This window comes from Carcharhinus amblyrhynchos, chromosome 4 (assembly GCF_965287045.1).
Source record: "Carcharhinus amblyrhynchos chromosome 4, sCarAmb.v2.hapA, whole genome shotgun sequence".
Taxonomy (NCBI): Eukaryota; Metazoa; Chordata; class Chondrichthyes; order Carcharhiniformes; family Carcharhinidae; genus Carcharhinus; species Carcharhinus amblyrhynchos.
The window spans coordinates 14420544-14564722 of record NC_137327.1 but is presented as its reverse complement, the minus strand read 5'-3'; the positions used below and the strand labels follow the sequence as shown (position 1 = coordinate 14564722).

At 43.0% G+C, this 144179-nt stretch overlaps 1 long non-coding RNA gene across 1 annotated transcript; it reads left to right on the top strand.

The window, feature by feature from the left end:
- Window positions 1–29263: 29263 nt before the first annotated feature.
- LOC145342514 (uncharacterized) lies at window positions 29264–119459 on the top strand. Its single transcript, XR_013886549.1, has 3 exons — window positions 29264–29345; window positions 102497–102609; window positions 119070–119459. It is a non-coding gene; the product is annotated as an uncharacterized LOC145342514 (long non-coding RNA).
- Window positions 119460–144179: the final 24720 nt, after the last annotated feature.

Sequence of the window (144179 nt, the reverse complement as noted above, 5' to 3'; positions counted from 1 at the left end):
CGATGTGTAGCTCTCTAATGCAGGCCCAGCCAAGTTGTCTGTAACACTTTAGCAGTGGTTGAAAGCATGAGAAGGGTGAAAAGCAATGGTGCAAAGTTGGCCTCACTGGTTCCACATTGGCTATCTCTAAAACACTCAAATGACATTTTAGTTTGGCTGCGAGAGCCTTTTGCAAGCTGTCTTTAATCAGACAATGGAATAGCCAGACACAGGCCAAACAGCCAATCAAGGCTGTCTTGAATCATCCAAACTAACTGCACAAGGTGGCTTATACGGGGAAAAAAAAGCTAGGCTTGATGGGCCAAATGACCTTTCTCCCGAGCAATAACATTCCACGATTAAAGACACCAAATTTTGCAAGCGAGTTAAAAATAGTGAGTGGGATTTTCCAGCCGTTCCTGCTGGTGGGATTCTGCCAAGGGTGTTCCCCCCCCAAACTGCGGGTTCCCCAATGGCAGAGGTTGCCAACAATGGAGAATCCCATTGACAACGGTGGGATGGGAAGATCCCACCTCTGGAAAATGGCCGACCATCTCTGTTGCTTCAAAACATGTCACAAGAGACATGGAAAATCCTGTCCATGATAAACATTTTGGGGATGTCTAGGCTGGAAATACTTTCTCTCTCTCTCTCTCTCTCTCTTTCTCTCTCTCTCTCTCTCTCTCTTTCTCTCTCTCTCTCCCCCTCTATCTCTTTCTCTCTGGCTCTGTCCCCCCCTCTATGCAACTATGAGTCAATCCTCACATTGCATGTCCCTGTAAATTACCATCAATGTGGGATTTGTAATTATCTTGTTATGACCATGAATTGAAGTCTGGGCTTTACCATTCCAGACCCGAGGGTGGAATTTTACAGCCTCTCTTACTGGTGGAATCTTCTGGTCCTGTCGAAATCAATGGGCTTTTGAATGACTCGCAACATTTTCCTGCCCTGCCCCTGCTACTGTTGGGCTATAGAATTCTAACAACACCTTGTGGCACAGAGAGATCTGAGGCTTTGTGGAGTGAGGGAGGGGAAGGGCGGGGGGGGAGGTTAGGTGTTGGGGTCACCAACAAGCACCACACCTGACTTGCCTCAGATACTCTTATCTTTCTATCTGCTTGGGCACACCACTCTGGAGGGTGCTGCCACAGGTCCCTGTGGACAATCTGCAGTGTAACAACCACACGGTACACAGTTCCATGGGTCATTTGTAAGACTGAAAGCATGACAAAAATAACTGACACCCAATTTCACTCAAACCCATCTTCTCTCTTTGTGCAGGAAAAGTTATGGACAACAGGAGAGAGAAAGAGAAGAGAGGGGGCTACCTGAATTGAGGAGTCTCACAGAGTTCAAGAATCATAGAATCATAGAATCTTACAGTGCAGAAGGAGGATATTCGGCCCATTGAGTCTTCACTGATCACAATCCCATCCAGGCCGTATCCCCATAAGAACATAAGAACATAAGAACATAAGAAATAGAATTCCAGAGATTCACCACCCTTTGAGTGAAGAAGTTCCTCCTCAACTCCTATGCATTTATCCTAACTAGTTCCCCCGACAAGAAGGGGCAATTTAGCATGGCCAATCCACCTAACCCGCACATCTTTGGACTGTGGGAGGAAACCAGAGCACTCAGAAAAAAGCCACATAGATATGGGGAGAATGTGCAAATCTCACACAGACAGTGACCCAAGCCAGGGATTGAACCTGGGTCCCTGGCGCTGTGTGGCAGCAGTGCTAACCACTGTGCCACCGTGCCACCCCAAGCAGCTGAGCAGGCAGGGGAGGAATCAGAACAAGGCTGTGCAGATAGGGACGTCGACGGGCAACCTCCATCCGGTAAGGATCCATGCACAATGTAGTCATTTGGAAATCTAAGGTAACGTGATCCTCCATGATGGAGACAGCTCATGCAGTGATTCGCTTTCTCACCCCTCCTTTACTGTTGCCATCAGCAAGAGGGGAAGGCCAGGAGAAGGTACCCTGGCTAGCAACATCTTGAGCTTTTTTCATTCATTCATGGGAATGTGTGCATCATTGGTTGAGCCAGCATTCCCTAGTTGCACTCCATTTCAGAGGGTACTGAAGTGTCAACCACATTGCTGCAGGTCTGTAGGCCAGACCAGTTAAGGATGACAGATTTCCTTCCATAAAGGACATTAGTGAATGAGATGGGTTTTTACAACGATCAACAATGGTTTCACGGTTATAATTTGACTTTCAATTCCACATGGTTATTGAATTCCAGTTTTATCAACTGCTGTGGTCGATTTGAACCCAGGTCCCCAGAGCATTACTCTGGGTCTCTGGATTATTAGTCCGGTGACAATGCCACTGCGCCACTCGCTAAGTGGTCTGGGTCTCTGAGTTATCAGACCAGTGGCAACACCATCATGCCACTGCCTCCACGAGGAACAAAGATGTTGGGGAAGAACCATCACAGCAATTACCTCCACGCTCCACCAACTCAGAGACACACACTTTGCTGAGTACAAGGTCTAGTTCAGGCTGGGTCTCACATTCTGGTGGTCACCACAGACATCTGGACAGGGGTGGGGGTGGTGGGGGGAAAGAACAATTCTATTTGGGGCTTCATTTTTACCCCATTTGCAAGGTGCAAAGTGGCTTCTCACTGGCCGATGACGGGAATGGCAATCCACCAGGATGGGCTTAGAACATAGAACATTACAGCGCAGTACAGGCCCTTCGGCCCTCGATGTTGCACCGACCAGTGGAACCAATCTAATGACCCTCTAACCTAAACTATTCCAATGTTATCCATATGCCTATCTACTGACCATTTGAACGCCCTTAAAGTTGGCGAGTCCACAACTGCTGCAGGCAGGGCATTCCACGCCCTTACTACCCTCTGAGTAAAGAACCTACCTCTGACATCGTCCTATAATTACCACCCCTTAATTTAAAGCTACGTCCCCTCGTGTTAGCCATCACCATCCAAGGAAAACGGCTTTCACTGTCCACCCTATCTAACCCTCTGATCATCTTGTTCCCCCCATGTTCAATGGCATGTTCCCGCTGTCATTGTACACCATTGGGAAACCAGTTTTCCAGCTCCTGGAACATTCCCCATCCCCCAGTCCCATGCCCTCACCCCCCAACCCCATCATTACACCCGCCACGGAAGTTGGGGGTGGGGGGGGAGGACTGGAAAATCCTGGCCACAGTGCTTGTGATTTCACTTGTTCGAGGGTATTAGCTGTCAGAGAGGTGTATGGTACAAACAATATTTTCCAGATCCTCAATATAAAAGCAAAATACTGCAGATACTGGAATCTGAAACAAAAACAGAAAATGCTGGAAAACCTCAGCAGGTCTGACAGCATCTTTGGGGAGAGAATGGAGCCAACATTTGGAGTCTAGCTGAACATTTGCTGGCAAAGGGTTATTTAGACTTGAAGCATTAGGTCTATTCTCTCTCCACAGATGCTGTCAGACCTGCTGAGATTTTCCAGCATTTTCTGTTTTTTTTCCAGATCCTTCCCTTGCGCCAATACAAAGAGACTCAAAACAAAGATGGGAAGTTGAAACCAAATGGCATATTTGGCACGGACAAACTGCCTAGCAATTAGTGAAGTAAAATATCAGAATTAGACAAATGGTATGAACTTTTGTAAAGATGATGTTAAAATCAACAACCCTCTGTGTCCACTTCCTGCTGATTTAACTTGTCAGCTTGCAGTATGGCAACAATTATATTATAAATGTATCGCCGTTAAATATACATCTCTGTTTGACTTGGCGAATGGGTGATATGAATTATAGGAACACACAGTCCATTAAGGATATTTTTTTAAAGAATGAACCACTTGCTGTAAAAAAAAAGCTCTTCCTCTTCAATCTGCTTTTGAACAGAATTTTCCATCCGCAGGTTTAATAAACGTCGGAATTGCAATGTATAGAATAGGGACGATCAGTATTCGCATTCAGTGCCTGCAGTCAGTCTTTTTACTCTTCTCAATTAGATAACCACATGGAGCAGACACTATACTTTTTCTCCGCCGTTGCCCCCGGGAGAGATAGCAGTCGCCCGGAGGCCCAAAGCACTCGGATGTTCTCAAGTGTCTGGTTTGAGCGGCAGAATTTTGGTGCATCCCTTCTGTTGCACTTTTGCCTGCCTCTCAGGGACTGCTCCGCAAGGCTAAGGGTTAGATTTCCTCTATAGAGTGAGAGCTAGGCTGATGTCAACAAGGTGGCCAAGAAGATAGACTGACAAGGGAAATTTCAAAGAGCTCGCAGACAATAGTCACTAAATCTAAGCATCAGATGATTCCTGTTGACGGTCCAATAAGAAATAGCTCTTGTCAAAAAAAACGGCAAATTGTTTTTCAATTAACCCTTCGCCTTCATTTGGCTAATTTTACTGCATTTATTTGACGGGTAGGTTATGATCCTGTCAATGTTTCAGCAGATCAGAATTAATTATACTCCTTGTAAGAAGAATAGATTTTACAGATGGCAAAAATATTTGGGCTGTTTCATGAAATTTCAAATCCGTTTGGAAAGAATGGAGACAGAATTTTCCTTCAATGTGCCGGTGATACTGAATAGAAGCAAAATGCAAATTTATTTCCATTGGATTCAGAGCGAACACGCTCACCTGGATTTGTACTGAGACCAAAGACCAAAAGACCATAAGACATAGGAGTAGAATTAAGCCACTCGGCCCATCGAGTCTGTTCCGCCATTCAATTATAGCTGATATTTTTTTCATCGCCATTCTCCTGCCGTTTCCCCATAACCCCGATCCCCTTATTAATCAAGAACCTATCTATCTCTGTCTTAAAGACTGAGTCGGGATGATTCAGGCACCCTCTAAAGATGATGGTTGGGACCCAATTCTGAGATTCTCAACCCAATTTCTGGGCTTTCCAATTTTTGGGGGTGCCTTTTAGTGGTGGGCACTGGTTCGAGTTGTGAGCCCCAACCCTGCACTGCCAGTCTGGCAGGCTCCATTATGCAGGTAGGCATATCCTCACCTTGTGCTATTGTCATGGAATCAAGCCAAGTTTTCAAAGAGACATGGTTCTTGCTTCCAGGCTGGACGAGAACGAGGCAGGTGAGGTTGGTGAGCAAGCTGCACACGGTACAGTGCTGCAGCAGGACATAGGCAAAGAGAAAGGGAAAAGGAACGTAGTAGTGATTGGGGATAGTGGGGTGAAGGGTATTGACACTGTCCTTTGTCACAATGACAAAGTGCACAGAAGGGTGTGTTGTCTGCCTGGTGCTCGGGTCCAGGATGTCGCAGCTGGGCTGCAGAGGAACCTGGAGTGGGAGGGTGAGAATCCGGTCGTTGTGGTTCATGTGGGTGCCGGCGATGTAAGCAAAATGCAGACTGAGGATCTGGGGAGGGAGTATGAAAAGCTGGGAATGGAATTAAAAAGTAGAACCGACAAGGTGGTTATCTCTGGGCTACTGCCTGAACCGTGTGCAGATGGGCGTAGGGTTGACAGGATTAAGGAAGTGAATGGGTGGCTCAGGGATTGGTGTGGGAGGAATGGGTTTGAATTTATGGGGCATTGGCACCAGTATTGGGGTAGGTGGGACCTGTTCGGGCGGGATGGGGTTGGTCTGAACCATGCTGGGACCAGAGTGCTGGCGAATCGAGTAAAGAGGACTGTAGACAGGGCTTTAAACTAATTAGGGGGGGGGAGGGTGCGAGGGTAGGCGACCTTACGAGGTCTAAAGTTAAGGAGAGTGTACATGTAAGGGAAGAGGCCGAGGATGTCCCAATAATAAAGAGAGTAGGGGGCGTGAGTATAGTTGGTGGCGTTGCGGCAAATAGGGTCCAGGTGAAGGCTGGGATGAAAGCACTTTATCTGAATGCACAAAGCATTCGGAATAAAGTGGATGAGCTGGTGGCGCAGATCGACACAAATGGATACGATCTGGTGGCCATTACAGAGACGTGGCTTCAGGGTGACAGGGACTGGGAGCTGAATGTACAGGGCTATCAAGTGTTTAGGAAGGATAGGCAGGAGGGAAAAGGGGGGGGCGTAGCTCTGCTGATTAAGGATAGCATCACGGTGGTAGCAAGGGATGATATTGGAGCCAAGGAGCAGAGGGTGGAATCGTTGTGGGTGGAGATTAGGAACAGCAAAGGGAGGAAGACGCTGGTGGGTATCGTCTATAGGCCCCCGAATAATGATCTGGAGATGGGGCGGGCTGTTAACGCGCAAATAAGTGCGGCGTGCACGAATGGGACGGCCGTAGTTATGGGGGATTTCAATCTGCATATTGATTGGTCGACCCATGTTGGACGTGGGGGGCTCGAGGAAGAGTTCTTGGAATGCTGCCAGGATAGTTTCCTCGAACAGTGTGTGTTGGAGCCGACGAGGGAGCGAGCTATCTTGGATCTGGTGCTATGTAATGAAGCGGGTAGAATTAGGGACCTTGTGGTGAAGGATCCTCTTGGGGAGAGTGATCATTGTATGGTGGAGTTTCTGGTGCAGATGGAGGAGGAGAAAGTGGGTTCCCGGACACGCGTCCTTTGTTTGAATAGAGGGGAGTACGGTAGGATGAGAGAAGAATTGGCGAATGTGAACTGGGAGAGCCCGTTGGAGGGAGGGTCTGTTGAGGAGCAGTGGAGGATCTTTAAGGAGATCTTTCTTGGTGCTCAACGGAAATTTATTCCGATGGTCAAAAAGGATAGTAGGAGGAGAGGTAATAAGCCGTGGATAACGAAGGAGGTGAAGGAAAGTGTTAAACTAAAAGCGGAGGAATTTAGAGTAGCTAAGAGTAGTGAGCGAGAAGAGGATTGGGAGAGGTTTAAATGTCAACAAAGATTGACAAAGAAGTTGATAAGGAAGGGTAGGAGAAACTATGAAGCTGGGCTAGCGCTTAATATAAAAAAGGATAGCAAGAGTTTTTATAAATATATAAAAAGGAAGAGGCTGGCTAGGGTGAATGTTGGTCCTTTAAAGGATGAGAAAGGGGACCTAGTGGTAGGGGATGGGGATATGGCTAAGGTATTGAATAACTTTTTTGTTTCTGTCTTCACGGAGGAGGACGTGAATAATTTGCCGGGTGATAGCGATGGAAAGGTGGTAGGACTGGAGGGTCTTAATGACATTACTGTTACTAGAAAGGCGGTGCTCGACAGACTGGAGGGGCTGATTGTGGACAAGTCCCCAGGACCGGATGGAATGCATCCGAGGGTCCTGAAAGAAATGGCGGAGGTGATAGTGGATGCCTTGGTGGTTATTTTCCAAACGTCGCTGGATTCTGGGGAAGTGCCGGATGATTGGAAAACGGCTAATGTTACGCCGTTGTTTAAGAAGGGTGCCAGGCAAAAGGCGGGGAATTATAGGCCGGTTAGTTTAACGTCTGTGGTAGGTAAAATGTTAGAATCTGTCATTAAGGAGGAAATTGCGAGGCATCTTGAAGGGAATTGCTTGATAGAGCAGATGCAGCACGGTTTCATGAAAGGGAAGTCGTGTCTGACAAATTTACTGGAGTTCTATGAGGATGTGTCTAGGGCGGTGGATAGAGGAGAGCCGGTGGATGTGGTCTTTCTAGATTTTCAGAAGGCGTTTGACAAAGTGCCTCACAAGAGGTTATTGCAGAAGGTCGAGGGACATGGAGTTGGGGGTAGGGTGTTAGCGTGGATAGAGGATTGGTTGTCAAATAGGAGGCAGAGAGTGGGGGTCAACGGATGCTATTCGGATTGGCGGATGGTGACTAGTGGAGTGCCCCAGGGGTCGGTGCTGGGGCCTCAGCTTTTTACCATTTATATAGATGATCTGGAGGAGGGAACCGAGTGCAGAGTGTCGAAATTTGCTGATGACACCAAGATTGGGGGAACGGCAAATTGTGCGGAGGGTGTGGAGAGTCTGCAGAAGGATCTAGATAGGCTGGGCGAATGGGCCAGGAAATGGCAAATGGAATTTAATGTTGGCAAGTGTGAGGTGGTCCACTTTGGTAGGAAGAATGGTAGGAAGGACTATTACTTACGGGGCGAAAAACTGCAGCAGGCGACGGTGCAGAGGGACCTCGGGGTCCTTGTGCATGAGTCGCAAAAACCCAGCTTGCAGGCGCAGCAGGTGGTCAGGAAGGCGAATGGGATGCTGGCCTTCATAGCGAGGGGGATTGAATATAAAAGTAGGGAGGTCTTGCTGCAGCTGTATAGGGCATTGGTGAGGCCGCAACTGGAGTACTGTGTGCCGTTTTGGGCGCCGCACCTGCGCAAAGATATTTTGGCCTTGGAGGGAGTGCAGAGGAGGTTTACTAGGCTGATACTGGAGTTGAGGGGGTTGAGCTATGAGGAGAGGCTGAATAAACTGGGCTTGTACTCGTTAGAGTTTAGAAGAATGAGAGGAGATCTCATTGAGACGTATAAGATGATGAATGGGATGGACAGGATAGAGGTGGAAAGACTCTTCCCGCTCAAAAAAGACAATAGGATTAGGGGGCACAGCCTCAAGATAAAAGGGGAGCGGTTTAGAACGGAGTTGAGGAGGAACTTCTTCACTCAAAGGGTGGTGAATCTCTGGAATTCTCTGCCCGTTGAAGTAGTGGAGGCTGCCTCGCTAAATATTTTTAAGACGCAGGTTGATGGTTTTTTGATAGGAGAGGGGATTAAGGGTTATGGGGAGAGGGCGGGAAAGTGGAACTGAGCAGCGACAGATCAGCCGTGATCTTATTGAATGGCGGGGCAGGCTCGAAGGGCTGGATGGCCTACTCCTGCTCCTATTTCTTATGTTCTTATGTTCTTATGTTCTTATAAAGCACCTCAAAGGAGTTATAAACCATAATCTGCATTAGGAAACTTTTTTGAGAGGCAACTTCAAATTTCCTCCCATGCCACAGTGGCCAGAGGAGCAGACCATCCCCTCACCGAAAAAAGACATCCTTTCTCCCCAACCCACAAATAACAAATAGCCCACCCCACCCCCACCTCGCCACCACACCAGGCAGGTATGACCCAACCTCCATCCCTCACCCAGGCCCCCTTCCCCCTCAAACCACCCTACTCAACGACCCTTCTGCTCAGCCTTTCCACCCAGGTCCCCTTCCTCTTCATTCCCCCCCACTCGGCTCCCCTTTCAGGCCATGCGCCTTGGCAGTGCCAATCATGCACTGTCCCCTGGGACTCTGGCACTGACATCCTAGCTTGGTACCTTGAGCCCTGAGCGGGTCAAGGAGATAGGTCCAATAGCCATTTTCCCCTGAGCTGCAGAGGAAGGGTTCCTCAGGGGTCTTTGGGTTGGGCCCCAATGTTTGACCAATGACCCATTCAGTAGGACGTCGAGATTCCAGTTGGCCTTCCGAGGAGGTCATAGAGTGGACCCATTGTAAAATTGACAGCATGGATTAGGGAGCCACAGCTGTCAATCATGTAATGTTTTCTTTGGGGCTCAGGCGTTTTAGTGCTCTAATGGATGCCTGGATAATCAGCCAAAGTTACATGACAGGACTTGCCTAAGATATCCATTAGTCTGTTAAAACAGCTGAGCCCCAAAGAAAATATTACTTGGTTGCCAGCTCAGACTCTCCAATCTTGATGATTGACAATTTTATCGACCAGAGGTAAAAACATTTTTTCTTTAAGGAAGTAGAAGGTTATGAATGAATAACATTTTCTTTGAAGTTTTTTTAGACCTTGTTCTACCCCTTTAACTTTAATTGTTTCTGAACAGTGTATAGTGGGTGAATGTACATGTACATGTGTCATAATGTAGGGATTCTTTGACAGATAGACCTTAGCATGGGGACATTAGGAGACACTAGAGACTAAAGGGAATGGATACGAGCCATAAGATGGGATGGTTGGGACATGGGGAGCATACAGGGGTGAGGGGCTTTGGGGGTGAGTGATGTCAGATCTTTCTGGATTTACTTTAGCTGGGCTAAAGTCCCACAGCACAGTCTTTTAAACAGCCCACTGCAACACCCAGTGGCCCTATGCCTGTCACCAAACATTTTTTTTTGCGCGTTGCTTGGCCTGACTGCAACCTGCATCTGCCCCCAAAATGAAAACTCTACCTTTGCAAGCACTCCCTCTGAAGGTTTAAAGTTTATTTATTAGTATCACAAGTGGTCTCACATTAGCACTGCAATGAAGTTACTGTAAAAATCACCACACTCTGGCGCCTGTTCAGACACACTGAGGAAGAATTTAGCATGGCCAATGCATCTAACTAGCACGTCTTTCAGACTGTGGGAGGGAGCACCAAAAGGAAACTCACGCAGACACAGGGAGAATGTGCAGACTCCGCACAGGCAGTGACCCACGCCGGGAATTGAACCAGAATCCATAGTGCTAACCACTATGCCACTGTGCCGCCCATGAGCTAGGACCTGGAATCTTCCTGATGGGACACCCACCTCAAGCATGAGAATCCAGGTCTGCTTTCTCCTCTTTGCATTTGACAACGTGTTATTAGTCCAATAGATGGGCATGGAATGTCATGGGAGCCATTTCAGAGTCAGCAGGGGTAGAAAATGAAACGGCCCGAAGGCCATGTTTTCCTTTACTTGAAATAAGTTGTTGTCCAGATTGTGTTAGCTGTGGTAGCTCAGTGGCAGCAACCTCAACTCTGAGTCAAAACGTTTATGCCAGAGTCTGGGGACTCGAGTTCACAGCCTCTGCTGGTGTTTCAGTACTGTAGGAGTGCTGCAATGCTGGAAATGCTGTCTCTCGGATACGACGTTGATCTACGTAAGGCCACATCTGCCTTCTCAGGTAAACACATAAAATCCAATGCCACTATGTGAAGGAGAGCAGTAGGGAGAGGTCTCTGGCTTCTTTGCCGCATGTCTCCTGGCGGCAGGGGGTGGCGCGCTGTTTGCTCGCAGCGGGATCCTCTGGTCCCGCCGCTGTCAATGGGATTTCCCATTGATGTCACTCCACACTGCTGCAAAACCCATGGGAGGAGGTTGTGCTGCCAATGGGACTGGAGAATCCCATCAGCGTGAACAGCTGGAGAATATCCCCCCTCCCAGAAGTGTTACTCTAAGTGTTCTGACCAACACGTTATCCTTCTGCCACCAAAAAACATGTCAACTCGGCCATTATTTCTTTGGCGTTTGTGCGTACTAGCTATGTGTAAATTGGCTTCCATGTTTCCAACATTGCAACAGTGGAGATCAATTCAAAAGTACTTCATTCATAGTAAAACACCTCAAGCCATCCTTGTCTTGTGAATTCCACTGAATAAATCCAAGTTTGTTATTCAGCTTTGGTCATGCGTTGTCATTGCCAGCTTTGAGTGAAAGTTAGATAAATAATTTTCTTAATTTAGGGGTGAATTGAAAAATAAGCAAACATGAAGGGTGAATCCACTGACATTATTCAGGGTTCAATATTCCTCTTTATAGCAGTTTCAGTATCGAGACGACATAGTATTTAGAGACAGAGGGAAATATACCTTTAAATATTTTCCAGCCTTTCATAAGAAACATCATAGAATCCCTACAGTGCAAAAGGGGACCATTCAGTCCATCAAGTCTGCACTGACCGCAATCCCACCTAGGACCTATTCCCGAAACCCCATATATGTACCCTACTAATTTCCCCTGACACTAGAGTCAACTTAACATGACCAATCAACCTAATCCGCACATCTTTGCACTGTGGGAGGAAACCAGAGGACCCGCAGGAAACCCATGCAGACACGGGGAGAATGTGCAAACACCACACAAAGTGACCCGAGGCTGGAATTGAACCTAGGGCCCTAGCACTGTGAGGCAGCAGTGCCAGTCACTACACCGCCGTGCTGCCCCAACCACTGTGGCACCGTGCCATCTATGAGTCTATGATTCCATGATTCTATGATCATAATTAACAATAATGATGTTACGAATGCCTCAGTATACAAAACATCCTTTGAACACTGTGGATTTATTATTCATCAGAAGTATTCTGTTAAGGAAGAAATGGTAGCGTTTGAGAAAATGGAAAGTTTGTTAAATTGCACCTTTATTTTTCTTGATCAGTGGGACTTTTGGATTCTGTCAGCTTTGCTGGGATTGACTGCGCTTGGTTTCCACATGGCTCCCTCACACTTTTTTCAAGTTGTTCCATATGTAACCCATTGGTTCTTACTCCTGGTCACCGGCCTATTAATAGTTGCCCAGCTTGCCCCGTGACCAGCATGAGGTCAGACTTTTGAAAAAAGCATTTGTTACTTTCCAAAATTGCGGGAGAGGGTGTGGTGGGGGGAAGGGGAGTGGTGGTGGGGGTTGGGGGGGGGGGAACAGGGGAATGAAAAGTAAAAAAAAAAAATCCTCTGGAAACTGGCAAAGTTCAAGACCCAGGCATATGCCGTGCCGTGGTCAGGCTGGAACCTGATCTGACTGTTCTTGGCAATTTTTTTGTAAGCGTGAAATGTCATAAAGCTATACAGTGATGCCTGCATGAATAGTCCATTTGTTTTTTACCCTGACAGCCTTTTCAACCCTTGACTTGCACAGCAGCCTGAAGCAGTTTACCAGACACTGCAGTGCGCTGTTCCTGCACACGTTAACTATAAAAGTTTGTGTGTAAGCTGGCCCCCAGAGCTAAGGTTTTTGTCCGCATTTATGAACGTAGCTAAGGTTAAAGCTCGCTTTATTGACAGCACCTGCTTGGGTTTTAAATTTTGGAAACTCATAAAGTGCAGCTGAAAAACTCTAATAACTTGCAAGGAAAAATTAATTATTTGGAAGAGTATGATTACTTTGCAAGCGACCTCTTGTCAATGTGAAACTTGAATCTTGAAGCCTATCTAAAAATCAATTTATCAATAAAAGCTTAGTGCAGATCTTGTTAACTTATACATCTTTGCAATTGTTTTGGATTGACATGTGGCAGATTTATTGGAATGTAGACCTCTGGCTGGAGATAATGAAAAAGAAAACATCTACACAGCGGTTTTAAACAGCCATAATGTCACCAGCAACGGGAGTGGCACTGAAAGACTTGTGAATGTTAAGATTTTAGAACGAGTTGACAGATTGCTGAGTATTAGGCTCTTGGATGTGTGAGGAAATTGTGACACACTGCTGCATCATTTGTGTCGGGGGGGGAACAATAATGAGAGCTGGAATTCTCCGACCTTGCTCGCATCTGGGATTCTCCAGTCCTGCTGCTGTGAATGGAGATTGGCGGAGCGTCAAGTTCTCCAATCTCGCAAGCAGCAATAGTCGGGTGTGTGAGACTGGAGAATTCTGGCTGGTAAGTGTTTGTAGGAATAGTTCCTTCTGGACAGCAGTAGTCCTTAAGTCAGCTTGTACTAGGTGCCAAATATTGTACGATATCCCCCTCATTTGGACTTCTGTAATTAACAATGCTGAAATCTCTGGAAACAAAAGAAATTACTATTTCCTTTCTTCTTTTTTTACTTTATTTACCATTCCTGAAGTCAGTACGTTGTGCTGCAGAATGACTCAAAAGGAATAGGGAATCCCCCAGCATCTCCCACAGTTGATCATTCTTGATGTGCAAGCCTTAGACATTGAGTGTTGGCAGGGTGATCAACCCCAAAGAGGAGACTATCACAGTAGAGTTCAAACCTGGCTCTCCTGACATCTATGCATCCTGCTTTCAGGAATTGTCACTGGGTAGACCATACTGAAGAGAGGATTGCATACATTTCAGCGAAGAGATATATGGAAGCATGCTGGAGAGGGTTTACGGGAAGATTTGCAAGGATGATGCCGAAAATCTGCAGGTATACAAATCAAGAGAAGATTGACAAACTGTCTCATTTTTCTCTTGGAATGAAAAGGCTAAGGGTTGACCTAATAGAAGTTTTTTAAAATTATGAAAGGTCTTGACAGGATGGATACAGAGAGAATGTTTCTGTTCTGGGAAGAACATCACTAAGGTCTATCAATATATGATAGTCACCAAAACTATTCAGGGGATTCAGAAGAAACTTCTTTGGTAGAATGCGGAACATACTCCCATAGGGGGTGGTTGAAATAACTTGAATAGGTAAAGAGAAAGCTACACAAGCACATGAGGGAGAAGAGAATTGATGATCATGATGGTAGATTTAGATGAGAAAAGTTGGGAGGAGGCTTGACTGGAGGGTAGAAACATAGAAACTAGAAGCAGGAGAAGGCCATTCAGCCCTTCGAGCCTGCTTCACCATTCATTTTGACCATGGCTGATCATCAAGTTCAATATCCCGATCCTGCCTTCCCCCCCCATATCCCTTGATTCCCCAAGAGCTATATCTAAGTTCTCCAACAAAGTTTTGGTCTCACCTACTTTCTGTGGTCGTGAATTCCACACATTCACCACTCCCTGGATGAAGAAATTTCTCCTCACCTCAGTTCTAAAATGTTTACCCCTTATCCTCAAACTACGAAACCTAGTTCTGGACCCCCCCACCATCGGGAACATTCCTTCTGAATCTAATCTGTCTAATCCTGTTAGAATTTCATAGGTCTTTACGAGATCCCCTCTCACTCTACTAAACTCCAACAAAAATAATCCTAACTGACTTCATCTCTCCTCATACGACAGACTATGTTGGTGTGTGACCCCTGACTGGTCTATCCCCATCCTTAGCCCAACTTTAAATGCTGAAGCCTGATGTTAGAAACTGGGATGCTGAGAAAAATCAGATCTTCTTTAAACCTGAGCAAGTATTTGTCCCTCACGCATCTTTGATTGTTTGAGACACTTATTACGATAATATTTCATAAATTTTGGAAAATAATAGTGTCGAAGGAAGTGAAACAGGCCTATTTTGATACCTGTAGTTGACTGTGGTAATTCTTAACACACTCTCAGGCACGTATAAAACTTCAGTGAAAGGGAGTGTTTATTTCTCCTGGAGAGATCTCAAGCTCATTGGCTAGAATGGGACCACATCGCCTGCCCCGATGCTGGGGCGGGTGAGGCTCGCAAAACGGAATTCTCTGTTGGCCTCGGGCGGGATTTTACGAGCCTCGCGTAAATGTGGTTGCAAATTCCTGGCCACTGTTAAGGTTTCAAGTCTTAAACTGTTTTGCTGGTGTCTTATAAAAAAACAATAGTGTTTTTCAGATGTGGTGGCACCCTCAGTGTCAATTATGGGTTGGGGGGAATATTATTTAAACTACTCTGGTGGAGTACAAAGTCAGGTTCTACTAATGCTTGAATGGCTAAAAGCAATGGTATATTTATTATCATTGCTGTAGGTCTTAGATGAGGTTGCTGTTAATCAGGATCGATAGAGAATGCTGGCTGCAAAGCTGTTGGTAAACCTTAAAATGTAATGTTTATTTATTAGTCACAAGTAAGGCTTACATCAGCATTGCAATGAAGTTACTGTGAAATTCCCCTAGTTGCCACACTCCGGTGCCTGTTCGGGTCAGTGCACCTAACCAGCACGTCTTTCAGGCTGTGGGAGGAAACCGGAGCACCCAGCGGAAACCCACGCAGACAAGGGGAGAATGTGCAGACAGTGACCCAAGCCAGGAATTGAACACAGGTCCCTGGCACTGTGAGATAGCAGTGCTAACAACTGTGTCACTGTGTCGCCTCATGTGTTGGTGGCAGATAAACTGCAGGAACTTGCAGCACAAATGCACTTCATCAAATCAATCAGTGTGTAGCCATTCCATACTCAAGTTGCTTTTCAATGAAAAGTGAGATGACAATGAACACTACCTCAATTACCCACTTAGATTATCTGCGGGAAGCGGGAATCACCTTGGAACGATACAGAGGCAACAGCAAGAGACATAACAGTTACGTGACTGAATCATAGAATTATAGAAATTCATAGAATCATAGAAATTCTACAATGCAGAAAGAGACCAATTGGCCAACCAAGTCTGCACTGACCACAATCCCACCCAGGCCCTATCCCCATATCCCTATATATTTACCCGCAAATCCCTCTAACCCATGCATCTCAGGACTTTAAGGGGCAATTTTAGTATGGCCAATCAACCTAACCTGCACATCTTTGGACTGTGGGAGGAAACCGCAGCACCCTGAGGAACCCCACGTAGACGCAAGGAGAATGTGCAAACTCCACACAGACAATGACCCAAGCTGGGAATCGAACCCAGGTCCCTGGCACTGTGAAGCTGCAGTGCTAGCCACTGTGCTACCATGCCCCTTACAAGCCAATCTGAAATCTGCGGAGGATTTTTCACTTGGTCGTTGCAAGGGCTTGCAGATATGATTAGTAACTTCAAGGAAGGTAGGAACAGTTGGCTTGATATTGCAGTTAGATTGTATTTCATTGTGTACTGCATTAACTGTTAGATACCATGGTGCTTACAAAGTCATATTGACATCTATGTGACATGTACTTTGTGGTAAAAACATTGGTGCTGATGAAATGGAGTGAAGTTTTGCATTGAAGATCCGAATCTGGAACTCTCCCTCAGTCACTTTAGTTTTATTGGCATAATTCACCCGATAATGAAGAAGTATGAAAGATATGAGTTGGTCTTTCTCTACACTATAGCTATGACAATAATATTATATTCTGAACCATCGCCTTTTCTTCTTCCCTATGTACCTATGAATGGTATGCTTTGTATAGTGCACAAGAAACAATGCTTTTCACTGTATACTAATTCATGTGACAATGATAAATCAAATCAAATCAAAAGGACAAATTACATTCAGCATGGTGACTTTCCATGATCTTTTGAGTGAGTTTAAAAATCATTGCATCAGGCCCAGCCCATAAAACTGGCCTTACTCCCAACTGAATTAATCATGGGGAGTTTCCTTTGATTGCACTTACTTGCAGATCCAGGGAGGTTCTAATGTCAAATAATTTTCAGATGCAAGAGCATTAATAAGCATCTTTTAAAAACTTATGAATGTATATTTTAATTTACTAACTCCTTTATTCAAACAACTTCCAAATTATTTATTTCTTAAAGTCATTTCCAATTGGGTTAGTGCCAGATGTTTTAGACTTGACACTGATCGGAACGTGGACTATTTGATTATTAATTTTCCAATGTATTAATCATTTGCAATGAAGTTACTATGAAACCCCCTAGTCACCACACTCCGGCATCCGTTCGGGTACATTCAGGGAGAAATTAGCACGGCCAATGCACCTTAAGCAGCAACTCTTTCAGACTGTGGGAGGAAACTGGAGCACCCGGAGGAAACCCACACAGACATGGGGAGAACGTGCAGACTCCGCACAGACAGTGACCCAAGCCGAGAATCGAACCTGGGTCCTTGGTGCCGTGAGGCAACTGTGCTAACCACTGTGCCATCGTGCTGCCCCCATGACAAATGACCACCCTTAAAAATAACAAGGGATTAATTTTAAAGCGTTTCTTTTTAAATTGATATATCCTAGGACATAAGAACATAAGGACACCTCCTGATGGCCTTGCTTGACAGCAAATTGTACCTTTGGCAATACGTGAATGGAGTTTGAACAGGAACAGAAACTTGAGAAAGACAAACAACTTTAAACTCAGTTCAATTTGGGGAGCAATTTGCAGGTCATTGATTTCAGCCAAAATGCACTTAAAATCTGCCTATGCTGCTGAATGGTTCAAAATTATTTTTTCCAAGTATTTTTCCAGTGATTTTACAATGATTTGGCTGATTTCCATTAGAATGCACATTTTAAATCTGTCCTGATTAAAAAAAAAGACAACATTCTTTCTCCTAAAGAAAAAACAATAAGTCCTCTGTTCCTTTAAGAGCTCCTTGCTGCATATGCCTTATCTTCAACATCCTTTGTAAATTGGCAGAAGTAAACTGGGCGCGACTTCCAGCAAAGACCAACAAATCCTTCGATTCAGCTCTAAACCTTGCAGTTGCCTGCAGGACACACATACCTTACTGAAATCTCCCATATTGTGTGCAAGACTCAGGCGTTAAGCCTCATCGGAAAATCACATCTGGGAAACTGGGACTGGGCGGGATTGCCAGACATGCAATATCCTGCTTCCCGTAGGAATGGACTGTGCCAGTAGAAGCAACTCCAATAGGCGAAATTCCTGGCCCTAACAATTCTGCTTCTTGCTATTCATGACAACTGCAAAAAAATCGGGATCTGTTTCGACAATTCGTGCCATTCCATCATTGGGAAATTGGATAGATCAGTGCCTGCCCATTACTGATGTTTCCTGGACAACCCTGTGAGTCTAAGCCTTCACTTCAACATCCATGGCCGGGGACATAGAAGTATAAAAGGCTGGAGCTGTTGCATGGACACTGAAGGGCAAGGTCTCCATGCGATGGGAACTTTCAGTGAGGTCAGTAGTTGAACTCTGAGTGAATATATGACATTACGTATCCTGAAATGCACTGCCCTAATGAGCAAAGAACAATGAAAACTACAGCACAGGAACAGGCCCTTCAGCCCTCTAAACTTGCACCGACCGTGCTGCCTGTCTGAACTAAAACCCCCTAATCTTCCAGGGACCATATCTCTCTGCTCCCATCCTATTCATGTATCCTTAAATTCTCATTTTCGTATCTGCTTCCACTACCTCCAACGGCAATGAGTTACAGGCATTCGCCACCCTCTGTGTAAAAATTTGCCTCATGCATCTCCTTTAAACCCTGCCCCTCGCACCTTAAACCTATGCCCCCTAGTAATTGATTCTTTCGCCCCGGGATAAAGCTCCTGACTATTCACTCTGTCCACGGCCCTCAAACAAAATTTCTCCAATCTCCCCTCATAGATAACACCCTCCATACCAGGCAACATCCTAGTAGATCTTTCTGTACACTCTCCAAACTAGAATTGAACACTATATTCCAAGTGTGGCCTAATTAAGGTTCTATAAAGTGCAACAATGGATTGGATGGCCCAGAGTTCTGCCATGAACCATGGAGTGGGTAGTAAAAATGGAAGTTCCAAAATAATCTTATCCATCATATCAATTCGGCGAAAAAAAGTTGTTTAGCATGGCAGCCCCATCCCGAATAAATGAGGACTCTTTTTAGACTTTGAAAGCCATGGGCCAATTTATGACATGGGCTTCGCAAAGCAAGTTTAACCAGAAAATTGAGAAACCCTCAGGACCCTAGGGTTTATATTGGAACCTAACAAAAGACAACAGAGAAGTTAGATTAGGAAACCGCATGACTTCTTGTATTCCTATCCTGCCCCATTCCACCTGCCCCTCCGACATTGCTTCCCACAAGCCTTTTCTTACACCATCACTGCAGGCTTGTGGCAGGAGACTACCTTGAGCAATTCAAATGGGATCCACAAGTCAAACACGTTGGATTTTCATATTCAAATATGCACAGGTTTTCCCACACATGCTAGGCCCAGATTTCATCCCAGCTGCTCTCCTAGTTGACACAATCAGCACACAATGTAAATATACTCTGCAATATTTAAATATAATAGAATTTGCCAGAAGATGATTGCATTCATTCTTTTCTCAAGCCATTAATCTTTTGTCCCATTTGGGGGCAGCACGGTGGCACAGTGGTTAGCACTGCTGCCTCACAGCGCCAGAGACCCAGGTTCAATTCTGGCCTCGATCACTGCCTGTGTAGAGTTTGCTCGTTTCCCCCTGTTTGCGTGGGTTTCCTCTGGGGGCTCTGTGTTCCTTCCACACTCCAAAGATGTGCAGGTTAGGTTGATTGGCCATGCTAAATTGCCCCTTAGTGTGTGTGGGGGATTAGCAGGATAAACATATGCTGTTACAGGAATAGGTCCTGGGTGGGATTGTGGTCAGTACATACTCAATGGGCCAAATGGCCTCCTTCTGTACTGTATCAATAACTAAGTAGGGATTATGCTTGATAATCCTCAGTTTTCACAATGTATTCATTGTACAGCCATTCATAACTTGTGAGGTTTTACCTGGGGGTAGACCACAGTCTGTGCTGTTAAATGAATCAAAGCAAATGGAAATCATTGATATTTGCTTTCTTTACATGCGTGGAAAATACTTGAATTAAACCTGTCGCAGTTTTACGTATGTTGAAGATCGAGCTTTGCCATAAGTGTTGCTTTAATATAGTGCATAGGTTTGAGTTAACAAATTGTTATATTCTTCAGTTTTTTCATGACACCTGCAAAACATTGCCATGTATTGCCACTGGTATTGGCACTACTCCAGCCTTGAAGGAAGAAAGCGCTGCCTAATTTCTGTTTGATCCATGTGGCTAGCATGCTGGTAAAGGCATTGGTGTGGTGGTACCAATCATAAACCATGAGGTATTAGGAATGGTCATAGGGAATTTCCCACCAGGGTTCATCATGTCCATTACTTCTGTTATATTTATGTTTAAACATTTCAGTGTATATCTACATTGAGTGCTGATTGTGTCAACTAGAAGAGTGGCTAGGATGAAATCTGGGCCTAACATTCCCAGGGAATTACTACACCAGTGTATCTGAGCTGCAAACTCTGGGTTAACGGGTTTAATCTATGGGTTATTGATTGTCAGGCAAATATTCTATCGTTGGGGATAAATCAATGCTCTCATGGAACGATGAGTTTTGCACTCACTGAACTGGTCTTGTGTGATATATTGCGGCCAAATGATCGATGCACAGTGAATTCCCAGATCAGACTGGGCCTACCCACTGAGGTTCACTGTGCTTAGAAAGTTCAGCCTCAGTAAATCTTGAGGCTGCAACTATTGGTTAAAGGGGAACATCAATTGTTACTGAACAGAGAGAGGCATGGCTGCAAGAAGCAGCAAGTTGGCTCCATTTTTGGGAGCCTCAGAAAAATTACAAGGGGAGTTGTCATTCTTGATATGGCAGAGCTCCTCTCTCAGAAGAAATGTGCTGGCTTTCTGGCAAGAGGTAGCAGTCAGGGTAAATGCCGTCTCTGATATTCACAGGAACTTGGAGACAAAAGAGAAAAAGGATTAGTGGCCTCAGGAAGTTTGCCAAGGTAAGCCTAGTCAGCACTGCAGAAGACAAAATAGATGGGTGGGGTTTGCAGGCCACCAACGGTTTCCTGGCACACTGTTATAACATAAGTGAGGCTGTGTTTAAGGCCTTTAGAAAGTTGTTCCTTAATGCATTGTCAAACTGTAGCAGGCACAGACCTGATTTACATTTTGGATTTTATAGTTGATATTTATTTTGGGTTCAATGTCACTGACACACAAGTCATTAGGTAGAGCATCTGTGAACAGCTGTGGTCTCCATGCTATGAAAAGGATATGAAAGCATTGAAGCAGGTGCAAAAAAGATTCACTATAATGACACTGGAACTGAGAGCTTATATCTGTCAGGGAAAGTTGAATAGACAGGAACTTTTTTCTCCAGAAGAAGAAGAACCCATAGAGGTTATGAAAGGATATCATAATTGTTGTGATATCAATAATATAAAATAATCACCAATAAATCCAATGTATAATTCACAAGAAACTTCTTTACCTAGTAGAATGTAAAATATTATATTGATTTTAGATCCACAGCTCATCATTTTTTTGTTATGTTCATTACTGTTTAAATATTTCACTTTAATACAGTGCCGATGACGTTAACAAGGAGAGCTGTAATAGAGAGTAGTTGAGATGAATAACATAAATGCATTCTCAAGTGGACGTTAGAAAATTATCTTTGGGAGAAAGGAATAGAAAGGAATAGAAATTTTATGGCCTTGCTCGTCCTGAAACCTTAAATTTCCGCCTGAGGCCAACAGGCCGTTCCATTGCCTGCCCTTCGCCCACTCTGATTCCCATGGCAGGCAGGACAGCAAAATTTGTCCCATAAAAACGAGAAGATATTTCCAAGATGGTGCCAGAGCGAGTGACTTCTTGCAAACTGTGCCCAGCGTACCTTCTCATTCTATCTTTTACTCTCGTTCTATGTTTCTAAAACTTTATTCCAACTTTCTAACAATGCTCTCCTTCTTCCCTGTTGTCATCAGACTTTTGAATGAATCTGCCACGCATTAAGTTGATCTTTCTCTACACACTAGCTCTGATTGTAACCTTACATTCTGCACCCTCTTCTTTCCTTCTGTATGAGTGGTATGTTTTGTCTGTATAGTGTGCAAGAAACAATACTTTTCACTGTATAATAATACATATGACAATAATAAGTCAAATTAAATCAAAAAGCAAGAGTAGTCTACTCGGCCCTTCAAGCTTGCTCTGCCATTCATTTTGATCACGGATGATCATCAAATTCGATAACCTGATCACGCCTTCCCCCCATATCCGTTGATCCCTTTAGCCCCCCCCAGAGCTGTTTCTGATTTCTTCTTGATATGGGTATGTTATGATAAGGATATGTTGATGTAATTACATCAGGGAGGATGGTGTGGTGTGAAGATGGTGTGAAGCATAAAACGTGGGTGGACTTGTTGGGTCGAGTGACCTATTTCTGCACTGCAAACATTTCATAATCTGCTGTCACACAAGCTCTTCAACTCAGGAAGGCAGACGAATCAACATTCCATCAGATTCTAGTATAGGGTATAAGCTACAAGACAAATCTCTAGAATACACAAATATACTTGCAATATCAGACAGAAGAAGACCCTTATGTACGACACAAATGCAATGCCCTGTATGGTAATAAGCAATGTTTTTACAGCAATTACAAGCTTTTCTATACTCCTCCAAGTGTTCAATAAAATAATTAACTAAACTTCAGCATGGTTTTCTGCTTGAACGAGTGGTGGAAGCAAATTCAATGGTAATTTTCAAAAGGCAATTGGATAATACCTGAAAATGATGAAAGAGTAGGAGACTTGGGCTAATTCAACTGGTCTATCAAAGGGATAACACAGACACAATGGACTGAATGGCCTCTTCCTGTTTTAAAAGTCATTTAACTGAATGCTGCCAGTTCTGTCAGTGCCTTAATGTCTAATGGTTTAAAAATCTTACCGCCCCATTAGGGGATTCCATTTACACATGGGCTGTCCTAGAATCATCCAGCTATTAGTCATCTGCCCAAAATGGCTGGTGGGATGATTCTGGGTCAGCGCTGGAAAAATATTTCTGAAGTCAGTAGTCACATAGAAAGTTGATCATTTACTGAGCGTGACAAAGTTAACTCTTCACTCTTCTTGAGAAACATTACTGAAATTAAGAAAACTCATAGTAAGGAAGAAATCAAAGCACCTTTTGGTACAAATATTAAACTATGTTTCAGAAACCTACTGGAATTCCTTCGGGGGGGTAATGAATTTAATGAATGAGGGGATTCCAGTATGGAGTTAATTTGAGTTTTTGTGAGATCGGGAGTTAACAATCGTCAGGATTGACTGAGAAGAGCCAGGACGGGATGTGAGAAGTCTTTGGCAGGTAGAATCAAGGAAAACCCTAAAGCTTTCTATAGGTATGTCAGGAGTAAAAGAATGACTAGGGTAAGATGAGGGCCAGTCAAGGACAGTAGTGGGAAGTTGTGTGTGGAATCTGTAAAGATAGCAGTTCAAGAAGGAATGTGCACCATCACCTTCTCAAGGGCAATTAGGAATGGACGATAAATGCTGACTTAAGCAACAATACCCACATCACATGAACAAACATTTTTTAAAAATTAAACTGCCTTCTAGAAGCACTACCAAACAGAGAAATTTGACACAAGCCATTTAAGATTTGATTTGGTTTATTATTATCACATGCATTGGTATACAATGAAAAATATTGTTTCTTGGGTGGTGTACAGACTAAGCATATTGTTGCTAGAGAAGGAAAGGAGCGAGTACGGAATGTAATATTACAGTCATAGCTAGGGTGTAGAGAAAGACCAACTTAGTGCAAGATAGGTCCATTCAAAAGTCTAAGTCAGTTGGTGTGTGACCTCAGAATTTTGCACCCTGTTCCCACAGGAAGAAGGTGGAACAGAGTATGTCAGAGGACTGTGGGGCCTTTGTTCATGCTGGCTGCTTTTTGAGGCAGCAGCAAGTGTAGACAGAGTCAATGGATGGGAGGCTGGTTTGCGTGATGGACTGGGCTTCATTCACAACCTTTATAGTTTCTTGTGGTCTTGGACATAGCAACAGCCATACCAAGCAGTGATACAACCGGAAAGAATGCTTTCTACAGTAAAAGTTTATTTGTTAGTCACAAGTAAGGCTTACATTAGGCAATGAAGTTACTGTGAAATTCCCCTACCACATTCACCACATTCCGGTGCCTGTTTGGGTCAATGCACCTAACCAGCACATCTTTCAGACTGTGGGAGGAAACCTGAGCATCTGGAAGAAACCCACACAGACACGGGGAGAAATGCAAACTCCACACAGACAATGACCCAAGCCACAAATTGAACCCAGGTCTCTGGTGCTATGAGGCCACCGTGCCGCCAAATGGTAAAAGTTATATCTGTGATAGTCATAGTGGACATGCCAAATTTCCTTAACCTCCTGAGAAAGTAGAGGTGTTGATGGACTTTATTAACTATAGCATTAGCATGGTGGGGCCAGGAAAATTTGTTGGTGAGTTATTAGGAGCCATTAGGACCATTTGATCACTGAGATATATTTCCAGGCTTTGTTTGCTTTTTTTTATAGGTGGGCCTACATTAACACTGCGATGAAGTTACTGTGATAAAGGCATGTCTTAAAGAAGCAGAAAGATGTGGGAGAGATCATTTCAGGGGCATATAATAAGTAGAAAGGAAATTGATTTCCTTCTGAGGGTTTTTGATAAATTTTGTAGCTGTACTAAGATATGACAGATGAATTTAGTGTTAGTGCACAAGAAATAATGTACATAAAAAATAATGCCTATCGAAAGAAGCAACAGTAAATATGCGTATAACATAGAAACATAGAAAGTAGAAGGAGGAGTGGGCCATTTGGCCGCTCTGTCATTCATTTTGATCATGGCTGACCGTCAAATTCAATATCCTGATCCCCCCCTTCCCCACCATATCCCTTGATCCCTTTAGCCTCAAGAGCTACATCTCATTTCTTCCATGAAACAGCAGATGCTAAATAGGAAAGGGATTTTGGAGTGGCTATTGAACACAGCCAGAAATGAACAGGTCAGAATAAGGCAGTCAACTACCTCAGCAAATGGTGGCCCAATAAAACACATTGGGTACCAGGGTGTATCTCAAGGACAGTGAATTACAAATTAGAACATACTGACTTTGCATGAATTAACAGTGAGGTCAGTTCTGGAATACTAGGCCAGCAAACTTCAGAAAAGGATGTGGCTGCATTAAAAACAGGTCAAAAGAGAGTGACCAATTTGATTTCAGACTTTTTGGAATGGGTTGTGTGAAAAAGCTCCAAAAGCTAAACTTTTTTTTATGACTGAGGGGTTGACGTGATACAGGACGTTGAAGCAATAAATCATGCAGATAGGTTGAAGTAAACAAGCTATTTAACTTGAATTGGAAGGCTCAAGCCCAAACTTCACAGTTACAAATCTATGTGGATCTCTAGAAAGATAGTGGATCTATATCAGAAACTCCTTGAGCAGATTCAATGACATCATTAAACAAAGAGTTGGGATTTACATTTGACACGAAAAGAGATCTTATGCAACTGTTTTATGTATTTCCCCCCAGACAGGTAGTGTTCCTCGACATATGGAATCACAATGGTAATAGAATGAAAGTCAATGATAGAAAACTAATTAAGTATTAATAGATAGTGTCTAGTGTAAATCACCTGATAAGTAAGAAACAGCTTACCTAGATGACTGAGAAACCAATGGAAGCATACACATGCTAATTTCAAGAATCCAGGAATTTGAGAGTTGTAGATTGCTAGAAGGAAGAATCAGAGAGGAAATATTATATAATTGCCAGCATCCTCAGAAGCAGAGCAACAATTTACATCTAGCAGCCGAGAAACTGGTTTACAAGTTACAGCCAGGCCTGCATCTATGTCTCTGAACCAATGCAGTGCAGAAACCTTCATGAAGGCAGTTTAACTATCTTTGCTGAGCCAGGAAAAGGAGTTTTCCAGACTTGATCTTCAGCCTTGTGTTGTGTGGTAACTATAAGCCGGATTTGATTTATAGTTTTATTTTATTTGGATGTTGTTTGGGAAGGGGAATGCTTTAAGCAGTCTTGGAATTGTAGATCCATTTTAGAGCAAGCGGTAATTTCTACATATTCTGTGTGTGTTGTGATTTAAATATCTAATTATCTTAGATTATTGTTTGTGCGTATTTGTTTTTTCGTTAATTTCTTTTATTAAATAGTCTATAATAATTCTTATATGACAACTAGGCTTGTTCTTCTCATTCAGGTTTTATCTGACTCACATTATTCCAAAAACAAAGCTATATACCACCATGAACTGTTGTTTCAGGTTGGGGCACCCTTGCAGATAATATATAAATGTTGGAATCAAATTGATCTTTCCTTATTCCAAAGCTTTTATGGTATGAACAAGATTTGGATAGGGGGGCAGGAAAGAGGATGCAGAAAGTTCCCAAATTATCCAATGCAGCAAAATTATGACTACAAGAATGGAATACCAAAAAAGAAAAAAAAACAAAGGATTAACTTAGTTTCATTTCTTCATTTCTCAATTACCAAATCTGGAAAGAAATTTGCTCCTAGCTAGTAAGTGATTAAATATTAAAATGTAGAGTGGACTTGAGCCAGTGGGAAATGAAGCAGCAATAACAATGTTCCTTCTCTCTGTGCCACATAGAACATAGAACATAGAACACTACAGCACAAACAGGCCCTTCGGCCCACGAGTTGCGCCGATCACATCAACACCTACCAATGTATTGACCTATCTATAACCCCCAATCCCATAAAAGCCCATATACTCATCCAGAAGTCTTTTAAAAGACCCCAGCGAGTTCGCCTCCACCACCACTGACGGCAGCCGATTCCATTCACTCACCACCCTCTGAGTGAAAAACTTACCCCTAACATCACTTCTGTACTTTCCTCCTCACACCTTAAATCTGTGTCCTCTCGTAGCGACCATTTCAACCCGGGGAAATAGCCTCTGAGAATCCACCCTATCTATTCCTCTCAACATTTTATAAACTTCTATCCGGTCGCCTCTCAACCTTCGTCTCTCCAGGGAAAAGAGACCCAGCTCCCTCAACCTAACTTCATAAGGCATGCCTCCCAGTCCAGGCAACATCCTTGTAAATCTCCTCTGTACCCTTTCAATAGCTTCTACGTCTTTCCTATAGTGAGGTGACCAGAACTGCGCACAGTACTCCAAATGAGGCCTGACAAGGGTCTTATAAAGTTGCAGCATTACCTCCCGACTCCTAAACTCAATCCCTTGATTAATGAAGGCCAGTACACCATACGCCTTCTTGACCACCTCTTCCACCTGCGAGGCCGATTTAAGAGTCCTGTGGACCCGGACCCCAAGATCCTTCTGCTCTTCAACACTACTAAGACTCCTGCCCTTGATAGTGTACTCGTTCATCCCGTTGGTTCTGCCAAAATGGACGACTACGCATTTATCCGCGTTGAAGTCCATCTGCCACTTCTCCGCCCAGTCCTGCATCCTATTTATGTCCTGCTGCAACTTTTGACATCCTTCCAGACCATCCACAACACCACCGACCTTCGTGTCATCAGCGAACTTACTTACCCATTCCTCCACTTCCTCATCCAGGTCATTTATGAAAATGACAAACGGCAAGGGTCCTAGAACAGATCCCTGGGGCACTCCACTGGTGACTGACCTCCATTCAGAAAAAGACCCATCCACAACCACTCTCTGCCTTCTGCAGGCAAGCCAGTTCTGGATCCACAAGGCCAAAGGCCCTTGGATCCCATGCCCTCTCACCTTCTCAAGAAGGAACATCATGTTGGAACATCATTCATTAACTCCATATTTCTTCTCATATCAAGGTTCTACCTCTGCTATGTCTCAAGGGACATTTACAATCCACTTTGACAGAAGTGACAATAAGGCATCTTTGCTCTTGTTCTCTCTCGCTGTGTACAGGCTAACAAGGCTGATCTGTGTGTGTGGAAAGGTTCTCAGTGTCTGTTTTATTGGCAGTTGTCAGAAGCTTTTCGAGAAGAGCCATCCTCTCCTTTCATTTCCCATGTGGAGTTGATGGTCAATGGCTCCTGAAGTCTGGCACTCACATCCCAAGAATGAAAAGGCAACTCCTCCTCAAAAAGCAGCAGACAAACCCAACCGGCTATGGAAATGCATTCCCAAACTCCCATTGATCGTACAATGCTCGAGCGCATCTTTGAGCCATTTGTGCCGGCCAATTCCCTTATGCGGTTCCTTCCTGAGCTCCGCATGATACATTTGTTCAGGAAGCTGCTTCTTATCCATTCTCTTCACGAGACCAATCCAGAAGAGCTGTGCTAGTATTAGCATTTCCTGAATGGCCCTCAGAGTGAAGATCTGAGTTGGAAGTCAGGGGATTCCTGACAAGAGAAGACGAGGATGGATTAGAAATGAGCCTGCTCGGGCAGCACCCCTGTACTAGTCTGTCAGATCAACAAGTGTGTTGTAGATGCCTGGGAGTAATGTACCTCCTGTACTTGTCTCTGAGCCATAGGCTGGTATGCCGCACACGGGAGCTGTGGACTGGAGGAACAATCACTTTAAAAATAAACTTAACTAAAGCAAAACGCTTTTCTGTGGTTCAGGATTTCTCACTACATTACAGACAACCATATTATTTGTAAAAATACAGTGACCAGTATTTTAATCAGATAAGGTGATGACATTCCAGAGCACCCTGCCAACTGAATGAGGGATGGCTACATGTGGAATGCTGGTATAAAGTTTCCCTCAGGGACTAGACACAGTTGTTATATTTCACCGAATGAATAGGGAGCATTGTGGCCACACAGATAAATTTATTGTCCTTAGGGCGGATTTGATGGGGCCTCTGGTGTGAGGTATTGTGGAGGAGTACCTGTCAGAACCCAGGATGATGGACAGGGAGAGAAAAATCAGTTTTCACATTCAAAATTAGAGATATTGTGCAGGTATAAATATTTTTTCCCAGATGTACTCCTTTTCCATCAAATAAAATGGAAAGGATTCCTGTTTCTCTTTCTTGTTCAAGTCTGAATTCAATCCTGCCTAACTAAGCAGTATTGAGTCAAACAACTTGTTTGGCTAGAGACAAGGATATGACTCCAAGGACATGACTCCAAGGACACTGGGTCAATACGGTGACATTTGCCATTGCTTCTTTTACTTGGACTGCGTCAAAGATGGATCCGAGAGTGATTCTGGGTAAGTCTTTGTGTAATAATAATTCCACGTCAGCTTTGGATTTGAGAGGATTGCTTCGCTCAGTGGGTAAACATAGTGTGCTGCTCCGCGGTAAAAACTTGGGCTGTTCCCACTCCAAACCCTGTGTGCGCTGCTCACCCAAGGTTAGAGAGGAACCTCCAACACATCGCCTTGCTGCGACTGGGTGAGGGAGGGGGAGAACTTGCCATGGTCTCTGCTGTTGATTCATGTCTATTGCCCTCTGCAGGAGAATGCAATTTGGAGGACACAACAGAGGATGGCCAGGATCTGGAGAGTTAAATGCAGAGCAACAATGACTGACTTAAGGTAAGGAGGTGGAGCACCCTATACTGAAGTTTCCAGTTGCATTTTAGCAAATTCAGTGTGTTCCCCTGAACATGTTTTCATATTTTTGATGCTGAGCTCCAACTGGATCATTTCAAGAATAAAATGGGAAGTAGCATGATGTAACAAGTGATCAGCAGACATTTAAATCTCAGACCTGCATGTAGCTTCAATCTACTTGCCATAATACATACGTTTTGTACGTTCTCACTGAGGCTACTCGATTGAATTCCCCACAGGTGAAAAATATTTCATTTGAAGGCAGCGACTAACGTTATACTTTTTGCAGATCATATCTCCTGTGAGCTAAGCTTGAGGCTCTTCGGATCCTGCACTTGGCGTTTGTCCATAGACTAGAGTGTCTAACAGTTCGATTGGGAAAAGTACCGGATTAAACAGCTTGCAAGGAGTGAGAAATGGGAAGAACATTGCAATTTATTTTTAAACCACTACTTTCCCTTGATTTAGCAGATCCCACATATACTAATGAGCGACTGCGCATGGTTATTCTATAAGTGAATCTAAAAATGATGGTTCTAAAAGTGAATGGCCTCCTTCTGCACTGGAGGGATTCAATGAAAGACTCTGTGGATGGAATTTTTCTGTCCCGGGAATTGGGACACAGACCATGCAAAGCCCCTTGACCACGGGCAGGTTATTGCAACCTTGGGGCAAGTATGGTCGGAAAATCCTGCTCTATGATCCAATTGTGGTGGAGATTTGGTTCAGGTGTAATTTTAATTCAAATGTCTTTTATTAACCTATTAAACGCATTACAATTTGAACAACAAAGATAGACCAAAAGGGTTAGACTGGTGTGTAACCAGTTACTGAAAACTACTGCATTTAGGCCCCAAGTAATAACTCAGGAGGTTATAAAATTCATTCTTACCTCGATCTCTAATCTGTCTCTGTGAAAAATCCATCTTATTTTTGCTCATGATTTATTTTTATGTTAGTGAACTGGTGTCACTATACATCACCTGCTTTGTGCTGTTATTAATGTTATGTAAAACATTGTGTAAAATGGGGGCACTATTATAGACACAGAAATGTGTTTTGATGCAGAGAAAAGTGGGAGTCAATAGACACTTGACAATTTCTGCATTCCTCCAGTCTCGTAGAAAGCTTCGTAGGAGTCTGGATGAGGAATAGCTTTTTATTTTGTGACTGAGGCAGTTGGCGGGAGGAGAGAGGCAATGAAAGGAGAGAAAAAGAAAGGCATTGCGTTGTTGAATGTGATCAGCCAGTTTCAGGTCTCTTGTGATACGGCAATCTGGCGGATCCTGGATTCTTTCTCACAAACTCTAAGGGTGCTGTGTTTTAATGGTGGCTTTAACAAACGGACAGGGTGATAACGACACACAGCAGGGATCAATCTGCCTCCAAATATAGCACAGCAACAGATGGCAATGCTAACACCACGTTAACAACATTGCCCATTTTTTTTCAGTCATTCAGTAGATATAGCAGGGCCGATTAGACTACTAGCGACGCTAATATTTTCTGAACTCGGTCGAGTGATGAACTATCAGCAAAATAAAGTTTGACTTGGAAAAGGTTTACCTTGGTGTTTATGTTTTTTTTCTTCTGCAATGTGGCCACAGGCCATTAGGAAGCAGTTCAGTTTACAAATTTGCTTTCTATCCTATTTAGTGAAATTATAACAAATAACCAAGGCAGTTGGAGAACACAAATAGCCAGCTTTATGCAAATCAATCATCTTAATTGGTGCTATTAGTGCTTGACTATTTAAGTTCTACCAGATGATAGAACGCGTTCTAAGACAATCATTAAGTTGCTTTGTTGTCAGTGCAGCTATCATATGTACAGTAGTTGTGTGCACTCGCTCTGACCTCTCGAGAGTCACCAGCAAAGGTCAATTTGATTCGAAGATGACACTGACTGCACCGCCCCAGTTCGATTCCACGCAAAAATGCAGTGTCATTAACTTCGTGCACTATGCACTTGAGGTCACGGCTGCAGAGAGAAAAAAAGAAAACTTAATTCTGATTTGCTACATGGTCCTACAGTGTCAGTTTTCAGTGTGGTTCTCTGTGCAGTGAGCTGTCAGCATCCCCTCCAACGGCTATTAATCTTTTCCCTTAGCATTTTGGAGCCTGTATATCTCTGAAGGGCCCTTAAATGGTGAACTTTGATTTTCCTCAGGTTCCAGCACTGTTTCCCATCTTAATGCCAGAAAAGAACTTTTATTTTTTTCCATGAAACAGATGGAGATTTAGATAGTGACAATTCATCTGTTAGACACAAGATAGCTAGCGTTAGTTTTCCATATTGAGTCATGATGTGTATTGCATACGTTTGTTGCTCTCCAAAGACAACCCTTCTCCCCAGGCACTAAATATGAGCAGCATTTTTTAGATTCTTCACACAATGCATTTAACATAGCAATAGTGCTTGGAAAGATTTATTTCGAGCTTTTATTTTCATTCATACAAGTGTCGCCGTTGCTTTTTTTTTCCATTCCTGATACTTTTCCCAAGTATAGTCCGAATGCCTCCCGTATCGTGAGAAAATTTCAACAAAAAAATGTAACCTTCACTGTGAACTAAATTTCCTTTGCAACTTGCGTCAAAGGGGTATTTTTCTTTCCCAGAATTTAATTTTGGCAAAAGCAAGTTCTGGATTTTTTAAAAAGTATATAGACTGAATTAGTGCCAGCCGCAAATAAGACCCTGGGTCAAAGTCAGCCCTTAAAAATTAGCCCTTTAAATGATCAGGTTACTGCTGTTGAATATGACAGAGAGGAGATTTTTGAGGGTTAGAAAGATTCCACGGCAATAATATTGAGGGTGGTGAATGTGTGGAATTCACAAACGCAGAAAGTAGTTGAGGCCAAAATGTTGTCTGAAGAAATTAGACATAGCTTGTAGGGCTCAAGAGATCAAGGGATATGGGAGGAAGTGGGGATCAGGATATTGAATTCGATGATCAGCCATGATCAAAATGAATGGCAGGGTAGGCTCAAAGGGCAGAATGGCCTACTCCTGATTCTAGTTTCTATGTATCTAATACTATTTTGCCTTTTCCCCTGAAATCGCTGTGTTAGCGGGCATACGTAAAAAAAAGTATTTTCTTTTCCTTTCTACCTCCCCAGACAAATCTGTTCAATTATTCTTTTCTCTGAGGCATTGGGGCCAATTTACAACTTGCAGCTCAGGCCTGTATTTGGAATTCATAGAATCATAGAATCCTACAGTGCAGAAAGAGGCCCTTCAGCCCATCAAGTCTGCACCGACCACAATCCCACCCAGGCCCTATCCCCATATCCCTACATATTTTACCTACTAATCCCTCTAATCTACACATCTCAGGACACTAATGGGCAATTTTAGCATGGCCAATCAACCGAACCCGCACATCTTTGGACTGTTGGAGGAAACCGGAGCACACCCACGCCGACATGAGGAGAATGTGCAAATTCCACACAGACAGTGGCCCGAGCCAGGAATCGAACCCAGGTCCCTGGAGCTGTGAAGCAGCAATGCTAACCACCGTGCTACCTTGCCGCCCAGGCTGAAGTTATGGAAGCCACCTATTTTACACTTCAGTTCAAGCCTCACAACACCAAGAACCCAGATTCAATACTGGCCTTGGGTGACTGTGTGGTGCTTGCATGTTCTCCACGTGTCTGAGTGGGTTTCCTCTGGGTGCTCCGGTTTCCTCCCACACTCTAAAGATATGAAGGTTAAGTTGATTGGTCATGCTAAATTGCTCTTTGTGTTTGGGGGATTAGCAGCATAAATATGTGGGATTGTGGGGGTAGTGTTTGGGTGGGATTGTTGTCGGTGCTGGCTCAATGGGCCATATGGCCTCCTTCTGTACTGTAGAGATTCTGTAATTCTACGATTCTATCAATGGGAAACTTCACCTCCAAACTCTACCATGTTCCCACCAGAAGCTACACATATCTGCAGCACAGATGACTGCAGAAGCAAAATTTTCATACCCCCAGAATGCTCCAATGAAATAACAAAATACTTTAGATACCGGACTTCTGAATTAAAAACAGAAAATGCTGGATAAACTTGGCAGGATCCATGGAGAGAAAAGCAAAGGGCAGAACTCTCCAACTGTTCACCTCTGTGGGATCTTCTGTCCCGTCGACAGCGCACCCCCACCACGAGTTTTCTAGCAACGTGAGTGGAATCAACAGGAAATCTGGTGGAACCAGAAGATCCAGCCACCAGCCAATGGCACGTCACATCCCACCAAAACAAAGACGCCATGGGGAGGCCAGAGAATTCCACCCAGAGTTAACTACAGGTGTTGCCTGTCCTGCTGAGTTTATCCAGCATTTTCTGATTTTATGCCCTAATCAAAGATTGATTTTGGGGTGGCACAGTGGTTCGGACTGCTGCTTCACAGCGCCAGGGACCTGGGTTCGATTCCAGCCTTGGGTTACTGACCGTGAGGAGTTCTCACATCCTCCCCATGTGAGTGTGTGTTTCCTCTGGGTGCCCCGGTTTCCTCCCACACTCCAAAGATGTGTGGGTTAGGTTGATTGGCCATGCTAAATTCACACTTAGTGTTAGGGAGATTCACAGGGTAAATGTATGTGGTTACGGGAATAGGGCCTGGATGGGATTGTGGTTGATTCAGACTTGATGGGTTGAATGGCCTCCTTCAATACTGCAGGGAATCCATATTCTATGATGATTATTTCTTGACAAGTACTAACAATATAGTTATTTTATATGGGCATTATTGCAATACTGCATTTATTGCCCACTTCTAATTGCCCTGAGGAGGTGATGGCCTTCTCCTTAAACCACTTAAGTCCATGTGGTGTTTAAGTTTAAGTTTATTTATTAATGTCACAAGTAGGCTTACATTAACACAGCAATGAAGTTACTGTGAAAATCCCCTAGTCGCCTGTTTCAGGTACACTGAGGGAGAATTTAGCATGGTCAATTGACTTAACCTGCATGTCTTTCAGCCTGTGTAAGGAAATCTGAGCACCCAGAGGAAACCCATGCAGACATGGGGAGAACGTGCAGGCTCTGCGCAAACAGTGACCCAAGCCAGGAATCAAACCCGTGTCTTTGGCACTGTGAGTCAGCAGTGCTAACCACTGTGCCACTGGATTCCATTCACCTGATGAAGGAGCAGTACTCCAAAAGCTCGGGATTCCAAATAAACCTGTTGGACTTTAAGCTGGTGTTGTGAGATTTCTTACTAGGTACACATAGACAAGGCATCAGAGAGAGCACACAAACCTCCAAACACCTCGTCTATCAGACTTTTCTAGCACAACCTGCCCGACATGTGGCAGAGTTGATTGTGCATTGGACTTATCAGCCATCTTATAACACTGAAGTGGAAACAAGCCATCTGCCACCCAAAAGTATTGCCTAAGAAGAAGAAGAAAGTTATGTGGAGATTTAAAGATATTCACACAGTGCCGGTGAAAGAACAACATTATTATAAGGCCAAATCAGACTGCTGTGTTACTTGGAGAAATATTGATTTTATGTGACTAACCTCATTCTGGAGTTCAGGCTTTTCTGTTCAGACCCGTTCTCCCCATGAAAAGCTGCATGGTTTTATCCTGCCTGGCCATCTCCCAGTCCTCAACAAACCCCGAGCAAACAGACACGTTCCTATTTCTGCTCTCCTCTTTGGACTGCTAGCAAATGAAGATTATTGAACGAGAAGTCCATTATTGCTTTTCCCATGTTTACCCATGTCTGCTATTCCGTTGCCTGAAGACAGGTTCAACGTTCTGAAAAAGTGATAAGCTGATGTAGCAAAAGCCCAGACCCAGTTTAAAGACAATTTTGTTGAGCCGAGACAAGAATCATTACTCTTGGGTGAGATGTTAAACGGAGGACCTGTCTGTCCTCTCCAGGAGATATAAAAAACTCACTGCCATTATTGAAAGGAGAGTTGAACCCCAATCAATATTTATCCCTTAACCAGCACTATTATAAAGCAGATTAACATGTCATTATCACATTGCTATTTGCAAGAGCTTGCTGTGTGCAAAATGGCTGCCATTGTTGCTACACAACTACAGAGACTAGACTCCAAAAATACTTCATTGGCTGGAAAACACTTTAGAACATTCTGAGATTATGCAAGATGCTGACATAACTCCAAGTCCTCAACTAAATTTTGTTTTTTGGACATGTCTGGGTGGCACGATGGCACAGTGGTTAGCACAGCTGCCTCACAGTGCCAGGGACCTGAGTTCGCTTCTTGGCTTGGGTCACTGGTTGTGCGAGTCTGCAGGTTTTCCCCATGTGGGTTTCCTCCAGGTGGTCCAGTTTCCTTCCACAGACCCAAAAGACGTGCTGGTTAGATGCATTGGCCATGCTAACTTCTCCCTCAGTGTACCCAAACAGGCGCTGGATTGTGGCAACCAGGGGATTTTCACAGCAACTTCATTGCAGTATTAATGTGAGCCTATTTGTCCCACTAATAAATAAATGTAAACTTAATAACGTGAATCTTCCCATTCCGCTCACCACAGGAATTGCAGTGAGTGAGGGGAGGGCCATGCAAAGGTCCATTGATCTCAGGCAGGATTCTCCGGTTTTGGGGTGATCACAGGTCGGGAAATGCTTGCCCAAGGTGTTTGGTTTTTGAATGTACAGATCAAGGATATTGAACCAGTACCATGATATTAAGCCGTGTTTCTCCCTGCACCAGTACAGGGATAATTACTTGCCAATTTTGACTCGTTTTAATTTGTTTTTGGCCTTCGAGTCCTGTGAATACCTCTTGCATGACAGCAGTTCACAGCTGTAATGGGGACAGGAGATTTAATGCTTTCAGGTGTTTTACACACTGAAATGGAGGGTGTTGGCGTTCATTTGCAAGTCTCTGATACCAACTGGGCCAAGTTTGCCTTTGCCCAATAGTTTTGGACACTCTCTAAATGCTATTTAACACTTGTTGGAAGTATGCACTAGACACTACAGCAGAGGAGCTAAAACAAAGCTTGCCATTCAGGGAGAAAGTCTTGTCCTCAAGCATGGCTGAATGGACTTTTGCCCCCAGCCTCATTCTCAGCACTACTAACCCCAGTGTACCCTTTCTACAACATTATGGCTGAAATAGAATGTATATACAGTTTGATGAAACAAGGTAGTTAACGTTATGCAGCACGGTGGCACAGTGGTTAACACTGCTGTCTCATATTGCCAGGGACCCGGATTCAACTCTGGCCTTGGGTGACTGTCTGTGTGGAGTTTCCACATTCTCCCTGTGTCTGCATGGGTTTCCTCCCACAGTCCAAAGATGTGCGTAATAGGATGATTAGCCATGCTAAAATTGAGCTTTAGTGCAAGGGCAAATACATGGGGTTACGGGGATAGGTGGAATTGTATTCAGTATTGGCTCGATGGCCTGTTTGGCCTCCTTCTGCACTGTAGGGATTCAATGATTGACAGAACTATAAGCAAGTTCTCTCCCCACTGGAGTAAGAAACATGAAAACAGGAGTAGACCAGACAGCCCTGAGTCTGTTTTATCAATCTGCTGGATTGGCCTATTTCTCAGCTCCACCTACTTAACATGAAGCCATAAATCTTAACACTCTTGCCTAACAAAATCTATTCATCTTTGCATGGAAAATTCCAATTGCTTCCATAGACTGTTCTCCCTAAAGTCTGCACCAATACTCCGATAGAGCATCTTATCCCCATAACCCCACGTATTTATCCTGCTAATCCCCCCAACTCACACATCTTGGGACGTGATGGCACAGTGGTTAGCATTGCTGCCTCATAGTGCCAGGAACCTAGGTTTGATTCCTGGCTTGGGTCATTGTGGAGTCTGCACAGAGAGAGCTCCAGATGTCCACTTCCCTTTGTGTGAACTAATGCTTTCTGATATGTCATTAGACAACCTTGCTTTAATTTTAAGGTTATTCTTCCACCAGAGGGAATACTTTGTCTCTATTTACCCCACCAACTGCATTATTCATCTTGAACACCTCAATTAAACCACCCCTTGACTGTTTTACATTCAAGAGAACATACTCCTGTTTATGGAATATATTTCATGGTATCCTGAATGGGGATAGTGCAGATAATAAGATGCTCTGTCGGGGAGCCGGTCAGATTCAATGGGCTAAATGGCCTTTTTCTGCACTGAAGGGATTCTATGATTCTATGATTCAATCTATGTTCATGATTTGGATGAAGGAATTGAATGCAATATCTCTAAATTTACAGACAACGCTAAGCTGGGTGGCAGTGTGTGCTGTGAGAAGGATGCTAAAAGACTGCAGGGTGACTTGGTCAGGCTGACTGAATGGGCAAATACTTGGCAAATACAATATAATGTAGATAAATGCAAGGTTGTCCACTTTGGTGGCAAAACCAGGACGGGAGATTATTATGAGAACGGTGGCAGTTTAGGAAAAGGGGAAGTGCAGCATGACCTGGTTGTCATGGTGGAAGAGTCGCTGAAGGTTGGCATGCAGGTACAGAAGGTGGCGAGGAAAGCTGATGGCATGCTGGCCTTCATGGCAAGAGGATTTGACTATAGGAATGGGGATATCTTGCTGCAGTTACACAGGGCCTTGGTGATGCCACACCTTGAGTATTATGCGCACTTTTGGTCTCCTAGTCTGAAGGAGGACATTCTTGCTATTGAGGGAGTCCAGCGAAGGTTCACCAGACTGATTCCCGGAACGGCAGGACTGACATATGAAGAGAGGCTGAATCAACTGGACTTGTACCCACTGGAATTTAGAAGAATGAGAGGGAATCGCATCGAAACATATAAAATCCTGATAGGACTGGTCAGGATAGATGCGGGAAGAATGTTCCTGATGTTGGGGAAGTCCAGAACTAGGGGTCACAGTCGAAGAATAAGGGATAAGCCATTCAGGACTGAGATGAGGAAGAATTTTACTGAGAGAGTTGTGAACCTGTGAAATTCTCTACCACAGAGAGCTGTTTGGGCCAATTCATTGGATATGTTCAAGAGGGAGCTGGATGTGGCCCTTGTGGCTGAAGTATCAAAGGGAATGGAGAGAAAGTGGGAGTGGGGTACTGAAAGTGTTTGATCAGCTATGATCATATTAAATGGTGGTGCAGGCTCGAAGGGCCGAATGGCCTACTCCTACACCTATTTTCTATACTTCTGTGTTCTATGTTTCTGTGTTGCTGTTCATACAGCAACTCAATCTAGAGTGACATTCAAAATAAGAATACATGGGAATCCATGCAACTTTGAACAAAAATAATACAAATCTTTTGTTCTCAAACACCAAACTGAATACTGGACAATGCCAAATGGATGTCCCTATTTAACAGACACACACCCTTTTGCCTAACAGATGTTATTCATTTTATATTTGTTGGCTTTTTCATCACATTCTTACACACTTCTAAAATTGAAACAAATAAAATTTCAAATATGCCACTTTTTGCTGCATTTGAGTGTTTGGGAAAACAATTGAGTGTTTGGGGAAAAAAACACACATTGAAGCTTTGATTCTTGCACTCTTCGGAACACTTCTCAACAATATCAATATAAGGAAAAAACAACAATTTATACTGCATGAGAAGAGAGTACTGATCGGTTGGCAAGAGGATTCTGATTGATAGAAGTATTGCCATGGAGAATACAGGAGTTGGTGGTGACTGACAAGTAACTGCCAAGCGTTGCTTGAAATTTAAATCAGGCACATTGACCCTGGCTGCTTGAGTTAAATTTCAATTAATGCTTGGCAGTTATCTGTCAGTCATTATCAACTGGTGCATTTTTCATGGCAGTACCTTTACCACTCAGAATCCTCTTGCCAACCAATATATAGTATAAATTGTACTCTTGAGAAATGTCTTGATGAGGGGGTTGGTTTAGCTCAGTTGGCTGGACAGCTGGTTAGTGATGCCGACAGTATGGGTTCAATTCCCGTACCAGCTAAGCTTATTCATGAAGGTCCTTCTTCTCAACCTTATCCCTCACCTGAGATGTAGTACTCCTCAGGCTAAAGCACCACCAGTCTGCTCCTTGAGGGGCGAACAGCCTGTGGTAATCTGGGACTATAGTGATGTTACCTGATGAGTGCAAGATGCAGAGTTTTGACATGTCCCTTTATTCAGCAATAAATAATTTATATTATTCTGTAGCATCAGTTCAACTCCTTCTTTTACCCTTCTCATCAGTATTTTCTATTTTTATTTCAGATTTTCAACTTGTGTGAGATTATTTCTTTTTCCTTTTTCCTCTCCTGAAAGGGTTTCACTTTACAATGTATAGACTCACTGGTGGAATTTAATACAGTTCTAGACACTGGCCAAGACTTATGTTGAATCCCCAAAGGTTATCCTTCACCTGTCCACTTAAGTGTGCAATTGCTGGTTGTGCGCAAGATTCCCTTTATGGTTTTGATGGGATTTTTGACACTGAACCTTCTCAAGCTTGGTTCTAGGCAGGTGTTTGGGTCTGAATTGAATTCCACCAGTGGACCTATATATAGTGGAATGCAGCCTGTGTGGAGAGATAAAAGGAAAAAGTTAAAATAAACCTGAACCTGCTGGAAATCTGATATTAAAAAGAGAACATATTGGGAAATGCTGATGAGGAAAGGGAAGGAAAAAAGGAATAGCAAAGAGTATCATAACTATAGAATACTCCAGCAAGGAAGGAGGCCTGTTTGGCCCATTGTGTCTGCACCGACCACAGTTCCACCCTGGCCCTATCCCTATAACTTTATGCAGTTATCCTAGCAGATCTCCCTGACACTCAGGGCAATTTAGCAGGGGCAAGCCACCTAACTCGCACATCTTTGGACTGTGAGAGGAAACCAGAGTACCTGAAGGAAACCCACGCAGAGATGAGGAGAACTGACAGTGACCCAAGCCAGGAATCAAAGCTGCTGTGAAGCAGCAGTGCTAACCGCCTCACATGCCACTATGCCACTCCAATAAACATCATACTAGGTGTAGTCACTGCCATGATGCAGACAAAATGGGACTGTCATAATGACCAGGGTGGAAGTGTCAATAACAAGGAGGCACAGGTTCAAGATGAGAGGGGAAAGTTTCAGGGAGATGAGCCGGCAAAGTTTTTCATGAAGAGAGTGATGGGTGCCTGGAATGCGCTGCCAGGGGAGGTGGTGAAAGCAGACACATTAGCAACACTTAAGAAGCATCGGGATGGGCACATGAATAGGGAGGGAATAGGGGGATGTGGAACAACTAAGGGCAGAAGGTTTTCATTTTAGTTTAGTTACAGCATCATGATCGGCACTGACTTGGAAGGCCGAAGGGCCTGTTCCTGTGCTGTATTTTTCTTTGTTCTTTGTTCTAAATGTACCAGCCAATTTGTACACTGCAAGGTTCCACAGAAAGCAGATGAGATGGATGAGGCATTAAAGTGGCACAGTGGTTAGCACTGCTGCCTCACAGTGCCTGGGACCTGGGATCAATTCTGGCCTTGGATCACTGTCTGTGTGGAGTTTGTGCATTCTCCCCATGTCTGCATGGGCTTCCTCCTGGTGCTCCGGTTTCCTCCCACAGTCCAAAGATGTGTGTGTTAGGTTGTTTGGCCATGCTAAATTGACCCTTGTGTCAAGGGGCTTAGCAGGGTAAATATGTGGGGTTATGGGATTAGGGCCTGGTGGGATTGTGGTCAGTGCTGACTTGATGGGCTGAATGGCCTCCTTCTGCACTGTAGCGATTCTATGATACAGTTGACTGTCATTTCCTGTGGGGACATCGGCTCAGAGTGAGATACTTGAATAAAAGAGAGATGGAAAGGATAAAAGAAATTTCAAAAGCTTATTCACCAGTCTGGATTTGCCCTTTCCTGCCTCTTACCCTGTAACACCAACAAACGTTTCCTTACCATTCAATGATGATGAAATGAAGTCGATTTTGCTTTTACAAAGCTAGCCACAATGGTTATCCGTGTCAAAAAAGAAAAAATAAGTAGAACTTTGAAGCCAAAAGGCATTGAACAGTCTGGATTCAGAAAGGAGTTAAAGAAAGTTGCACTAATAATTTACAGATACTATTTATGAGAATGCACATTCGGTGCTTTGCAAAAAAATAAATCTATTCCACACCATGCTTGAACAAAGTTTTTTTTAGGTCTAAAATATTTCCCATTAATATTTGCAACATGCATGCTTGGCTTACTGCCTGTCAGCTAAACATCATCTTCAGTGTGGAGGTATGCATAATTCTAATTGCTTGCAGTGAGATGGTATAGATTTGAGTAACGCAAACACAGCCTTATAATGCACTGGGACAAAATCCCTATGGGGTGCCTACCAATGCATGGTGACAGAGTGGTTAGCACTGTGGCCTCACAACAACAGGGGCTTAGGTTCAATTTCAGCCTCAGATGACTGCCTATGGAGTTTGCACATTCTTCCCGTGTCTGTGTGTGTCCTCCAGGTGCTCCAGTTTTCCCACACAGTTCAAAGATGCTCAGGTTAGAGGAATTGCTCATGCTAAATTGTCCCTCAGTGTCCCAAGATGTGTGGATTGAATTTAGGTTTATTTATTGATGTCACAAGTAGGCTTACTTTAAAACTGCAATGAAGTTACTGTGAAAATCCCCGAGTCGCCACACTCCGGCACCTGTTTAGGTACTCTGAGGGAGAATTTAGCACAGCCAATGCACCTAACTCGCATATATTTGGGACTGTGGGAGGAAACTCGAGCACCTGAGGAAACCCACACAGACATGGGGAGAACGTGCAGACTCCACACAGACCCAAGCTGGGAATTGAGCCCGGGTCCCTGGCATTTTGAGGCAGCAATGCTAAGCACCGTGCTACCATGCCAGTGTCCCAAAATATGTGGGTTAGGGGGATTAGTGGGGTAAATATGTAGGGTTACGGGGATAGGATGCTCTACCAGAGGGTTGGTGCAGACTTAATGGACTGAATGGTCTCCTTACGCCCTGTAGCAATTCTATGACAATATCAAAAATGGCCAACCAACAAACAGCGTTGAACCAACAAACAGGTTCTTTTATTACCCCAGAGAACCAATCAGTCAATTTAGGAAAGAAGAGATAAATGAGGAAGACCTAAAAGTTTGGACTTACTAAATGATTGTGAATGCTCAAACTCTGAATAACTGTTCAGAAGCAATAAAGATGCTCAAATTTATACACCCACTAAGTTATATAAATTGCCTTACATTTTGACCCTCTGGGCTTGTCAAAAAAGCAGTAAGAATTTGCTCACAGGCTCTGCTGTGTCAACCTGGCTCTAGTCCTGTTTGTATCTATGAATGCCGTTTGATTTTATATGAATCATTGGATAGATAAACTTTGAAAATTACAACAACATAAATATTTTTAAAGAACCTCATACCTGATGAAACATTCTTTCCTGTCGAATATTTTATTTTAATACTCCTCTATTTGATCTCAGTTCAGAGAGCATGTTGACCTCCATAAATGTTACCCATGTGTCTCTTCTAGATGACAAGCCAGGGAGGTACCAGGCATTCCAGCAGCATGTAAAGTGAGCTCTGACTCCACCCTGACTCAGCTGTGGCCAGTGAAATGCATCCTTTAGAATAGGCTAGTGGGTATGTTACTGGATTGATAATCCAGACAGCATGAGTTCACTATCCCTTGATAGCAGCTTGTGCATTTGAGTTGCATTTCTCAAACAGATTGCTGTTTAAAAACTTGACTGGCTTAGGGGAGGAAACCTGCTGTCATTACCCAGTCTGGTCTAAACATGACTCTGGTTACACTAAAAAAAATGTGTTTGATACTTGATTGTATCTGCTGAAGTAGACACTCAGGTTACATAGAATCACGGGGAGTGATCTTACCAGCGTCCACTCTACGCTCCCGCTGCTGCGAGGTCGGAGAATTTGGTGGCCAACCAAATCTCCATTCACTGTGGCTGGATGGTAAAATCTCACTGGCGTGAACAGTGGTAAGATTCCAGCAATAGAATCCCTACAGCACAGAAAAGGTGTCCATTCAGCCCATCAAATCTGCACTGACAACAATCCCACCCATGCTCTATCCCCATAATCGCACATATTTACCCTGCTAGTCTTACTGACACTGGGGACAATATAGCAAGGCTAATCGACCTAACCCGCACATCTTTGGACTGTGCAAGGAAACCGGAGTACTCGGAGGAAACGCATGGAGACACTGGGAGAATGTGCAAACTTCACACAGACAGTCACCCAAGGCTGGAATTGAATCTGAGTCCCTGGCACTGTGAAGCAGCAGTGCCAATCACTGTGGCATCATGCCACTCCCTTTTAACAGCGTGGTGTAGGAAAATGCTCCATAATCATTAGGTCAGGCCATTGTCACACTGACATAGTTATACACACAAAACTTAAGGAAAAATGAACATGTTAAACATCAAAAGCAACATAAAGAATGGACATTCTGCCTTGTAACAAGATGGAGTCAAGGGAGGGTCAGGTGACCTCTCCCCTTACCAATATAAGGAAGTTGCCCAAGGCTGGTAATCTGTTTGTCTGGTCAGGACAAAAATGACCTTTACAGGACATACCATTGAGAATGACATTAAAATACAGCAGGTCTTTCCTGTGGAGTTCACAGCTGCTGTTGTCCAACACCTACAGAAGCTAGTGCATAATGACCCCACAGACTTACTGGCTGCAGAGTGGAATTCCACAGAATGGGTCTGAGAAAGACCCCTGCTATCAGAAGGAGATGCAAATGGCCAAGTTTCAAACCCCACGCCCACATCATTGGGGACATTTGTGTGGACTATGGAAACACCAGCAGTACTCCCAGAAACGAGCAAAGAATCACTTTTCTTTCATTCACTGATGTCTGTGTCATGTCAGATGGCATTTAAAAGTCAACCACATTGCTGTGGATCATGTGAAGGCCAGGCCAGGTGAGGATGGCAGATTTCCTTCCCTAACGTGAACCAGATGGTTTTTTTTTACAACAATTAACAATGGTTTTGTGGTCATCATTAGATTTTTAATTCCACATATTTATTGAATTCAAATTGAGTCGAAAGATGTGTGGGTTAGGTTGATTGGCCATGATAAATTGACCCTAGTGTCAGGGGATTAGCAGGGTAAATATGTGGGGTTACGAGAATAGGGCCTGGGTGAGTTGTGGTCGGTGCAGACTTGATGGGCTGAATGGCCTCCAAATGGCATTGGAGGGATTCTATTCTACGAATTCAAATTTGACCACTTGCTATGGTGGGGTGTGAAGCTTTGACCCCACCTTGGATTACTAATCCAGTGACAATGCCACTTCCCCTAATTTAATAAGTTATATTTTGAGAGCAGCCTCATGTCAATCAGTCAGTCAGTCTGGGAGTCAAGGAGATGACAGAGGAAGGAGATCGGCCCAGCAAAGGAAGAAAGCTGCTTAGAATTCCCTAACAGGCAGAGAAGTGGGGTTAGCCATTTACCTAAAGAACCAAGCCAGATCTTCATTACAGTAGCTTGACTGTATCTTGGTTGGAACAAAGCTATAAAGTTGTTGTTGCAAGGAATAAGTCACGACAGATTCATTAGCAGAAACTTCCAACTTCCATCTCCTCAGTGAACCAAAAGAGAACCATCAGGTGTGTACGATTTTCAGCTTCCACCTTGAAGGACACAAGTATAAAACAATCCCAGCTTTCTGTGTTCACACAAGTTACAATATAAATGCAAGGTTTTTCTTTACAGTCGAGGGATCTGAGCATTGTTTCACCACCCTGATCAATGAATAGTTTTTCACTTCCCTGGGCTGGGGTTTGGAAAGGAAACCAACAAGAGAAGAAAATAGGATCGTTAAAAGTTTATTTATTTATTAGTGTTAAATAGGCTTACATTCGCACTGCAATGAAGTTACTGTGAAAATGCCCTAGTCGCCACACTCCTGTGCCTGTTCGGATACACTGAGGGAGAATTTAGCACAGCCAATGCATCTAACCAGCACGTTTTTTTGGACTGTGGGAGGAAACCAAAGCACCCAGAGGAAACCCATGCAGACATGGGGAGAATGTGCAGATTCTGCACAGACAGTAACCCAACCGGGAATTGAACCTGGGGGTCCCTAGTGCTGTGAGGCAGCAGTGCTAACCATTGTGCCACCTTGCAACCAAAATGGAAGTTAGAAAATAAAATTAAAGATATGTATTATTTCCAGTTCATTAACCTTTACCAAAAAGAATTGTCAAAGCAGATGTGAAACACAGAAATATTTTTTGGTTGAAAATGGCTGTAGGCACAAAACGCAGAAAGAGAACCTTTCACTCCCACTTCAAATTATAATCAACTCAGAGGAATTTATAAGTCCTAAATAGTTCAGCACATGTGCGTTGTACTTTTGTACACTATAAACCCTTCCATTTTGTCTGAAGACATTTCTTTTTTCTCAATGGACTCTTTTACTCTTAATTATAGCATGGAAAAAGGAACCTGTCCAAAGTGGGTTTGATTTGTTCCTATTTATAAATCACCAGCACATTTTCATTTATAGAAATAAAATGTGTTTTGTTGGAACTAAATAAAGAGGCAGTTTTTTTAACAAAAAATGTTAACGTGTTGTGGATTGTTTTAGCTCAATTATGTAGCAATTTACAGGGCACATTTTGTAAACGTTGGAATGTGTATTGTAAATTTGATAGTTGATAAAGTTTCAGTAATATAGTTGAGGTAGAGCAGTGATAGCACCTCTTATAGTGGAGTTCCACATAGTTTTCATGCCAGCTTTCAAGCTACATTGTTTGGTTATGTCATTTTCACTGAGCATCTGAAAACAACAAGAGCTTTTCATAGTATGGAATCATGGCACTGATGTCACAATCGTATCTCAATAAAATTTAATGCTGATCTGCACAAAATTGGCACAAGTAAAGCTCATCAGATGCCGGCATCGTGGGTGAGTGTAACATTACAGAAAAGTTTACTTCTTAGTAGGCTTACATTTCAGAGGACAGTTTAGAGCCAACCATAGGTCTGGACTCACATGTAGGACAAATCTTGTTTAAGTTTATTTATTAGTGTCACAACTAGGCTTGCAGTAATACTGCAACAAACTTATTGTGAAAATTATTTGCCACACTCCTGTGTCTGTTCAGGTACACTAGGGAGAATTTAGCATGGGCAATGCACTTAACCAGCATGTCTTTCGGACTGTGGGAGAAATCCAGAGCACCCGAAGGAAACCCAGCAGACAACGCACAAACTCTGACCAAAACCGGGAATCGAACCCAGGTCCCCAGCGGCTATGAGAAGGCAGTGCTAACTACTGTGCCACCCTGCTGCCCATTTGTTTATTACACTAGTTCATTGTGTGTAGTCTGTCTTTACATTGTTCTTCACCACATCCACTCAATAAATCTCAGTACTGCAATCTTCCATACGTATTATGGTTAGACAGGGTAGATTCAGAAAGATTGTTCCCAATTGTGGGGAGTCCAGAATTAGTAGTCATAGTTTGAGGATAAGGGATAAGCCTTTCAGAACTGAGGCAAGGAGAAATTCCTTCATCCAGAAGGTGCCAAATGTATGGAATTCACTACCACAGAATGTAGTTGAGGCCAAAACACTATCTGATTTCAAGCAGAAGTTAGATATAACTCTTGGGGCTAAAGAGATCAAGGGATATGGGAGGAAGGGGGGATCAGGATATTGAATTTGATGATCAGCCATGATTAAAATGAATGGTGGAGCAGGCTCAAAAGGTCAAATGGCCTACTTCTGCTTCTAGTTTCTATGCTTCTATGTTTCTATTATGCACTGAGCTTCTGAAGTCTTGCAATGCACTGAATTGGAAATTCAGGTTATTCTCCTCAGATCTGCCAGTCAGCCAGCCCACTTTGGTCAGAATTTTATAGAGTGACTGTGGCCCCATTCATCAGCCGGAATGTCAGTGGTGACCCCAAATCAGCCAATCCATGGAAGCCCCAACTGCATTTTATGTTCATCAGGCAGTTAACAACCTGCACTGGGGGCTTCCACCTCTTTAAGTGATGAGGTCATGTCCCCATGACCCGCTGGCCAACCGGAGGGCGAGCAACTTTTCAGTCCCAGTTATGCCACCAGGAGCAGTGGCCATTGCCAGAAGTGCAGCAGGTTTGGAATGGCCACAATGGAGCTAAACTGAGTTGGACTTGTTGGTGACAATCATGCAGGTGCTGGGAAGGGGTGGGGTCAGTCATTTGTGAGGCCAAGGGGAAATCTTTCTATTGGTCCTTGCAACCTGGAGGCAGGGGGTCTCCAATGGGCCACAGGGCATCCAATCAGGAAGCCAACCTCTCCCTAAACCCTAAAGGGGGCCGCCAGGGTATAACTAGTGATCTCCTCACATGGCAAAGAAGTGGCCATTAATTGGCCATGTAAAGGCTTCCATTGGCTGAAGCCAGAAGTGCAACAGTATTAGTAAAATGCCAGTGGTTATGGGAAGGTGGTGGTGATTTTAACCCCCTATCCCCTTGCAATGTCCAGCATGATTCCTGGGGCTGGGTAAAATCATGGTCCCCATCTCAGTCATCTCAGTCTCACTATCCTAGCCTTCAGTCTGTGTATCCCATCTTTCCCCTCCAACTTTGGAGGTAGATTCTTTAGCTATTAGTCCAACTCTTTGAAAGCTCCTCATGAAATATTCATGCCTTCTTATGCTGAGAGAAGTTTTTGAGTTCATGCATTGGATCATCACTCCTAACACTTACGCACAACCTGTTGTTGGTTTTTTCAAAGTGTTGAATATGATAAGGAGGCTGTACAAACACCAGTTGGTTTTATCGTGTGGTTTTGATGTATACCAATGTAACCATGGGAAAACAACAGTATATTACAGCTTAGTAATATAACCAGAATATAAAAGTAGGGAGGTCTTGCTGCGGCTGTATAGGGCATTGGTGAGGCCGCAGCTGGAGTACTGTGTGCAGTTTTGGGCGCCGTACTTACGCAAGGATATTTTGGCCTTGGAGGGAGTGCAGAGGAGGTTTACTAGGCTGATGCCGGAGTTGAGGGGGTTGAGCTATGAGAAGAGGCTGAATAAACTAGGCTTGTACTCGTTAGAGTTTAGAAGAATGAGGGGAGATCTCATTGAGACATATAAGATGATGAATGGGATGGATAGGATAGAGGTGGAGAGACTCTTCCCGCTCAGAAAGGATAATAGGACTAGGGGGCACAGCCTCAAGATAAAGGGGGGGCGGTTTAGAACGGAGTTGAAGAGGAACTTCTTCACTCAAAGGGTGGTGAATCTCTGGAATTCTCTGCCCGTTGAAGTGGTGGAGGCTACCTCGCTAAATATTTTTAAGACGCGGGTTGATGGGTTTTTGATAAGCGAGGAGATTAAGGGTTATGGGGAGAGGGCGGGAATGTGGAACTGAGCCATGACAGATCAGCCATGATCTTATTGAATGGCGGGGCAGGCTCGAAGGGATAGATGGCCTACTCCTGCTCCTATTTCTTATGTTCTTATGTTATTAATATAGTCAATACTAGATAACTTCCAGGTTTAATACTAGACAGTACTGAGATCAGCAGAGGCAAAGGTAAGAATGATACAAGGGTCCTCATGGCTAATAAGTTAGCCTTTTCATTCTTAATCATCCCTACCAACCTTCAATTGCCTATGTTTGTGACCTTGATTAAGTGGTCTTCTTCATGTATGAGCTTACAAAAAAAATGTTAACCAGCTATTTGGCTGTAGAGGGCCTTACAACCCAGTATGATTCTATCCCTACCCAGTTTCCTAGCAGAGATCACAAGTAAAAGGGCACCGGGCTGAATTGTTTTCCTGCTTTGTCCAGCATCAATAAGGTCAACTGTAGAATCTTAACTAAGATAAAAGCAAAATACTGCAGATGCTGGGATCTGAAAGAGAAACAGAAAATGCTGGAAAATCTCAGCAGCTCTGATAACATCTGCTATCTGCTCTGACATGGGGTCATCAAGACTCGAGACATTGGCTTTATTCCCTCCCTACAGATGCTGTCAGACCTGCTGACATTGCCAGCATTTTCTGTTTTTGTTGTAGAATCTTAATTGCTGCTTCCTGAATGCCCAGCATATACTGGAGATCACAGAGCCTTCTCATCTACCAGTTATTTCCGTTTCAGTTTTGAAAGAACAAAGCCCTTACTGCAATCGAAGACGGGATTGATGCAATAATTAATTTCGGGCAGGATTTTATGGCCTCGCTCATCCCAAGACCATAAAATCCTGCCCGTGGTCAATGGACCTTCCCATTGTCCACCACTCATCCACTCCGATTCCCGCGGCAGGCGGGCCGGTAAAATTCTGGCCAAAATCTCAGCACGTATTCTGTGTAAGGGTTCATTTGGATAGCAGGACTTTTGTTGGGAGCTTTACTTACTTTACATGATATTTTCTTAGTAACATCAGGCTGCATTTATATCACATTTGTCATGTGTCCATCTCATGATTAATACAAAGCAATCTAGAAACTGTAGAGAAATATGAGTTTATTAAATAACCGATATCATTCCTGCAGTGCATTTTCTGCTTGCATGGTATTTTTAGAAAGATAATTTTATCTATTTTCCTTGCTTAGCATCTGGGGAAGCTCATACATGTTCACCAGTTGTCAACCTCTTCTCGTTGCTCACACTGTCACTTACTCCTCCTCCCCATCCCTGTTGCCTTCAAAGTTAGCTTGCGCCTTACTCCATGTTGACGCATTGTCAGAAATCTAAAAGAAGCCTGGTGACTGGAAGAGGTTTGCTCCTAATAGGCCAATTAGTTTTCATTCAGCAATCATATGCCATCTGTCACTAGTGGATTGCCTTTGCACATTGCTGGTTCTTGGTTCTGTCTCGCAGGAGGTATGTGTTGAATGTCTCCTGTCACCTCATTAATGCCCACCGTGTAAAATATTGGTGCCCGTGGGAGATTCCGTGGAATCTATGGAGACTAATCTTTCTGTGCGCTCACTGTCAGTAAGTCTATACCTCAGCAAATTCTTGTCTTGTCTCTTTTCATTAACACCATTCCTCTCGACCCAAGCTATATTGATCCCATCTGGTGTTGTCAAAAAATGTTATTTATTAAAGCCTGAGAAACATTCTCAGCAGGCTAATACTTATTGGTAAATAGCTGCAGATCTTATGAAACAACAATCAGATGATAAGCTAATTAAAGGTTATGAATGTCCTGTAAAATCTTTCTGTTTTAATGAAAATGGTGTTTTCCTCAAAAGGAATTTTCTGGAAACAGTCATGTTGACTGAAGCATTTCTATTCTTGGGTCTCTCTGTCTTGGCTACCTGTTTGAACTATTCATGAACAAATGGGACCACCAAACTGTGGAGTCCTCTCTCTGTGGGGCAAGAACTCACTTCAATCCCAATCAGCATGTTCCTAAGTAATACCTTACTTAGTCCCAGTTTACAGGCCAGTTTTAATTGATCTGAAGTGATTGGTTTTGCCTAATTTCCAACCCAGATTTGGCTGCAAATGCATGGCAGAAGCCGGAGGCCTGAAGCTGACCTCCAAAATTGGTTCCCTGGATTGACTGTAACACCAAAGCACGGACTCGAAGGGCTGAATGGACTGTACCCATTCAATGGCAATTTATAGGCAAGTTGTTAGCACCTGTTGCCTCCTCCAGAGGTAGCTCACTCAATGTCAGAGATTAACATTGGGTTTGCTACCACACTAGCTGTGGACTTCAGCTACATCTTAATGAAAGTGTTGAAGGGGGAGAAAAATAGGGATGGAATAAATTTGGACCAGCTGTGGCGCTTGGGAATACTGTAGATTTGGGAATCGGCCCACCAATGCTGATGCATCTTGACGCAGGCATTTAGCTTCTCATTGCCTTTTACATGGGACCTAATGACTGTTTTAAGGTGGCTGCATAGTTGCTTGAAAATCACCTGAAGCCAATATAGTGGCCAAAATTCTCTGGCCATTCACGTCCCACCGCAGCTGCCAGAAGAGAACAAAGAAGTTGGCACTGAGGCAAATCTCCAATCACTGCAGTGGGACCAGAAAATCTCAACTGCGGGTGTGGTCGGAGGATCTGGACCAGGGTCAGATGTACTTCAGGCTTATTTTGGGCACAGGATACAGGTCTGAAAATTGGTGACTTTTGTTGTCATTTTCTACCTGGAAATTGAGCACAATTATATACTCTCTGGAATTTAGAAGAATGAGGGGAAATAAGTTTAAGGTATACAAGATGCTAAAACGTATGGATAAAATAGATGTGGAGTGGATGCTTCTTCTTATGGGGCATTCTACGATGAGAGATCATAGTCTTAGGATGAGGGATAGCAAATTTAGAACAGAGTTGAGGAGAAACTATTTCTCCTAAAGGCTTATGAATCTGTGGAATTTGTTATCCCAAAGTGCAGTGGATGCTGAGACAGTGATTAAATTTAAGGAGGCGTTAGACAGATTTTTAATTGGTAATGGTTTGAAGGGTTATGGGGAAAAGACAAGAAAATGAGGATCAGGAGCATATCAGCCATGATTGAATGGTGGAGCAGACTCAATGGGCCGAATGGCCTAATTCTGTTCCTATGTCTTATGAACTCATGAACTTACAAACAATGAGATCAATTTTCACCTCATTTTTTTTTGTATGTTGCAAGAACTAAAGCTCGATTCAGCTGCAGTCTGAGTGTTTGGCCATAGCTTTCTTTGATTTATATTCAATTCTGTTGATTATTTTGATCAACTGTATGTTGGCTCTGTTTACTCTGCATTGGCTGGACATTGGTTGGACATTGCAAATGTCATGTTCATGAAAGCATTTATGTTTCTTTCCAATTCATTCATAATTTCTCGGGCCATTCATGGAATGCACATGCCATCTATTTTCCCTCCCATATGTCGATGTTAAATTTTACCTGCCATTGTTTGGCTTGCTTGCACATTTTGCCACTTTCTTTTAGAATTTTTGAGCTTTCTCCTTTGATTTCATTGTCTTCTTCAGTTTTGCATTATCTAAACATGTAACCGGGATGAATTGGCCCATACTTTCCTGTCAAGGTACGGTTGGGGGAAATGATATTTGTTATTTTTTATGCATGAAGGGTATACCAGCTTCAGGCACTGGGAAGGTGCACAGTTAAACTCAAAGTGGTTTGCACCAGGGACTCGGGTTTGATTCCCGGCTTGGGTCACTGCTATGTGGAGTTTACACATTCTCTCCATATCTGCGTGGGTTTCCTCCGAGTGCTCCGGTTTCCTCCCACAGTCCAAAATACATACTGGTTAGGCGCATTAGCCATGCTGAATTCTCCATCAGTGTACCTGAACAGGCGCCAAAGGGTGGCGACTAGTGGATTTTCACAGTAACTTCGCTGCAGTGTTAATGTAAATAAACTAGGTAAATATCTAAAAGTTCCTGTTTAAATTGCATTACTTCTCTGTTAACTTAACATAAACAGTATTTTATTAACTAGTTCACCACTGAATGCAGTGAAGTTCCTGTATTTCTATGGCCCATTCAAACTAAACTATACAAACATTGGAGATAGGAGCAGAGGTAGGCCTGTCAGCCTTTACAGCCTGCTCTGTCACTGAATAAAATCATAGCTGGTGGGACTGTAACCTCCCACCTACCCGTAATAATCCATCAGCCCTTTGTTTAGCAAGAATCTATCCACCTCTGCCTTGAAGATTTTCAAAGACTCAGCCTCCACTGCATTTTGAGAGTGTTCCAAAGACTCAGTACCCTCTGAGAGAAAACACTTAGTCTCTTTTCTGTCTTAGATGGGTGGTCCTTTATGTCTAAACAGTGATCCTGACTACTAGATTTCCCCAAAAGAGGAGACAGCTTCTTCACATCCATTGTGTCAAGCTCCCTCAGGCTTTTATATGCTTCAAACAAGTCACCATTTACTCATCGAAACTCCAGCAGATACAAGCCTAACTTACTCAATATTTCCTCATAAGAACAATTCATCCATTTCTGGTATTACTTTGGGAAACCTTCTATGAACATCCTTCCTTAAATAAGTTGACCAGTACTGCACACAGCACTTCAGATGTGGCCTCACGAGTACCCTTCGAACTGAAGGACAGCTTCCCTACTTCGGTATGCAACTCCCCTCACAATAAAAAATAACATCCTAGTTCCTAAATACTTGCTGTACATGCATATTAGCCTTTTATGATTCATGCAGTAGGACACTCAAATCCCTCAGAATCTCTGAGCTGTGAAATCTCTCACCATTTAAACAATATACTTCTTTTTTAATCTTCCTGCCAAAATGGACAATTTCACAGCTTCCCATATTTTACTCATTTTGCCAGGTTTTGGCCCATTCACTTCATTATCCATGCTCCCTTATAGCCTCCTTATGTCATCTTCACAACTTACTTTCCTACTTATCTTTGTGTCATCAGCTAATCTGCCAACCATACATTCAATCCCTTCATCCAAGTTATTTAGGTAAAATGAAAAAGTTGAAGGTCCCAGCATTGACCCCAATTGCACTCATTACATCCCACCAATGGTGAAAAATTGCAGCATGTTGCTGCGCAGAGGGACCTGGGTGTCCTTGTGCATGAATCACAAAAAGTTAGTTTGCAGGTGCAGCAGGTAATTAAGGCAAATGGAATTTTGTCCTTCATTGCTAGAGGGATAGAGTTTAAAAATAGTGAGGTTATGTTGCAACTGTATAAGATGCAGGTAAGGCCACATCGAGAGTACTGTGCACAGTTTTCGTTTCCTCAGTACAGAAAAGATATGCTGGCACTGGAGGATGTGCAGAGGAGATTCACTAGGTTGATTCCAGAATTCAGAGGGTTGGCTTAAGAGGTGAGACTGAGTAAACTGGGACTAATTGGACTTTAGAAGAATGAGGGGTGATCTTATAGAAGGATATAAGGCTTTGAAAGAAATAGGTAAAATAGAAGCAGGGTGGTTGTTTTCGCTGTCGGATGAAACTAGAACTAGGCGCATAGCCTCAAACTAAGGATTTAGGACTGAGTAGAAAAAGACCTATATAGGGCAACTTTCTGTTTTCTGTCAGCTAGCCTATCTTCTATCTATGCCATTAAGTTACTCCCATACAAATGAGCTTTTTTTTTCTGCAGTAACCTTTGGTGTGGCACCTTCTAGAAATCTAAGTACAGTTCTTCCACCGGTTCCCCTTTATCCACAACACATGTGACTCTTTCAAAGAGCTCCAATTAATCGATTAAACATGATTTCCCTTTCACAAAATCATGTTCATTTTGTCTGACCTCCTTGATTTTTTCTTAGTATGCTAACATCTTTAATAATAGCTTATAAAACTTTCCTTATTACAGATGTTAAGCTAACTGGCCAGTAATTCCTTGATTTCTGTTTTGTTCCCTTTTTGAATAAAGGAACTACATTTGCTATCTCCAAATCCGATGGCACTTCCCTGAGCCCAGGAAATTTTAGAAAATTTAAACCAACGCATCAACGATTTCACTTCTTCCAAGCTCCCAGGATGAGATCCATCGGGACCCAGGGATTTGTCAGCCTGCAGCTCCAACATTTTGCAGTACATTTCCCATGCTTTAAATAATTCTCCTAATGAATTCTTTGTTTTGTTTTATTTATCCTGTTACAAGATTTACAAATGCTTTGAATTTAATACTACCATTTAAGGTGGAACTTACTCAAAAGTCTCTTATAAGGCCAGAACAGCAGAAAGTGCCCAATAATCTACTCCATTAGCCTAGTCTCAACAAACTGAAGAGTTTTGTGAGACAAGATCTTTTTCATTTGAATTGATGTTAACAGATATTTATCAATTATTACTTGCACAGATAATCCTCAGGTTTATTCATTATTTTACATTGAACAAAAGAGACAAAAATGCATTTGCTTTGCTCCATAACCAGGTGATATGGTTGAGGTGGAGGAGATGGCTATTTTTTACCTGTTAGGGTAAGAAAGACTGAAATATTTGCCTTTTCTGTACTTATCTTCCGATCAGTACAATTAGAATTCTGGGAACATCAAAGCATCTTCTCAGTTTGACTTACAATTTAATAATGTTCAAAATTGAAGTGTTCTCCTGTTTCGATTGCTTGGGTACATTGTGACCTTATAATATATTGTGGAATGTTACATTGCACTGGGAAAACCGATTTGGCTTTTATTGACATTCATGAAGCCTTCAACTCAGTGCCTCATGAAAAAGTTGATGCACGTATCCTTACCTGGAAAAGTACTTCATTTTAACATAGACTTGTATTCTAACCCCATTGTGTATATTTAGATACCTATCTCTCTAACTTAGAAGTCCATGGTGAGGACAAGGGGGCGAGATTGGGCTCTGTAGCCCCAGCAGTGTCAATGCTAGGGTGACTCTAAAGTACCAAAGTGATGCTGCCACCCACCTGGCCACTTCTGTGTCCCCCATGCAGTGCCACATACGCGGAAAGACATTAGCATGGGTGCTCCATCCATTTTGCAGAAGCACTGGCAGTGGTGCTATTATGGTGTCAAACAGCCTTGATGGCTCAACTGGGGCCAGCTTCAGGAACTTTTCCTGCTCTAAAAACTGGGCAAGATTTTCCACTCCCAGATATCAGGACTGGGAGACAGGAGGACTGGAAAATTAGTGGTGAGCCTTGTGGTGACGGCTCCCTGATGCATTCCCATCACCTTGGAGGTTCCCAAGTGGCAGGACCAGCTGCCGATCAGGAAGCCTATTGAAATAATTGAAGATTCTGTGAAGAACAGTTTTGCCAGGCCATTGGCATTTAACAAAGAACAAAGAACAAAGAACAACCCAGCACGGGAAACAGGCCCTTCGGCCCAATGAGCCCGCGCCGCCGCATCACCCTACACCTATTCTACCCTGCATGTCTACGAATGGAACCCTACTCAGTCAGATTCAGGGAAGAAATAGTGTCAATTTGGTAAAAACCAATTAGCCTAAGAGCACATCTTTGGGATGTGGGAGGAAACCGGAGCGCCCGGAGGAAACCCACGCAACCACAGGGAGAATGCGCAAACTCCCACAGACACAGGCCCAAATCCATGTGTCTGCACAGCCAGCAGTGCTAGTCACTGAGCTGTTGCGGCGCCCGTCTACCGGTCCAGGATCAAGCACACACACCGACATGAAGTACTAGGCCACTCCTGGACTTCCAAGAGCAGCCCACGCACGACCCGCCGTGTGCATGCCCCTCGCTTGACACGAGGTGGACCTCCACCTGTGGAATAAAGACAAAAAATATTAATCATACAGCCTGCCCTTCCGGTGTCTCCCGAGGTTTAACCCTATTTAACCCTATTTAGCTACAAGTGAAATGACGGTGGCCTAGGCATTTAACTATAAGTGACGTGCTTCCCCCTGCTCCAAGGCACCCTCCCTGTAGCTGTCCTAAGGACCATTGGATGCTCTATACCCCAAAGAGGGGTCATGGGCAGGAAAAGCCACCCACACATCTCCCCTTTCACCCGAGATATCCGAAAGGGCTCTCAGATTTTTATTTTACAATCTCCACACTGCCTCAGCATGCGGGGTTGCTGAGACTCTAGGTCTGTCAGTCCTCAGATTAAGCCAGTAGCACCTACAACCTGCCCACAGTCTTTAATTGGATAGTAAGCTAGAGGTGGACAGTTAGGAGGCCATCTCCAGGAAAATACCTGAGCCAGTTCCGCTGCGGCGCGGTAGCACAGTGGTTAGCACTGCTGCTTCACAGCTCCAGGGACCTGAGTTCGAATCCCGGCTCGAGTCACTGTCTGTGTGGAGTTTGCACATTCTCTTCGTGTCTGCGTGGGTTTCCTCCGGGCGCTCTGGTTTCCTCCCACAGTCCAAAGATGTGCGGGTTAGGTTGATTGGCCATGCTAAGAAATTGCCCCTTAGTGTCCTGGGATGTGTAGGTTAGAGGAATTAGTGGGTAAATGTGTAGGGATATAGGGAAAGGGCATGGGTGGGATTGTGGTCGGTGCAGACTAGATGGGCCAAAGGGCCTGTTTCTGCACTGTAGGATTCTATGATTCTAAGTGTGGGCTTGGGGCACCCTTTCCGACCCAATGTTGGGGTCCTTAGGAGCATGGGAAAATACTGCCCAATATGTCTGTGTATCAATCGAGCTGAACAGGCATTCATCATCAGCATGACAACACATTGCACACACCACCAATCCCCTCCACACCCAACCCTCCATCCCACCCCATCCAATAGTTATTTAAAGGGCCAAATAACAATTTGCATATGAGGAGCTTTTGACTTTTCTTTTCATGGGCTGAGTTTGTGGAAGTGTGCTGTGCTTTGCTGCATTTTTGGAAGAGTTTCAGAAAGTAGCTGCTTACAATCTGTGAGGACGCAGGATTTGGCGAGATATGGGGGCTGGGGTTGCAGTGCCTCTGCAACGTAAAATGGAGCAAAGATCGCAGAGAGAGGAATTTCTACAAAGAGGGAGGAGAAAGTGCTCTCCACAGAATGTCCGACCACCAAGGTATTTCTCTGGAGCATTTCTGGAGCCCTGGTTCGACTAGGAAATGGTTCAGCTGCTGTTCCCATGTGACTGTGCCCTTGTTCTCCAAAGTGGTAAAAGTCACAGGTTTGGAAGGAGGTATCAAAGAAGGCTTGTTGAGATGCGAGAGTTTATGGTGCACATTGCTGCCACCATGAACCAACTGTCGTGGGAGTGAATGTTTAGGTTGCTGGATGGGGTACCAGTTAAGCAGGTTGCTTTATTCTGGATGCTGTTGAGCCTCTTCAACCTCTACCTGGCTGATTTTCCAGTCAGGATATAAATTATCTCCTGCACAATTCCTAGCCTCTGGTCTTCCCTTGTAGACACAGAATTTACTTTGCTAGCCCAGTGATTTTCTGGTCAGGTTAACCCCAATACGTTATGGTGAGAGTTTCAGCAACAGTAAGATGGTTAGATTCTCTCTTGTTGGAAATAATCATTGCTTTCAGTATCTGATCAGTTGTGAATGATGTTGAACACGGTGCAATCATTAGTGAATATCGCCATTTCTGACTTTATGATGGAGGAAAATTCATTGATGAAGCAATTGAAGATGGTTGGGTCTGGGACACTACCCTGAGGAAAACCTGCAGCCGTTTTCAACAACCACGACCATTTTTTATCGTATTAGGTATGACTCCAACCAGGAGAATTTCCCCCTCCCCCAATTCCCGTTGAAATCAATTTCACTATGGCCACCTTGATGTCAAGGGCAGTCATTGTCATCTCACCTCTGGAATTCAGCTCCTTTGCCTAAGTTAGGACAAACACTGTAATGAGTCTGGAGCCAAGTGACCCTGGCTGAGCCTAAATTAAGCATTAGCGAGCAGCTTATTGCTGATTAAGTGCCACTACGATAGTAAATTTGATGATACATGATGATGGCCGAGAATAGACTGATGGGGTGGAGATTGGTTGGATTGGATTTGTCCTGCTTTTTATGGACAGGACATACCAGGGCAATTTTGCACAGTCAGGTAGATGTCAATGTGGAAATTAGGTTAGAACAATTATGGCAGACAGCTCTGTCATCTAGAATGGAACGTGCTTATGTGCAAACAAGGCCTGGGTGAGGTCAGCGGTTCCTTATTCAGAGAAGCGACTAATCTAACCTTGTGTCAGTTTCTACGTGGTCGGGGGTTAATCAAAAACAAGTACAGGAACAAATACCAAAATCAAGATATGGCAATGTATTATGCTCATGATAGATTGGAAAGAGACAGTTTTCTAGTGGATAAGAAACGACAATAAGCTATACTACGATTGGTGGACAATGTATGTAAATTAAGGATTAGAATGTTGCTTGTTTCTCATTTGTTGTAATGAACTATAACTGCAAGTCATCTGTATGAATTGACAAAACACCTAGCAGTGCATCCATGTGTGTTCTCTTTGTGCACAAGTAATAAAGCTTGGAAGTTTGAGTACTCTCAGTGCCATAGCCTTAATTGTACTCATGTTGACTACACCAGTGTTGTACTGTATTGGAACAGCTTGATAAGGAACACAGCTAATTTGGAGCACAAGTCTTCAGTACTACTGCCAGAACATTGTCAGGGCCCATCGTCTGTGCAGTTTCCAGTTGCTTCAGCCAGTTCTTGATATCACATGGAATGAATCAGATTTGCTGAAGTCTGGCATCAGTGATGCTGGGAATCTCAGGAGAAGGCCAACATGGATCAAGATGAAGATAATTACAAATGCTTTAGCTTATCTCATGCACTGAAATGCTGGGCTCCCCCATCATAGAAAATGAAGCTGTTGCTAAGCCTCCTCTTCCAGTTATTTTTTTAATTGTCCACCAGTATTCATGACTAGATGTAATGGAGTGCTTTGAACAGCACTTCTATAATCCATTGGTTTAGCTCTTTCTATTGCTTGCTTCTTCTTCTATTTAGTATCCACATACTGCCGTGTTGTTTCTTCACCAGCTCGGAAATTCAGTTAAGTCCGGTGCTGCTCCTGGTTTTCTTCCCCCTACACTCCTCATTGAACCAATTTTGGTCTTTTGGCTTGATGGTAGATTAAGGCTAATGCTGAGCAATGAGGCTTTAGATTGTGGTTGAATATAATTCTACTGCTACTGATGGCCCACAGCACCTGATGGGTGCCCAGTTCTGAGCTGCGAGATATATTCTGAACAAATTCCATTCCACACAATAGAGGCTATCTCCAGTGTTAAGCTGGGACTTTGTCTCCACAAGGACTGTGTGGTGGCCACTCCTACTACTGCTGTCACAGCCGGATACATCTGCAGCAGGTAGATTGGTGAAGCTGTTTTTTCCCATTTGTTGGTTTTCTCATCATTTTTCGCAGTGCCAGTCTGATAGGCGCGTCCTTCAGGACGTCAAAACAACTGTAATTTGTCTGAACATGTGATGAAAAGACAAATTCAAAAGCCTAACCTAATAAGGAAGAAAATGAAGGAAATGAGGAAGCAAATCCACGGGTCTGGTCACTTTGAAAAACTCTTCTCAATAATATTTATTCCAATAATATGGAATTCTCTTTCCATTGTCTCCAGCTGTTTGATGATTGGGTAACTCCCAACCAGCTTCTTCCTGTTTTTCAAATGAAAATAAAGGCAACCTCTTCTTTCTATTGGCTGACTTTGTGGAGATTTTTGTAGTGAGGTATTACCTTTGGAAAGCAGGTTTTGGCTGCTGGATGTTGGATTTGCAACCCCCCCCTTCATTCCTTACAAATGTTCATACGCATCTTCTTCAAAGTCCTCAACCATAGCATGGAATCTCTGAATCCATACTGCTGGCTTATTATATTTATTCATTGAGCATTTTCATGCTTAGCTAGTAACTGCATGTAACGATCATAATTTTTGCACCGTAATAATGGAACCATAAAATCGCCACAGTGCAGAAAGAGGCCATCCGGCCCATTAAATCTGCACTGACTCTCCAAAACAGCATCCCATCGAGGCCCTCCCCTCTGCCCTATCCCTGTAAACCTGCACATTTAGCATGGCTAATCCATCTAACCGACACATCTTTGGACTGTGGGAAGTAATTGGAGCGCCCGGAGGAAATCCACGCAGACACACAGGCAGGGGAATACATGCAAATTCCACACAGTCACCCAAGGCCGGAATTGAACCCAGGTCCCTGGCGCTGTGAGGCAGCGGGGATATACAGTACTTTTGTTCAGTTGAACTTATGTTGGCATAAAAATTAATGGTGAACAACTGCAGCATTGTTCTCAGCAGTCTTTCATGACATTCTTTCTTGAGATGTTACACAGATTAATCACGAAAGATGTTTAAACTTTGATTTTTCTTGAAGGATTAATCAGATTGTTAAGTGTCGAAGTTGATAACTGAAAAGATATTTTCCCTTCATGAGACACCTTTTGAAGTGTCTGAATTCTTGGAGATTCAGAATAGTCCTTACCTCTGTGGCTCTTTAGATTGGGCTTTCTGGTTGTATTAAACCTGATAGTTGCTGTAGCTCAAATATTGACAAAAATGTCTTTAATTGGGCCTGCACTCCCTTGGAGTGGCAATCAGTTTCAGGCCTCAGGGGAAGATGGCTGGTAGGGAGAAGGGTTCAGACTGTGGGTGCAAGAGTTGGACCTCAGGGGGCTGTTGGGCCTTGGTGGTGGGGATCAGGACTCATTGGAGTGTGTTGGGCTTCGGGGGTGGGGGGAGGGGGGTTGATGCAGGAATAATGTTGGACCTCAGGAGGATGGGGAAGGCCTCAGACCGGGTCTGGTTGGGTCTAGAATGAATTGGGCTGAGAGTCAAGCATGCCAGAAAGAAGTCTATGCCGATGTGGGAATCTCCTGGAAGCAGATTGTAGGGAAATCCTATAGAATTCGGGGGGGGCAGCGACAATCCTCTGGGTGGGTTTTCAGGGATGGAGGGAAATCCAGCAGGGTGCAGATTCCCATGATTAGTGGGGGGGACAGTGTTGTTGGAGGCTGAGGGTGTTCCTTCAGGGATTGGGGCGAGGGGGGAATCCTGTAGGGGGGTTGGTCTGGGTCTGTACAATAATTAGCCAAAACTTTGAAATGGGTTTAACTCTTCCAATTTTTGCTGGATAACTAACGGTGTCACCTGGTCAGAACCATCCAAAATTTCAGAATCAAATCACAATTTTGAATGATTCACACTGCAGAGCAATTGCCCAGAGGAAGTTTGCACTTCTAGACAATTGCCATGCAAAACTTTACCTGGGAGCCTCTGAAGGGGATTCCCCAGCAGATCTACGTGTTACCCCCGCAATCCAATGCCAAGGAGCTTGGAAGTTAAAGACCTGAGAAGGGGACGAAGAAACTCACTGTTCTTTCATTCACGATCCTTTATTCACATCCCGTCCAAAACTGATAGTTGAACTAAAAGATTCAGGAAATCTATGTTGATGTAGGAAAACCTTTCTTTCACGAGTTTAGGTTGAGACACTGTTGTTGGTGTTAACTCTACCTTTGTTGCACTTGATGCTGACACTGCTTTCTGAAAGTGGAAATGTATTCAAATCCCCACTGAGGATGTTACTGATTTTGATTTGCAAAAAATAAATTTTAATTTTAGCTAAAATTATCTAATATAGTATATAAAAGCCTCAGCTAATCCAATGTTTATTGAATCATCATTTCGTGATTTGGAATTTGAGTATTGTTGAAAAAAAACATTTTGTAGAATCTTTTCATCTTGTATTGATCAGGACAATTATAGGGATACTGATGTCAGGGGAAACAACAACTTTATACTGCATGAAAAGAGGGTGTTGACTGGTTGGTAAGTGGATTTTGACTGGTGGAAGTTGGAAAATGAACCAGTTAACGGTGAATGAGAGTTAATGACCAAGCATACTTTGAAATTTTAACCAGATAGCTTGGCTTTGATTGGTCAAAGCATTTCCCTGGGGAATGAACCAACAAATGGCTTTGTTGCTTTTTTTCCCTGAAAATGGTGCAATGTGTGTACCTGCTCTTTCTTTCTGTATTGAGTTTTGTAGCTTCCTGTATTGATGTTAATAGGTTCCTTACATGCAAATGCTCCTCACTGCAAATCTAACTGACAATCTTAAATTGGTTGGCAGGATAATTTTTATCATTCTGATGATTATTTGGCAAATGCTGTCCTCTTGCAGAATCACATCTAATATTGGACACTGTGTATTAAGTTTTGTAAGTATGGACTGGTTGTGTATGGTGTGGACATTGCCCATTGCAAACATTGGAAGAGGCTTGCTGTTTGAAGCCAGTCTTTGGGATATACGGACTACATACCTAAGCATCATACTAGCACAGAAATCTCTACAACTCTCTTTTATTTACTACATTCATTGAATCCTTTGGTGTGATTGACAATACCATTTTAAAAGTAACAACATTGGTGAGTAGCTGTACATCTTTTAAATTTCCTAAAGTGCCAATGTAGGCAAAATAGCTTGTACCTGTAATTCTGTGTCAAGAAGTGTTCTGTACTGAATAAGTGCATTGTTGCTAATACAGGGTAACAAATTAGAATTTGTATTAGAAGGATAGGGGAAGGGTTTAAGAGAGGGTTTTTTTTCAAATAGCTTGTACTAAGATTAGAATCATCTACATTTCAGATTTGGACAAAGTAAAATATCAAAGAATTTTGAGAAAGAATAGGAAAACATGATCAGAGGAAGTGGTTCCAGTATGGAGCTGGCAAAGCTTTAATGAACTAAATGATTGTATTAAGTGCTGAAATTTATACGACCATAGAACACTTCAGTGCAGAAGGAGGCTATTCGGCCCATTGAGCCTGCACCAACAACAATCCCACCCAGGCCCTATCCCCATAACCCCACATATCTACCCTGTTAGTTTCCTTGACACTAAGGGACAATTTAGCCTGGCTAATCCACCTAACCCATACATCTTTCAAATGTGGGAAGCAACCGGAGCACCCAGAGGAAACCCACGCAGACACGGGAAGAATGCGCTAACTCCACACAGACAGTGACCCAAGACTAGAATTGAACCCAGGTCCTTGGTGCTGTGAGGCAGCAGTGCTAACCACTGTGCCACCGTGCTGTCCCGTACGAACAGAAGCAAAAATATAATTTGAAATAGTGAAGCAGAACAAATTTCTACATGAATAAGTAACTCACCTATGAGAGAAATTTTACTTGCAACCCTAGCGGGTAAAATGGAACAAACACGTACTGTAAAATGTGCTTTTAAAAACATTCTAAGTCATTACAATAATACAGATAAATTTTGAAAACGTTCTCAGGAAATCAGGACACCTGTCAGGTTCAGAGATATATTGCCCCTGTAGTCTCCCATACTAATCTCTTCAGTCCTGCCTATTCTTGTGACCTTTATCAGTTCCTCACACAGTGGACATAAACAAAGTTTAAACACTACCTGGAGGTCACTGGGGATGAGAGACAGCGCAGCAGAGGAAGTTCCCGGCATTTTGTTATATTTCCTTTTCAAGAGACTTTCGAAATCTGGGACTGGTGTGTTCTAGAGAAAGCGCTAGAATATCCCACGGGACCATTTGGTTTTTTTTGCGATCCTAAAGCTTTGAAAATAATAGCAGAGTTATAAATCTCCGGCGGTAATCAGCTGTCTGGATGATCAAAAAAAATAGTCACAGTTCTGTGAGATGCGTGCAGCTGGTACTTGTAGCTGTCATGGACACTACCAGATTTATATCTCTTGTCGAGTCATTGACTTGTCCTTTTAATCCCCTGTACTTGATGTTAAAATCCAATCGGAATTTAGAAGAAAAAAAATACAATGGAAAACACAAAATATCATGGCTGCAATATGTTTCCATCGGATCACTTATTAGTGACACTATTACTAGATCACCCACCCCTCCTGCCGACTTAGGATCAGGGCAGAACTAATGGTTAAATCTTATAACATGGTTAAATAAAAATACGCTGGTGGTCGGTTGAAGGCAGGATGCAACTCTGAATGAACGAGGACGGAGTGGCAAGGAAGAAAAGTATACTGTATCAAAAGTATATTCAAAAAAGGTACATGAGAAGCTTTGGTTCATTCAAATTCAGCTCTCTATTTCACCTGAAGAAATCCACATTTAAATAGTTTTTTTCCTTTTAAAAAATAGTAACTTTTAATCTGGGGTGAACAGGAAATTATATCCCAAGATGGGAAGATAATGTTAAGAGGTCACTGGTTGGGCTTCAAACAAGGTACAGAACCACATATGCTTTTTTTGGCCGTGATAGTTTGAGGTGTGAAGGTAATGAGGCTGGTTTACAAAAAGACTCATTATGTGGTGCCACATTTGAAGTTTTACACCAAAGGGCAGCAAAAAGTTCAAAGGCTTGGAGGGAATGGGACATTTGTACTTTTATTTATCCATTCAGGTACAACTCCTGCTCCATAGTCCTTTTGGATGAAAGCTCTCAGTAGTACATCTGTGGCATTGCCAAGGATAATAAAGCAATGGAATTTTTTACAAAAAAAAAATCTCCGCGTTATGCACCCATGGAGAAAAAGGGCATTGCATATCTAGAGATGTGGACATGTTGGGGCCTGTAACCATTCCGCAGGAGCAGAGCACCGTTTTGGATCTCAATGGGTTAAGCTTTGCCAATCTAATTGCTACCAGTCGCTGGACCTGATGTCAATCAGCATGTCATTGCTCAAAATGGATGCATCTCATTAAATGTGGCACAGTACAAATTACCCTCACTTAATAAGTGATTCGATTCACAGCATGTTTCAATGTGCATCTCATGCAGTTACAGGGGAAAACAGCCAGTACAGATGCAGTTAAACTGCCACAGCTGCACAAGGCTGATTGGAATCAGGCCTCAGAGCAGTCTATCCAACAGATAGGGAGATCCATGAACACTGGCATGTTATTGGACAATAACTTAAATTTGGGCAGTGCTGCACCAATGAAACTCAATGGCTGGAAATTTACCACCTCTCCTGCTTGAGGCTTGTAAGCTGTGAGCCTTGCCCGCCCCGCTTCTGGGGCAGGCAAGGAGGTAAAATTTTGATATCTATGTTTCCATGAAAATGATTATTGCGTACAATGGGGAATAAGGTGAGTCGTGTATTGCTGGAATGAGTTGTCCTTTTCTCAATTGTGTGGAGTCCGTGGACTTTGTCTACATGTTTAAGGCTGCACTTCCTTTTCCTTTATTTAAAAGAAATCTTTTATTGATGTTTTGTTTGCGTTTCAGTTCCTGATTTGGAGACACCCATGGAACAGGGTGGGGAGGCAGAGGACCTTCTCGTGAACCTGGTCCTGGGTCAAGCCAAATGTGTCATTAACAGGTCCAGGCAGCGGGCCACTGAAGGGGTCATCTGACCCGACTGTCTGTCCCTCTACCATGGCTATATTCGGCCCGGGGGTCCCTGGAGAGGGAGCATGTGGCGTCTGAGGGCACCATCAAGCTCTTCCATGCTCGATAGGGACTGGGGGTGTGACATCAACCCCTTTAATCACATTTTGGTTTAAGATATTAAGTTTGCATTCTGCTTTGTTTTCCTTTATTGACGGGGCAGCCCTTCTTGTTTTGTCCCTTAGTTTGTTTACTTTAGTTTAGTTGATTTACCTGATTGAATGCTGGGATGAGTGACCAAAAGGTGATGATGATTGCTTGTGGGACAAAGTGGAGCTGAGTTAATAGCCTGGATGGAAATGAATGGATATTCTGTTCATTTTTCGATATTGCGGAATACAGAAGCTTCAGTGAACACCAAGGTAGACTGCACATAGCTGTGGAAAGAGCAGTAGTCTGAGCCTGCATGGGGCAATGAGCATGGATCTCAGAAAGCATTGAGTATGGGCTCTGTCTGTATTACAATGAAAGCTGAGACTACAGCCTGCAGACAAAGCATTATGGATGAGAGCTGACATGGAGTTGGTCACCACCTCCATACTGGAAAGGATAGGCGTCAAGTTCTGCATATTCCTCAGTGGCAAACTGGAACCAGGCTCTTCCTTGCTCCTTTACAGTGACAAGATGGCCTCTGACAGGTCTGCCAATGCAGTAAGTATCTCGGTGCGCATTCCTATCAGCATTCTCCTATTCACAGCTCCAGCGCATACTCTCTGAGCCACTGTAGCAGAGGTTGTCCGGTGAGCTGGCATCCAGTCTACCCATTTCTACTGTCTGGTTGCTGCCCACTCACGTCTGATGATGCAGCCTGTGCTGATCTGGATTCTATACTACCCAGGGCCAGAATCTGTGTTGGTGACTGTAAGTGTCAGATCATGTGATGATGCTTCTTCAGAGGTCAGGTGTGGCTATCACCCTTGAGGCAGCATTTATTAGCCTGGTGGCAGTTTCTGGATGTCTGAAAGCATAAATGCAGATGGGAAGGATTTGGGTGCCGGGAGAAACTCAACTGGACTCATCAAATGAACACAGTGGCTACAAGAGCAGGTCAAAGGCTAAGAATACTGCAGCGAGTAACTCACCTCCTGAGTCTCATAAACCTGTCCACCATCAGCAAGGCACACATCAGGAGTGTCATGGAGTACTCTCCATTTACCTGTATGGGTGCAGCTCCAACAGAAGCTTGACACCATCCAGGATAAAGCAGCCCACTTGAGTGGCACCCCATCCACAATCATCCACTCCCTCAGCCACCAACACTCAGTAGCAGCAGTGTGTACTATAAGATGCAGCAGCAATTCAAGGTCTTTAGACAGCACCTCCCTAATCCATGACCATTTCCAACTGGAAGGACAAGGGCAGCAGATACATAGCAGCATCAGCACCTGCAAGTTCCCCTCCCAGCCACTCACCATCATGTCTTGGAAATGTATCCTGTTCCTTCGCAGTCACTAGGTCAAAATCCTTCAATGTTCATACATAGATACCAATCTATATATAAATCTGTCTCTACCAATACCCAATCTTGATCAACTGGGCCAGTGGGCTAACGAATGGCAGATGGATTTTAATTTGATAAATGCGAAGTGATGCATTTTGGGAGATTGAACCAGGGCAGGACTTACTCAGTTAATGGTAGGACGCTGGGGAGAGTTATAGAACAAAGAGATCTAGGGATACATGTTCATATCACCTTGAAAATGAAGTCACAGGTGGTGAAGAAGGCATTCAGAATGCTTGGTTTCATTGGTCAGAACATTGAATACAGGAATTGGGATGTCTTATTGAAGTTGTACAAGACATTGATAAGACCACACTTGGAATACTTGGGTCACCCTGTTGTAGAAATGATATTACTAAATTAGAAAGAATGCAGAAGAGATTTACTAGGATGCTACCAGAACTTGATGGTTTGAGTTATAAGGAGAGGCTGGATAGACTGAGACTTTTGCCTCTGGAGTGTAGGAGGCTGAGGGGTGACTTTATAGAAGTCTATAAAATAATGAGGAGCATAGACAAGGTAGATATCAATATATTTTCCCAAAGGTAGGCAAGTGCGAGGTGGTCCACTTTGGTAGGAATAATGGTAGGAAGGACTATTACTTACGGGGCGAAAAACTGCAGCAAGCGACGGTGCAGAGGGACCTCGGTCCTTGTGCATGAGTCGCAAAAACCCAGCCTGCAGGTGCAGCAGGTGGTCAGGAAGGCTAATGGGATGCTGGCCTTCATAGCGAGGGGGATTGAATATAAAAGTAGGGAGGTCTTGCTGCAGCTGTATAGGGCATTGGTGAGGCTGCAGCTGGAGTACTGTGTGCAGTTTTGGGCGCCGTACTTATGCAAGGATATTTAGGCCTTGGAGGGAGTGCAGAGGAGGTTTATTAGGCTGATACCAGAGTTGAGGGGGTTGAGCTATGAGGAGAGGCTGAATAAACTAGGCTTGTACTCGTTAGAGTTTAGAAGAATGAAGGGAGATCTCATTGAGATGTATAAGATGATGAATGGGATGGATAGGATAGAGGTGGAGAGGCTCTTCCCGCTCAGAAAGGACAGTAGGACTAGGGGGCACAGCCTCAAGATAAAGGGGAGGCGGTTTAGAACGGAGTTGAGGAGGAACTTCTTCACTCAAAGGGTGGTGAATCTCTGGAATTCTCTGCCCGTTGAGGTGGTGGAGGCTGCCTCGCTAAATATTTTTAAGACTCGGGTTGATGGGTTTTTGATAAGCGAGGGGATTAAGGGTTATGGGGAGAGGGCGGGAATGTGGAACTGAGACACGACAGATCAGCCATGATCTTATTGAATGGCGGGGCAGGCTCGAAGGGCTAGATGGCCTACTCCTGCTCCTATTTCTTATGTTTCTTATGTTCTTATGAAGTCTAAAACTAGAGGGCATGGGTTTAAGGTGAGAGGGGAGAGATACAGAAGTATCCAGAGGGGCAATTTTTTCACGCAGAGGGTGGTGAGTGTCTGGAGCAGCTGCCGGAGGCAGTACTAGAGGCGGGTACAATTTTGTCTTTTAAAAAGCATTTAGACAGTTACGTGGGTAAGATGGGTATAAAGGGATATGAGCCAAATGCGGACAATTGGGACTAGCTTAGGTGTTTAAAAAAAGGGCGGCATGGACAAGTTGGGCCGAAGAACCTGTTTCCATGCTGTAAATCTCTCTGACTCCATGATACTGTTGCATGAAATCTTAACATTTCCATTGAGTTCTTCTTGATTTGTTTTCCAAGCACTAACTGAAATCTATTCTCCAAATTTTTATTCAACATTTTTACAGAAGGTTCACTTGGAAAAATTATCGATGAAATGCTTTACCTTTTGCTATCCATCTGACAGTGAGAAATGAACATGGTTTGTCTTTGGTATCTCTGTCAGGAACATTCATGATGTAGCCATGACAATGTTCAAGACTTTTCATTCCCTTTTTCACTCATCCCTAGCGCAATCACTCGATAGGGCATCTAAAAGATCATCGTCAGCAATGGTCCATCTTTGAAAGAATGCGTCTTATTCAAAGAGGAGGCATTATTCTCGCCCCTATCAACCACATTCAAAAATGGAATGTGTCCATCTGCTTAGGTGTCAACAATTAAAAGCTCACAAAACATGCCCAAATCTTCACTCTCCATCAAGCAAAGTTAAGCCAAACTTACAGTGCACACTTAATTAACAGAAAAGATTTGCAAATATTTGTATTTTTTAAATATTTTGTTGCAGAATAACTAGCTCAATCCTGACAATACCATTTGCAGAAACCATTTGATGAATATCTCATTTGTATGGTTCCAATTGGAGTGAAACTTACATAAACCCAAGGGATTTATTGCATAATCTTCACAGTAGGTCCTTAAAACTTGGCAGGAGTCAGATGCTGTCACAATGCTGGCTGGACAGGGGGCCAGAAGTCATTTGTTCTAACCCTACATTCCCAATTAACAGTGTCAAAAGTTTAGGAGCCAGACGGTTATGACATGTGATCAGACACATTCTTTAAGCACAAAGCTGAAGGGGTCTTGTATAGATGTGTGCGGTAGAACCCTGCTGCTTCCTGGTCACCCGGTAACCTGTTTAACCGCTCTTTAGTGTCAAGTTTAATAGCCAAGTGTTATAAACCAAAATGTTCACCTCAAGGCTCAAATGTTAACCCTTTCACCTGCAGGGGAAACTCCCCCACCCTTCCACCGCGCCCCCCACCCCCACCCTGCACTTTAGTCAGCCTGCCAGACTCTGAAAATCTACATTTAGCTTTGTGCTGTGAAACATATTTTTGTTTTTTTAATGGTGAATGAGCTGTCAGATCACTATAGTTTTTCAGTTAGGTGGATTTCTGACCTAACGAGCAGAAGAACAGATAGAGTTCAGCAAAAACTTTTAAGGAGTTACTCTTAAAAAAAAATCAAGTAGCATGGGAAAAAAGGGATTTTACACTGAATTATATAGAAACTACAGCAGAGAAATCCATGCAGCCTAATTGCCTCTGCTGGAGTTTAATCTTCATATGATGCTCCTGATATAGATTGCTTGCAAGTAAACAATACAACTTTGAGGTTTACCCAGTTTACCCTCTTGCCAATTCAATGTGTGTGTAGTTGAGGGGAACAAGGCAGGAGAATAATTTTCCACTCTGCCTGTTCGGAAAGACTAGAGGAAACTTGTGCAGCAAATCTGAGTGTACATTTTGAAATAGTATCGCGCAAGTACTTGTCTGATTTTCTTTACTTTCAGCTCTGACGAAGGGTTATCCGGACTCGAAACGTTGGCTCTATTCTCTCTCGTGATGAGGAGATGCCAATGTTAGACTGGGGTAATCACAGTAAGAAGTCCACAACACCAGGTTAAAGTGAGGAGCAACGCTCTGAAAGCTAGTGGTATTTGCTACCAAATAAATCTGTTGGACTTTAACCTGGTGTTGTGAGATTTCTTACTCCATTCTCTCTCCACAGATGCTGTCAGACCTGCTGAGATTTTCCAGCCTTTTCTGTTTCTGTGCCAATACTCATGGTGCCAGATGAGTAACAATGCATCAGCTGGTATGGGAGGGAACCATTTCATTTTTGTTTTGCAAAGGCTTCTGTTTTTCAAACTTAGTTTTCTAACATGGCCATTCAGCTTCTGACAACTGAGATAAACTGCTCATCCCACCAGTTTAATCTCTGCAGTCTGGAGTTAAGAGGAAATCGGGCAGGGGTCAGGGCTAAGGTTAGCACTGTAGAATCCCTACAGTGCAACAAGAGGCCATTCAGCCCCTTGAGTCTGCAAAGATTCCCTGAAAAAGCATCCCACCCAAGCCCTCCCCTCCACCTAATCCCCGTAATCCCGTGCATTTACCATGGCTAATCCACCTCACACACACCTTTGGCCACTGAGGTGCAATTGACTGGGGCCAATGCACCTAAACAGCACATTTTTCAGACTGTGGTAGGAAACCAGAGCACCCGGAAGAAACCCATACAGAAATGGGGGGGGGGGATATGCTGACTTCGCACAGACAGTAACCCAAGGCTAGAATTGAACTGGGGTCCCTGACAATGTGAGACAGAATGCTAACAACTGCACCACCCAAAAATCCTGCCCTGAAGACAGCAGCTGGAGTCTCAGGAGAATTTAGCTCCCAGCTTCACCCGCATTGTTTCCCTTGTGAGAACTGATAGCTGAAAGCTGGTGCGAAGGAGACAAACTTCAGACAGCAGAAGGTTCTGGCTGGGTTTGAGTGATAGAACATGAAATAAGCTCCGATCAAAAATTATAAATATGACACAGAGTAACAGCAAAAGGTATTCAACAACTATCTCAATTGAGAACAGAACTGAATGTTACAAGTAAAGTCAAAGATGGTCGAATGCTTCCCTAATAATTCCAGTGCTACTGGAGCCATAGATCTGTCATCTGTGGAATGCATCTGGTTAAGGTTGAAGTGTGGAGTGTAAGACTGGATTGATACCCTGCAGTTTTGTTTGATTACTCTTGGGGAGAAATTTCACAGAGCTTCATCCTCTGGGATATTTTATCTGTAGCTGGATGCCTTTCTTGAGGAGATGAGAGGATTTGGTACTATCTATGATAAGGCAAATTCTGCATGGTCTGAGGAGGGTACAGGTTTAATGAGAGCAGTCACCCTTTCCTGTTCCGTAATGGGACCACTCTTAAAGGGGAAGGCTCACCTCGCAAACCTGCTTTAATTTTTTGTTTTTAAATTCTGACCAGAAATAATTTTGTCATTGGGCAGTTGCCTGACAGGAATCTTAGTCTGACATTGTTAAATTCATAACTTCAGGATATAATTAACAATGTTCTCTAGTGAGCATTTCATTCTAACATGAACTGCAGAACTTTCCACTACAACTATTTTGTCATCTTATTTTTCTCCCTGCCTCCAGCAGAGATCCAAAAAAGATGGGGTGGCAGGATGGCACAGTTGTTAGCTCTGCAGCCACACAGCGCCAGGGAGCCATGTTCAATTTCTGGCTTGGGTCACTGTCTGTGTGGAGTCTACACATTTTCCCCGTGTCTGCATGGGTTTCCTCCGGGAGCTCCAGTCTCTTCCCACAGTCTAAAAGACATGCTGGCTAGGTGCATTGGCCATGCTAAATTCTCCCTCAGTGTACCTGAACAGGTGCCAGAGTGTGGCAACTAGGGGGTTTTCACAATAACAACATTGCAGTGTTAATTAAGACCACTTGTGACTAATAAATAAACTTTAATCTTAGCCCTTCAATTATGTCTCCATTAATCACCTCTTGAATTCTTCCAAGTGCTACTGAGTGCCCATTCCTAATGTTGCTTTGTGAAGAGCTTTGAACTGTTATTCTATGAGTGCAACATTGTATTCAAGTATTCTATGTTCTGTGAGCCTGCTTGCTACTGATGCTCACTGTGCATAATTTGTTAAGTCTGGGTGTGGACTCAGAGAAAAGTGAACAATTCTGTAGAAAAAGCTGAAAATATGTTAGACATTTTAAAAATACTGTAAATAAAACTTGTTGCACACATTGGGTGGGATTTTTCTCCCTTTCTGTGATATGTTTCACAATAGTAAGAGGCTTGGTGATGATGGGATCTTATGGTCCTGCCATTGTCAATAGGATTTCCTGTTGAATGCACACCTAGTTGCCAGGAAAGTTGTGTCGGGGCTGTGCTGTCTGCAGGATTGTAAGATCCCACTGGCATGAACAGCAGCAAAATTTCGGCAATAGAAACTAGTGTCATCCTTGCATAGATCCAAAATATAAAATATACAACATGCAACATAGTGACACAATGGTTAGCACCGCTGCCTCACTGCTCCAGGGACTTGGGTTCGATTCCTGGATTCGGTCACTGTCCGTGTGGAGTTTCCACATTCTTCTTGTGTCTGCGTGGGTTTCCTCCAGGTGCTTCACTTTCCCCCTCCAGTCCAAAGATGTGTGAGTTAGGTTGATTAGCCATGCTAAATTGACCTTTACTGTCCAGAATGCTTTGGTTAGGGGGATTAGCGGGGTAAGTATCTGGGGTTACAGGGATAGGATCGAGGGGGGGATTGTGATTGGTGCATACCCAATGGGCCGAATGGCCTCCTTTTGCACCATAAGGTTTCTATGATTCTTTCTAAATCAATGAGCGCTGTTGCTGCAGAAAATGAACAATTCTGTTCACAATGATTTGCTTACATTTACAGTTAATAGTTTCTGTCATACAGCTTTTGCTTTAGCATTCAGACTAGCATGTAAATAAAAACACTATTTTAAGTAATTCATAAGAAAATCTTCAAAACCTGTCCATATAATTCAGCATCAGCAATAAGGCAGTGAAATTTATAATATTATAATTATAGCTATAACTATTCATGGAACCCTTGGAATGAAATGCTGATTAGGATATGTTGCATATTTATAAAATAAATGATCTAAAAGATTGAAGTTGCCTCTGCAGCAACAAGTTTTACAAAGATATATAAACGCTGAATGAACTTACCCCTTATTCATTTTCCACTGTACTGTACCTGAAAGCAAAGCAAGACATAAAATCCATCTGGAACAAGGCTGTGGAAAAAATTCGCATTCAAAGCTAAAAGTTTGTATAGGTTTGGCATTCATTTGTAATGTCAGGATCCTGATAGAGTATTTTTTGAAAAGTTACCTTTTAAATATACAGGTGGGAAGAATCTATAAAAATCTACAAAAATCACAGAAATGCTTGTTTTTAATAACTGATAAATCTTGATTTCAATTGTTGTCATTTTCCTTCAAGAAAAAAAAAGTTACCTTATCACTTCAAAGCTACTGTAGACGCTTTCCCATTATTAAGAAGTAATGATGCAATCAATCTAATTGATACCAGAGAATTTTAATGGTCATTTGAAATGTAGCACAATATATTTCCTTCAAACAGACTGTAACTGAGCCATAACATGCACAAGAATGTTTAATATGCTATTTAATGAAATGATTTTGGTCATATTATTATTTTTTGTTAATAAAACGCATCTCAATTATTCGGCTGAGCAGATGTCAAAACTCCTGCTGTTCTTTTCTATAATTCAGGGCAATTCTGAATGAGTTCCAGATTTGCTTTTCATTGACTTTCCATGGTCAATGCAATATGACTTTCTGAAAGGTTTTCAACAAGCTAACTTCTGTTCCTAAAAAAAAGTCCCTTTAAGAAATGTTAGGGTAGGAGCAGAAAAGCTGCCTTTATATTGGTTTGATGCTGCACTGATGCCATCCAGCTGGGTAAGATTTCTGTATCAGAGCCTGGCACGAACACAGTACGAAACTAAAGGCCAAATAAAAGCAAAAGGACTGCAGACGCGAGAACTCTGAAATAAAACCGGGAAGTACTGGAAGTACTCAATGGATCTGGCAATATCTGCATGGGGGAAAATGAGTGGCCATAATTTTCCTTCTTGCCGGCAGTCACTTCCGCTCCTGACAATAGTGATCCCCACCCTCTGGCAGCAGAGGGTGTGGGGCATGTAAAGCTGTTTAGATGCTGGCAGGATTGGGATGGTAAATCACTTCTACCACAAGAAAATATGTCACAAGAGTGACAGATGGAAAATCCCACCCATAGTTATTATATTCTTCATAAATGGATATAGTATAAAGTCCATTGTATGAGTCTCATGGAAAATGAAACAAAATCATTTTTCAACAATGTTCAATGCGAAGAGTTTTTTCTAAAAATCTTGATTAAAATCTTGCATGGAGCTATGATGTTAGCAGTGCATACCGATAATTCATGGGTGTCGTGTGATATTTTGATTTTAATTGGAATGTGTGGCACAGGTGGCACACTGTCACAGTGGTTACGGGGCGGCACAATGGCACAGTGGTTAGCATTGCTGACTCACAACATCACGGACCCGAGTTCAGTTCCTGGCTTGGGTCACTGTCTGTGTGGAGTCTGCATGTTCTCCCCATATCTGCATGGGTTTCCCCCAGGTGCTCCAGTTTCCTCCCACAGTCTGAAAGATGTGCTGGTTAGGTTCGTTGACCCAAACAAGTGCTGGAGCGTGGCGGCTGGGAGAATTTCATAGTAACTTCATTGCAGTGTTCATGTAAGCCTTACTTGTGACTAATAAATAAACTTTTTTAAAACATGGGAAAAGTCTTGCAGAATGTATCTCATAATTCCAAGCATTATTTCAAATGGAATCTAATTAGAAATATTTTCCACCAGCACAGAAATGGAGATAAAATAAGGAGATGCCTCTCGCAAAGTTTTGTTTTTCATTGTTTTGCTTTTATGACATTGTGTGTGTGTTCTTGTGACATTGGATACTCATTCTGTGCTTGGGAGGCCAGCGCTGCTGTGTGAGCAGCCACTAAGAGATGGGTGGGAATTTAAGTTCCCCTTTGATTTAGTGGATGTCATCTGTGGGTTAGTTGGTAACATTCTCACCTCTGAGTTTGGAGGTTGGGGGTAAGTGGACATAACCTGATGGTTGCCATTCCTGTGCTGTGCTCAGGAAGTGCTGTGCATTGAAGGTTCTACCTATTGCGTGAGACATTAAACCGAGGTTTCATGGCCCTCTTGGGTGAATGCATGCTGCTGCTTGTCCGAAAAGAGAACAGTGACTGCACTCCAAAAGCACTTCATTGTTTTTAAAGAGCTTTGGTGTGTTCCGAAGGCAGGAAATGCGTGACTTATACTTTTGTCCTTTATAAAGAGCAGCAACCTGCAGCTGGTACAGCACGGTGGCAGAATGGTTAGCACTGCTGCCTTACAGCACCAGGGACCCAGGTTCGATTCTGGCCTTAGGTCACTGCCTGTGTGGAGTTTGCACACTCTCAACATGTCTGCGTGGGTTTCGTCCGGGTGCTCCGGTTTCCTCCCACAGTCCAAAGATGTCTGGGTTAGGTGGATTGGCCATGCTAAATTAGTATCAGGGGATTAGCATACATGAGATTATGGGAATAGGGCCTGCGTGGGATTGTGGTTAGGGCAGATTCGATGGGCCGAATAGCCTCCTTCTGCACTGTCGGGATTCTAGGATTCTGTGGTACAAATGAAAAGAAAACGAAACTGCAAACTTGAAACAAAACAGGAATTGCTCTCAAATTCTGATCTTTTATTTTTCAGTCCATGCAAACATATTTTTTACCTGTTCAACGGTAAGGACTTCTCGCATTTTCACTTGTGTTTAGAGAAGCAGACAGGTTGCTGAACAGAGGTACTATGTATGCCCTGTCCAACATTTCTGCTGTATTCTCCTGGCATAGGCCGTATTGTGTTTGGAGCATAGAAGCAAAAACCAATCCATTCTGTGAAAATAAACTATTCATGTTTTGTTCAGGATAAATGTTGGCAGTGAGGCTGATTTGTTTCACATTTACATTAGACGCCCAGGGTGGGATCTTTGGCTGCGCTTGCCCCGAATTCAGAAAATCCCGCCCAAGACTCCAATTCCCATGGCGGGAAGAATGGGAAAATTTGCTCCCCAGAATCAGTCATTGTTTCCACATCTCAAAAGTGGACAACAGGACATCAGCTGCAGCTCAAATCGTTTTAGACCCAAGCAGCATGTTTTGGGGGCCATTCAGCCCATTGTAATTGTGCTGGTTTTTTGAAAGAGTTATCCAATTATCCCTATTTCTATGTAGCTTCCCCACAACTCTTTTATAAACTTCTTCTCGATGTACATATCCAATTCCCTTCTGTAAAGCTACAAATGAATTTGCTTCATCGTCCATTACGGTGATGTATTCCGAGTTAGAATGGCATGCTACATAAAAATATTTCTCCACATCTCATCTGTTGTTTCACCATCCTGATGACCAAATTATAAGGCAATTCGCCTTGAACCCTCAGGGCATTCATAGATAAATCCAATGTATATAGTGCTGACTATATGGCCTAGATTGACTCTCTCAAACTGTGTGAAGCCACCTCCCCACTGTTTCCACAATCCCCATCACCTCCCCTCGCCAACTCCCCCACTACTGTTCCTGATAAACTCCCCGGTGTACACAACTGCTGCCAAAATCACAAGTTAAACGCGTTTCTTTTTTTTCCCCAAATATCATAAAGCATGCTTGCTAAGATGAACTTCACATGATTTCTATTTTTTTAAATTTCCTCTGGTGGTCCCAGATTAACCCGCCAATCATTCTGTTTAACGCAAAGGATCGGAGCCAATATCCACTTCTGTTTTCTTTTCCTTAAAAACTGTGTGCCTGTCATACATTCTATGCAACTTCTCTGAACTCCGCTAGCAAGATTAAGTGACCGTGGCAGGAACTTCCACTGGGTCAGGGACTGGGAGATGGTGGGTTGCTGGTGATGGCATGCTTCGTAATGGGGTAGAGGGAGAAAACAAGCCTGGTTGCCTCTAGGTATCTATTTACAATTTTTTTTTCCGCTGTCGAGGAAGTTGTGACATTAGGTTAATAGCAGCTCTTCTTGAAGTTTAATGATAATGATTGAGGGGGTGGAGGTGACACAAATGGTAGTGCACAGGCAGCCCTGAGTGCTGTCTCACTGAAGACCCTCATTGTAAGATCCACCCACTTGGCGCTATCAATTCCCAAAGAATTAAAAGGTCAAGCACAATGCATTTCCTCTGATCAAAAGCTGGTCTAAATAAAGACAGACAATTTCACTCATTTTAAGTGACATTTACTGGCTTAGACATGAATACAGAGAGACGGTGGTGGGTCAACTGAACTGCGAGCTGTTTTGGATAAAGCATACCTGCCATTTAATTTTCCCACACACATATAAACACTCAGGACCAGGTTTCAGGATGTTTGACGTGAGTACACAAAGACTTATTCTCCCCCGAAGAGATGATGATTTGGCTGACCATGGTGCTTTGTCAAGATGGGAGAAGTCAAAGGTTATCTTTTGTTGGGTAGTATGAGATTGCCTGGTGACCTCTTCTCCCCTCACTCTATCCATCTGCAAAAATCATTAGTGGATTTTATTTTCCCCTCTAGAATTCCCAGCATCTTTTTAGCACTGTGATCAGGTTACCAAGCCCCAGTCCTGGTCAAGGCTTATGGCCCAGAAGAAGTGAAGGATATGTTGTTTTGAAAAAGTTTGCAGTGAGGACAGATTTTTTTTTAACTGAAATGACCTTTCCTTCCCAACTGGACATTTCTAAGTTGAAAATGTTCTACCATGTACTGAAAGGCAGTGGAGATATCTTGAGCGCCAAGCAATATTTTTACCAAAATCTCCATTAGAACATATCAGAATCAACACATATAACTGCACACTCTAACTGCACTGTGGCAACTAGATTATAAAGAAAATACTAAGAAATTTGAATTCCATTTGGTCAAATACTGCTTTGTGTCGTGTTTTCAGACTAATTCACGAAAGCAAATTGGAATTTCAACAAAGATTCGGACGCTTCAGATGAAATTTTCCTGTCCCACCCATCACGGGAATCGTAGCGGGTGAGACACGGATCATGCAAAGGTCTGTTGACCACAGGCGGGATTTTCTGGGTCTTGGGGCGAGCACAGCCAGAAAATCCCACCCTTCATTACATAAGCTTCTGGAGTCACTGTGCTAATGATCTTCATAAAAATTGTAAAAAATATTAATTTCTTATGCTTCTCACACTGTGCTGTTGATGTATGTGTTTACTTGGACTACTGCACTTTTATTTCCTCCGATCAAAGTGTTACCCCACCCCCAACCTCCAATCTACAGATACATTCTCTCTACGTTTAGAATCTTTTTCTATTTATCTAGATGTTTTTGTCTGATGGATAGTTGCCTAAGGAAGCCTTTTGGTTTCTTACATTATATGGAGATGTCTTTGGAGGAAACTTTAACATTCAAGGACAGGCAGGAGAGGGACAAAAGAGATTAAATTCTTAGAAACCTGAAACCCTACCTTAGATCAGTGAAAAAGTGCCTGTCTCCTGTTTAACAGAGGCAGGTGGGGGGAAGGGAGGGACCGACTGTGGGTAAGTAACTTGCTCTCGAGAGCAGGTCAAGAATTGAAAAGTTAATGAGGCCATGCGTCTCAGATCATGGCAATCTTTTAGGTATAAATGATGTGGGGGAGTTGCCAAGGCCCAGGAAAACCCTTTGCTGAAACAAGGTGGATGCAGCTGTGTACGTCAGGTAAATGTTAATCCTGTGCTGTTTGTGGGTGTAATAGGTTTCAGCTCCTTCAAGCTACCTTTCCCATGATCCAATGCACCCACAAGTCCACCCCACAATCCCCTTCCCCATCATCATGACCGCTTGGCCAACATCCTTCTTTTCACTCTGTCTTTTCACTCTGGGCCTCCCCGTAAATGTCAGGCTCATTAATTCTCGACCATCTTGTCCATACTCCGCAATCACAGTGCAAACAGATTGAGCAAAATCTATTCTGATGCAGTTTCCTTTAGCTGCCTTTCTACTGTGGTCAAACCACCCTATCAGGATCATAAAGACCCCAACCAAGACCAAAGATGGGGGAAATCCATTCTGTGTAACATTTCCAAACATTTGGTGGCAGGAACGTGCACAAGATTCTGCTATCATGCAAAATGTACCGGAGACACACACTATACAACTCAGCTTCATTGATATTACAGAGCTTCAACCATCCATGCAGATGAGAGTGCCCATCAGTCCGAAAGTGAGTTGCTGTCTCTATTTTAAAATAACTTATCAAAGATATCAGATTGGAGCAGAAATATCAGTATGATATTCTTTGGGCGGCACAATGGCACAATGGTTAGCACTGGGTTCAATTCCAGCCTTGGGACACTGTCTGTGTGGAGTTTGCACATTCTCCCCATGTCTGCGTGGGTTTCCTCCGGGTGCTCCGGTTTCCTCTCACAGTCTAAAGATGTGCGGGTTAGGTTGATTGGCCCTGCTAAATTGCCCTTTAGTGTCAGGGAGATTAGCAGGGTAAATATGTGGGGTGATATGAATAGGGCTTGGGTGGAATTGTGGTCGGTGCAGACTCGATGGGCAGAATGGCCTCCTTCTGCATTATAGAGATATGATATTGTCTCGGTGAAAATAAATTTGATTTCTTATCTAATTTTGTGCATACCAAAGCCACAGCAAAAGAGGTCAAATCCTCAAATTGCCAAAAGCTTCAGTGCAGATAAGAAATTTGCCATAGCTGGGGTCACACGCAGGTTACACTAAATGCAAATGTGGACAGCTCTCTTTGTTCTAAATTTCTGCAAACTATTTCTGCCTGGATCTTATGCTCTTTTTTTGACTCTGTTAATGAAGCCCAAAGAGCATTTTGAATCATATTTTGTGCAAAGACACTCCTTGGCAGAACTCCCAGGGTGATAAAAGCAATCATACATTGCTGCCCAAAGACAGTGCATGGTGATTGCAGCTGTGTAATCAAAGGGAAAATAACATTGGCCGGGATTCTCCCAAAAAAATTCTAACTGTCGAAGTTGTGTGAAAACTGGAGCAAATCGTGTTTTTTTTTCGCGGGATTTCAGAGGAGGAGCTCCCACACTCTGTGCACTGCAGAGTACACTAGCATAAATCTCTCCAGAGTTCCGGGGATGGGGCCTATTCCCTCGGCAGAGGCAGAAATCGATACATTGAGCAGGCCCCAGCACATGCACACATCTCTGGGAGATCATTAAATTAGTCTTCCCAGCACAGACATTGCTGGCCTCATCGTAGGCCTCTACACACACACCCTCCCCCTCCATGCCCAAGCAAATCACTGGCCTTCTGCCCTCTCCCCCTTCCACCCTCAGATCACAGGTAATGAGGTAGATGCATCTGGGCCTCCAGGACTGGGAGATCCAGTTGACACCAGAACTTCTGGAGCTCATTACCCTGGTGTCCCATGGAATGTTTCCGGGGTCTCTGGGCACCGTGAGAGAGGAGGAAGGGATAGAGCCCATGCCGGGGCCTTTCATACAGGACGTCCCGGATGTCCCGAGACCTTCTGATTTCCCCCCTTCCTCACACCAGGATATCTGAGGGCCAGCTGAATAAACAGGGTGGCACAGAAACACCAGTGTCTCCACAAGTTGGCTTGGGCCTTCCAGGTCTCGGTCCCCCCAGGGGATGGCTGTCAAGGGACATGGATCACATTCACCTCCAACCCCCACATTCTGGGGGAGCACCTAGAAGAAGCAGAAGGCTACACAAGATTCAAAAGTTGTAGGTTCGCTAAGAGGTCCCCAGTTGTCAGGGTTAAGTTTTGGGAATTATTAAGGGCATAATAAAATGTCATTTTCATCTCACAGCTGTGACTAACCTGTCTCTGACTCTTCCCCCACAGAGCTGAGTGTCCCCCAATCCCACACATCGAGGCACAGACTACACAATACCCGCCCCACACCTGAAGGTAATAGACTACCTGCTGTACTTTTCCAACCATCCACCAGACCCTGAATCAAACACAACCCCTGTCATGCACCCCCCCACCTTACTCCCCACTTTAGCCCCCCTGACCCATTGCCCCATACGCACTGTTTCCCAACCCTTACTGCTACATGGTGGCAGTGTGCATTCAGAGAACAGGTAGGAGTCAGGCTTGAGTGGCACCTGTACAGGATCCCACTATGCCTTACAGCAGGTCATCACCATCCTCCAGCCTTCATCAAAGACTCGCAACCAGTGCCAGCCCAGGCCCTTGAACTGGTTGGAATCTTTTTGTGGTTGGTGGGGGTTTCTGATAAAGGGTAGAGATTGGTGAGGAGGGGGAGCAGGTTTGGCTGTGAGAGGGGGGAAGGGGAAAGGATCAAAAGGTTCCTGCATCCAGCTTGGGTTGTGGGAGTTGGGGTTGTGGGGAGGATGGTTGCAGTGGTTCCTGGGGTGCGGTGGAAAGGGGTTTGGAGCAGCCCTCACACTGGACATCACCAGCTAGGTAAAGCGAGCTGCAATCAGGGCCTTCCTTGCTGCCCTGCCCTGCCAGACACCTGTCATCACTGCCTGCCCTCCATCCTTTGGCTCCTCATATGGCAGGTCCTTCAGTTCTGCCTCCTCCTCTTCCAGCTGGTCTCCCCACCTCTGCGCGATGTTGTGTAGAACGCAGCAGATGATGATAATGTGGCAGGTTGACTCAGGGTCACACTGGAGGGCACCCGCAGAGCAGTCCTGGCAATGGAATCACATCTTGAACAGCACGGACTGGATGGCAGCATGGGCCTCATTGTCACGGACCTTTGCCTCGATCTCAGGGCTCCACACAGGCGCCAACAGTCATGACCTTAGTGGGTAGCCCCATGAATCATCCCAGCAGCCTGGGCTGGGCTTCAAAGAGCCCAGGGATGTCTGACCGCCTTAGCGTAAAGCTGTCATGGACAGTCACTGAATGGTATGCACAGACCTGCATGGTGATCATCCAGTGTTCACAAACGATTTGTACATTGAGGGAGTGGAACCCCTTGCGGTTAACACATGGTCACCCCTCACCTCATGTGGACCGCAGGGACCCATCCACTGCCCCCTGGACATGGGCATCCTGGAAATTTTAGTGAAGTCTGTAGCCCGGATCTCCTGCTGAGTCTGGCCACTAGGTGTCTGAAATGACCCGGTTGTGCAGATGTTAAGGGCCACTGTCACCTTAACTTTGACTGGCAGCGGGTGGCTGCCCCTCCCCTCAGGTGCCAGGTGTGTGAGCATCTCACACAGGTGCCAGATCGTGTCCTTGGATAAGTGGATCCGACGAAGGCACATAACCTCCCACAGCTCCTTGAAGTGTGTTCTGCTCCGGTACATTCTGGCTCTCCACATCCTCCTTCTCCTGGCCACCCTTTCAGGAGACTTCTCTCCCACCTCATGGCCAACACCAGCAGCTCCCTGCCCTCCTTCCTGAGAGCCTGCCACTAGCTGCGCCTGGAGTGGCCTCCCTATACCCCCCACCTCCTGAGCCGCCTCCTCCTCCTCAGCTGCCACCATACTGGCCAGCTCTAAATCAATCAGTCCGAGATCCATTCTGCAAGGTGGGGGTGACAGAGAGAGAGAGAGATTGAGAGATACATGTCATTGCTTGCATCTATCCCAGCACCAGCAGCGCACCCCGCCATCCCTCACTGGGTCTAGTACTCACCTCATCCTAAAAGATATACCCCTTATCATCAAACTGTGACCACTGGCTCTGGACTCCCCCACCATTGGGAACATTCTTTCTGAATCTACCCTGTCTAACCTTGTTAGAATTTTTAAAGTTTGAGATCTCCTCTGACTCTTCTAAACTCCAATGAATATAATCCTAACCAATTTAGGTTCTCCTAATATGACTGACCTGCCACCCTTGGAATCAGCCTGGTAAACCTTCGCTGAACTCCTTCGATAGCAAGGACGCCCTTCCTCAGATAAAGACACCAAAACTACGCATGTGGCCGCAACAACACCCTACATAATTGCAGCAAACATTCTTATTCCTAAACTCAAATCCTCTTGCAACGAAAGCCAACATCCCATATGCCTTTTTTACTGCCTGCTGTACCTGCGTACTTACTTTCAGTGACAGGTGCATGAGGACACCAAGGTCTCGTTGAGTATCCACCTCTCTCAATTTACACCCATTCAACTAATAATCTGTCTCCCCATTATTGCTACCAAAGTAGATAACCTTACATTTATCTTTGTTATACTGCATCTGCCATGCATATGCCCACACATTCAGCCTATCCAAATCACACTGAAGCATCTCTGCATCGTCCTCACTGCTCACCTTCCCGCCCAACTTTGTATCCTCTACAAATTTGGAGATAATACATTTAGTTCCCTCTTCCAGATCATTAATATATAACGTGGACATTTGGGTTCATAGCATCGATCCCGACGGAACCCCACTACTCACTGACTGCCAATCAGAAAAGGACCATTTATGTCAACTCTTTGTTTCCTAACCAGCTTCCTCTCCATCTCAAGACATTATCTGTAATCCTCTGTACTTGATCTTTACATACTAATCTGTTTTGTGAGACCTTTCCAAAAGCATTCTGAAAGTCTCGATAAACCATATCCACTGATTCTCCTTGCTCAACTAGTCACATCCACAAATAATTCCAAACATGATTTCCCTTTTGTAAATCCAAGTGGAATTTGTCTGATTATTCCACTGCCTTTCAAACGCTGAGTTAAGAAATCCTTTAATAATGGACTCGAGCAACTTCCCCAGTACCGACGTTAGGCTCACTAGTCTCTAGTTCCCTGTTTTCTCTCTACCTCCTTTTTGAATAACATTACATTAGCTACTCTCCAATCCTTAGGAACCAGTCCAGAGTCCAAAGAATTTTGGAAAATAACTACCAATGGATCTACTATTTCCAGGGCCACTTCCGTAAGTTCTCTGGGATCAAGATTATCACGGCTTGGCAATTTATCCCCCTTCAATCCCATCAATTTCCCCAAAACTGTTTCTTTACTGATGCTGATTTACTTCAGCTCCTTACTAAAACTTGTTTCTCTCAGAGCTTCTCGTATATGATTCATGTCTCCCTTCATGAAGACCAAAGCTTAATCCCCTGGCTATTTCTTTATTTCCCGTTATGAATTCTCATTTCTGCTGTAAGGGGCCTAAATTCACTTTTGCCAATCTTTTTCTCTTTACATATCTATAGAAATTTTTACAGTCAGTTTTTTATGTTCCACGCTAGCTTACTTTCATGCTCTATTTTTCCCTCCTTAATCAACACCTTGGTCCTCCTTGGCTGAATTTTAACTATGGCACCTTGCTGACTGCCACATTTCTTTACAACAAAGCTCGCTTCATTAGCTGTCATGCAAGTCACCATATAAATGCAAGACTTTCATGGTCTCTTATATTTCTTTCATTCTATACTGTATTTAAATTATATCATTACATGGATAGGTATTAAATGGAGTGCAGTCGGGGGATTAAATAGTTTTGGCAAATCATGGCTAAAATATAGGAGATCAGCAAGCATGGGGGATTTTTAAAAAATTATTTCATGGGATGTGAATATTGCTAGTACAATAAGGCAAGTACGGGTGCTCATCCTTTTTTTGCCTTTGAACTATGGTTTGTTAGGCCATATTAGAGGGCAGTTAAGAGCCAACCATAGGTCTGGAGTCACATGTAGTTCAGATCTTGTTTAGGTTTAAAGTTTATTTATTAGTGTCACAAGTAGGTTTACATTAACACTGTAATGAAGTTACTGTGAAAATCCCCTAGTTGCCACACTTAGGCACCTGTTTAGGAACAGTGAGGGAGAATTTAGTATGGCCAATGCACCTAAGTATCACATCTTTCGGACTGCAGGATGAAACCGGAGCACTCGGAAGAAATCCACGCAGACACAGGGAGAACGTGCAGAGACCCAAGCTGGGAATCAAACCCAGGTCCCTGATGCCCAGAGGCAGCAGTGCTAACCACTGTGCCACAGTGCCAAGCGTGAGAATGACAAAAAGACATTAGTGAAACAGATGTTTATTTTAATAACAAGCATGGTACCTTCATGGTTACTATTACTGAATCGAGCTACGTATTCCAGATTTATTAATAGAATTCCAATTCCAAAAGCTACCAGGATAAGATTTAAACCCATACACCGGAACAGCCTGAATCTACTGGATTACTTATCCAACAATATTACTGCTATGCTATTGCCTCCTCCTGTGCTACTGCTATGTTAAAGCAGAAATAGAGACTGGTGTGGTATGTGAATTCATTGAAGCTCCTTATTTAGTTATTTTAAGAGAGAAATAAACCAAATTATTAACGTCTCGGTTAAGGGAATGTGAAAAAGGCATGCCGTGGCGCAAGATGAATACTGCACAGTATAAATTGAAGGAGAATAACCTTGTAAAATAAATAACTTTCTTCAATTTTATTTCAACCTAATTCTACACGTACACGCTCCCTCCCCGCCCCCACCTATATTAAAGGCACATTTTCTTTTTTTAGAATTCATTTCCTCTAGTTAGAATACAGGTCAGAGTTTCGGGGAGTGAAAAGTTCATGTAGGTGATTTGAAAAGAAAAAAATAATTGGGCACAGATGTAAGATCATGAATGACCCAGTATCTCACTTCATATAGAACAAAAAGTAACTTGTAAGCTAGGACTAATATCCCAAATTCACTTTGTGCTGTGATACTTGTGACAATGTACACCCATTGCTGTTTCTTTACCACAGAGATGCAATTTTAAACGCCAGTTCATAACTTCCGCAGAAATGTCTTTCTATCACACACATTCAATTGTTACCCAAGAGATGGTTATTCTAAACATGGCTGTACATGCATAATGCCCATTATTGACATGTTAATTAGTGCCATTCGCTTACCAACAAATGAATTATATTGTATGCCAACATACTATCAGTCTGACTAATCGGGCAAGTAAATTTTCCCTTGAAAACAATGATGATTGTATGGTTTAGATACTTAAGCGCTTTACTGGAAGTTTACCCAGTATATGTACTTAATGACCACGGTGTGTGCTGAACGCCATCACAGTTTGTGAAGAAAATGTGTGCCTCATGGTTTTGTGCTCCCTCTGTGATTCTTAAACAACATTTGCAATGGATACAAGGTGCTATAAAAATAAACAGCAGAAATCTGAAGGTACAACATCACCCTAGTTGAAGTAGTCTAATCTTGCATTAGTTGCACATGGTCGTTTCCTCTTTCTCACTTTGTCAGTTCATTGGTCTATTTTACCACTTCAATATTCCATCTGTATGTTACGTGTTTTAATAATCATGTCTCACCAACCCGTTGACTTACTTCTGGACATAACACTAGCCTCTGCACTTCAAAAACGATTCGTTGTGTGGAACATATGTGGATGTGACAACATGTTGAATAAATGCAAAGTATCTATTTATACGTTATGCAACTCAAATCTTTTGGCCCATTACTGCTGATCATACCGTGTTTTAAAATTAAAAACGAATTTAAAGAAATTGTTCTTGGAAATCGCAAGGCTGCTCTTTGATCTTTTTCTGAGAATGGCCTGAGAATTCCACTAGTTTCCCACTGGAATTAAGCAGGAATCACTGTGGAATTTCAAGGACAATAAACTTCAACAACTACTCATTGTTATGTCCTCATAAAAGCCATATTGGTTGTAGCCAGTTCTTCAAGTGTGACCCATCTTTCGTGTACACAACAGGCAAGAGCTCTTGATTCAAGACATTTTAATCTTTGTCCTTGCAATAAAATAAATTAAAAACAAATTATATGCATAGAAAATGAATCAATTTCTAATAAACTTGTAATCTATCTGTAGATTACATGATATGGTGCTAGATGCCATATCTCAAAGATCAAAGAATCCCTACAGTGTACAAGGAAGCCATTTGACCCATTGAGCCTGCACCAACAACAGTGCCACCCAGGTCCCACGTAACCTTCCATATTTACCCTGTTAATCCCCCTGATGCGAAGGGTCAATTTAGCATTGCCAGTCAACCTGACCAGCATATCTTTGGAGTGTGGGAGGAAAATGGAGCATTAGGAGGAAACCCAAGAAGAATGTGCAAACTGCACATAGACAGTTACCCAAAGCCAGAATTGAACCCAGACCCCCAACGCTGCAAGGCAGCAGTGCTAACCAGTATGCTACTGTGCCACAATATCTGATTGCTGAAGGAGAAAACCAGAAATCAATCTTTACACAGTTTTAAATTTGGTCATAAAAGTGAAAAATTACAAATATATAGCTTCCAACTTTCCAGCCTACCATCAGTGCCTCAGTACTTGTGCTCAAATAATCATCTAATGAATGCTCAATCTCCATCTGTCTATATTTAACCTTAATTTATACAATTAACATCAACTACTTAAATTACGTTTCTATACCCAATGTATTTGAAGTTTCAAGTTTGTGCCTCTGTTAAGAATATGAACGCAATAAGGTTCTTATCCCAATATACTACACAATGAACCAACATATCTCCACATACATCTCGCTATTCAGATTACAGATAAATAGGTTAAAACTAAAATTTTAAACCCCTATTTGTCCGATTCAGTTTGAGCAGGTTATTCATCCGCCAACCTCTGCCCCAACTAGAATTGCTCAACTCCTCCCATTGTTCAGACCTAGAGCATTGTTAATTGAATTCGCTTCCATTCTCTGAAATATATCAGTGCCCAACTTCACCTGTGGAACCCTATGCTGTGAATGGCTGCGTTATTCTATTACAAACTTGAGATTTATTTGGCTCTGACAAGCCTTCTAGGATTTTATGATGCACATGGCGCCACAGCATTCTATTAACCTATTTGTTACATTTACACAACCACTCTTCATCATCCTTGACATGGGTCCATCTGTTACTAGTCATTCATGAGCGAGGCTCCTGTTTCATAGGCCAAAGCTTGTTCGCTGCCTGACATTACCAGCAAATAAATCCCTCAGTGTGGGTGAGAGTCAGATGACAGCAGCACTTCTCCTGCTCCCCACCATGCAAGCCCTGTCGTGACGTCTTATCCTTCTGTAAACATTACCCGAGCCTGAGGAATATTTTAAGTATTGTGATGGAGTCATTTCTTTCTTTTTAACAAGACCCACACCTTTCCTGTGCTTGCGAATATTATTTCCCTAGCATTCTCTTGCCTGTCCCCCAAAAATTGATACATTGCATTGAATGACAACTTTAAATGTTTCTGTAAAAAAGTAATACATATGTGAAAGGCATCATCGAGCTATCAATGCCACACACATAGCTTCCACCTCCAGTGTCAAGGGGGCACAGTGGGCATTCAGTCACTGAGATAAAGATCTTCACAGCACATCCTTTATGAGCTGTGCAAGTACTGTCACGTACTATGAAAGAACTTCAAGAAAAGGATTCAGAGTAAGAAACATTATTAATTGGCCCACCTTTAACATTTTTAAACAATTGTGCATGTCGCTAAGTAAATGCAGCACACGTGCTTATCAACGTGAAAGAGGTGAGACATTACTCAAACTAATGAAATGTTTCAGTACATTTTTGACATAATACAAATGATTGTGAAAATGCATATGGCACTTAAACATGTACTGTGTGTGTACGTGAACATGCAGCACTCATGCAACTTTTAAAATCCTATATTCTCGGGTGCTACCTGCATAAGTCTAAGAAAATTTGAGTATTGCATGTAGAATACCCTATTTGCAACAGTTTCTGCCATACTTTTCCTGAACAATTTTCCCACAGTATTATCTACAGCAGTAGGTACTGCTGATACTTATAATGAGTTTACAATGTAACATGCACTACACTGTCCAATTTATTATGGATGGATAAATAAAGAACCGTTAAAAATTCAATTTGGCAGTGTGGCAGGTATTTCATTGGTATTTTGTTGGAAGTACTTTATGTACTTTTTATTTGTGTAGGTGTTACTGTGTTAGGCAATTTAAGCATTAAAGGTGCGACACTGCACAACATGTAATAGCTACTATTTTAAGAGTGATATGTTATGGCTGTAGAATCTGGTCACCAGCTTCCCAAAAACATTCAAAAATGATTATTTTTCACTTGTCACTTTTCTTCTTGGTTCAAAATGAAGAAAACGGATGACTGAAGTTACATATTTCAAAACACATTAATTTATTCAGTATGGTGGCACAGTGGTTAGCACTGCTGCCTCACAGCACCAGGAACCCAGTGCCTGTGTGGAGTCTGCATGTTGTCACTGTGGATCTCCTCTGGGTGCTCCGCTTTCCTCCCACAGATGTGCTGGTTAGGTGCATCAGCCATGCTAAATTCTCCCTCAGTGTACCCGAACAGGCGCTGGAGTGTGGCGACTAGGGGATTTTCACAGTAACTTCATTGCAGTGTTCATCTAAGCCTACTTGTGACACTAATAAATAAACTTGAAACTTTATTCACTGAACGATCTTTAATGCCTTTGTCAGCTTCCACCAAAAGCCTAGACTGATTTTTTTTAATGAAAATAGAGTTATGGCTTTGTGAGTTGCATTTGGATTTTTGCAGTCTGAGTGCTGGGTTTCTCATTTCCCACCAAGCATCAGTATTGTTCAGTCAGTACGGTGATGGAATTTTTCAAATTGGTTTTACAGCACTTTCTTTTCAAATGCTTTTCTTCAACTAATTTTGAAAGACAAGGGGTGAATGTTAAATGCAAACTTGTACATTTGGAAATTGTGGACTTAACAATTTATAATAGTGAATATTAATGCATAGCATATCAAAAATCACAACAAAAGGAAATGAAACTTGTGGAGAAGACCCTGCATGAATTTGAATAAGATATAGATGTATAAGAGATGTAAATATAGGGCACTGTAAGTAATGTGTTGTAACACAGAATGTCAGTTAGGTCAGCAGTTACGTCTGACTCACAGTGCTAGGACCCAGGTTCAATTCTCGGCTTGGGTCACTGTCTGCACATTCTCCCTGTGCCTGCGTGGGATTCCTCCGGGTGCTCCGGATTCCTCCCACAGTCCAAAACATATATTGGTTAGGTGCAGTGACCATGCTAAATTCTCCCTCACCAGGTAAGCACAGTGGCACAGTGATTAGTACTGCTTCCTCACAGCACCAGGGACCTGGGATCAATCCCAGCCTCAGGTCACAGCCCGTGTTGAGTTATTTATTTATTCGTCAAAAGTAAGGCTTACATTAACATTGCAATTAAGTTACTGGGAAATTCCCCTAGTTGCCACATTCCGGCGTCTGTTTGGGTCAATGCACCTAACCAGCACGTCTTTCAGATTGTGGGAGGAAATCGGAGCACCCGGGGGAAATCCATGCAGACACGGGGAGGACGTGCAAACCCCACACAGACAGTGATGCGAGCCAGAATCGAACCCAGTTCCCTGGCGCTGTGAGGCAGCAGTGCTAACCACTGTACCACCATGCTGCCCTTTGTTTGTACGTTCTCCCCATGTCTGCATGGGTTTCCTCCGGGTGCTCCGGTTTCCTCCCACAGTCCAAAGATGTGTGGGTTAGGTTAACTGGCCAGCTATATTGACCCTAGTGTCAGGGGGAATGGCAGGGTAAATATGTGGGGTTATGAGAATAGGGCCTGGGTTGGATTGTGGTCAGTGCAGATTCAATGGGCAAGTGGCGTCCTTTGGGACTGTTGGGATTCTACCCAAATAGGCGCCAGAATGTGGCAATTAGTGGATTTTCACAGTAACTTCTTGGCAGTGTTAATATAAGCCTACTTGTGACAATAATAAATAAACTTTAATTTGTAATAACCTGTGTATTTTTAATTTCTAGTCAAGTTGCAATCTATTTTATTTCAACACTAAGGTAAAAACTTATTTGAATATTGAGAAAGACCATTAAATAAAATCTGTCACTATTATCTCCAAATTGCTTCTTATTTAGAGGCTGGAATTTTATACACTGTACAACTTAAAATTCAGTAGTATATCAAACTATCATGGAAATATGCTTCCTTTTAGAAAGAGTCAACCAAAAATCATTTGCCCCTATATTTCTGCATTATTCAGTTAGGAACTTTCTCAGCTGATGATTTATTCCCTATAAAATTATAACAGCACATTGCCAAAATGTTGCATCAAACAACTATTACCTATTGATAAAATACAGCTTGTTAAAATCTACAAAATTTAAATTATGGTTGCAGGTTGGAGAATAATATTTCCTCGTCGAAATATTCAGAAAGATCTCAACCCCATGTATTTTTTAATAATAGTTCCTGATGCAGCGCAAGTGCCGTTACTGGGGTCAAATAAAGTTGAAAGGTCCATATTTTTCAAAATTTCAACAAATCCCAAATGATTTTTTTTGAGGGATTCATTCATTTCCCATGTCTTATTCGATTATGGCTTCCCAAAGCTGAATGGCCCTCCTGTCAACGCTATAAATGAACAATGTCACAATTTTGCCTTCTAAGGCGTGTAGCAGAGAGGGAAGCTACATTCTCTCGCCCCGGGGCCCACCTGTCCATTGAACTTTTTCGTGTCAATAGGGGCAGAGGAGAAAATAAATAAGAGGGTTTAACTCCAGATATTAAATTTTAAAAGACAGTTCACATCTTGCCAACTTATTAAAGTATGTTCGGAATGCGAAATGTGATCTGCTGCAGACTAAAGCTGGAAATGTTACTATAAGGGGCAGTTTAATTTTGCATTCTGCCCTCGGGGAGGTTTTTTTTATGGTGATGGCATGAAAATTTCTAACAGTTCCATTGTGTGTGGCTTGATTTGTTTTAAGCAGCTTTAACCCAAGTCAAGTAGGGTACATATCTTTCTCAGCTTCAATCCAGATGTTCCTTCCCAGCCAAGGTTGATCAAAATGATAATATTGTTTATCCTGACATTCTCATATAGTTCCAAACAGTTGTATTATAATTGGTTTTCCCTTTGGCGATGCTAATGGCATAAAAGTGCAGCACCAAGTCATGTGGTATTTATTAGGCCTCCTCTCACACTGCGTCAACTTGGGTGTTCCGTGGGGTGGCTGTTTTGCTGGGGTGTTGGCTTTGCTTTCCTAATGGCCGGATTTGCCCTGCTCAGGCCAGATGTGAAGTGGTGGGAACGGAGGACTGGGAAAGATACCCTTGAAACAGTTCCGTGTGGACGGACGTGGCTTGTTTCTGGCTAATTTGAGTTTGCAAGCCTGGTAAGCGACTTGATTGTGGCCATTTGAAATCAGTCTCTTTTTTTTTCGGTATAATAGGTTGATTTCCATTCTCATTCGAATTAAAAGTATCAGCAACCCTAGTTGCTTTATACCCGCCAACTGTGTGCAGAATTTAATGTGTTCCCCCCAAGGCATATGTTGTGGTCAATCAGGTGGGACACTGCATGTGGGGTCCCTGCCACCTTTCTGCCTCAGTCGCAATTAAGGCTGGATCCAGATAAGGGCCTCATTCCACTGGTATTCACTAAGCAGTGGGCAAGGCACTCACCATTAGGCAAACACAACAAGCCAGCCCCCGAGTTGCTTGGGGGCTTCTCCCTTGTCCAAAAGCACTGAGTGCCTGATTGAAGGATCAGCTATCTGGAGTTGGAAGCCTGCCACACACAGCTGAAGGTGCTGGCACAAATGGCAGCTTTCTCTGTCATGTGGTTCTGGACTTGTAAAGAAAGCGGCAAGGTACAGGTTCCACTTGGGTTTTGAAGATCGAGGTGCCATTCTTAAAGGTGTCCCCAATGCCCAAACATTAACCAGGGAAACCGTTCCCCTCCCCTTCACCCACACCCGGCTAGAACCCTGCTTGCACGACCCAGGCACAGATCCCTGGTACTTTCTTATTGTGTGTGTGTGTGTGTGTGTGTGTGTGTGTGTGTGTGTGTGTGTGTGTGTGTGTGTGTGTGTGTGTGTGTGGGGTGGGAGAGGTGGGGGGCGGGGAGTGATTCAGGCATAGAAGCCTGATAATGAGATATTAATAAATGGAAATGATGTTCCTGATGTTCAACTTCAGGAATCCTGTTACGTTAATGGTGGAGTATTGAGTGGGTGTTTTATTCATTTGTGGGACATGGGCGTCACTGGCTGGCCAGCATTTATTGCTCATACCAAGTTGCCTGCGGGCAGTTGAGAGTCAACCACATTGCTAAGGCTCTGGAGTCACATGTAGGCCAGACCAGGTAAGGATGGCAGATTTCCTTCTCTAAAGGACATTAGTGGACCAGATGGGTATTTCTGACAATCAATGATGGTTTCATGGTCATCAATAGATTCTTAATTCCAGGTTTAGTTTTATTGATTTTTTAAAAAAAACCAGGTCCCCAGAGCATTAGGTGAGTTTCTGGATTAATAGTCTAGCAATAATACCACAAAGCCATCTCCTCCCCTGCGGGGACAATCGCATCACACTTTTATCTCGGTGTGAAATGCGATTTGAGATTCCCACAAAAGTTTCCGCTCTCATCACCAAAACTGCCCTAAAAAAGCAGAAGTGAAAAATCCCAACCAGTGTATTTTTACTTTATATTATTATTGCTTGTGAATGATAAGCTCATTGTTTTGAATAATAGTTTAACCTTTCAATGCACTGTATATTTCAAGACATTTTTGTTTGGAAAGGTACAGAAAATAAATTTGCAAACGTGCTACGTTCCTTTGTCAAAATTATTTGCTAACTATTTCTCCTGATTCTGTATAAATGTGCAGTTTCTTTTAAATGAATCAGAATTTTGCTCCATTTTGAAAATTGAGATGAAAGTAATTTATACACTCAGTTCGAACAATATGGGTGCTACGGTGGTTAGCACTGCTGCCTTATAGTGCCAGGGACCCGGGTTCAATGCACAGCTTGGACCACTTTCTGTGAAGTGTTTGCATGTTCTCCCCCCGTCTACGTGGGTTTTCTCTGGGTGCTCTAAAGATGTGCGGGTTAGGTGGATTGGCCATGCTACATTGTCCCTTACTGTCGGGGGACTAGCTAGGGAAAATGCATAGAGTGACAGGGATAGGGCCTGGGTGGGATTGTGGCTGGTGTAGACTCGATGGGCCAAACGGCCTCCTTCTGCATTGTTGGGATTCTATGATTCTTCTATGAATATTTTATCAATGCCCCCAAGTTGCCTGCAGATCTGATGTCTCCTCTAAATTTGAGGTGCCCTTCTTCAAATCGGTGGGAACAACCTGTGATTCAGTGGTGTGCATGAGTTAAATTCAGTTTAAGTGTTGTGAACAGAGGGTAGTGCTATGAACTTACGACCCCTAACCTGGAAAGGGAGGAACTAAAGCTTGAAGGAGAGAACGGAGTGCAGAAGCAGGAATCAGCTGAGCTTCAAAAAAAACAATTGTGTGCTCAATTGTGACTGGATTTATTGCTCTCTGGATCAATTCCAACCCTTACACTTGTGATGTTTCCATCATAAAAAATGTCCAAGGATTAACTTCTCTGTGAGCAGCAAGAAGACTGATGAAATTCAGCATGAACAAAGCTCAAGAAAGAATGATGGTTCTATTTTATGCAGGGGATAGATGACAGGAGGGTTTGCAATGTTCCGAATCACTATTCACATTGTAAAACCCATGTGTGAGTTATGCCGAATGAGTCTGAGTACAACAATTTGTTTAGTGGGCACTGCTATGAGATATAAAATGAAGTGATTCATAGGGACTGTTGGCCTTTCAAATTAAATTGCCTGTTTAAATTAGGGGCCTAACAATTCTCAGCATCTCGACCTCCTTCAGATATTCTCTCCCTCAAACCCTACAGTTTGCATCACTGAACCTACTCCTCAATTTGCGAGGTCTTATTTTCTGCTCTTGTCATCCTCAAGTGTGTCCTGTAGCACCGTATGTGGCTCCATTTTTCAAGAAATAGTTTAGCAGCAGGGATCAGCAAAAGAGAAGTGCTCCCCGCTCAGCCATCTCAGCTCTGAGAAACCAGATTAGGCTAAGTAAGTGAAAGAAATTTGCTTCGGAACATTCAAGGGACTTTATTAAAGACAAGAATGTATATACCAGCTGGAGCACTGTATTAGCGTACTTATAAATAGAGAACTTCATTGTTTTGTTTTAAAGTTTATTTGTTAGTATCATAATAGGCTAACATTAACCATGCAATGAAGTTATTGTGAAAATCCCCCAGTTGTCACAATCCGGTGCCTTGTTTGGGTACGCTGAGGGAAAATTTAGCATGACCAATGCATCCAACCAGCATGTCTTTTGGGCTGTGAGAGGAAATCAGCACCCAGAGGAAACTCATACAGACATGGAGAGAATGTACAGACTCAGCACAGACAGTGGGTCAAGCCGGGAACTGAACCCAGGTCCCAGGTGCTGTGAGGCAGTAGTGCTAACCACTGTGCCAGCCACTGGGGGAAGGACGTTCAGCCATCTTAACATCACAATAGAAGAAAGAGGGAGAGAAACCTTAACTTATGCCCTGCCTTGCTCCAATCACTTGTGATCTATCTGAGTGTTGTTCCAAACAAAATCTCCGAGCCATTCATCAATGGTTTGGCTTGAATTGCAAGCGCTGCCTGAAAACGTGACAAAGTGTGCACGTGATGCCTGATGTGTGAGGTAATATGCAGCGTGCCTCGGCTACCACTTTCATTACTGAGCCTGAAACAAAGGTACTGGCAGTTTTGCACTCCTTCATCTATTATATGAAACATTGAGTTCAACAACTTTAGACTCTCCTCCATCTTTAACCCCCTCATTTTTAATCATTCCAACATTTATTGTTTCACTGTGATAACCCTTCCTTCTCCCATCTCACCGATTAGTGGAAATAATCAATTAACATTTCATCATGCACGATATAATCTTCAAAACCTTGAACAAGTCAACCTTTCAACCTCAGTGGAGTGAGAAAAGTCCTAATTTGTCAGATGCCTCTTCATAATTCCACATAGAATCTCTACAGTGCAAAAGGGAGTCATTCAGCCCTTCCAGTCTGCACTAACTCTCCAACAAAGCATCATACCCGGGCCCCCTCCACACCCGAAACCACTTGTGTGCCTCGCTAATCCCCCAAACCTACATATCTTGGAACACTAAGGGGCAACTTAACATGGCCAGTCAATCTAACCCACGCATCTTTGGACTGTGGGAGAAAACCAGAGTACCTGGAGGAAACCCACACAGACACGGGGAGTATGTGCAGAGTTCACACAGTCACCCAAGGCTGGAATTGAACCTAGGTCTCTGGCACTGAAAGGCAGCAGTGCTAATCACTGTGCCACTGTGTCTGATCAGATCCTGACAAACGAATCTTCCGCATTTTTCCATTATTTTTGTATCCTTTGTAAAATGCCATATGATAAGTTATCTTGATAATCCACCTGGGGCAGATCTAAATTCAACACAATCAAGCTGTTTTTATATTCTATGTCCCTGCATCTTAAAAACAGCACATTCCATTTGCCTTCTATATGGCCTTGTCAACATGTCACATTTAATGATGTGTGTATCTGCGTTTTAGAGTTCCCCAGCTCCACTAACTCAATTTAAATATTGCAACATTTGAGATGTATTTCTATTCCCAGTTCATGCTTCCAGTTACAGTATCACAGTGCCACCTTAAGTCCCCAAGGTGACATTATTGTCAGAACTGAAGATGTCCTGCATTGCAGATCGATTAGAATTAAATCGATGATACCAATTATCATAAAACCACAGAAAGAGGCCATTCAGCCCATTGAGTCTGCACCAACTCTCTGACAGATCATCCCACCCAAATCCTATCCCCGTAATCCCACATATTTACCCCCACTAAACTCCCTAACCCACATGTTCTGGGACGCTAAGGGGCATTATAGCATGGCCAATCCATCTAACCCGCACATCTTTGGACTGTGGGTAAAATCCAGAGCAAACACACACACAGAGGTGGGGAGAACATGCAGACTCCGCACAGACAGTCACCCAAGCCGGAAATTGAAATGGATCCCTAGCACTGTGAAGCAGCAGTGCTAACCACTGTGCCACCGTGCCACCCCTGTGCTAAAAACATAGTTTAATTCTGCAAATGTTTCTATGGTTTGTTGTGCTGCACTTTATGTTTAACTGGGCTACATAACTGGGCGGCACAGTGGCCCAGCGGTTAGCACTGCTGCCTCACAGTGCCAGGGATGAGAGTTCGATTCCCAGCTTGGGTTACCATCTGTGCAGAGTCTGCACGTTTTTCCCGTGTCTGTGTGGGTTCCCTCCGGTTGCTCTGGTTTCCTACCACAGTCTGAAAGGCGAGCTGGTTAGGTGCATTGGCCATGCTAAATTCTCCTTCAGTGTACTCGAACAGGCACCAGAGTATGGTGACAAGGGGGTTTTCACAGTAACTTCATTACAGTGTTAATGTAAGCCTACTCACGATACTAATAATAAATAAATAATACTTGTGCCTGCATACTTTCGACCAAAATCCTTACCAAATGATTAAGGTAGTGCTTTAGTCAAGTAATTTTTGGTTACTTTGGTTACCCACCAATTCTCACACCCATCGTAGTACTGTTAATAGGTGCGATGGCATGTTATGGAAAGAGATTATTTTGTTTGTGAATGGTAAAACAAAGTCTGTGAATAGCAGGAAAAGATACAGACTCAGAAACAGAAAATGCTGGAAAATCTCAGCAGATCTGACAGCATCTGTGGGGAGAGAATAGAGCTAACGTTTGGAATTCAGATGGTCCTTTGTCAGAGCAGACTGCCAGTCACACATTCTGATCATTTTATAGACACCTTTAGGAGCTTTCTCAGTCTTCTTCATCTTCATTTACATTCCAGTTATGTCCCCCCACCACCCTCTCCCTCATGGCATAAATCTCTTCTGATTTTCTTTAGTTCTGACAAAGAGTCATCCAAACTTAAAACATTAGCTCTGTTCTCTCTCCACAGACACTGTCAGACCTGCTGAGATTTTCCACCATTTTCTGCTTTTGTTTCAGATTCCAGCATCTGCCGGATTTTGTTTTGACCTTAAAATTCTCAGAGTTGTAGGAGGTAAGACCAGGGAGGAACTTGAAAACAAGAATGCACATTTTTAAAAAAAAATCGAGGAATTGAATGATCAAAAGTTATTCCGATTCAATAAGCGTAGGGATGATGTGTGAATAGAACTTTGTGCAAGCTAGGATATTCAGAAAGAAGTGGGAGCTGGTGACCAAAAAGGTTAAATCTTAGCTTCTGGGTCTAAGGGTCTGGCAGCAGTGCCACAAGAAGTCAAATGCCATGGCCTAATGCAGGGGGAATCAAGGTAAGTAAATGCATCTTCAAATGATGTGGAGATACTGGGCTTGGACTGGGGTGGGCACAGTAAGAAGTCTCACAACACCAGGTTAAAGTCCAACAGGTTTATTTGGAATCACAAGCTTTTGGAGTGCTGCTCCTTCATCAATGAACAGGCACCGCTGGACTTTAATCTGGTGTTATGAGACTTCTTACTGCAGCTTCAAAAGGCATCTCTCACTCACCACACCACCAACCCTTCACCCTGCTCAATGTACTACATCCTGATCACTCACCCATCAGTCCCTACCACTCAAGACTCAGACTTGACATCCAGATACTCATGCAGCTCACAACCATACACCCAGCTTTTGCTGTCTCCACATTTCTTCAACTATTCAGCCATGGTAGGCACCTCACCCACAAACATTGCTACACAATTACTGACATTCTGCCTTCTGTCTTGCAAGATAATAGGGCACAGGATGGGACAGAGTAGAGCTGTCTAGGAAAAAGACAGCTGGATTTCCTGAGCTCTCCAAGGAGATGGTTCATCACATTATGTGACTGGCTGTGACAGAGCCTGAGTCACCCAACATCATTCAAACCATTGAGAATGATTGTAAAGATGCTCGTTTACCAGTTTAGGGAAAACACAACTCATCTATTTACAGGTTCAAACTATTGAGGCTTGCGGCATGACTGCAATTAGCTCCCAAGCTGACTCTGAGTTCAGAAGCCACGCTGACCAGGGTGACATCCACACTAGTCGGTCCCCCAGTCATGTGACCCTTATTCTATAGATTGATCCTTAAAGGCATAATCAACACACCCCTTCCCCTCCAAAGCCTTTTATGCAAAGGTCAATACCCAATTTACACACTCCCAGATAATTGAATTGAACACCTCCTGACTCCCCAAAGCCTATCCACCACCTACAAGTCACAGGTCAGGAGTGTGATGGAATATTCCCCACTTGCCTTGTTGGGTGTAGCTCCAACAACACTCAAGAAGTTTGACACCATCCAGGACAAAGCAGTCCTCTTGATTGGCACCACATCCACAAACATCCAGTCCATCCACCACTGACGCTCAGTAGCACCAGATGCATTGCAGCAATTCACCAAAGATCCTTAGACAGCATCTTCCAACCACACAATCACTTGTTGATAATGGGGCATCTTTCTTTTTCTCAAATGGTCGATGTGTTTTTGGATATTCCTTCCTTCTATGTCCACTTGATGTTAGGTGCATGCCTTCTGCCCCTTATAAACTCCCAGCAGACCCTCACCCTGTGAAGCTGCACAATGAGAATGCTGTAAATGGTGTATATATGGACCTCAGTGCTTACACACCTTCCCCCGTCCTCACACTCACATTCCCCTTCTGATGTTCTGCTTTCAGACACCAAGAACAACCACCTGCCGAGTCACAGCAGCCTCAGGAGATGGAGAGAGAGCAACTGAGCTGCACAGAAACAGAAGCCACATTGTTTGATCTGTAACTCACAATCATGAACACAGATACTGGCAGTGCACATACCTTGGAGTTTGTATAAAATTTAAAAAAGTGCAAGGTGAATCATCAAGTCCAAGTGGACAGTAACCATGCCAGAGTTTGTCAGCTCAGTAGAGGGTGAATTGAAGACATATTGTGCTACAGGTGAGGACATTGATATGGCAGTAGACAGGAGAACTCAGATGGAAGTGCACATCAGAATTCTGGGCTGGTATGCCAGACAGTCTATCATCACTGTCAAGGAGCAATTTGGAAAAGTTTGCCCTTTCTGCAGCCTCTGCTCTATCTCCCTATCATTACTCACCCAGAGGTACTGCAATCCCAGCCTCAATACCTGTTGCAGCCTCTGTGTGGACAGGTAAACCTAACCCTTCACTATCTGGAAGCAGCAACACCTCCAATTCATGAACTCATCACAAGACCGCCAAAAAGAACACTTCCGATCCTTGTTGAGTGACATGCACATGTGTTGAATGGGCATACATGCATTTGATTGACATGTGTGACATTAGCCAGTTGAGCTGTATGACAACAAGATAGCGCTGGTTCAGTTACTTGCAGCAGATGTCTTGGCGGACACCCTTCTCACGGTGGCCTACTGAACGGGCTGTTGGCTGTGCTGGGAGCAGTTGCCATTGCTGAGCTCCCCGCAACTTATGTGAGAGGGCTATTGGAGGCAATGCTGCAGAGATATTCAGTGATGCGACAACTTAGCAATATTCATAGAAACTCATAGAGTCCTACTGTGCAGAAGGAGGCCATTGGGCCTATCGACTGTGCAATGACCATAATCCTACCTCGGCCCTATCCCCATAACTCCATGCATTTGTCCTAGCTAGTCCCCCTGATACTAAGAGACAATTTAGCATAACCAATCCACCTAACGCACACATCTTTTAAGGTGGGAAGAAGCCCAGAGGAAACCCAAGCAGACATAGGGAGACTGTGCAAACTCTACACCGACAGTGACCCAAGCCGGGAATTGAACCTGGGTCCCTGGTGCTGTGAGGCAGAAATGTGCCACCGTGCCCCCAAAGCAATTGCTGATATGACCTTGGTCCAGAAAAGATGTAATCAGTAATTTACTCTTTACATTCAGTGTAACACTCAGTTTGCAAAAATGAAACTGGTTTTCTTTTCTAACCTGTCCTTTCTTTTCTAACTAATTATAATGACTTAGGAAGCCTGACTGGAAAGGAACATAGTTCATTACAGAATGCACATTAAAACCATTACTGTGGTGTACACACTCTAGAACCTGCCTGGGACTACAATTCAGCAGGCCCAGTCCTGGGCCTGTTCTATAAAAGGTTTGGGTAATGAGTTCCAGCAGGGCAGGCCACTGTTTGTTACCAGGGGAAGTCATACTCAATGAGCCCCATAAGAAGATCAATCACTAATTCCCTATGGACCTCGTGGGAGCTTTCACAATAATAATGCTGCATTTATGTTGATTTTGCTGTCTTAATTTCCTCCATTCCATTATATATAAGCAATGTATATTATACATGAGAGATTATATATGTACTAGACACCAGTCAGAAGGGCTGTAAAATGGACAAAGCTCTCTCTGTTGACCTGCCTTTCAGAACTGTACCAAAAACCTATGCTCCTAGGCATCTAAGTTTGTGCTGGATATCTGAGCGATTTTAGAATATCATAGCTTTTATTGTGCAGAAAGTTTTATGGACTGCGTTTTATATTGTTTGTTCAAGAGATTATTTTATACCATATTCTGGTATTTCACGTTTTAAATTCTGCTTACTATGCTTTCTTTCGGAAATGCCAGAAAGGGCACTTTTTATTGAATGTATGTTGCAGGGGGAGATTTTCATTGGTTTCTGTGTAACAGAGAAGTTATTCTTGACTGATTATCAGGCAGTTTTTGAGTGGTGTATGCTGTAGAAATGGAATTGAATTGTCCAATTCAGAGAAGAGATAATCAGCCTTTGTTTCTCTTTCTGCAGATGCTAGCGCAACTATAGGCTGTTTCCACCATGTTCTTTGTTACAGACAGAAGAAGGTTTAATTTAAAAATTCAGATTTCTCTTCTCATCTGCACCTGTCTGCAGACAAAAAGGTATTTTGATTTTCCGCTTTCTATTGGGTTTATTTATCAACGCCGCAGTTTTTATTAATAACCCCGCAGCAAACTTAGGGTCAGGTAAACTCAGGGGGTTAGTTTATTCATGTGTTCAAAATGGGGAGGAGGATTGGGTGTCATTACAGAGCCTCCTGTGCATTCATACAATGAAAGCAGGATAAAGCAATAAGTATAGGACAAAGATTTATTGGCTGGAATTCTCCCATCCTGCCCGCCACTGGAATTTTAGCTGGTGGGTTACGGACAATGTGAAGCCCCATTGACAGTCAAGCGGGAATTACCGGCTTTTAAAAACCAACATGGCTAGAAAATTCTACCCATTGTTTGACCAGAGTCCAGAATCAAAAGTCTACTGGAGAATCCCTTCACGGAGGTCAGCAGGTTGAACCAATGCTGGATAGGATAATTCATTTTTTCTGCAGAGTTGACAGTCAAGCAGAGATCAATTAGTCCTGTTATCAATGGTTCAGAAGTTGCAGTAGAAATAGTGTGGTTGGGAGCCAGGCGTTCAAACCTGAACTGAGCCCTTGGGCTGAAATGCTGTTTGCTGGGTGGAAGATGACAGACTGCCTGACAGTCCAGCAAGACAGTAGGACTGGTTCTCCCAGCAAGGAAGCTGATGACACTTGTTTCCCCCTGTCCATTTTAGCTTTAGCAGCTAGTGTATATTCCTTTGTCTGGATTCCTGAGATTGCTTATATTCTAACCATTAAGAATTTGAAAGGGTCCTTTCCAGGGTCCTTTGTCCTAGCAAACTAGGAGACTTCAACCACCAGGCCTGGCTTATGAAATGTAGATAGCTTTCATATCATTCCTTGGAATTCAGTCTCTGCAACCCACAGGTTTGATAACATATTTTCAGGGATAATGAAATGTCAGCTTCTCTGATACAGCCAGAAAGTCCCTTTTGTTCAGGGTCACAGGCAGACATGGTTTCAGTCATTATTAATGTCATTGTTAACATTAAATGATGTTGCCATGATGATACATATACATTGCATAAAATAGTGTAATGTCTTCCCTCCATGATATATTTTATTTCAGATTTCCAGCAAGTACAAATGTTTTGCTTTTGTTAGTTATCTATTACAAAGAGAGATAATTCAGCAATCATGCACGATATCACAACACCAGGTTAAAGTCCAACGTGTTTATTTGGAATCACGAGCTTTCAGAAAGCTGCCCCTTACTCAAGTGAGACTTCTTATTGTGCCCAGCTCAGTCCAATGCCAGCATCTCCACATCATGCCATTATATCTTTGATTTGATTTGATTAATTAGTGTCACATGTATTAACATACAGCGAAAAGTATTGTTTCTTGTGCTCTATGCAGCCAAAACATACCATTCATAGAGAAGGAAATGAGAGAGTGCAGAATGGAATGTTACAGTCATAGCTAGGGTGTAGAGACAGATCGACTTAATGCAAGGTAAGTCGATTCAAAAGTCAGACAGCAGCAGGAAGAAGCTGTTCTTGAGTTTGTTGATACGTGACCTCAGACCTTTGTATTTTTTCTCAATGGAAGAAGGTGGAAGAGAGAATGTCTGGGGTCCTTAATTATGTTGGCTGCTTTGCCGAGGCAGGGGGGAGTGTAGACAGAGTTAATGGGTGAGAGGCTGGTCTCAGTATCAGTATCAGTACTGACCATTTTTTTTCCAGGGAAAGTAGTGCAATTACCAGTTTTTTAAATGGTTAGAACATTTTATTGTGGTCAACATGGAGCAACAATGCCAATGGGATCAAATTTGACACATGTAGTTATGTCAAATGTCAAAAGGATCCTGGTTGGTATGAAGTCAATGAGTAAATTTCAGAGATTGAAAAAAAGAATACAAATGCAGGACACTGACAGAAGAACAGGAAACGTTAGAATAACATAATTGCAAAAGGTAATAAACTGGATCCATGTTACACAGGTCAGAATGGTCCACCAGTAAAGTGTTGTTCACAGAATCACAGATTCGTTCTCGATAGAAGGAGGTCATTTAGCCCATCATGTCTGCACCAGCACTCCAAACGGGCCTCTGTCACAGTGCCATACACAGTGCCTTTCCCCCATACCCTTGCACATTGTTTCTATTCAAATAATCATTCAATGCCCCCCTGAATGCCTCAATTGAACCTGCTTCCACCACATTTCCAGGCAGCATATTCCAGACCTGAACCACTATGGGTGGCATGGTGGCACAATGGTTAGCACTGCTACTTCACAGTGCCAGGGACCCAGATTCATTCCCGGCTTGGGTCACTGTCTGTGTGGAATCTGCATGTTCTTCCTGTATCTGCATGTGTTCCCTCCAGATGCTCCGGTTTCTTCCCACAGTCCAAAACATGCGCTGGTTAGGTGCATTGGCCATCTAAATTCTCCCTCAGTGTACCTGAACAGGTGCCGGAATGTGGCGACTAGGGGATTTTCACAGTAACTTCATTGCAGTGTTAATGTAAGCCTACTTGTGACGCTAATAAATAAAACTTAAACTTTTTTGTTGTGTGAAAAAATATTTTCTCACACCACATTTGTTTCTTTTGCGAATCACTTTAAATCTGTAGCCTCTCATTCTTGATCCTTCCATGAATGGAACAGTTTCTCCCTATCTGCTCTGTCCAGCCCCCTCCTGATTTTGAACATCTCTATCAAATCTCCCTCTGGCCTTCTTCTCTCCAAGAAGAACAGTCCCAACCTCTCCAATCCATTCCCATAACTAAAACACCTCATCCCTGGAACCATTCCTGTAAACATTCTTGTTGGGCTCTTAAATTATATCCAAATATCTGGTAATGTTATCTTCGTGCTGGGATGATGATAGCGTGGAAAGATAATCCTCATGTGCAACAAACCAATTCAGACATTTCATCACTGAGGGGTTTAGTATTGGAATGATTGCAAGACAGATTTACTATTTATTAGAATTGGTGGAGACATAGAAAACATCTGCGGTGAAATTAGTATCTTTATGGGAACAATACTTCTTGTGTCAAAACATCCATTTCCTTTCATCCCCACCACCCTTTCTAACCCTTCTTCTGAGTATAAACATCTATTTTCTCCCTCCCATGCCAATTTCTTCCCCAATCTGTTAACCCACCACCCCCCCGCCGCATTCCCTTGCATGCCCCTCCATCTTGCCAGCCTGGGGAAGCTTTGTAACTGGTTTTCACTTATCTCCAAATCCACAAAACACTTGTGGTGAAATTTTATCATGATTGCAACTGTATTTTAAATCTCCTCCAGCCCATCCCCCTCATGACATACACAATCCCAATCCTTTTGTCTTTCTCATTTCATTCCTATCCTAACCCCTATCTTATTCCCCTTTTTTCTGTGTGATAGAATCCATAGAACCCCTATATTGCAGATGGAGGCCACTCAGCCCATTGTGTCTGCATCGACTCTCTGAAAGAGCATATCATCCAAGCCCTATCCCCATAAATCATTTATCATGGTTAATCGGCCTAACTAACATACCTTGGGACACTAAGGGGCAAATTAGCATAGCCAATCCACCTAAGTTCAATCATTCAACAACAGCAACAGCTTGCCTTTATATAGCCCCTAAAATGTGATAAAACATAGACGTGCACATCTTTGGACTGTGGGAGGAAACTGGAGCACCCAGAGGGAACCCACACAGACGTGGGGCGAATGTGCAAACTCCACACAGATAGCCACCCAAGGCTGGAATCAAATCCGGGTCCCTGACGCTGTGACATGGCAGTGCTAACCACTGTGCCACCGCGCCATCCCATTCCCAGTTCCATCTCACCTCCGCACTCCTCCATTGCCTGTTATTCTATGCCATCCTCTCGCCAAGCCAATCCCTCCTTCCTCCCCTTCTCTTCATGTCATCACCCACCTCCCATACCGCCCTCCCCATTCTTGCTTAATCGGTGAGGCGGCTTTGCAAAACTCTGCTGGCCTGCACATTGGGATGGCAGTTGGTTAAGTGGATATTTTAGAATTTTATTGTAACATTCTGTACTGAATGTACTCACGCATCATCTGCCAAATAAACCCATCAACAGATGCACTGCTTAAACTGGCCAACCAATACAGACCAGGCACAGAACAATGCGGTTGTGATTATCATTATCGATTGCTTCACACGCCTATTGTTCACTCAGCACATATTGACAGAAAAACCTGAAGAAGATGAATAGTCAGAAGTTGTTCCAGTTTTACAAATAGAACTTTTTACATTTTTTATGGTGAAAGTAAATTATACTTTAAAAGCCTGTCGCACAAGCTTCACTCTCACCTCCCGGGTTCGGTAGTTACTGCCAGTTTTGCACTAACACACTGAGGTGTGTGTTGATGTAAGAATGAAAGGGCTGAATTTTCCCACTGAAGGCGGAAAGCAGAACTCAGGACTGTTTCCCTGTCCAAAACTTCAATCGCCCATTGGAATGCTTTAGAATTTTAGGAATACAGTTGCCTACGTTTCTGATTCAGAAGGAGGTAGTCATCTCCCCCCCTCTCAAAGCCAAAAATTATATGGAGCACTATCACCGATGAGGCAATGGTCGAGTGGTATTGCCGTTAGAATGTTAATCCAGAAACTCAACTAGTGTTCTAGGACCCGGGTTCAAATCCTGCCACAGCAGATGGTGGAGTTTGAATTCAATAAAAAATATCTGGAATTAAGAGTCTATGGACTATGAAACCATTGAAAAACCCATCTGGATCACTAATAACATTTAGAGAAGGAAATCCTTACTTGGTCTGGCCTACATGTGAACTCCAGAGCCACAGCAATGTGGTTGAATCTCAACTGTCCTCAGGCAACTAGGGATGGACAATAAATGCTCGCCAGCCAGCTGTGCCAATGTTTCACAAATGAATAAAAAAAAACAGGCTCAGTTCAACCCTCAGAATCATGTTAAAGTTCAGAGGCACTGGATGGTAACAGGCAGCTGCAGTATGACTTAAGCATTTATCTTTGTAATAAACCAGTTGTGATTAATTTGCTTCAATCAACCAACAACAGTAAAATCTTGCATCTATGTAGCACCTTTAATGTAGTAAAACATAGCAAGGTGTTTGACGAGATAAAAATTGATACTGAACCAAAGATAGCATCACTGGGGGTGAAATTCGTTCTCCTGAACTGCTTCCTAAATGAGAAAGACGGCAGAAAAATATTTTTTAAAAAGGAACTTTTGGAAGCAATGTATCATTATTCAAATACCTGTGATTTGTTAGACACTCTGCTTATTCAATAAATGCAGTGTAAATCTGGCCTCAATTAGACCAGTTCTCTGGTGATAGAGAGGGAGATAGAGAGATAGGTAGGTGGGTGGATGGTGAGGGGTGGATGGGAGTGGGGGAGGAGAGAGAGAAAGAAGAGAGTGGGAGAGTAAAATGCAGGCGTGGTGAAAGAGAGAGACAAGTGGGAGGGGAAAGGGTGGATGGGAGAGAGCGAGAGATGGATGGGAAGGGAGAGGCAGGTGGGAGGGGAGAGGTGAGTGAAAGAGAGAGAGGTGGGTGGGAGAGAAAAAGAGGTGCGGGGAGAGAGGTGTGGATGGGGGGGCGGGGAGAGAGATGTGTGAGGAGAGGGAGAAAGAGGCTGGGGTGGGAGAGAGAGTAAGTGGATGGGAGAGAGATAGATGGAGGGAGAGAAAGGGCAGGGGGAGAGAGAAAGAGGGAGGTAGATGGGGGAAGAGAGAGAGGTGGTTGGTGGAGAGAGAGAGAGAGAGAGATATATGGAGGAGAAGGAGAGTAAGAGGTGGGGTAAGTGGGGAGGGAGATAGAGAAAGAGAGAGAGGTCTGAGGGAAGGGAGAGAGAGGTTGGTGACGGGGAGGAGGAGAGGGAGGGAGGGAGGCTCCTTGGCTAAAGGAAAAGTAATAGTATACCTGAAAATTCAAAATGTATAATTTCTGCATGGAATCTTTTAGCCTTTGAATGGAAGTACTTCCTCCCCACTCCGATGCATAGGTGTATTAACAGATGACAGATATTTTATTGAGCAGAGAGACAGCATCTTCAAGTTTCCCAATGACCCTAATTTGACTGTCTATTCTCACTGACAGCTGACTTTTCCAAAGTCCCGGAGGTGATTTTGGCCACTGGGTATAATACATACAGCCCAACCTCAAAAACTAATGTTAGTTGCCAACCCAAATAGCTCTTTATTTAGGCTTAAAAGAGTGTTCTAACCACACAGCGTGATGGAGATTTGTCATAAGTTAAAATAAAGGCGTACCACATATTTGATTATTTGTGTTTGGAAGATTGAGGTAAAATTACATGTTTTTTTTCTCATTTCTTGCGGAGAAATGGTGTACTATTTGGATAAGTATTCTGATGCTAAATTTGATGACTAAGTTGTTCTAAAATAGTTATCGCTGGGGCAAACTTCACTTGCTCCCCAGTTTAACACAGGCATTTTTGCCCTTCACCCATATCACTTGATTTGTACAAGTATCTGAGGTCTTGGTTATATCACCAAGTGGAAAGTGAACATCAGTGCATTGGCAGTTTGCTGTCACAAAACTGGTGGACGTACAATGGACAACTGATCCATTACCACCCCTTCCATGTCTGTTGTACTCATTGGAATTTAGAAGAATGAGGGGAGATCTTATAGAAAAATTATAAAATTATGAAGGAATAGATAAGATAAAAGCAGAGAGGTGAAACCAGAACTAGGGGGCATATCCTCAAAATAAGGGAGAGCAGATTTAGGACTGAGTTGAGGAGGAACTTCTTCACCCAAAAGGTTGTGAATCTGTGGAATCCCCCGCCCAGTGAAGCAGTTGAGGCTGCCTCATTGAATGTTCTTAAGGCAAAGGTAAATAGCTTTGTGAATAGTAAAGAAATTAAGGTGTATTGTTTGCAGGCAGGTAATTGGAGCTGAGTCCACAAAAAGATCAGCCATGACTTATTAAATGGTGGAGCAGGCTTGAGGTGCCAGATGGCCTATTCCTGCTCCTAATTCTTATGTTGTTATGTAAACATGAAAATTCACCCCTTGATATCGTCTCTCTCTTTCACTCTGGTTCTTCTCCCTTTCCAAGATTTACTGCATTTTGGATACTGCCTTTACCTCATGGGCAATCTGTCCCTGAGCATTCTGGGTTGATTAATCATTGACGGGAATCCTGATAAAATAAATAGAATGTCTACAGTGCAGAATGAGGCCTATCAAGTCTGCACCGACTCTCTGACAGAGGGTCTTACCCAGGCCCTCTCCTGCGCCCCCATCTCCATAACCCCAGGTAATTACCATGGTTAATCCATCTAACCTGCACATCTTGCAACACTCTCTGGCTGAAGAAATTCCTCCTAATTTCTGTTTTAAAGGATCATCCCCTGGTTGTGCCCTCTGGTTCTAGTTTTTCCTACTAGTGGAAACATCCTCTCCACATCCATTCTAACCAGGCCTCGCAGTATCCTGTAAATTGCAATAAGGTCCCCCCTCATCCTTCTAAACTCCAACGAGGACAGATCCAAAGTCTTCAACCGTTCCTCATATGACAAGCTCTTCAACCAGCCCGTCTTTCGGACAGTGGGAGGAAACCGGAGCTCCGGCAGATATGGGGAGAATGTGCAGACTCTGCACAGGCAGTGACCCAAGCTGGGAATCAAACCCAGGTCCCTGGCGCTGTGAGGCAGCAGTGCTAACCATTATGCCACCATGCTGCCAAGATGCTTTGAGATGCTTCAGTTCAGTAATGAGAACATTACACACATTTCAATATTTTCTTTATAAAAGAGTAGAATTCTTTTCAAACTATACCTATCAGTTATCTAGCGTTGCACATCTTACAACTACAGTAAAAAACATATAGAGGGAGTTAACCAGCAGGTGAGAATTTTCCCCAAATTCTTTAGTAATACCCAACTAAGCCGCGATTACAGTACTAAAACCATCAATGACAGATACTGAAATGAATAACAGAGTTTTGACTATCCTGGACAGCATTGAAAGGAGCTGGATTGACTTCTGTTGACTTAAGAGAACAAGGAGAGCCTTCTGTTTGTTTAGAGCAAGAGGATTACTAGAGCTTAAACATTCTCAATAGGTTAAGTACATGTTTATTGGTTAACAAAGAAACTAGGGGTTATAGTGTCTAAATCCAGAAGGAGCAGATAGCTCACAAAACTATTAAAACATTTGAAGGACCACATAGATGATAATTTTATATATTGTAGTGACTTCTGTTTGGGAAGAACAAGAATCAAAAAGTTGGCAGTTCTGAATACAGGTTCTGCAGTGCCATAAATTTTATTCAAATTTCATGAGCCCTTTGCGAATAACTATTTCTCCATCGCTAACTGTGACAGATTGCATAAGTAACCAAGACCACTGGTTTTGATTTTCACAAAAAAAAATGGGCAGGATTGGAGTCCGTGATCCCCAAAGTGCTGGTAAAAATTCCAGCATCCCATGTAATAAAAATACAATTTGACTCGTACAGTCACCATAAACCAACGAGTCTGATTATGAGAAATAGCAGCCCCTTTGTCCATTATCTGAAAAAGTTTCAGCTCTCAGTGATAAAGGGGCGGAATTGCAGAATTTGATCCCAATAACAATGGTAAAAGATGTAGTAAATAATGCAATAAAAAATGGAATCTGACTTACTCAATCACCATAAACAACAGCTTGCAAATAACACAAATGAGTGTAACCTTAAAATAGTCCAGATGACAAATTGAAATATGCTGTGGGTCTCGAACGTTGTTAGTTATTTTTGTCTCCACACACAAACCTTGGCCAAAATCGAGCGCATGCTTAGCAAGAAATAGGATTATATAATTTTGGGTTCCACCAGTACTGGTATGAATGTAGAAATTTTTATTAATGCCAGCATTTTATTTCTAGGCTTCATCAAATCTCTACAGTGCAGAAGGAATCCATTCAGCTCATCGAGTCTGCACTGACAACAATCCCACCCAGGCCCTGTCCCTGTAAGTCCACATATTTACCTGCTAAACCCTCTGATACTAGGGCAATTTACCATGGCCAATTAAACTACCCCACTCATCTTTGGAGTGTGGGAGGAAACCGGAGCACCCAGAGGAAACCCATGCAAACACAGAATGAACGTACAAACTCCACAGAGAGTGACCCAAGGCTGGAATTGAACCTGGGTCCCTGGCACTTTGAGGCAGCAGTGCTAACCACTGTGCCACCGTGCTGCTTTTGTTACTGACAACCAAATTCATGGAGGTGTCCGAATGCACATTTGATGGATGGTTATTCCAATCTTCTGGATTGCCATTTAACCCAGATAACCACTAGACCACTGCACCCTTCATTGTAGCTATTGCACAGCACTTGGTGCCCTCTATTTGAGAGCTAATTTAGAAAACTCTGCCAGCTGACAGAGTTCCCACTCTGCAATGCTGTTCAAAATGGTTTCAGTGCAGCATCTGCACAACGACTGGTCCCCATTTTCTCCCAATCATCCCTTTACTTCCACAGCAAAAGTTTTAAAAGCACAGTTTTGTTTGGTGGTGGTACATGTGCATGATTCAGTATAATTGCTTAATCTTAGGTTATATTAGGACTACGCCTACACATTCTCATTTGAGTGTGTATTTATCAGACTTTGACTTTGATTTGTTAATGTTGGAAAGACATAAATGAGAAACCAAAATACAATTGTCCAGTGCAGGAATCACCACTTGAAAATCAGGCTTATTCACTAACCATGACCCCATGAATAACATTAAATACATTTACTACACTCTCAACATTTCAGTGAGTCAAAGGAAATACTTAATCATTTACATATTAATAGATTTCATAGAATCCCTATAGTGCAGAGGGAGGCCATTTAGCCCATTGGGTCTGCACTGACCACAACCCCACCCATGACCTATCCTTGTACATTTACCCTAACTAGTCCCCCTGACACTAATGGGTAATTTAGCATGGCCAATTCACCTAAGCTGCACATCTTTGGACAGTGAGAAAAAAACCAGGGCACCCAGTGGAAACCCATGCAGACACAGGGAGAATGTGCAAACTCTGCGCAGACAATGACCCAAGCTGGGAATTGAACGAGAGTCCCCGGCACTATGAGGCAGCAGTGCTCGCCACTGTGCCACCATGCTACCCATGATAGATGATAGAATTATCATCAACTTCAAATGGTAAAAACAAAATATATATTTAGACTTTGGACACAGAGGAATCACACAGCTCCCACAGTCAATGCTGTGTGCAATCAGCGCACACCTCATTCCACTTACCCTTGCTTTTGGGGTGGCATGGTGGCACAGTGGTTAGCAATGCTGCCTCACAGTGCCAGGGACCCAGGTTCAATTCTGGCCTCAAGTGACTGTCTGTGTGGAGTTTGCATGTTTCTTCTTATATTTGCAAGGGTTTTCTCAGGGTTCCTCCCACAGATTGAAGGTGTGCGGGTTAGGTTGATTGGCCGTGATAAATTGCTCCGAAGTGTCAGGAGGCTTTGGAGGTTAAATATGTGGAGTTACAGAGATGGGACCTGGGTGGGACTGTCGTTGGCACAGGCTCAATGAGCCAAATGGCCTCCTTCTGCACTGTAGATTCTATGATTCTAGTGTGTATCACTTCAGTCATACTGGTAGGAAATAAACTACATGGACCAAAATCAGCAGAATGTGGTAACCCTGCACCTGAGCAATGGTGAACAAAATATTTCATGGGTCACACTCAGAACCCAGATGGGTGGCATGTGTCCCTTGGGCTTTAGGTTAGCCACCACTGGCCTAATTCCCTTTTGAATTCTTCAGTTAAACCTGCTTCCACCACACTCACAGGTAGTGCTTTCCAAACCCTAACCACTCAGGTCAGAGAATGAAAACAGGATTTACATTTAATTGTCACACTTGGTCACAACAGTTTGTTGCAACTTGTTTAATTTGTGATCCAAGAAAAATTCTGATCTAAGCACAGAGTTCCAATTCACCAAACCACTTCCATCTATTCCTATTCACAGAAAGTTTGATCCATATAAAATGCATGAATGCAGAATTGTAATCTAAATGTTTCATTCTCAATCATCTTTTTTTCTTAAAAAAAAGCACAAGTCATTAAATCTAATCATTTCACTGTCACATTATATTCAAGGGGCACAATTAGGGGTCTGTATGTTTAACATAAAATCTACGACTTTGGTCAGTGGCATCTGCTGTTGTGATTGAAGTGCTGAATGAATGATTGAATCGGTTGCAGTACAAAAGATCTGAGAACTGGCTGTTTTCCTCCACATTTCGAGTAAAGGAGCTTCAAGCATAATCCCAATTCATCCATAACATTTCTTGGCAAGTTAGTGATGCAATATTGTACTGTCATCCAAAAATGGAAAACGTAATCATTATCAGATTCGTACATCTTACTGCTGGTGACATGAAGATCAATGTGGAATAGATCAAACGCAATCAAGATCCCCAATTACATTTGTAGAGTGCATTGTTAGCCACATGAGGAATAGAGTCATGTCAAATTAGTCCAGCCTGATATCATTCACACATGCAAACAAGATATTTTAAGATATTGCTGTTTGGAAATGCATGTACCGATGTATGAATATCAATTCTAGAAATATAATTTTTCTATCCACACGTTAAGTGTCAACGAGATGTCAATTTGCCAGGAGTTTCAAAAGGTAAACCTCAGGAAATTTCTTCATTTTTAATTGACAATGCAACATTGTGTGTCACTTAATATATAAGATCAGGTTAAAGTCCAACAGGTTTATTTGGTATTGCAAGCTTTCGGAGCGCTGCTCCTTCTAAAGTCCTGTTGGGCTTTAACCTGATGTTGTGAGACTTCTTACTGTGCCCACCCCAGTCGAAGGCTGGCTTCTCCACATCTCCATCTCCAAGTGGAGAGGATCTCCAAGAAGATCGTGCTTGTCAACACAGACATCAAGTTTCTACAAAAATGCAAGAAAAAGAAGAAAGAGCAGCGTTCTGAAATCTCATGATATCAATTAAACCTGTTGGACTTTAACCTGGTACATGAGACTTCTTACTGTGCCCACCCAAGTCCAACGCCGACATCTCCACAACATAATGTATAAAATTTAGCATATTTACTACATTATTCACATATTTGTAATATCGAGTCTAGGTTTTCGGAATAAATTTATTCCAGTACCATTTTGAAACCAATACCATTTTTATTTTCAGTTTCCATGATAATTAGTTGCCTGGCCCTCCACGGGTCAGAAAGGGATCTTTGTCTGATTTGCTCTGCTTCCTTTGGAAAGGGACATGCTTCCACCAGCTTTCTGCATCCTAGAGATGGTGCAGCTCAGCTTGTGAGCTCAATGTGAGTGAAGTAATCACAGGAATGCCTTGTGACCTTGTCATAAGGCATCCCTTATGACCTTGCGACCTTTTTAACACACTGTTAAAAAGTCAAAATTATATCATATGTTGGACAGCGACAATCGTTGAATAACAGTTCATTTTCAATAGTGAATGGCTAAGTTTAAGTTTATTTATTAGTGTCACAAGTAGGCTTACATTAACACTGCAATGAAGTTACTGTGAAAAATCCCCGAGTCACCACACTCGGGCACCTGTTTGTGTACACTGAGGGAGAATTTAGCACGGCCAATGCATCTAACCATCACGTTTTTCGGACTGTGGGAGGAAACCAGACCACCTGGAGGAGACCGACACAATGGTCAGGCTCTGCACAGACAGTGACCCAAGCCGAGAATTGAACCCAGGTCCCCACTACTGCGAAGCAGCAGTGCTAACCACTATGTCATTATGCTGCCCTAAGTAACTAATATGGGACATACTTGTGTTAAAATGTTCTTTTTAAGTAGTAAATGTTGAAGAATGAGCTATGTACTGAGTTGGAAAAGTTTTTTCAACTCTCGAACGTGGGTTCCATTCAGGGAGATGGATTCTGTAAAAGTCTCTTCTCACCTGACATTTATGGGTATTTAATGACATATGGTTCAATGAAGTTCTCAGTACATACAAAGTCAAATTATACAATGAGAACCATTGAGGGAGTTTGATATTTCTGCTGCATCTATATCCAAAGTGACACACCAACACTAAGTACAAAGAGGAAATGCATTACGCTTAATCTCAACACTATTGCTCCCCAGTTTCTTAAGTGTTAAGTTGCTGGGTTGTGTGGGAATGATGACAAAGGACTACAATTTGAACAGTTTTTTAATAAGATCTTCAGTAGTCATTTTACGTCATTCCTGTAGCCACACCGATGAGAACTCTTAAACTAGCAAAACGCATCAATTCTGTGTGTAGGCCATGGCAATATATATATATATGAATACACATTCTACAATAAGCATACACAAATACAACTGTACATACTCGACTAATGGTTGACCGCCTGTAAAAGTTGACCCCGACCTTTGGCCAAAAGGTCCTTAGTTTTTCAAACATCACATGTTTCGCTCAACCCGTATCTTTTCGGGATAGGAAAACGTGTTTTTGTCATGCTTTTAGACAGCCATACTACCAATACCATTGGAATACCTACATTATAATCACAATGTCCTCTGGTACCACACTCCATATTGTTTCCTATACTGGTGGCATGGTTGCTGGTTGTCTGGTCTATCTTATCTAGAGAGATTTTAGTCTTACTACAGCAGTTACTTCAAACTAGATAGGCCCTTAACTTCCAATCCCTTGAGGCTCAGATCTGGGGGGAACCCAGGGGATGCACTGGGAGACCCCTAGAAGCACCCAAACAGCAACTGCATGGTAATTGCCCGGAAAGTTCAAGTTTCCAATGTTTCAAGGTGAAATTTTCAAACTTGCCCTGCATTGGGGACCATCTGATGCTCTGAATTAAATTAGAGATTTTGGATGGTTCCAACTGTCTTATCTTTACCCAGGAAAAGTTAAAGGAAATAAAACCAGGGAGTGTTCCCTTCCAGTCGGGGAAAACTTCAGCAGTCAAGGGCATTCAGCTCTGATCTTCAGTTAAGCACTCTCCAAGGCAGCCTTCAAGGCACATGACAATGTAAAATCACCGAACAGAAACTGATAGCCAAGTTTCGCGTGCATGAGGATGGCCTCAACCGGGATCTTGGGTTCATGTCACACTATCTGTAATCCCCACCAACTGTCCTGACTTGAGACAATTCGCACCTCTTCAGCTTGTAATTATCCCTCTCTCCACTCGCATTGTCTGTACCTATAAAGACTTGATTACCTGAAAAGACTCACATTTCAACCATTATCTTGCAATTGAGTCTTTGTCTACATATATTGTGATTGTGAAACCTACTTGTCCACTCACCAGATGAAGGAGCAGCGCTCTGAAAGCTCATGATTCCAAATAAACCTATTTGACTTTAACTTGGTGTAGAGACTTCTTACTGTGCCCACCCCAACCAACATCTCCACATTATTTCTGAAGAGAGGTACCATCAGTTACGGTTCCGTTTGGAGATGGGTGCCTGCAGAATAACAACAGATGTTACCAACAACGTTGCCAATCTTGTCCTTTGCACTGTGGCATGGTGGTTAGCACTGCTGCCTCACAGTGCCGGGGACCCAGGTTTGATTCCTGGCTTGCGTCACTGTTTATGTGGAGTATGATCGCTCTCCCGTTGTCTGCATGGGTTTTCTCCGGGTGCTCCAGTTTCCTTCCATAGCCTGAAAGGCATGCAAGTTAGAGGCATTGGCCATGCTAAATTCTCCGTCAGTGGACCCAAAAATTGAACCTGTTAATTTCCTGATATTATGGTCATATCTACTAATTATTTTGGATTATATACTGAAAACATAGTGCTGACCATAATATAAAAGTAAAATGTTGCAGATGCTGGAATCTGAAACAAAAACAGAAAATGCTGGAACATCTCAGCAGGTCTGACAGCATCGGCAGAGAGAGAATAGAACCAACGTTTTGAATCAGGATGACCCTTTGCCAGAACTGACATATCTATGTGTAGATATTCTTTATGTTTTAAGATAATAGCTGCCATCCAATATACATGGCTTTCAACCCCTCAAAAATATTACTTGGTTGTAAATGAATCCCTTACTTTTTGCCTCAAATGTTTGGTCTAAAAAACCTGACTTTCACTTTCCTTTCCTTTACCTCTTTATATGGGTATTAGAAACAGCAGGCGAAATTGGACCCTCCCCCCCCACCCCCCGTCCTGCCTCCTCCGGCCTTGATTTAATATGTTATTGAACTCATCATGCATCTGTTTACTTTTTACCAGGACTTGATGGTTTGAAGTTATAAGGAGAGGCTGGATGGACTGGGACTTTTTCCCCTGGAACATAGAAGGCTGAGGGATGATCTTATAGAGGTCTATGAAATAATGAGAGGCACAGATCAGCTAGGTAGTTAACATCAGCTGCATGGTAGCACTGCTGCTTCACAGCTCCAGGGACCCAGGTTCGATTCTTGGCTTGGGTCACTGTCTGTGCGGAGTTTGCACATTCTCCTCGTGTCTGTGTGGGTTTTCTCCGGGTGCTCTGGTTTCCTCCCACAGTCCAAAGATGTGCAGATTAGGTTGATTGGCCATGCTAAAATTGCCCCTTATTGTCCTGAGATGTGTAGGTTAGAGGGATTAGCGGGTAAATATATGAGGGTAGGGCTTGGGTGGGATTGTGGTCAGTGCAGACTCGATGGGCCCAATGGCTTCTTTCTGCACTGCTGGATTTCTACGCTTCTACTTTTTCCCAAAGGTAGAAAAGTCTAAACCTAGAGGGCATAGGTTTAAGAGAGGGTAGAGATACAAAAAGATCCAGAGGGGCAATTTGTTCACACAGAGTGTGGTGAGTGTCTGGAAAGAGCTGCCGGAGTTAGTGGTAGAGTTGAATACAATTTTGTCTTTAAAAAGTATTTAGACAGTTACATAGATAAGGTGGGTGTGGAGGGATATGGGTCAAATGCAGGCAATTTGGATGAGCTTAGTGGTTTAAAAAAAAGGCAGCATGGACAAGTTAGGCCGAAGGGCCTGTTTCCATGCTGTAAATCTCTATGACTTTACGACTCTTAAAATTTGGAGGACTGAATTAGCCACTTCCCTGATAAACCTCTTTAATTATTATTCTGAACAAGTGAGCAGCTTCAAATGACCAACCTCACAGAACTTTTGGAAAAGAGTTTCAAAATGCACTGATTATATTTTATTTGGAGGCAGCTTCTGATATGTTTGGACAGCTGTTCAGTAGAAATAAACGCTAATGGGAAAGTTTTCCACTGGCGAATATTTACCAAGTAGCAAAATTTGTCAGCTCTTAGCACTTAAGTGTTGACATCAGTATTATATTCTGATGATGAATGTTTTTTTAAGGAATTTTGAATTCAGTGAACAACGGGGGAGGGGGGGGGAGAAAAAAGTTAGATTGCATTTTTAAAATTCCAGTGGCTTTTGATAAATTCAATGATGCTCGTGAAGTTTAAGAAAAACCTACAGCTTTGCATGATTTGATGGACAATTTACTCTCCTTCACTCCTTGCTTATATATGTCTCTGTCAGTGGAATAGGTCCGGCATCCTGTCAGAAAGGGCTGAAAGATGGGTCCCAACTGCAACAGGCTGATAATCGATCTGCAGCCCAGAACTACAGCTGAGCCCCAGGTTCTGACAGAGGTGCTAACCCCTCTGCTCCCCAGGGTGCTGTCAATCATGGCTAAAGGTGAAGAGTTGGGGAGGAGGAGGAGGAAAGGGGGTGGAAGAGGATGAGACCAGCACCGCAGGAACCTGAAAAAAAAAGCCACACACACAACACAACAAGCAACGGAATCTGGAGTTGTGTGTGTGTCTGTGTGTGTGTGTCTCTCCGGAACCAGCTTTTCAGAAATCAGGAGGTTGTTTGCTCTGGTAGGTATGAGGAAACATAATTCTGTGTGTTTCCTCACCCTGATTTGTGTGTTAGAGCAATCATCTGACCATGTTTTGTAGCATGCACATGCTGGTAAATTGTTAATGCTGCTAACTACATAAAACAAAGATAAAACATTTTGAAATCTATGCATCCAGACTGTTTATTTTAAATAATAATGCCACATCCCATTTTTTTTCCGTTGCATAGAGATTTTAGGAAATGTTTCATGTCCAGACTTGGGGAAGAAGTGGTTATACGTGGTCATTTATATCGTCGGAAGGCTATTGCATTGCCCCGTCTCCCACCACCCCCCCCACCAGTCTGCCCGTTTATATGGCATAGCATTTCGTATTTTCAGCTGTGAGACTGACCCTACAAAGAACTGAGCGGCGCCAGCAATTTTCCGTCCTTTGTACAGCTGTCTCTCAGTCTCAGTGTTGATTGGTGTATGGGAGCTGACAATGTTTTGACGGGCCAACTCTTGCTGTATCAGCTTTATTCAGAGAGGTCTTCCTTCCAGTGTGCTGGGAGCAGCAATCTGATGGTACACAGGGAGATTTATGCAGCATTAATCTGTGCCTCTCTTATTTCTCCTGGCTCTGCTTTTCAAGGATGTAGCCTCATTAGGGGCCCTTGACACTTACCTTATTTTAATCCTAAATGACAATGACTTGTAAAAGAGGCAAAAGAAGTCTTTACTTCAGTATGCAAACTACACTGTAGCACTAACCACTCACAGACAGGCGTTGGCCAAACATTTTGTGCATCAACTTAAAATCGCTACAGTGCAGGAGGGAGATATTCGGCCCATTATATTTGAACCAATTCTCTGACAGAGCATCTTACCCAGGCCCTATCCACATTACCCCAAACATTTACCCCAGTAATTCCCCCTAATCTACACATTTTGGGACGCTAAGGGACATAGAACAGTTTAGAACATAGAACAGTACAGCACAGTAAAGGCCCTTCAGCCCTTGATGTTGTGCTGAGCTACGTCCGAACCCAAGATCAAGCTATCCCACTCCCTATCATTCTGGTGAAGCATGTTCAATCACCTAACCCACGTATCCTTGGACTGTGGGAGGAAGCCGGAGCACCCGGAGGACACGTAAACACTGGGAGCATGTTCAAACTCCACACAGACCCAAATGCAGAATTGAACCCATGTCCCTGGCACTGTGAGGCAGCAGCACTAACCATTGTGCCGCCCTTATGAAGACGTGTCCAAAGATGGGCAGGTTAGGTGGATTGGACGTGCTGAATTGTCCCTAGTGTCAGGGGATTAGCAGGGTAAATGCGTGAGGTTATAAGAATAGAGCCTGGGTGGGATTGTGATTGGTGCAGACTTCAAGGGCTGAATGGCCTCCTTCTGCACTGTGGGGATTCTATGGTATTCCCACGTTTTTCAGTTGATTGATTTACTCCTCCTTGTTATGGTGGTTAGCACTGCTGTCTCACAGTGCCAGGGACTGGGTTTGATTCCCCGCTTGGGTCACTACCTGTGTGGAGTCTGCGCGTTCTCCCCATATCTGCATGGCTTTCCTCTGGGTACTCCGGTTTCCTCCCACAGTCCAAAGGTGTGCTGGTTAGGTGCATTGGCCATGCTAAATTTCCCTCAATGCATCCGAACAGGCACCGGAGTGTGGCGACTAGGGGATTTTCACAGTAACTTCGTTGCAGTACGAACGTACATCCACTTGCGGTTAATAAATAAACTTTGCTTCACTTTTTTTCTTTTTCTTTACTTTTCAAAAGGCCCAATTCTTTTCCCCCTTTTGCCTTCTCTCTAAAGTTATTGGCTCACACTGGGGTCTTGGCTTAACAAGTGTCATCCACTTTAACAGCAATTTTTCACATGGGAGCTTAGACAGTGAGTAGTTAGCAGCCTATTCAATCACTGGAAGCCCTTAACTGATGCCCACATGGGAGAGTTTTTGTGACTGCGCTGGATGTTTTTTGGAGCAGCTTAACTGTTTTATTGATGAAGGAGCTAGGAGAAGGAAAAGTGGTCTGCCAAAGTGTTAATTCCCAAGGTAGGATGTAATTATATTTTTCACAGGCAGGTTTCATTGTAAGTATGGATATTTGTTTGATGTCCAAAACTAGGAAGCATAAACATAACATGTTCACTGATGAATCCAGTAAGGAATTGAGGAAATACCCAGAGTACTTAGAACACGGAACTCTCATTTGGAGAAGTTAAGGCAAAAGGCAAACATTATATGTCAAAAGTTATGGAAGAAAATACTTTCTCACATGAGTGGTTTGGGATTGGAATGCGTTGCTTGGAAGTGTGGTGGAGGAAGGTTCAATCCAGGTATTTAGGGGGCATTAGATGATTACTTGAAAATAAAACATGACAGGGGCACTTGGAAAAGCAGGGGAATGGCATCAACTCATAATGCTGATTTGGAGAGCCAGTGCAGACATGATAGGACAAATGGCCTCCTTGCATGCCATAACAATTCTGAGATTTAAGTACATGAAGGAAAAAGGAACAGAAGGGTATACTGATAGGCTTAGATGAGGTTGTGGGAAGAGAATTTTGTGGAGCAATATCATTAACAGAGCAATTGGACCAAATATCCTATTTGTAAATTCAATTTCCAGATAATACAACTTAAAATGGAAAACCTGTTGACACAGATTTATGACAAATGATAGGTACAGCAAATAATTGTTATAGATGTGATAGACTGAAAGAAGATTGTCAAATTAATATTATTATAGAATCACAGAATCCCAACAGTGCAGAAGGAAGCCATTCAGCCCACTAAGTCTGCACCAACAATCCATGCCCTATCCCCATATCCCCACACATTTACCCCACTAATCCCACTGACCTATGCATTCCAGGACACTAAGAGGCAATTCAGCATGGCCACTGCACCTAACCAGCACATCTTTCAGACTGTGGGAGGAAACCCACACAGACATGGGGAGAATGTGTAGACTCCGCACAGACAGTGACTCGATCCAGGGATAGGACCTGTGTGGGATTGTTGTCAGTACAGACTCAATGGGTCAAATGACCAACTTCTGCACTGTAGATCCTACGGTTAGGAAGCAAGAACTGAAGTGTATTCATCCCACAGTAAGGATACTCCAGTAGCAAGCAAGAAAAGAATTAACCTCACAAGTAAATCAGGGTAAAGGTTTACTAAAGAGACTTCATTACGCCGCAACTTGAGCTATACCCTAGACCACAATACTACCCATAATCACCACCTGCTTTCAATTTATATCAAGTCAGTTGATCACCACATCATTCTGCCATTGGTTACATTGTCCATTGAGTCAACTGGTCAGCTGATCCTCAGAACATGTTACCATTGGGTTATGTGATAACAAGGCAGACGTGTAACTTCAGTCTGCCGGCATCACCCCACTGTCAAGACATTTTGCAGGAAGGTTGGAATGGCTACCCATCTGCAAGTGATGAGTAGGTTATTAGACTAATTACAATACTAATTAGAGCCATGGATCAGAACACAACCGGGATTTTCCAGTTCCCCCACCGCCTGACAGCTATAGCCAATTTTTATTGCAAAAGTTTAAAAGTGCTGCAAGGGTATGTCAGTATGTCTCTGCCCCCTCTCTCTCCCTTTCCTGCACTGACAGGCTGCAGCCTATTCCTCATTGGATGACCTTCTATTGTCCCTCCAACCAATAAGCCCATCCCCAATTGGATGCTGAGCACATCCTCTGACCACTAATTGGCCAATCAAGCAAAACCATTGTAGATTGACTGCTCCTGACTCTGTGCAGGGTGAAGACCCCCTTTTGATCCCAACATTGGGGTCCAAGTGCTAAATTCTACCATTCATCAATACAAATTATGAAAATGTGTCTTGGTCAAATTACTCAAGAGATTCTCATATCTTCCAGTTGGTCATGTCACTGGGCTGGCACAGTCTTCAGGACTGAATGAAAGTCTATGGGTTGACATGTCTCTAATACATTTTGAATGAACAATTAAATATTTCTAAGCAGTTCATTAAACCAAAACGCTTTTGAGCTCAAAGACTTCAAAGTCAACAGTTCCACCATACCTTTGCTCACTCCTTTACCCATTCCAAGTACAGTTAAGGACTGGAATAATCTTCCACAAACATTAAGCTCAATGCCTTTTACAGATTCATACAATAATCATAGAATTCCTACAGTGTAGAAGGAGGCCATTTGGCCTATCAAGTGTACACTGACCGCAATCCCACCCAGGCTCCATTCCCATAACACCGCATATTTCACTCTATTAATGTTCCTGACATGCGGGTTAATTTAGCCTGGCCAATCAACCTACTTCACACATCATTGTACTGTTGGAGGAAACCAGAGCACCCGGAGGAAACTCACGCAGACACAGACAGAATGTGCAAACTCCACACAGACGGTGACCCGGGGCTGGAATTGAACCTGCGTCCCTGGCACTGTGAGGCAGCAGTGTTAAACACTGTTCCACCGTGCAACCCAGCCAGTCTCTATCAGGCTGGGTTTGCTACTAATGTACGCTGGGCATGTGCAAGTCAATTCTGTTGCCCACTAATTTCAGGAAAATCTGATGAACTTTTTAAACTAATGTAATCTATCAACTGCACTCATTGTCCACTTCCTGTGGAAAACTCCCTGCTAGAAAAGTATGACGGAAAACCTTACCAAATGCATATACCAGGATCCTATCCATTCTAACCTGTTTTTGGCTTACTCGAATACACCAACTGCAAATGGGCAAGTAAGATGAAGAGACACACTGTCCGAAACAGTGACCACAAATAAATTGTTGATGCGAATCTTTTTGCCACACCAAGACTTTCATGGTGTATTTTTCTCCTCCAAAAAGTAGATGACTACATGAGTGGCAGCTACAACCCCCCCTTCTCCCCCCACCACTGCCAGCCCCCACGCATAAGCATAGCCAGCCAGTGCTACAAAGCCAGAACCTGCTTATTTTGTCAGCCGACATTCAAAGTGATATGCTTTGCCCTTAGCAAAGGTGGCATTGCTGACTTGCTTGATTGGACAATGGAGATTGAGAAAAACCTCAGGAAATCCCCATGTGGCATTGTGGAATGAACTTGAGATAAAGTCACTAAAGGTAGTGCTGACTTTGACAGTTTCTGGCAAGGCAAAGTCATCGGGTGACCAATCCTATAATTTTAGGAGGCTCTGGAGATCAGGGACAGCCTGCCTGGTGCATGAGTTTACTGATGCATTGTCCCTCAAAGGCATCTAAGGAAGAGTCTCGAGGCCAATAGGACTTGTGATGGGGAGGATACTTCAGGGTGTATAAGGGAATAATTAGAAGTAAGCGATCTTCAAGTTAAAACATCACTTGAAAATCCAAAAATACACAATAGCACACTGGACCTTCTGACCTGAGTACCAAGACCTGATCTTTACATGGCCAGTTGTCATTTGAAACCACTTTCACCAGGTTTTAGTCAGTTGAATGCTGGATGGAATCTCCAATCTTTCCAGTTAAACATGCTTTAGAGTCCTAGTTATTTCACAGGACTCTGAATTGCATGTAATCAGTAGGTGGCTACCTTATTCATATTCTGAGGGTTGAATTATCAATGACCAGAGATGGGGTCGGATACATATGTAAGTGAACTTAACAGCCTGAATCCCGCCAGCAAACATTGTTTTCCCTATGAGATGAGACCAACTTTGAACTGCATCGTCAGGTAGATCTGCACACGGTGGTGGGGACTGGGGGTGAAAAAGAACATGATTAAGATCAGAGGGTGAATCCACTGTTGTCATGTTTCACACACCTCAGAGATGTGGATCACAGACTGGAAGTGATAACATGCCGGGGAGTAAATTCCCTGACCTCTAGTAAAAGCAAAGGGGGATGTGGAAGATTGCAAGACAGTTAAGTAAAATAACATGGATGGCACGGTGACACAGTAGTTAGCATTGCTGCCCCAGAATGCCAGAAACCTGGGTTCAATTCCGGTTTTGGGTGGCTGTGTGGAGTTTGCACGTTCTCCCCATGTCTGCATGGGTTTCCTCTGTGTCCTTTTGTTTCCTCCCACAGTCCAAAGATGTGCAGTTTAGGTTGATTGGCTATGCAAATTTGCCCCTTAGTGTTGGGGGATCGGTAGGGTAATGGGGATAGGGCCTTGGTGGAATTGTTGTCAGTGTAAACTCAATGAACTAAATGGCCTTCTTCTGCACTGTCAGAACTCTACGATTCTATTCTTTGAGCTCAGAGATGAGTCAATTCAGCACACTGCAGAATTTGTGTTGTTTGAGTATATTGTTCGTTCAAATTATTTAACTGTGTTTCAATAATACAGTGGTTGGCCTTTATCGTACCTTCCTTTTGCCTTTGCTTCTGTCATTTAAGAATGAACATGACAAACAGAATGAATAAATGTTGCTTCTAACTCTTTTATTGATTATCTGTAGCAGAGTGAATCCTTTAAAAACTGAATCAAGCTGTAATATGTTATCTTTTCCAAATAACAGCATAATAAAATTAACGTTCTTCAGAATATAGACAGAAACCAATATTCCATGTTTTCCATGAGGAATTCTTCTGTAATTATAAAAACAAGTGAACAGCTCAAACATAGGCAAACAGTGTTTGGCAATGCTCGCTTTGGCAATAGACCACTTCACTTTCTTTTGGCTTTAAAATACTTGGCAGCTACACTAATCAGCCCAAACATATTTATTGTTAATAATTCTGCCTTTGGAATCCGCTAAGATGTAGTTTTGTGCTTTTACTATATATCTATTAACCTTTTACAGTCCACATACCATAAATCCATTTTTAACCTGAAGAACTCAGGGTCCACTATTAGAAAAATGCTATAAACAGATTGGTATCTGGATCGCGGATCGGACAGAGCCGATCATTTTAAAACATTGTAGGGCTTGGTTGCTATATTGACCACAGACCTTTGTTTGTTTCCATTTTAATCACAGCACTCGCCCTCTTTCCCTGGCCCCAGACTGTTGAAATGTAATTTTGGTAATAAGTATCAAACACATTATCATCTAAGTCTTTTAAAGTCATTTAAAATAATTGAAGGTTGGACGTCAGTAAGCGTCTGGCACTGATACTCAGTCTTTGCCCTACTTTGGAAGAAAGAAAATAAGTCACATGCTCACCAGCCAATAACATGCATTTCCTCCAAAATCATTCAATTTATCGCCAATCATCTTCACTATATTAAAACTCCATTGAAAGACATTAAGTACCCTAATAAATTGACCCACTGTATACTTTATTATGTTTTAAATGATAACATTCCTTTTTGTGCATGAAAACAATGCCAAATTCTGGTTTGGCAAAAACCATGCACAGAAAATGTGCCTTTAATTTGATAGTAAAACCTTTTCCATGAATAAATTAAGTACATATTGAAATTCCTGCGAGTATTGTGGGGAAGTGATGTCTAGATACAGGGCTTGATAATAATCAGAAATGCATATTGGCCTTTTGCTTGAACTGCTGCCCACTATTTCCAAGAACTATATTGTGTAAAGGGGGGAGAAAAAAGTAGTGCCACAAGCAAAAGAATGAAATGGCCAAAAGGTAGCAGGATTCTAAACTAACCGAGCACAGCTGTGATCCCAATATCCCCACATGTGCTTTTATTTCAACCAGGTAATTTACAATTGCAGTCAATCATACGCTATTTGCATTACTGCCAATTCTCTGGTGCACTGTGCAAGATAACATGAGGGATACTTTCCAATCCTAATCGGTGAGATTGATCATAATCTGGAACTTCCATTAAAACGCAACATTGTTAATTAACTCTGGATTTACAAGAATCATTTATCCTTGTCAGAGGCACTCCTGATGAAAATAACCGGAATGCTTTGGACTTGATCCGTATAACTTTATTCCTTCAAGAAGTGGAAAGAAATTCTGAATAGCTAAAAATGGATTTCAGTCCTGAGTATTTGCAGTTTAAAATCTCAAGTAGCACTGGTTATCACTGATGGTACTTGAGTATGAATTGACTTTTATTGTCACCCAGATTAGCCCACGGCTTGTGGATTGTGAATGAACGTCCATTTGGTCAACAGTCTTTTGGTATTGTTTGATGTGGCAGCATAGTGTCGCACTGGTTAGCACTGCTGCCTCACAGCGACAGGGACCCGGGTTCAATTCCAGCCTTGGCTGACTGTCTGTATTTAATTTGTATGTTCTCCCCATGTCTGTGTGGGTTTGCTCCCACAGTCCAAAGATGTGCAGTTTGGGTTGATTGATGCTAAATTACCCTATAATGTACCAAGGTGTGTAGGTTAGGGGGATTAGCAGGATAAATACGTGGAGTTAAAGGGTTGGGTTCTGGGAAAGATGCTCTGTTGGAGAGTCTGTGCGCATTCAATGAGCCAAATGGCTTTCTTCTGCATCATAGGGATTCTATGGATTGTTTTGTTTTCTTCAACATTCCATGATCCTCTGAGTTAAAAACAAATGCCGGAATTCTACCATTCCACCTGCCACGGATTCAAAGCGGGCGATGGACAAACAACAGAAATGTCCATTGACTTCGGGTGGGAATTTCCGGTCTCACTCAAGCGAGATGGGATGCACAAGACAACTGCAAATGAGACATTCACCTAGCTGACTGTTGCAAACGAACATATGGAACAATTGTACATTATTTTTAATATTGTATGCCTTTACATGTTTTGTATAAATAAAAGTGTATTTCTCAAAACTGTAATCAATGCCTCTCCATACCGGAAAGTTCATCAATATTTTCCCCGTCTCCACTGAGAAAATTCCTCTGGTTTGGTATTTCTCTAATGGGGATTAACTTGTACCAAAAATGACCCACTTGCTACTCCTATGTCCTGAGCCCCTTGTTTCTGAGGTTTGTGTAGCTTATTTTAAAGTGTTAACCTTGTTAACATCCAATGCTTAACTTCATCTTTCATTCTTTTGGTGTCGATCTTAATTTCTTGCCTCTAGTTATCTAATTTAGTGAAAGGTCAAAATAGTCTTTAGGTGGGAGTTTCCCTCCCATTCTGGATTCCCCCTGTGGCAGGATGAATGGGCTACGCAAAACTTTGGCGGGACAGGAAGATCCTGCCAGAACCAATGGTGAACTGCCTCCGCTGCTGGAAAAGATGCCACAGGAGGTGGAGGGGTAGAATCCGGCCCTTTGTCTTAACAAAACTGTTTATAATTTTGGACAGCTCTCCGATTTTTCCCTCACCTTTTGTGTTCAAACATTAATTTCAAGATTCCCTAATAGGCTACGCCCTTACAAACTGAACCATTGCTACACACCTTGAGATGAAAAATCATCAGAGTGGGTTTGATTTGCATAAACAGCAAGGTGGTTGTAATGCATGCCTGTCAGCTCCAGGCCTCATCAACCTGGTCCAACCTGGGTGTGAAACAGCAGCTGGTGGGGAAAGGGAAGTGAGAGGAAGGATGGATAATGGGGGGTGGGGTACGATTACACAAACTTGAGTGCTGTGGAGCCAGGCTGAGGAGGTGAATGTTTTATTAAATTTTAACATTCACTTTTCAGTGATGGCCATTTTCTGGACTATGCCCAGGCCAGGAGAAACTGAATAGAGCAGCACAGTGTCTTTTCCACTATTCAGGACACAAGTTTAAAGAGGCTAGAATGCCTGTTTGAAGCAATTGTGAAAGGACATATGAAAAATTGTTCTACCCAATTTTGGGTTGGATGTTTTTTAGAAGTTCTTGAAACACAGAATTTTAGCCTCCAAAGCTGGGCCTCATTTGGTCATTTTGCACCTGTTACAAATATTATAATGAATAAAATTTTGAGCAGTGCCCCAGAAAAGCCTCCTTGATCCTGGAGATTCTTAAGTAAAGATGTCCAAAGATGTGCAGGTTCGGTGGATTGGCCGCACTAAATTGTTCCTTGGTGTCCAAGATGTATAGGGGCATTAGCAGGGTAAGTATGTGGTGTTACACCATATATAAATATGTGGTGTTGCCCTTTATGATAGGGCAAAGGGATGGGCTTGGGTAAGATGTTCTATCAGAGAGGCAGGACAGACATGATGGGCTGAATGGTGTCCTTCTGCACTGTAGAGATTCTATGAAAGCTAAAAGTTAACAACAGCTTTATTTTTAAGCAAATACTTTGGGCTTCATCCAACAATGCACTATTTCCAACAGATCTTTTGGAAAGCAGGAAGGGTTTTACAGTCAGTCATCATGAATGTTTTCTAACTGAGCTTCTCAAAGCTTTTCACAGAACAACAGTTTTGCTGTTTTTTTGATTATGATCGTGAATCATTTTGATTTAACAACACATAATACTTGTTGTGTTTTCAGATGTTAAAACAAAATCCTGAATACTTACTCCTCAGGATATCCTTAAAGTTGAACCTTGGAGTCGGATCAATTTGAGATCTGTAATAATTTAGAGTATACATGCTATAAAAGGAGAAAAGAATGTTGAACAGAGCTCAAATATTAAAATTGTACTAACCAGGTTTAGACAGGTATTAAATTCAAAAGGCTATTGTATGAAGATTTTGTTGAATATTGCAGCTAAACAGAAAGCAGGACAAAATTGTACATGATGAGTTCAACAATAGGACATGGCTGAACAAGAATCATATGAACAGTAATTACATGTTAATTGCAAGTACTTTGCAAAGATCATGACAGATTGATGCAACAATGCTGCAAGGTGGGATAAAAGTGTCATGAGAAGTGCTGAAAGCAGACTTCACACCCTGAGCTCCTTGTGAATTTGGGATTATATTAAATCTCTGTTAATTAAATTGATTTCTTTTGGAGGTTTGGCTGTAATTCTAGACACTGATAGAATCAAATATTTGCAGCTGGAAGGAGGCCCGAACTCTGTGAGTCAAGCCTTGTGAAAGAACTATCAATTTAGATTTTTTTTGTCATTGAATATGCCTTCACTAAAAGAGACCATTGGCTTATCAAACTGAAAGAGCCAATGGTCTGTCTCAGTGAACCCCTTTTGAAAAGCAATCCATTACAATCACTACCCCGTTCTTTCCCTATATCCCTGCTATTTTTTCAACATACAAATAGTGATCCAGATTCCTCTTCGAGGGTTACTGTTAAATCTGTATTTGTCACCCTATATGGTGGTGTATTCCAAATCCTAATTGCTCATTGATCTTACAGACATTTCGGGGGGAATTTTCCCATCTCGCCTACCATGGGAATCGTAGCAGGCGTAGGGCAGACCATGCAAAGCTCCATTGACATCGGGTGGGATTTTCCAGTTTTGAGGTGAGCGTGACTAGAAAATCCCATCCTTTGCCTCCTGTCACCTCGGTCAATCGACTTAAATATGTTCCCTCTAATTATTGACCTTTTAGCCATTGAAAACAGTTCTACTTATTACTCTATCCAAACCTTTCATGATTTTAAGCATCTCTATCAAAGTTCCTCCTGGCCCTCTGTACTTTCGAGGAGAATAATCCCAGCTTCTCCAATCTCTCCACCTAACTATAATTCCACATCTCTGGAACCATTCCAATAAAATCTTTCTTTACATTTTCAAAAGCCTTCATGGCCTTGCAAGATATATCTCTCTCTTCATTCATTTTGCAATAATCTCAAATTCATGCTACCTAGTTAATAATTCAGCAACCAGCAGAAATAGATTATTCATATTTACTTTATTAAAGTACTTGATAATTTTGAGCACCTCAACCAAATCTCCCTGAAGGGGTGAGCTACAACTCTTCCAGTTTGTTTCACTATTTGAACTTTCAAATTTAGAACTCTTTTACTGAATCTCTCATGTGTTTGCTACATGACTTTGGTATCTTTCCTATAGGAAGGTTCACTAAACTGTATACAGCATTTTAATTGCACTTTTTTAACGTCTATTTATTAGTCACAAATAGGCTTATATTAATGCTGCAATGAAGTTACTGTGAAAATCCCCGAGTCGCCACACTTTGGCACCTGTTTGGGTACACTGAGGGAGAATTTAGCATGGCCAATGCACCCAACTAGACTGTAGGAGGAAACCAGAACACCTGGAGGAAACCCATGCAGTCACAGGGAGAACATGTGGATTCCACACAGACACATGACCGAGCTAGGAATCGAACCCACATCCCTGGTGTTGTGAGGCAACAGTGTTAACTACCATGCCACTGTGCTGCCCGACCTATAGCCGCACAGAACAGAACAGTACAGCACAGGAACAGGCCCATTGCCCCATGTTGTTGTGCTGAACATGACACCAAATTAAACTAAGGCCTTCTGCCTGCCGTTGGTCTATACCCCTCTAACTGTACCTAACTAATGATTTGTAAACGTTAGCATTACCTTTTTACCTTTGTACTAAATTTATATATTTGAGATTCGCATGTGTTTTATGTTAACAGTTTTTCAACTTGTTCTCCCACATTCAGGAATTCATATATATTCGTGAAGTTCAAACTAAAATAATGCGTAAACTCACCAAGAGCATGTGAGGGTATGGATGAATCTCTTGATTAAACGGCTGCTTATTGGATGCAGTCCAAACACCAGGCTATGAGGAATTAGGCCCTTTCAATCTGAAATCAAAGATAAAGGAGACATCATTACAAATATAATGAATGATGGGAAAAGCATTCATCAAGATGAACCCACTGAGAATTAATCATCCCTGCCAGTTTGACCTGCTCCATTATTTACACATTTTTTATTGCAATAGACCACATTTCATTTTCTTTTCGCTTCCAACGGCTCTGAAATTAAGAACGAAATTTTAAAATCATCGGAAGATCAAAAGAAAGGAATGAAGAAAATGCCACCAGATCTGCCAGGTCTGTTTCTTTAATAAGTGAACATCTACTTCAACATGGTGTCCGTTCCATCCACTGAATTTCCCGAGGATACATTCCACACAATTATTACCTAAACAACACTATTAGGTGGGACTTTATGGCCTTGCTCATCCCAAAACCGTAAAATTCCGCCCTGAAGGCCAATGAACCTTCCCATGCTCCGCCTTTCACCTGCTCCAATTCCCATGGTGGGCGGGATGGTAAAATTCCAGCCATAGTTATCAATCTCTTCAAGACTTCTTTTTAACCTTGGCTTACAATTTTCCCAGACAAAATTTGTCAGCCTCCTTGTTAGTAACTGTCAGTTCTTTACATTTATTTATTTATTAGTCACAAGTAGGCTTATATTAACACTGCAATGAAGTTGCTGTGAAAATCCCCCCAGTTGCCACACTCCAGCACCTGTTCGGGTAAACTGTGGGAGAATTTAGTATGGCCAATGCACCTAACCAGCACGTCTTTGGACTGTGGGAGGAAACCAGACACTCAGAGGAAACCCACACAGACACGGGGAGAACACACAAACTCCGCACAGACAGTTGCCCAAGCCAGGAATTAAACCTGGGTCCCTGGCGCTGTGAGGCAGCAGTGCTATCCACTGTGCTACCATGTTGTCCCTACTGCTTCTATATCTAATGAAGGAAGGACCATCCAAACTCAAAATGTTGGCTCTATTCTCTCTCCACAGATGCTGTCAGACCTGCTAAGTTTTTCCAACATTTTTTGTGTTTGTTTCAGATTCCAGCATCCGCAGTGTTTTGCCTTTATTTTACTGTTTACAGCTGATATGCTCACCTCTAAGTCAGCAGTACCTTGGTTCAAGCTGCCCACTCCAGAGACTTAGGTGCGTAATCTAGGCTGACACATTCAGTGCAGAACTGAGAGAGTGCTGCAGTGTTGCAGGAACTATACTTAAGAGCAAATGTTAAATACTGGCCATTACTGCCCTTGTGAGGAGATTCCATAGCACTATTTGGTAAAGAGCAGAGTATGTTTCCTTGTATCCCAGCTAATATTTAACTTTCAAGCAATATAACCAAAATAGATAATCTCATCACTGTCCCTTTGCTGTTTGTGGAACCTTGCTGTGTGATCAATGGCTAGAGCAGATGACTATGTTTTGGGAAATGTGATCAAAATTTTAGTCTCATCAATTTTCCTTAGGACTATTGCAGACAGCCATCAAAAAGGAACGTACCTGGATGTACAGCAATAAGAAGCATGAGAAGCATAAATGCTCCTCCCAGTTGCATCACAGTGCCAAAAACAATTGTTGGGCTCCTCTCTGACATCAATTACTTCCATTCCAGTCACCCTCTCAGCACTTCCCCTCTTCCAGCGCATAATTTTGGGTAACTGCCAAAAACATAGAAACTAGAATGGGGAGTAGGCCATTCAGCCCCTTGAGTCTGCTCTGTCATTGATTTTGATCATGGCTGATCATCAAATTCAATATCCTGATCTCCCCTTCCTCCCATATCCCTTGAGCACCAAGAGCTATATCTAATTTATTCTTGAAATCACGCAATGTTTTGGCTTCAACTACTTTCTGTGGTAGTGACTTCCACACATTCACAACTCCCTGGGTGAAGAAATTTCTCCCCACCTCAGTCCTAAAAGGTTTACTCCTTATCCTCAAACTATGACCCCTCGTTCTGGACTCCCTCCATCGTCTGAATCTACCCTGTCTAATCCTATTAGAATTTTATCAGTTTCTATGAGATCCCCTCTTACTCTTACTCCAATGAATATAATCCTACCTGACTTAGTCTCTCCTCATCTGACAGACCTGCCATCCCAGGAAGCAGCCTAGTAAACCTTCTCTGCTCTCCCTCTATAACAAGGACATTGTGACTCTAAAAGCTTTTTCATGAACTCATTGCGTGATGTTTAGCAGTTATCTGTAGCTCTCTGACCTCATTTGGGTGTGCTTCAAACCTACCCATTAACATAGTTATAGAATCATAGAACCCTACAGTGCAGAAGGAGGCTATTCAGCCATCAAGTCTGCACCAACCACAATCCCACCCAGGTCCTATCCCCATAACCCCACGCATTTATCCTAGCAAGTCCCCCTGACACTAAGGGGCAATTTAGCATGGCCAATCCACCTAACCCACACATCTTTGGACTGTAGGAGGAAACCCGAGCACCCAGAGGAAATTCACACAGACACAGGGAGAATGTACAAACTCCACACAGGCAGTGACCCAAGCTGGGAATCGAACCTGGGTTCCTGGTGCTGTGAAGCTGCAACACTAACCACTGTGCTACATTGCACCCCTTAGCATAGTAGGCTGGTGTGAACTGCTTTCTAGATTGCTGTGTCTATTCTTGTCATTCTTGTCTTGTCTGATCCTGTTCCCAATTTGTAAGTTAGAACATAAGAACTAGGAGCAGGAAGTGGTTATCTGGCTCCTCGAGCCTGCTCCACCATTCAATAAGATCATGGCTGATCTTTTCATGGACTCAGCTCCACTTACCCGTCCGCTCACTATAACCCTTAATTCCTTTACTGTTCAAAAATTTATCAATCCTTGCCTTAAAAACATTCAATTAGGTAGCCTCAGCATCTTCACTGGGCAGGGAATTCCACAGATTCACAACCGTTTGAATGAAGAAGTTCCTCCTCAATCCAGTTCTAAATCTGCTCCCCTTTAGTTTGAAGTCATGCCCCCTAGTTCTAGTTTCATCCACCAGTGGAAACACCTTCCTTGCTTCTATCTTATCTATTCCCTTCATAATCTTACATGTTTCTATGAGATCTCCCCTCATTCTTCTGAATTCCAATGAGTATAGCCCCAATCTATTCATTCTCTCCTCATAAGCCAACACACTCAACTCTGGGATCAACCTAGTGAATGTCCTCTGCACCCCCTCCAGTGCCAGTATATCCTTTCTCAAGTAAGGAGACCAAAACTGTACACAATACTCCAGGTGTGGCCTCACCAGCACCTTATACAGCTGCAACATAATTTCGCTGTTTTTAAACTCCACCCCTCTAGCAATGGAGGACAAAATTCCATCTGCCTTCTTAATTACCTGCTGCACCCGCAAACCAACTCCTTGTGATTCTTGCGCAAGGACACCCAGGTCCCTCTGCACAGCAGCCTGCTGCAATATTTTACAAGTTAAATAATAATTTATTCTGTTGTTATTCCTATCAAAATGGATGACCTCACATTTGCCAACATGTACTCCACCTGCCAAACACTTGCCCACACACTTAGAGTCCTATTTAAATGGAGAGCAAGTTTCTTTGACTATTTTTGTTATGAATCTGTTCTACTTGCTGACAATCTCTGAGGGTAAAAGCATTCTAATCTTTAGTGCTACATTAAATCTTTGCTTTCAGCATCATAGCTGTTTAATTGTAAACAAGACACAATTATTGCCTCTTGAAACCTGGTTGCTTAACTTTGTGCTTAGAGTTTATTCATGTTTCTTAGCTCTTCAAAGTCCTGCATTGTGTCTCCAACCCCCCCTTTGCTACTGAAGATAGATTTGGTTCTTTGAAACTTTCCTCATAACTTTACGGAGCTAAATTTCAATCTTTCTTATATTTTCTGCTCTGAGCCTCTCCTTTTAAATATCAGTGGCATATAAATTGCACTCAAAATTCCAAATGCCTCATCAGTGATCATTGCAGGGTTAGAATTATTTCTTTAGTGAACAATCAAGTACCCGAGAGCAAGAATATAGGCCTGGATTTTACAACATTGAAGCGCCTCTCTGTCATTGCAAAAATGGCTGAGAGGTCAAACAGTGGAAATCTTATCCGAAACATGGCACTGACCATGTGAGGTTGGGAATGGAAGTATGGTCGCACTTCACAAAAACACGTTTTGCAGAGGCAACTGCCCAAAGAAATCTGCAGTTTTCTCCATTCATGTCTAATTTTGGTGACCCCGGTGTATGCAATGTAACATCTGCAAAGTGGACCTGGTAGGAGCAAGTTTGAATTTTGTGAAGTTCTTTGCAGAGTTGGGAACTCCTTTTGGAGAAAAGGGATAACCTTTTGGCAAGTGCAAGGGTAAGGTCAAGTGCCCTTTGGGAGAGGTGAGGTACTCCCTTGAGAAGGTTAAAGCTGGACATATTTTGGCATGTGTGCAAAAGTACATAAACTGTCAAGCTTACTTGAACAATCAAAAGTATCACAATGAACTGTCAAAGGCAAATGTCAATCCGTCAAAGTATTTAAACTATTCACTTCACCGTTTTCTCCAATTCACGGTTGCAGAGAGTCGAAGCCTATCCCAACAAACACTGGGCATTTGGCAGGATACACCCAGGAAGAGACGTTAGTCCAATCACAGGAGTACACACACACACACACACACACACACATACACACACACACACGCACACACACACAAACTGGGGGGCAATTTACTGTGGCCAATCCACCTAACCTGTATGACTTTGGACCAAGGGAGGAAACCGGAGCAGCTGATGAACATGCACACAGGCATGGGGAGAACGTGCATACTCCATAGAGATAGACACCCAAGGCCAGAATCAAACTGGGGTCCCTGGACCTGTGAGGCAGCAGTGTTGACCACTGTGCCACTCTATTTAAATCTACTTCCCTTTAAATATTTGAAATAAAATGCCTGGATTGTTTCAAATGGGGCAGCATGGTGGTAGAATGGTTAGCACTGCTGCTTTATAGCACCAAGTAACCAGGTTTGATTTCCAGTTTGGGGGTCACCGTCTGTGCAGAGTCCACATGTTCTCCCTGTGTCTCTGTAGGTTTCCTCCAGCTGCTCTGGTTTCCTCCCACGGTCTGAAAGATTTGCTGGTTAGGTGCATTAGCCTTGCTAAATTCTCCCCCAGTGTATCCAAACAGATTCCGGAGTGTGGCAACTAGGGGATTCTCATAATAACTTCATTGCAGTGTTTATTTAAGCCTATGTGTGGCACTAACAAATAAACTTTAGAAACTTAAATAAATTATTGCTTGCTGTTTCATGCTGTCTATCAACGAAAATCTGAGGATTACCATTTCTGAACTAGAGGATTACCATTACGGGACTGATTTCATAACCTTCCATTATCATAGTGGGGTGCCTGCCACTTCACAGTTTGACTAACAGCCCCAAGTGGTTTCAGATTCTTTGAAGTGGAACTATGGATTCCAATTTGTTCCTATATGGGAGTGTGCATTTGAAAAAAATGCAAATGTAGTTAATTGCATTTTATGAATGAGAATTTTTTTTTCAATATAAAGTCTGTAATAGACACTTTGAATGTTATATTGTTTGAACCCAGCATGATTTCTGGATACTCGGTAAGTTGGCATGATAGATATAAGGGCAAATGGTGCTGGGATTGTTGTGTGGCATGGGTTGACATGATTTAGCACTAAGCTAACAGATGAGCTATAAAGGGTCATGCGGTTGGACAGAGCAGCGCAGGTTGATCTAGAAAGCTTGAGGGGCCATGGGAGTTTGGTGAGCGTCATGAGGTTACTTGGAAGATGTGAAGGGACATGGGGATGGGTGAGGGGCAGGGGTTGACTGGGTGGGGCGAAAGCTGTTCTATGTTATTTTTGTTATCATTATGTTTCATGTTTCTGAGTCACCCGATCTGTCATCCGGTGAACCATGCCATCCCGGAATGAAAATCCCACTTTCGGGGTACTGTCTGCCAGGTCCAGTTTGCGGAGCCTGGAGATGTCCTGGATCTGTGTTTGGGAGTGAAAATTCAAGTCATAGGTGGAAGCTTGCAGCCGTTTTAGCCCCACGCGATTTTCTGGTCCTTCTGTGTGGAATGGAGATTTGGCTGAGTGCCAAATTCTCCATCCTCACTTGTGGCGTGAGCGGCCTGAAAATTCTGGCCGTAGCCTTTTAATTAACTACCTTGATAATGACCTTATATTGACCAGAAACATATGAACTTAAGAATTAGTAGGCCATTTGGTCCCTTGAACGGGACCCACCAGCCAGCAAGATTATGGCTGATCCTGCCTGCCCTCCCCTCTCCTCACAACCCTTATCCATCAAATCTACCAAACTCTGACTTTATTTAAGATTTTATTTCATTAACAGCTGACATGAAATATCAATAATCACACACATTTCCTTCTTTGCCTTCACTAATGGACATTTGATTAAACTTATAACCGATTCTGACAAAGGAGATTGATGAAATATAGACTGTATTATATGAGTAAGAAAGAACTCCCTTATAATCTTGATGTCTCATACTTTCACTTGGTTGACTCATATCTCCATAGAACAACTTTTAGATCATAATTTAACAATTTTTACAATTTAGTTTGAGGACTTTTCATGTGTAAATATTGTGCTGTGCATCTTAGCATAATATATAATTCCCCTGTATTCATTGCTATATTGCGAACATGTAACAAGTCAAACAATGCAAGGAATGTTTAAAATTCAACAGGTTTGCATGTTGGTGTGTCAGATTGAAATCTAAAAGTAGCTTACCTAACAGTAGATGGTGTTTGAGCAAAGATCTTTGGTTTATCTTTATTATTCTCCAGTTCAGGTATGTAAGGTATGTTTGTGAGTTCTGGAATGCACTGCATTAGATGAAGGTTTTTATTAGTTAATTGATAAATTGAAACACATGGGTGGCTGGGTAAACAGTGTTATACACAAGGAATGTGGTACATTGCACAGGGTTTTTATTGGAAAATAGCTAATTTAAACCATCTGGGAGAATATTGTGAAGTTCATGGGAACCACCCTGCTGAAAGTCATTCTAGTGTCAACGATGGAAATGATTACAAAGAAAGCAAATGAAATCGGTTGTATAAATTCATATTATGTGAAGTTTATGGCTTATGCAGCCCTGATTGTGGTTACTGACACAGTGCAGAAACTGTTCTTGGTAAACAAGCATTGGATTGTCATCAGCAGAGCCTTAGCTGACATCTAATTTGCACCTAAATCTTCTAAAATGATGATAAATAGCTGACAAATTTTACAGAGTCTCTGATTCTTTCCAAGTATTTTCTCAACTTTTGCATCGTTTTCTCCTTCAGTATTTTAAGTAATGCAGAGGGCCCAGAGACTGTCAGAGGATGTCTTATGCTACAAATCACATCGCCACTGGAAACTAGATTAAGATTCTCCAGATTAATTTCATATAGGACTTTAAATCCAGCGGATGGATTTTTTTAAAACGTTCTTATTTGCCCAGATTAGATTTGAACCTAAAACCCTGCAGGGAAAACCTGATTCAGGATTTTGCTGGCTCACACTGCCCATCGATGGGCGGACTGGGCCAGTAAAATCGCACCCGATTTCTCAGCTGTCGTGACCTTATTAGCCTGGAGGGGGCAGGGTCTGGAGGGGGGCCTATGTGGCAGGGCCTGAAGACAGCGAAGTCTGGAGGGAGCAGGCCCTGGAAGGGATGGGGCCAGGAGTGATGGGGCCAGGTCGGGGTAGCCCGATCAAAAAGGGAGTGGGGAGCCGCTGTGCAATCTTCACAGGCTGAATAAATTATTTAAATTTATTGAAATATTTATTTGCACGTGTTTAGCAACACGTGAAGCATCGTTCCCTGGCTTGTCTGTACAACACTTCTTAAATAGCGGAAGTACATTAGATGTTCTCCAGTCCTGTGGCACCTTCCCTGTGACCAGACAAGAATTTAAAACTGGGGTTAGAGTCCTTGCAATCTCCTCTCTTGCTTTCGACAGCAGCCTAGGAAACATCACCCAGTGATTTGTCCACTTTCAAGTCTGCCAACACTTCCAATACCTTGTTACTTCCTATGCCAATTTGCTCAAGAACCTCGCAGTCTCTCTCCCTGGGTTGCATACCAAAGGAAATGGAGTATAAAAATCAGGAAGTCTTGCTAAAACCAGCCTCCCATCCATTGACCCTGTCTACACTTCCCACTGCCTCGGCAAAGCAGCCAGCATAATTAAGGACCCCATGCACCCCGGACATTCTCTCTTCCACCTTCTTCTTTGGGTAAAAAGATACAAAAGTCTGAGGTCACGTACCAACCGACTCAAGGACATCTTCTCCCCTGCTGCTGTCAGACTTTTGAATGGACTTTGTTAGCGTGGATAGAGGATTGGTTGTCAAATAGGAGGCAGAGAGTGGGGGTCAACGGGTGCTATTCGGATTGGCGGATGGTGACTAGTGGAGTGCCCCAAGGGTCGGTGCTGGGGCCTCAGCTTTTTACCATTTATATAGATGATCTGGAGGAGGGAACCGAGTGTAGGGTGTCGAAATTTGCGGATGACACCAAGACTGGGGGAACGGCAAATTGTGCGGAGGGTGTGGAGAGTCTGCAGAAGGATCTAGATAGGCTGGGCGAATGGGCCAGGAAATGGCAAATGGAATTTAATGTTGGCAAGTGTGAGGTGGTCCACTTTGGAAGGAAGAATGGTAGGAAGGACTATTACCTACGTGGCGAAAAACTGCAGCAGGCAACGGTGCAGAGGGACCTCGGGGTCCTTGTGCATGAGTCACAAAAACCCAGCTTGCAGGTGCAGCAGGTGGTCAGGAAGGCAAATGGGATGCTGGCCTTCATAGCGAAGGGGATTGAATATAAAAGTAGGGAGGTCTTGCTGCAGCTGTATAGGGCATTGGTGAGGCCGCAGCTGGAGTACTGTGTGCAGTTTTGGGCGCCGCACCTGCGCAAAGATATTTTGGCCTTGGAGGGAGTGCAGAGGAGGTTTACTAGGCTGATACCGGAGTTGAGGGGGTTGAGCTATGAGGAGAGGCTGAATGAACTTGGCTTGTACTCGTTGGAGTTTAGAAGAATGAGGGGAGATCTCATTGAGACGTATAAGATGATGAATGGGATGGATAGGATAGAGGTGGAGAGACTCTTCCCGCTCAAAAAAGACAGTAGGACTAGGGGGCACAGCCTCAAGATAAAGGGGGGGTGTTTTAGAACGGAGTTGAGGAGGAACTTCTTCACTCAAAGGGTGGTGAATCTCTGGAATTCTCTACCCGTTGAAGTGGTGGAGGCTGCCTCTCTAACTATTTTCAAGAAGCGGGTTGATGGGTTTTTGATAAGAGAGGGGATTAAGGGTTATGGGGAGAGGGCCGGAAAGTGGAACTGAGCCACGACAGATCAGCCATGATCTTATTGAATGGCGGGGCAGGCTCGAAGGGCCAGATGGCCTACTCCTGCTCCTATTTCTTATGTTCTTATGTTCTTACCTGGCATTAAGTTGATCGTTCTCTACACCCTAGCTATCACTGTAAAACTACGTTCTGCACTCTCTCATTTCCTTCTCTATGAACGGTATGTTTTGTTTGTATAGTGTGCAAGAAACAATACTTTTCACTACATGTTAATACGTGACAATAATAAATCAAATCAAATTATAAAAAGCACTCATTAGACCATACCTGGAATACCATGGAAGGTTTTAGTCCCCTTATCTAAGGAAAGATATGCTGGCATTGGAGGCAGTCCAGAGAAAGTTCATCACATTGATCCCAGGTATGGAAGGATTTTCCTACGAGGAGAGGTGAACTAAGTTTGTCCTGTACCCATTGGAGTTTAGATGAATAAGAGATGACCTTATTGAGACACATGAACTCTCAAGGGCTTGACAGGATAGATGTTGAGAAATTGTTTCTCCTGTGGGGAATTTAATACCAGAGAGTGTAATCTCAGAGTAAGGAGTCACCGATTTAAGACCAAGGTGAAGAGGATTTTTTTTCTCTCAGAGGGTAGCAAATCTGTGCAATTCTTTACCACAGAAGACTGTAGAGGCTGGGTTGTCAAGTATGTTCAAACCTGAGATAGACAGATTTTTAATCAGTCAGGGAATCAAGGACTATGGGGGAAAGGTGGAAAAGTGGAGTTGATTATCATATCAGATCAATCATAATCTCATTGAATGGTAGGATGGACTTGATGGGCTGACTTTCCTACTCCTGCTCCTATGTCTTATGGTCTTATGGTCTTCAGTATTAGCCTGAAGCAAAACTAATTCACGATAATAATTGTGTGAATTCAACCTTGATGTATTCACAGGTCAGACCATGAACTAGCTTTAGTTATTTCCATAAATGTGAACCAGCTGCAAATACTAACTGATGTGAAAATTGTAGAATAAGTGCACCTCTTAGACCTGAAGGGATTCCAAACTTCAGATGTAAAATTCAATTTTGAGATCATAGATCACATTTCCGATTTCTAACTCAACTTTCTGCAGGTCTCCAAGTTCCATATCTTGTTCCTGAGTCACAAGAATCTGAGTTCAAGTTCTACGCCATGGCTTGAATACAAAAATGTCAAGGCTATCATTCCAGTGCATTACTCAGGGAAACAGGTGAAATATTAAAGCAAGGCCCACTATGCCTGCATCTGACATCTAGCACCTATGTTAATTTCATTTTCCACGACTTGATTCATAGCCTTGTGTGCTATGGTGTTTCAAGTGCTCATCTAAATGCTTCTTAGATGTTGTGAAGGTTCTTACTTTTCAGGCAGTGAGTTCCAGATTCCCGCCACCCTCTGTATGAAAACACTTTTTCCTCAAATCCTCTCTAAATCTCCCACTCCTTACCTTTAATCTATGCTCCCTGGATATTGACCCAAGTACGAAGGAGAAACTTTCTTTCCATCCACCCTCCTATGTCCCTCATGCTGTGGAGGTGCCGGTGTTGGACTGGGGTGGGTACAGTAAGAAGTCTCACAACACCAGGTTAAAGTCCCATAGGTTTATTTAGAATCACAAGCTTTTGGGGCTCACGTCATCTGATGAAGGAGCATCACTTTGAAAGCTTGTGGTTCGGAATAAATCTGTTGGACTTTAACCTGGTACTGTGAGACCTCTTACCATGTCCCTCATGATTTTATACATCTGCTCGGGTGGATATAAAGGATCCCACAGCATTATTTTGATGAAGATCAGGGGAGCTATCCCTGGTGTCCTGCTCAATATTTATCAGCATCACAATTACAGACAATGGTCATTACCGCAAATGTCTGTGGGAGTTGCTGTGTGCTCATTAGCTGTTGAATTCCTTAAACTACAACAGTTCCTACACTTCAAAAATATTTCATTAGCTGGAAAACACTTTGAGATGTCTATTGGTCATGTCTCTGGCACGGTGGCACAGTGGTTAGTACGGCTGTCTCACAATGCCAGGGACCCGGAATCAATTCTAGCCTTGGATGATTGTCTTTGCGAAGTTTGCACATTCACCCCCGTTTCTGTGTAGGTTTTCTCCGGATGCTCCAATTTCCTCCCAGACTCCAAAGACGTGCAGATCAGGTGTATTGGCCATGCTAAATTGCCCCTTAGTGTCAGGGGTATGCAAGTGAGATGGATTAGCTATGATCAATACACAGGGCTATGGGGATAGGGGATGGGAGTGGCCATAGGCATCCGTGCTAACCACTGTGCTCTTTCGGAAGGTCAGTGCAGGCTCGATGGGACGAATAGCCTTCTTCAGCACTGTAGGATTCTATAATTCCATGAAATTCCATCATATAAAAGTGAGTCTTCCTTCTCACGTCCTGATCATGGACATGATTAGCCATAATGAACAGAATAGAGAAGCTGAGGAAGACAAGAAGGAAACAGATGTGGTGGGCACACAGGTTAACCATTACAATCTTGGAATTGTGAGCTGGGAACAAGCTGAGCTGAAGGAATTGTAGAAGAGTTTTGGGGGAAAAGAGGCAGAGAGTTGAGCTACAGCATTAAATTTGAATGTCTTTAGAAAAGCGAGGTTTTATTAAGGTTATATGAGATCATATTAAAGAGCTGTTGGATTTTTGAGGAGTTCAAATTCCATGGATCTCTGATGGTACGGTAACAGCATGGAATTTTCATCCTATTATTTCACTGCTGGATATGCCTTTAAGCCCAGACCAGATGGCATGTAGTTGCTGCGTGAAACTGCAAATATCACGATTGCGTATGGTAGATGCAGAGTCGAGAACTGATTTCCTTCTGCCAATATTTTCTCCATTGTATCTCTCTCTTACCCTCTCCTCCTCTCAATG